General features: G+C 38.1%; 7 protein-coding genes across 9 annotated transcripts; 5 read left to right on the forward strand and 2 right to left on the reverse strand.

The window, feature by feature from the left end:
* Positions 1-1,759: 1,759 nt before the first annotated feature.
* Positions 1,760-15,098, forward strand: thop1 (thimet oligopeptidase 1). Its single transcript, XM_079596801.1, has 13 exons — positions 1,760-1,932; positions 2,693-2,899; positions 5,148-5,296; positions 5,593-5,700; positions 5,796-5,898; positions 6,518-6,678; positions 6,804-6,939; positions 7,846-8,212; positions 10,257-10,458; positions 10,547-10,733; positions 13,897-14,025; positions 14,510-14,646; positions 14,732-15,098. The coding sequence occupies exons 1-13, from the start codon at positions 1,920-1,922 to the stop codon at positions 14,891-14,893; spliced, it is 2,061 nt and encodes a 686-aa protein (XP_079452927.1). The 5' UTR covers positions 1,760-1,919; the 3' UTR covers positions 14,894-15,098.
* A 2,185-nt stretch (positions 15,099-17,283) lies between these two features.
* Positions 17,284-41,013, forward strand: nwd1 (NACHT and WD repeat domain containing 1; the record flags this gene model as incomplete). Its single annotated transcript, XM_079597985.1, is given in 20 exon segments — positions 17,284-17,401; positions 18,282-18,371; positions 18,489-18,601; positions 18,736-19,090; positions 20,769-22,038; positions 26,823-27,026; positions 27,307-27,466; positions 27,579-27,696; positions 29,107-29,271; positions 30,479-30,676; positions 30,796-30,918; positions 32,259-32,461; positions 32,644-32,904; positions 32,982-33,072; positions 33,300-33,448; positions 33,539-33,816; positions 33,818-33,819; positions 35,350-35,903; positions 40,291-40,396; positions 40,518-41,013. Coding segments are annotated over 20 exon segments (4,869 nt in total). The 3' UTR covers positions 40,829-41,013.
* Positions 41,014-41,033: 20 nt separating this feature from the next.
* LOC306990755 (tetraspanin-33) lies at positions 41,034-46,160 on the reverse strand. The gene is made up of 8 exons (XM_079597986.1): positions 45,948-46,160; positions 45,676-45,733; positions 45,091-45,215; positions 44,739-44,813; positions 44,537-44,632; positions 44,152-44,280; positions 43,324-43,485; positions 41,034-41,683 (listed from the first exon to the last, which is right to left on the reverse strand). Exons 1-8 carry the CDS (start codon positions 46,017-46,019, stop codon positions 41,573-41,575), a joined length of 828 nt encoding a protein of 275 aa, XP_079454112.1. The 5' UTR covers positions 46,020-46,160; the 3' UTR covers positions 41,034-41,572.
* A 397-nt stretch (positions 46,161-46,557) lies between these two features.
* reep6 (receptor accessory protein 6) lies at positions 46,558-56,594 on the forward strand. Its single transcript, XM_079597489.1, has 7 exons — positions 46,558-46,787; positions 47,720-47,813; positions 47,989-48,127; positions 50,529-50,697; positions 55,536-55,612; positions 55,731-55,754; positions 55,905-56,594. The coding sequence occupies exons 1-6, from the start codon at positions 46,661-46,663 to the stop codon at positions 55,749-55,751; spliced, it is 627 nt and encodes a 208-aa protein (XP_079453615.1). The 5' UTR covers positions 46,558-46,660; the 3' UTR covers positions 55,752-55,754; positions 55,905-56,594.
* Positions 56,595-58,029: 1,435 nt separating this feature from the next.
* Positions 58,030-64,301, forward strand: cUnh19orf25 (chromosome Un C19orf25 homolog). The gene is made up of 2 exons (XM_079596692.1): positions 58,030-58,364; positions 63,156-64,301. The coding sequence occupies exons 1-2, from the start codon at positions 58,223-58,225 to the stop codon at positions 63,338-63,340; spliced, it is 327 nt and encodes a 108-aa protein (XP_079452818.1). The 5' UTR covers positions 58,030-58,222; the 3' UTR covers positions 63,341-64,301.
* Positions 64,302-65,009: 708 nt separating this feature from the next.
* Positions 65,010-102,477, reverse strand: apc2 (APC regulator of WNT signaling pathway 2). Of its 3 annotated transcripts, none has more exons than XM_079596693.1 (15): positions 102,356-102,477; positions 90,930-91,088; positions 85,921-86,011; positions 82,393-82,657; positions 79,465-79,573; positions 77,801-77,914; positions 77,374-77,466; positions 74,225-74,314; positions 73,047-73,428; positions 72,838-72,936; positions 72,604-72,743; positions 72,172-72,249; positions 71,889-72,005; positions 71,539-71,753; positions 65,010-71,455 (listed from the first exon to the last, which is right to left on the reverse strand). In XM_079596693.1, the coding sequence occupies exons 2-15, from the start codon at positions 91,071-91,073 to the stop codon at positions 65,875-65,877; spliced, it is 7,518 nt and encodes a 2,505-aa protein (XP_079452819.1). In that variant the 5' UTR covers positions 91,074-91,088; positions 102,356-102,477; the 3' UTR covers positions 65,010-65,874. The 3 variants fall into 3 exon arrangements, with proteins under 3 accessions (XP_079452819.1, XP_079452820.1, XP_079452821.1); XM_079596694.1 differs by having other exon boundaries at positions 74,225-74,307; positions 102,356-102,442; XM_079596695.1 differs by lacking the exon at positions 102,356-102,477 and adding an exon at positions 96,557-96,683 and having other exon boundaries at positions 74,225-74,307.
* Positions 102,478-104,726: 2,249 nt separating this feature from the next.
* Positions 104,727-114,887, forward strand: diras1a (DIRAS family, GTP-binding RAS-like 1a). The gene is made up of 2 exons (XM_079596696.1): positions 104,727-104,968; positions 110,497-114,887. The coding sequence occupies exon 2, from the start codon at positions 110,544-110,546 to the stop codon at positions 111,129-111,131; it is 588 nt and encodes a 195-aa protein (XP_079452822.1). The 5' UTR covers positions 104,727-104,968; positions 110,497-110,543; the 3' UTR covers positions 111,132-114,887.
* Positions 114,888-122,233: the final 7,346 nt, after the last annotated feature.

Raw genomic sequence — 122,233 nt, forward strand, 5'->3', positions numbered from 1 at the left:
TCTAAGGTTTATATAGATTTCCAAGTGTGTATAGAAAATCACTGGGGGAAAAAACATGCCTGAAATTATCACTCATTGACTTGATAATCAGATGAATGAATCACATTCACAAATTTGAAGGTGTATGCACCAGCAATAATGACTTTTATTCTCATAGTTCTTATAGGGTTCTTATTTTTTCTAAATAAATAGATGGTATGTCCACTCAAAATCTATATATTTTTTCAATTCAAACAGAAATTAAGTTGACTGAATGTATTTTTTTTATAAAGCCCTCAAATATATAATACATAAAATTAAAAATGTATTGCCATGAGGATTCAAGGCTATTAATCATCAATTAAATGAACACATAAATATTATGTTTTCAAGGACTGCCGAATTGTATAAATCCCCAATTGTGAAAATATTCAGTATGACATTCATGTTGATTCAGGGCATTTGGAAATAATTATTTTCATGAATGTCTTTACTGCACATTAGGTAGATTACAGGTGGAATCATAGCAACAATTGTAAGTTACAATTCTTTCGTGTTATGTAATTAAGAAGAAAAAAAGTCTGTAAACAGAAGGAGGTCTGGCGTTTATCTACAATTGTGTCCTCTTAAAGACTAGCCTACTGCTGTTCAACTCTATGCATCAGTCAAGGTCACATTGACCTTGCTGTTGTTACGTGTTTCACATACATACTCTGTAAAATAATGTGATCCATATATCGCTTTAACAGAGTAGGCCTATTGTCCTGACATCTGATCTGACAGGCTGTTAAATGGTTTACCCAGTAAATTCTCTCCTCGCCAGCAGATGGCACACAGAACCGCAGAGATTAGTCAGTGTCAGGTCAAATCATGTTTATTTATAGAGCTTTTTTCACAATATCATTTAAGCTCTCAGAGATGTTTCAATATGATGCATTGCCTTTAGACCTAGGTATTTAGCTACTCTGTTCCTATCAAGGTTTTTATGGAAGTAGCAACGGTTTCATTAATTTTCTATTTCTAGATTATAGGGTGGCTGTGGATAATGAAGTAGGCTACTTCGATAATCTGTTGAGTAATTCTTTAATTAATTGACTATTTCAAATCTATATAATTCAAATAATGGACAAGTGTATTACACAAACTTTTGCGGAAAAAACTTTGCAGCATAATTGTTTGGGGTGGTGGAAAGGACCATTTAAAATAAAATACAATTATTTTCAACAAAATAATTAAATGGTTTGGTTTTATTCAACGTCGCGTTTAATCAAATGCATTTGAAAAGTAGCAAAAATAAATCATGATGGCATAGTAAAAAGTTTCCTATTCAGTTTTCATTCAGTTTGATCTTCATTTAGCCTATAGCCTACATCAAAATAAAATAAAAAATCTGATAGGCTTAAAAAAATAAAATAACCCCTGGGGTAGGCCTATAAAAGCTGAAGCAACCCATAATATCACTGCCACGGAATTTCCAAAATTTGATGATGAATTAATGTTTAGGGTTTACGTTTAGGGCGTATGCCTAGATAGAACATGGTAAGATATAATTGTTTTTTTTAATAGGCTATTTAATATTTCATATCAGTTGAGCAGGATATTAGTTTTGATTGTAGAATTTTAACCTACATCTATTGTTTTGATAGATAGATAGATAGATAGATAGATAGATAGATAGATAGATAGATAGATAGATAGATAGATAGATAGATAGATAGATAGATAGATAGATAGATAGATAGATAGATAGATAGATAGATAGATAGATAGATAGATAGATAGATAGATAGATAGATCTCCGGTTATTAGAAGGTTGCAGAAGTCTCCGACCAATCGCGAGGTCCACGGAGAGTCATGTGACCGGAGCAGGAAGAGTGACTGAGCGGCTATAGGTTCTTTGAATCGTCGCTGATACACGCGGTGTTCTGACTGAGTGGAAAATGGCACCTACAGGTAAGTTAGCAACGCTAATCTTCTAGAGCACATAATATACAGCTAGAATATAAGAAACTGAACATATCTGTCCGCTGTTTAAATGAAGCTTAAGTAGAACCGACGTGGTGTTTGTAGCTCGTTAGCGCAGTGAGCTAGTACTCGGTGGGTCAGCTGTGAGGTTCGGTCAGCTGGTGCCGCTCACCATCCGGTTCCGACAAGTGAAAACACACGCCATTCGTCCCACAATGACAGGGCCCTAATTTCATATTGCAGGAGAGATTCATTTATGTCCATGATTTCTCCTTTTACAAAAACATATCGTCAATATTTTTCTGACGCTTTTACTCTATTTATTTATAATGCTGGCTCAACTTAATTAGATATAACTTACATGTCATGTTCAAGTAGAGAAAGGTTAGCTGGTTAACCTTTAAGCTCTTAAGTTTTAATAGCAAACTCATAACACACCCTTAACAAAATGATTCACAATAATAAATGTAACGAGCAGATGTTTATTTAGCGCTAAATCGGAACTTATTACTTATACACATATTTTTAAATCACTGTATTATCACCAGGTGATAGAACAATCATAGTCCTAACGTTAACCTTAAAATCATTGACGGTTTTCACGATTTGTTGATGGAGATGTTGTTTCAGGAATAGCCTGCATTGTGCTTTATTAACTGAACACCTTTTTAGATCCACATTTAAGTTAAATGTGATAACTCATACTTTTGTATTATTCAATCTAAGCATTGCCATCTTCATTGTTCAGGTGAAGTTGTGTTTGGCTCTGGGGATCGGGTCTGTGATGACAACCGTTTGCGCTGGGACCTCACTCCTGACCTGATCCACCAGCTTACTGAAGAACTTATTGCCAAAACCAAAAAGGTGTATGACACGGTCGGCGTCCTGGACATGGCCAGTGTCTGCTATGAGAACACCCTGAAGGCCCTCGCTGATGTGGAAGTAGAGTACACAGGTAGAAATCAATTGAAATGTTACTATTATTATAAAATATTATTTTGCCTGAAGAAAATAAAGCCTGGGACCATTAAAATTCTAAGGGTAAGCCAAATGTGTTGTACACATAATGATGTAAATATGATGTAACACTTATTTTACACAACATTTACTGATATTTCACTAATAAATAAAACATTTATTGAGACAACACTTCTGTTATTTGGTTATTCGGTTGTTGTTTGTTTCAGATTAGTTTTGCCCTAATAGTTCAGCCCAGAGGTGACATTTACAGAGTAATATATACCAGGTTTTTCTGTCTATCTACATTTGTAATCTCCATAGAAAAAAAAAGTCTGAGTGTGCAGAAAGCTGTGTTCAGTGGTATACACCATTCAGCACTTTTTGCATAATGACACGCTGACCAGCCTGTGCGCTTCCCGCTGCCGTTCACCATTGTTAAGGTGTTGAATTAGCTGAATTTGAATTCCATTTAAACAAATATTAAATGTCCCCTTTAATTTCTTTTCCTTTTTCTTCACATTGTTTATAGATAGAAATAATGTTGATGTTATGTTGAATTTTGATGACTATGCATATAATCTAAAATAGGTTTGATGAATCGGCCAATAATCGGAATCAGTCGATAAAGGCAATTATTTTCACTATGAATCACCCGTAATTTCAAACTAGGGTTGCCACTTGCCAGGTCCATGTTTTTTATCTACACCAAATTACAACAAACATTTGTAGCACACCTCCCATCCAATAATTTCGTAGAGCTTTGTTACTTCTGATAAGAAACAAAGTCTCCGCTTTGTCATGAAATTCAAACAATAGGCCTAAATGGCTTTCCTTCCACTTTAATTCAAGTTATAACATGAAAAAAATCACTTAACCTTGTATTTACCTCAGGAAAGTTAACCAATGTTTACAGTTTAGTTATAAAAAACATTAGAGAAGAGCTTACTTACTGTTAATTATATATGTATGCTTGAATATATTTGTCGTGAATACACGCGTTCATATAAACTACCTTATGTGCCAACTGAGTTGTATACAAACATTTCATTTTTTTTTTTTTTTTTTTAGAAAATCAACTATCAGTATCGGTGAAGATATGTAATAATAATAATATGTTTAACTTATATAGCGCCTTTCCCAAGCTCAAGGACGCTTCACAATAACAGTAGAGAACAAACAATAATTTCAAACATGAGTGGACAGTAGACATTTGCCCAGTCCAAGCGATCGCAGTTGCATTTCGCAGTGCAAGTGTAGTAAACAGAAACAATAGTAAAAAAAAATGAAATAAAAACAACATTAATCATCACAATGACAGTAAAGAACAAAAAATACGTTTGGACAATAGACATTTGCCCAGTTTAAGAAACGAGCGTTTGCAATTGCATATCGGTTTGCAAGTGCAAGTGTAGTATTTAGCGATATATGACCAAAATTTTATATTACGATAGGAGTAATGTTATTTCACGATAACGATATATATATATAATGATTTAGTTATTTTTGCTTTAAATAGTTTTTATATCCAAATTATTGATACCATTATTACCATTGAATAAATCTGATAAATTTCAATATCACAAAAAAAATGAATACTAGCCTAACTAACATAAGTAAAAACCGTTAAGCTCACTGAAGACAAGTAAACAGTCAGAGATAAATTAGTAAAATATGAACAAAGAAACTAATTATAAGCAATAGGACAAAAAACTACATTGGAACAAAGATACAAATGAAATGGACCTACCTGAAAAACTTCAAGCACAAGACAGGCCTATATAGAAATACTACATAAATTGTATAAAGTAACCAAATGTACAAAAACACTGCATAGTCTTAACTATGTAACTTAAATATAAATTTATACTTATTAAAGTTACAAAAGTGATTCAGTCAAGAGCAATGAGATTGTCCGATTGAAATTAAATGACAGACAGCAGCAGGTTTAGTAGGCCAATAGGACACTCGCAAAGAGTAAAAATGTGTAATTTTGACACATACGAGTGTGTATTTGACTATTCAAGCCCAAAAAGGTGCCAAAAACAAGTCTGTTCAAGAACCATGCGTCCTGTCAGACAGGACACACACCGGAATGAGTCCTCTTTTGATGCTTACTGCGCTTGAACGATTAAAAATCACTTGTTTTTAAACTGCAAGGCTTAACGCATTCAAATAATAAGCTTAGATGGAGACGATAGTCCAACATTATTTAAATAACAGTTTTTTTTTTTTTTTTTTTGCAGTCCAGCGGAACATGCTGGATTTCCCTCAGCATGTGTCCCCCTGTAAGGACGTCCGCACGGCCAGCACCGAAGCTGATAAGAAGCTGTCAGAGTTTGATGTGGAGATGAGTATGAGGGAGGATGTTTATCAGAGAATCGTGGCTCTAGAGGTGAGCAGGGACCGAGCACTAGCACATCTCTCTCAGGAACTAAACGCTCTTAGGGACTGCTCTGAGCTCTGAGAAAGCCAAGAAAACCTGTTAACTGACTTTACCAAATAAGTCACATATTAGTGTGTTGTTCCACCAGCATGTGCATAATTTTATTAGCCATGAATGATATAAAAACAGTTAAAGATGATGTAAGTTTAAAACAACTTCTCTAAACATGTCATCATCCCCTAGATTTTATTTCATTTTTTTATAGTTTTATTTTTGTTATCTTGTCTTTTTGTTTGTTTTATCAGGAGAAACTATCGGATGAGAGTTTGACACCCGAGGCCAAGCGTTACATGGGGAGACTCATAAAGCTTGGGAAGAGAAATGGCCTCCATCTACCCAAAGAGACACAGGAGGTCAGATGCTGAGATCTAACTTTCAGTTTGCTGTGTAACAGTAGCGCAAACACACTCTTCTAGCCTGTAACTGAGTTTTGTCTTCCCTGTAACAGGAGATCAAAAAGATCAAGAAAAAAATGAGCAATCTGTGTATCGATTTCAACAAACACCTGAATGAAGATACGACTTGCCTGTATTACTCTCGAGAGGAGCTTGGTGGGTGGGCAGAGTACTTTCCTTTCAGAGAGACACTGAAGATCAGATTTAGTGCCTCTATAAGGCAGTTATGGTCATTGTAATATTATAATAAAGTGTCATGCAACTGTGGGTGTAAATAGTTGTTTATAACAGTTTACCCTAAATGCAAAACACTGTATTTGCAATGTGCAACTTCAAAGCCAGTCATTTTAATTTAGTTAAAAGTTACTATGCCAACACTTGTGAAATGTATTCAGATAAATGTATGTACTAGAGAAATGTATTCAGTATTTTTTATTGAATTTTAGATAATTGATTTTATATACATTTTCTCATTTGTTTGCTCTGAATCTGAGCATTAGTAAAGGGCATTCAAAGTAATTTTCCATGTCAGAAAAACAATTTTTAGTGACCGGAGTGACCGAGACTTTTGGCGATGTGACAAAATTGAACGGAGCTGAATTTGACATGCCAATTAGGTGACGACTAAAATAACTACATTGAAGGTATTTTAAGGGTGCATTAGGTGCATCATTACTGTTCCTACAAAACAGTAGAAAAAAAGAAAATCAATTATCCACAGGGACTCAAATTAATCTGTGAACCATTTATTTACATATAAAAAAATTTTTTTTAGGTGGGCTCCCTGAGGATTTCCTTAACTCTCTGGAGAAAGATGAGTCTGGAAAACTGAAGCTCACTCTGAAGTATCCTCATTATTTCCCCACCATGAAAAAGTGCTTTGTCCCAGAGACACGGAAGAAGTTAGAGGAGGCGTTCAACTCGCGCTGCAAAGAGGTCAGACATCCCAAAAATCACCTGTAACCATAATTAGAATGCTACCCGAAAACACTGTGGATGATGCTTTGAAATAATGCTAATGTATAATTTTAATAATGTTATTGTAATGATTTCCCTGATAGGAGAACTCTGCTATTCTGAAGGAGCTTGTAGAGTTGCGCTCCAAGAAGAGCAGCCTGCTGGGCTTCAGCACTCATGCTGATTTTGTGCTTGAGATGAACATGGCCAAGGCCTCCAAGAAGGTTGCAACTTTCCTCGGTAATGACAGCTGTCTTTACATAGAAATGTACCAGATGTAAAAAGACGAGAGTCTCATACATATACTGTGTGTGTGTGTGTATGTGTATATATATATATATATATATATATATATATATATATATATATATATATATATATATATATATATATATATATATATATAATTATATATAAATAGTGCTGAAACTCTTTTAAAATGCTGTTATACTGAGTTAAAGCAAACATTTGAGAAAATCTATTTATTTATTTATTGTAGTACTTTTTTGTTTAAATAAATAAATACTTTAATTTAAGTCAAGTATCACGTGATACTTAAAAATGAAACTTTACCATCACAGGAATGCATTTTTTCATTTTCAAATATATTATTAAACAGACAAAAAGTTAAGTTAAATTTATTTAAAAAAAAAAAAAAAAATTTAACAATAGTGTATTTGGTAACACTTTACAATAAGGTTCCATTAATTAACGTTGGTTAATGCACTAACTAACAATGAGCAATTAATGTATAACAGTTCTTATTAACTAAAATGAACATAGATTAATAAATAAACAACGGTTTGTTAGTCTGTTCGCTCAGGTCTATTAAATATTAAAAATATTAAAATCTTCCCGGTCTACTGACATTTGTTATGCCATCTGCTTCAACCATTACAATGGGCATGATAAATTTCGCTAACTCTACAATAAGTAAATCCACTTCGCTAGCTTATTCCTCTTCAACAGCGATGCAATAGAAATATATTTCGACAATATTCGAAAGATGCGTGCTTGTTTCTCTGGTGCATAAGGTCTATAGTTAACTAATGTTAACAAATGGAACCTTATTGCAAAGTGTTAATTTAGTACATTGTTGTGCAATTGTGTTTAACCCTTTGTTCTATTTCCCCCTGCACACTTTAGAGGATCTGGGCCGTAAACTGAAGACCCTGGGGGAGGAAGAGAGGGCTGTTATTGTGAAGCTGAAGGAACAGGAGAGCCAGAAGAGAAATTTGCCCTTCACCGGAGAACTCCATGCCTGGGACACGCGCTACTACATGACCCAGGTGGAGGAGACCCAGTATGCAGTGGATCAGAACCAGCTAAAAGAGTTTTTCCCGATGGAGGTGGTTACCAAGGGCCTTCTGGATATCTATCAGGAGCTGCTTAACCTCACCTTCCAGCAGGTGGAGGGAGCACATGTCTGGCATGATGATGTGACGCTGTACTGCGTTAAAGACCGTTCCTCTGGCCAGGTGGTGGGCCAGTTTTATCTGGATCTTTTCCCCAGGTAAGCACTCATTCCTGGTTTCTACTAGGGCTGGGACGGTTACCGCATTACCGCAATACCGCGGTCACGTGACGCCTACTGCGGGTCTGAGCTCATCACCGCAAAAAATAAAAAAAATAAATAAATAAATTGGCCCGCACGTGTGCACGTTGTGTCTAATGACATGGATTCATTGATTCTAATGACATGGATTATGTCTAATGACATTGTGTCTTACATGGATTCAAGGTTTTCTAAACTAAACTTCAAACGATGGAGAAAATCCGACCTTTCACGAGTTGGGAACGCAATGTTTCATGACGCATAATATAGATTCCATTCTAGAGATGCGCGGATCGGCTATTATTTGATCCGCAACCGCATCACAAAACTCATCATCCGTTCACTATCTATCCGCACCAACGTTTTTTGACCAATTTTCAAAACCGCACCTGCCCGCCATCCGCTGATTGTTTTAAGGTCTATGGTCGATGCAAGGCGCTGCTGCTGCGAGGCTAGAAAGCTCCTGGCTGTTCTAGAAAGGAGACTGATCCAATGCAGCAAAGATATTTAACGGCTAAAGTCCGAAGTATAGCCTATTGGCTCTGTTGTATCACCAGAATTCCGATCGGTGCACAGGGACAAAAATAAATAAATATTTTCACAGAGTAAAGTCTTCTCTACGAAATGCAATGCAAGAGATCGCACGGGCGCCTCCGCGTCCTGATTATATGTCTGCTATATTTGTGTCTTATTTGTTAATTTCAGGATTAATTTATGAATTTAAAGCGGTTTACCGCTATACCGCGGGAATTCTTGCTTTTCAACCGCGGTAAGAAAAAATCCATACAGTGCCAGCCCTAGTTTCTACTGAAATGGTGCTGGTGGGGATCTGAAAATCTTTCATTCTTAAAAATACAATTCTTCTTAACTGCTATCCTATTTAAAAAAATGTACTTCTTAATTAAAATTTTTTTCCCCTTAAGATTGTTTTCATAAGATTTGTAAATAACTTTGCTTAAATCATCGAAGATAAGATATTGGGTTGTCAAATACATAGATATTTGTAGTAATAGGCTATGTATTGCTATAAATAAGGATGTGCTCTAGTCTAGTACTCTGAATTGACACAAATTATCAATAACTTTTTGCAGAATTCAAAATTCAGTAACCACTGTACAAAAAGGAGTCAAATAGGGACCTCGTTTGTAATAGTTTAATTACAACATAATTTTCAGCAGAAGTGAGAGCACCCATACACAGGACGCATGCAGGGTGCATTTACTCTAGAAACAGCGCAAATCAATGCAACAGACCACTTTCTTGAGACAGGCACTTTAAAAAAAAAAAAAATACAGTTCTGAACTCCCGTCGAGCCAGTCGCCATGAGAGAAGTGTGTTATGATTATTATGGTAATCTGCAGACAGAAGAAATATAAACTACATTAGAAGTTAGTACTGCACCAAAATATATATTATTTTTTTTCACCAAAACACACAAGGATGCAGCGAGAGGTGACTTGTGCGAACTTGAGACAGCCAGGTATCTCAGAATACATCTCTCACTAACCAGCAACAGCAGAGGAGAACCCGGGAAATTTAAAAATACTACTGTAATTGTGTCTCAATTTAGTTTAAGGAGCTTTTCAGGCGAGAAAGTAGTTTAAAGCTCAAATCTGTGGTTTATTTTTGGACCCGGGAACAATAAAAGTTGACGATAAAATATATTCGAATACATAGCTTGGTATTTGATATCCGTTCGAATTGGATCTTTCTCAAAAGTGACAGCCCTACTACCTACTAGGGAACATGTTTCCTCTAGTCAGGTAATGGCTTCTACTGCATAGGCTGCCAAGTTTTATTAAAAGCCAATTTTGCTAGCGGTGAAGTGTCCCTTTAAGTTATTTCTGAAGAAGGGTTTGGTGAAACTGGCCCCTGTATCCTGAGGGTGACCAGGCAGCTTCAGTGTAGGATTTCTGAGATCTAGAACCCATTTATATCCTGAGCGCAGAGCTTCAGTGGCAGTTCAGCTAGATTAATCGCTAATTCTCCATTATCTCTTTAGGGAGGGGAAGTACGGCCATGCTGCATGCTTTGGCCTGCAGCCCGGCTGTTTGCTCCCGGATGGGACCAGGCAAATGGCTGTGGCTGCCATGGTGGCTAATTTCAGCAAGCCCACCGCTGACGCTCCATCCCTGCTGCAGCACGACGAAGTGGAAACGTACTTCCATGAGTTTGGACATGTGATGCACCAGCTTTGTGCTCAGGTCTGAATCAAGGCTTTTAGTGTCACTTAGGTTGCAACTAATCTGCAGTGTGTGAAGATTAAATATGGATGTACTTTTGTTTGTTCAGACTGACTTTGCAATGTTCAGCGGGACTCACGTTGAGAGGGATTTCGTGGAAGCTCCGTCTCAGATGTTAGAGAACTGGGTCTGGGAGAAGGAGCCACTGCAGCGCATGTCCAAGCACTACAAAACAGGAAACCCCATTCCAGAGGAGCTTCTGGACAAACTTATCAAGTCCAGACTTGCTAACACAGGTGACCATAGACAAAACAAACCGTGGTGGTCATTTTCACAGACAACAACTGATCACCTGCTAGCTACAAGTCAACATGAAACAAAAGTTTGCACTGTAATTTGTCACACACTTTCCTAGTCTTATTTTGAATATTTCTGTTAAGGTGTTTTCACACTTGGTTCTTTTCAGGAGTCTGAATCCTTAAAAGTGAACCGAACCGAAACCATCTTGGGAGGCGGTCTGACTACGGTTCAGGTTCACTTTCAGTTAGCGGCACGGTTCGCTAAAAATGTCCATTGTGACAAATCAGTCCGGGCTTACTTGATTTCTCCATTCTCGAATTAGATGCCTCCGTACAAATTAGGGGTGTGAATCTTCACTGGTCTCACGATTAAATTTGATTACGATTATCATGTCACTTATTCGATATAATGATGCATTGCATCCTCAATTTTCAGTTTTACTGCACACGTTTACATTTTCGTCAAAGAATACAAGCAGGAGTATTCATATCATGAATCCAGATACATGAACTCCCTTTTTATTTTATCTGCTCCAAGAAAGTACATTGCATGTAGCCAACATCAAACAAAACTTAAGTCTGAACACAGCAGATGACAGGAGCATTAAGAAATTATAAACATTGGTAAATCCTAAAAGCACACAAAACTGTCAAGTAGTGTACTTAAAGGGATAGTTCACCCAAAAATGAAAATTCTGTCATCATATACTCAATTATGAGTTTCTTTCTTCTGTTGAACACAAAAGAAGATATTTTGAAGAATGTTGGTGACCAGACAGTTGATGGACCCCATTGACTTCCATAGTATCTTTTTTCCTACTATCGAAGCCCATCAACTGTCTGGTCACCAACATTCTTCAAAATCTTCTTTTGTGTTCAACAGAAAAAAGAAACTCATACAGGTTTGAAACAACTTGAGGGTGAGTAAATGATGACAGAATTTTCATTTTTGGGTGAACTATCCCTTTAAGTTACAGTAACGCATACACACGCTTGCACACACACTCAGATTCGCACGCACACGCTCGGGCTGTAAATGTTAAAATAGTGGGTGCATTTTTTTACTCGTTTTTGTGTTTTGCATCCCTCTGCCATTTTACACTACCGTCAGAAGTGCATATGTGACGAATGACATCAGAGAAACACCAGTAGGTTATAATCGATTATGGTCTATTACTGCATTGATGCAGAATCCTCCGTGTCTGCATCGTAGAAACTATTAATTTCAACACCTCTAATACAATCAGCTGTTCATCATGGTGGTTGCTTTTGGGACATCTGGTCTCAACAGCATTTTTAGCAATGTCGTTTTACAAAATAATAATAATCTTTACAAATTAGGGCTGGACAATAATTCAATATCAATAAGTATTGCGATATACATTTTTTCAATAACAGTGATATGATTTTTAAACACATTTCGATATACATTACAGGCATGGGCTACGTTTTCCTTTTTTACTGCGTGATAAATATAAGCAGCACGACACAACGGTTCATATTATGTTCATTGTCTCCAAATTGACCGTTCGCAAAGACCCGCCCCCTTTAGTTACTGTCGCTATGTCCAACAAGATACGCCGCTCTCACGCCACACCATGTTCTCACGCAGTGAAAATACATCACGGAGCAGAGAGGACGCGCACCGACAGACAGGACAAACCAGGTTACTATTGATATGAAACTAAGTCTCAACTTTCAAATTTGGCAATTTTGTCTAGAAATTTAAACAATAAATAGCGTTTTGTGGTTCTTTAATGTGTCTGACAGATCGCTGTAGAGCCTCAGTTAAAGCTGCCCGTGAACCGATCATCTCTTCCTTCTAGTTCATTTATAGCATCAAATAAACATGAATGAAGGAATGTTGTTTTAACCGTGGAAAGATGTCAGTACACTCCGTTTTTCAAGTTCAAATCCTCCAACGTTAATCTACTAAGTTAACTCTACTAAGTTAACTGTCAAAGAATCTATTCTGATTTGAAGCTTGTGGCTTAAACGCGCACATCAACCCGATCACGTGTTAAGCGTTCATGAAAACACTACATTCAGATTCATCAATCAAAATTAATTCAGGGTGTCATCAACACACAAAATGTACCTCAGCAACATGTGCTTTTGTTGTTGCTCACTTTTTTTGGTTTGTTTTCTGCAGCAACTCTGAGCACTTTTCATATTCTTTATCCTGGCTGAAGCACTTTTTTCAATTTATAAGAATAATATTATCAACTTATGTTAGCCTATAGCTTAAAGTTAAAGTATATTAATGAGTTATTAACTTTGTTTATTTGACAGGGATTTCACATTTATTGTATGAAGGCTAAATACAAATAAAATATTAACAATCATTTATTTGTACCATTTTTATTTTTAAAATATTATATAGTTTAATAGGAGGAGGTTTCAGAGACTTGGGAAGTTACTTTTTCAGAAGTTTGTAGGTACAGACATTAATTTTGGGGGCGTTCTTGGCAGTTTTTCCTGAGGCTTTTTTATTTTTCATATCGATATCGGAATTATATCGTATCCACTGAAATTAAGAAATATATCTTGATATAAATTGTGGCCATATCGTCCAGCCCTATTACAAATAAATATCTTTGTTAGTGAGGCACATACAATTTAACTGAATGAGATCAAATTTTGAAGGCTATAGGGTCAGCCTTCAAACACTGAACTGGACTAGATCCAAAAAGCAACAGTATGAACACAGGTCTGAGGCCACATTCATACTTAATTGGATCTGAGTCCTCTTTCAGGGACAGGGGCCGTGAACGTAAAGAGAACTTCTTCTTTTTCACTTGGTTCACCTCTTGGTCCACTTAAAGGAGCCTGAGTTCGGTTCTTTTTAAAAAGGACTCAAGTGTGAAAACGCTCTTAATGTAAGTCTTCGTAAGCTGTTTATTTCAACGTAGTAACTGAAACGTCTTTCCTTTTTGTCTGACATCTTTTTATTCAACCCCTCCCTTACAACCACAGACTCTGTTTTGGTTTGTAACACTTTTCACAACTTAAGCAAAGCCTGTCTTGCATTTTTTTTTTGTCTTTCTGGTGAGATTGCTGTGGAAAAATGTCATCCAATATTCACAGATTTCTTGCAATATCTATTAAAAAGTCTGTCTTTTAATAGTGTTCTATTTAAAGTATCCTCCTTGTTTTTCAGGGTTGTTTAACTTGAGGCAGATTGTTCTGGCTAAGGTGGACCAGGCTTTGCACACAAAGAATGGGCTTGACGCGGCTGAGGAGTATGCCAAACTCTGCCTGGACATCCTGGGAATTCCTGCTTCACCAGGTAAAATTAGATTTGGGTCACGGTAATATAATACAAATATTTGCACAAAATGATCACACTGAGAAATTACTAGTCAATTGTACATATTATTACCACCTGGAATGAGGATAAGCACTTTAGTGTCATAACGACACAATTTGAATTTTTATTAATTTTTTTACTTCTGATTGTGACAGGCATATAAAGGAATGATCAACCAGAATGTATTTTTGTTCTTAGTTATACAAAGCAATATTTACTTGTACTGTATATGTATGCCATGCACAGTAATTTATACAATGTAATTTATAAAATTTATACAATGCCTTTCAGACTTTCACAATGTTGTTTAATTTTATTTCACCTGTAGCAAAATAAAATAATATAATTAATATTTGTAAATGTTATCTCTATTAGCAGAATTACATTTCTAAACTAATTTTAAAACTGAATGCAATTATTATTATTACCTCATCACATCTCATTACCCCCCGTGCTCTTACAGGGACAAACATGCCTGCCACCTTCGGTCACCTGGCTGGAGGATATGATGCTCAGTACTACGGTTACCTGTGGAGTGAAGTCTTTTCCATGGACATGTTCTACGCCCGCTTCAAACAAGAAGGCATCATGGACCCTAAGGTTAGCTTAAACCTGCAGTGCTTGTGAGTCCTGTGTATAAATATGCCTTTTGTATGTCTGCTCATGTTTCTGTGTTGTTAAACAGGTGGGTCTGGACTACAGGAAGTGTGTTCTGAAACCTGGAGGCTCTGAGGATGCTGCTGACATGCTGAAGAAGTTCTTGGGAAGAGAACCCAAGCAGGATGCATTCCTCCTGAGCAAAGGACTCACGGCTGATGTGGAGTCCGGGACGCCCTGTGCCTGTTGACTGCCTGAAAGTTAGGCTAAGCCGTTAAAGCCTCAGACTGATACCTCTTAAACAAATCCCAAAAATCTAATTCACTAATCACACTTTCTCCCAACCCTGCACTTGTGCAAAGAGCTTTCACTATGGATGTTTGAAGCATTGTTTTAAAATTGAAAATTGTATTGAAATATGTCAACAACAAAAAAAAAGAAATCTCCAAATGACACTCTTGTTGCGTTTTAACTGTTTTCTACGGAGCTTAATGAATCCCCAATGGAAAATGCCAAGGCACTGCTTCAGTGCACTCATAACACATAATTTGGCTGATGTCACACACGGGATACCAGTTACATAATTCACAACAGATCCCTAGGAACGTATTAACTTAATATTGGATGAATTTCAGCCCAAAATCAAAAAAGAAAAAATAGAAGACCCATTAAGCTCATTTGTCCCCATAAATAAATGAATAAATACATATGTATATATATTCTTACAAACACAGATGAAATAAATAAATACAGTAGTGGCCAAAATTAGTAGAACGGTAAGATTTTTTAAATGTTTTAAAAGACTCTTCTGCTCACCAAGGCTTTATTTATTTAATCTAAAATACAGCAAAAACGGTAATGTGAAATATTTTTACAATTTAAAATAACTGTTTTCTATTTGAATATACTTTAATTCCTGTGATCAAAGCTGAATTTTCAGTATCATTACTCCAGTCTTCAGTGTCACACGATCCTTCAGAAATCATTCTAATATGTAGATTTGCTGCTCAAAAAAAAACACATTATTATTATCAATTTTGAAAGCATTTTTGTACAATTTCTTTTCAGGATTCTTTGATGAATAGAAAGTTGAAAAGAACAGCATTTATCTGAAATAGAAAGCTTTTGCAACATTAAATTTCTATATCAATTTAATGCATTCTTGCTGAATGAAATTGTTAATTTCTTTAAAAAAAAAAAAAAAAAAAAAACTCTTACTGACCCCAAGCATATAAACAGAAGTGATAATGTTACAAAAGCTTTCTATTTCAGATAAATGCTGTTCTTTTTAACATTCTATTCATCAAATGATCCTGGAAAAAATTGTACACAACTGTTTTTAACATTGATAATAATAATTATTTTTTCTTGAGCAGCAAATCAGCATATTATAATGATTTCTGAAGGATCATGTGACACTGAAGACTGGAGTAATAATGTTGAAAATTCAGCTTTGATCACAGAAATAAATTGCATTTTTAAATATATTAAAATAGAAAACAAATATATTAAATTGTAAAAAGATTTCACAATATTACCGTTTTGCTGTATTTTGGATCAAATAAATGAAGCCTTAGTGAGCAGAAGAGACTTTTTTTAAAACATTAAAAAGTCTTACCGTTCTAATCATTTTGACCACCCCTGTATATCACATAATAATTAATTACAATTAAAATGTTATAACAATAAATATAATGGTAGTGTTTTACTTCCTGTGATGTATATTTTAAATAACAAATAATAATTATGGCAAAAAACTGCAGCTTTTTGAAATGTAAAATATAATCCAACTACAATCATAGCAGATCTTTTTCCACATTTAATGTAATATTAAAACCAATAATATTCATGTAAGAAATAAAAAAAGGTATCTGTTTTTCATATTAAAATATTACATAAATTGCACAATTTTTGCCTGGGGCAAAGTAAGTTTTGATCATGATTCAAAGCATCAACCCTGACACCCGATTCCTTGGTGAGCCTAGACTTGGGTTATTCTCTCTCGAGACTGAAGGGTTCTGAGCACATTAGAGAGCTAGAAACAAACAACACGGAGTAACAATTAACAGATGCAGAGGTTTAGTCAGCAGTGCTGTAGCAGTGCTCCTGTGGTAGCATGCTCAGTTCAGCAGCTTCACGTAAATACTTGTCATTTTAAATCATATTATATTTATTTGTAAAAAGGCTAAATGATTCCAGAGATCTTAAACTCATAATCAGAAATGAAAAGCAACAGTAAATGGATTCATACACTAGGTTAATTAAAGGTGTGGCAGCTGCTCGCGGTCTCCAGGGTCCGGGTCGTAAACACCGTGTCTCTCTCGGCCTTCCTGATCTCAGTGGATAAAATGACGGGTGCAGAGGAGAACAAACAAATGTGCTAGAGTGCTTCGCAACAGAGCGCATTGCTTTTCCTTACAGTGGAATACTGTGGAAATATGTTTTTCAACTAGGGGCTCAATTAATATTCAGCTTTTAGATCTACTCTTTCACTTCTCGAACTAAGCAGTGATGCTCAGTAGTCCTGGAACTCATTATTCAATGCTGTATTTTTTGGGGGGGTCACTAATATTTGGGTGGGTTATGAGGGCAGGAGTGCAGGCGATCATATTCTGGATTTATTGAGGTGTGTTGGTCAGGATGGCTGTGGTGGAGATGAGCAAAGCTCTTGGATTGGAGGCTCTACGGGGACAGAGCGCTGATGCTCTACAACCTGTTTCCAGAATGGTGCGGGTGTTCATCAGCTCCACACACTCGGGTAAGGCTATACTGCTTGTTTTAGTCCCCTTAACTCAGATTTACATACGTGTGTGCAAAAACATATGTATATATATATATATATATATATATATATATATATATATATATATATATATATATATTGACACAGTCAAACACATATATATTGTGTGTGTGTTTAGATATATACATGTATACAGTGCTGGTCAGAATTATTTGCCCCCTTGGTAAATATGATCAAAGATGGCTGTAAAAAATAAATCTGCATTGTTAATCCTTTTGAAATTATTTTCAAAAAATTTGCAAAAATCTAACCTTTCATTGAAGTAAAATAATTGAAAGTGGGGGGAAAATCACATTATGAAATAAATGTTTTTCTCCAAAACACGTTGGGAACAATTATTTGCCCCCTTTTATTAAATAAGTTTGCAACCTCCTTTTCCCAAGATAACAGCTCTGAGTTTTCTCCTATAATGCCTGATGAGTTTGGAGAACACCTGACAAGAGATCAGAGACCATTCCTCCATACAGAACCTCTCCAGATCCTTCAGATTCACAGATCCATGTTGGTGCTTCTTCTCTTCAGTTCACCCCACTCATTTTCTATAGGGTTCAGGCCAGGTACTGGGATGGCCATTGCAGATGCTTTGGTTTTGTGCTCAGTGACCCATTTTTGTTTTGATTTTGATATTTGTTTTTGGATCACTGTCCTGTTGGAAGATCCGAACATGGCCCGTTATAAGATTTCTAGCACAGTCTGTTAGGTTTCGATTTTTTATCCGTTGGTATTGGTACACACACACAGTATATATACTATAATTGAGTTAACATACAATATTAAATATCACAAAATAAACTCCTTCAGACCTGCCATTTATAAACTACATTTTATTTGACAGACATGAAAAATGAGCGAAATGCATTCTGGGAGAAGGCCTATTCTGCGTTGCAGGCCCACTGCCAAAGTTTGGGTCTCGTCTTTGAGGTTTGTGTTAATTCTGGTGAAAATGGATTTTTTATATATATATATAAACATATCCACCAAAGAGCATAATATTTCTTTTGGTTTGTTATTGTGAATTTTGTTGGATTTTTCTCGCAGTTAGTGGATCTCAGATGCGGAGTGCGTGACATCATCGCAGATGATCATTTGACAACGGAACTGTCCATTAAAGAAATTGAAACCTGTCGGAGAATTTCAGATGGGCCAACTTTTATTGTAAGTTTCACCAGCAAGATTAATACATTTTATTCAGTATTCGCCATTTAACACCTTTAGGTCATCAGGCTTGTTTTGGTTCTCATTTAAAAGTGTAATGCTGTAGCTCTGCTTTGCTGGTTTGTTTTTGTCAGGCTCTGCTCGGTAATCAGTACGGCCATCGCCCCATCCCGTACCTTATACCAGAAACGGAGTTTGAGTCGCTGGTATCAAAACTCTCCAAAGATTCAGAGAGTTTAATGCTCCTTAACCAATGGTTCTCCAAAGACAGTAACTCAGTCCCACCCACATATATCCTCCAGCCAATCACAGCTCACTATCCTCATTACAATGACAGGGGTTCTGAGAGCGGACAGTTGCGTGATAATGATGTCATATCCTGGAATCTGACAGAGTCACGTCTGCTGCAGGCTCTCCGCACTGCTGCCCAACAGGCCGAGAGAGACGGGGATATCACTGTTGACCACAAGCACAAGTTTTTCAAATCTGGTGAGAGATTATAAACCTTTCCAGGAATATGGTGTAGATTTGGGTCTTTTTTTCTTCTTCATTCCAGACCTGTATGACTGACTTCAGCGGAACACACACACACACTCAAAAATTAAATTTTGAATATTTTTTTATCCATACAGTAAAAGTCACTGGGTTCCAAAACAAAACTGAGTTACCAATACACTGTATAATTGTATAACTTTTATTGTTATATTTTGTGTTCTGCAGAAGAAAGAAATGCATACAGGTTTGGAGTGTCATGAGGGTGAGTTAGTATTCTAGGAGCTTCATTTTACATTTATTTTGTATGTGGATTTGTGATTTTTACCACGTTGTAACCAAACAGCATGTTACTTGGGTGTCAGAGTTTTAGATAATTTTATTGTATTTCGTAAAATCAAATGGTAACAGGTTTGTAAAATGTGGGACATGACTAAACATTATGTTTTGGTAAATAAAGTGAATAGTAAAAGATGTTAGATTATAGTTTATCTAACAATTCTAAAAACAAAAGAAAAAAACATAGTATTTAAACTACTAATTATTGAAAAAATGAGACCCAATACCTTATAAGTAAAAACTGTAAAAAAATTAAACTGATTTTTATGGTAAAAAAAACGGCAGCTGTGGTTGCCAGAACTTTACCATAATATAAAAAATACAGTAGCAACGTTATTGGTTTTACAGCCTTAACTTAAAATTTACAGTAATAAACCGTATTTTATTATCTGATATAATATGAATTTACCATCCTATTGAAGTATTAATATCTGTTTTGTACCTCAGTAAAACACTGATAACCACCAAACACAGCAATGATGAGAGTCACTTGATCAATCAAAGCTCATCACAAGCAGCTCTTCCTCAAGAAAGTTAATACTAATATATAGAAGCTGCACAGTGACACAAACATTAAACACCATCATGGTAACACGTGAAATTTTAAAAATACAATAAACATTAATTTAACAACATTAAATGTAACGTAAAACCCTAATGTACATAACTGATTAGAAGAAAACTATGAAGAAACATTTTGTTATTTCAACAAAAATACATCAAATGTGAAGTGTCACACAGGGAATTGTGGGAATGTCAATTTACGTTTTTTCACCGTAAATTATACAATGAGTTGTTCTTTTTCACTTTCAAAAACTGTAAATTTACAGTAAAATTACATGAAATGTACCATTAGATTTATCACAGTTATTTAAAAACTTGGTAACACTTTACAATAAGGTTCGTTAGTTAACATTAGTTACAGCATTTATTAATCTTTGTTAATGTTGATTTCAACATTTACTAATACTTAATTAAAATCTTGTTAACATTAGTTCATGCACTGTGAACTAACATGAACTAACAATGAACAGCTCTATTTCTATTAACTAATGTTAACAAAGATTAACAAATACAGTAACAAATGTATTGCACATGGTTAGTTCATGTTAGTTAATACATTAACTAATGAACCTTATTGTAAAGTGTTGGTTGGTTAAAGTTAAACCAAAAACTTTAACCAATTAACAGTTTTTCACTGTAGCATTTTTACAGTATTTTACCGTTAAAATCACGATCATTTTTTACAGTGGGAAAGCGTCTTCTAAGTTTAATGAGTCCTGTCCTAGTTTTTCCTTTTATTTGAATGATTATGTTATCTACGTTTGTTTCATAGTCTTAGAGTATGAAATGGAGCACGGCTTTCTCAAGACTCAAGGCGAGGCATCAGCTGTGCTGTTTATCCGTGAACTGCCTCGACTTAGTAAAAGAGACTGCAAGAAAAACTTTGCAAAGTTTCTTCTGGACGTCACTGCTGACGGATTGCTTGACACAGAAGCACGGGAGCTCTTGGCAGACCTGAAGCAACGCATCTGCAACACAGATCGCCTCCCACCTCTCTGCATGGAGCTCAGCAAAGGAGCTATGAACCCGAGCCGCAAAGAACACAAGGAATATCTGGGAAATCTGTGTGAGCAGGTATCATCTCAAATGAAGAAACTAATCGGCAGGAACACTCTGCAAACTTCAGGTTGTAGCACAGTAGATCCAGGGTGGTCCTGGTTGAAACAGGAGCTCTTCCATCACACCATGCTGAGCGAGGAGAAGTGTTCTGAAGTGTTTAAAGGGAGGGACAGCATTCTGGGAAAGATCTGCATCACCATGTGGGAGTCCACTAACGCTTGCCATGAACCTCTTCTGGTTCATGGACCTTCAGGGGTTGGTAAAACAGCTCTGCTTTGCAAACTGGCACAGGAAATGCGAGGTGTCGATCAACGGGGAATTGTGGTGCTGAGGTTGCTGGGAACATCTCCACTCAGCTCAGATGTTGACTCTGTTCTCAGAGGTGTATGTCTTCAAGTGTGTGGAGCTTCAGGGTTGCAGTTCCCCCACCCACATATTGCCAACACGCATGAAGAGCTAGTTCGGTTTTTCCATTCCACGCTGGAAGACGCGTCAAAACAAGGAGACCCGCTTCTACTCATTCTAGACGCAGTGGACCAGCTGTTAGAGGCAAACAAGCCCCATAATCTAGACTGGATACCTAAAGCTATCCCACCTAATGTACACATTGTGCTCTCTACTTCTGATGACTGTGTTGAGAAATGTAAATCTTTGGTTTCAGCAGAGCAAAACATCTTTAGAGTGGAACTTCTCACAGACGTTCAAGGGAAAGACGTCATTGATGCCTACATGAGCGCAGCTGGACGCAAGTTGAACTCAGAACAGTTGGACACCATCTTACACAGCTTCCAGCATAGCGGAAGCCCTTTGCATCTGAAACTCATTCTAGACATTGCTAAACAGTGGTCCTCCTGGACCTCCATGTCTAGTTCTCACCTGGGCATCTCTGCACAGGAGGTGATGACACAGTTTCTGCAATCACTTGAGGAGAAGCATGGGAAGAAGCTAGTTAGTCATGCTTTGAGCTTCATATTGTTATCAAGGTAAGTCATATTTTGTTATGTTGGTGTAGCAAGACCCAATATGTTAACTTTTTAATGATAGATGCTTTGTTAATTGGGTATAATGGCATCTTTACAGTCGCATCAGAACCACCTTAAATTCCACAGTTGTCTTGACTGGCAGTATGCATACATTTGTGTTCCTATGCACGAGAATCAACACTAAGAAGTCATAGGTTGTTTCCTGTAGTTGTGATTCCTGTGTAAATATCAAGGCTGTGCACCATTCAGAATTGAATTGAGAATGTCTTTTATATAAATTTTATTTCAAGTAATGAAAGTTTTTTGTTTTAGTTGATCTATAATAGCCCTGATTTAAAGGGATTTAATTCTATCATTAATTACTCACCCTCGTGTCGTTCCAAACCTGTAAGACTTTTGTTCATCTTCAGAACACAAATTAATATATTTTTGATGAAATCTGAGAGCTTTCTGTCCCTCCATTGACAGCTACACAACTACCACTTTGGTGCTTTAAAAAGTTCACAGTTAGATCGTAAAACTAATCCATATGAAATGAGTGGTTTAGTTCACATTTTCTGAAAAAATACCATCGCTAAAAATGATGCACAGATTGGGTTTAAGCTTTTATTCACATATAAACATTCATCAACTGTTACGGTCACATTATGTACGAAAAATAATCATAACATAAGATATGGGGGAGAAAATGAATAGGGCCGCACAACTAATAGGGCCGCACAAATCCCGCCGCCCAGATGTAGCAACGAGGCTCCTAATATCCATGCTCATCCGGTCCTCAGGGGTAGGGAATCTTCTCATAAGGTAACATTTCCAACCACTAGAGAGCAGACAAACCATTAATCGGATTTACCAATGAGCAAACACGGCGAACTCCAGGGGCTGGAGCTAGGCTCACCGATGTAATTGTCCAGAATACTGCACCTCTTTCTGCAGAGGAGCTCTTTTTACCAGATTGATGCAATATGGATGCTGTTTTATAGGTTGAGTGTTGGAGCCCACATCAATATCGTGCTCATTAACGGACGTCTGGCCGGGGATGTCACTGAACAAAATCAGAAACTGGCTCACTAACTCCAAAACATCATCTTTCTCAGTTGGAGATACATTTGGTAACTGACTAGACAAATTTAAGAGCACCTCTGAATTTTATCTACCTTCAGCTGTGCACCTATAAGGTCCTACCTCTTCCTCTTCATTCACCTGAGTTCTCATGTGGACAATGATCTACAGCAGACACCTCACATGCCTATATAATGGAAGGAGTACAGTTTGCTGAGTTGTAAATGCCTGGATTTCTCTCATGCTAGGCTTTTATCGTATTAATATATCAAACTTAGGAATTTTGAAGGTGATAAGGAATATAGATAACATAGTTGCGATCTGACAGTTTTTTTTAAAACCACGTAAGGATCATTATAATAAGGTTGCAGTCGATCCACCCGACACAGGTAACAACACCAAAAAAGCCAAAAAGCTCTAGCTTTCTTATCAAACCACAGAGCCATTTCACAGAGCCATTTCTCTTTTAATATGGTCAAAGGTCCACGCGGAGTGTGGCCAAAAACCAATTCAGCAGGGATAAACCGGAGTGATTCTTGTACCGCTTCACGTGAGGCAAAAAGTAACCTCAGAATTCCCTCTTCCCAGTCTTGTTCAAGTTCAAAACAATAAGTGCGAAGCATAGACTTTCAGGGTCTGGTAAAACCTCTCCAATGCACCCTACATATTACTTTCAGGGTGATAAACAGTGTCATTATGCTTCATGTGGAGACACTTAAGCACTCTTGAAAACTTACAAAATGTAAAATTCGTCCCCTCGTCACTTTGGATGGATTGTTTTTGGCAAGCAAAAAAGTGTAAAGAACTTAATGAATTTCCTTGGATATCGTTCTCGCAGTAATGGTATGTAAAGGGACCGTCTCAGGAAAATGCATAACCGCGCACATTATCTTCAGCAGATATTTGTAGCCAGACTTTGAAAGGGGAAGAGGTCCAACATAATCAATTATTATGTGTTCAAATGGTTCCGACACATCTGAATTGGATAAAAGGGGGCAGGCGGAATAGTTTGGTTGGGCTTCCCTACCATTTGACCAATGTGACAAGTTTGACAGTAGCGTGAAACATTCTTCTTTAGACCCTGGCAATAAAAACTTGGCAAAATCAAATCATACGTTTTTATAACACCTAAATGACCAGCCAGACCATTATGTGCCACATCCAAAATCATGTCTCAATAGACAATAAACGGTATTCCACTAACGGCGCCTGCTTTCTCATCAATATAGAATATTTGGTGGTGGGTGAGGAGATTCCCCCCCTTCTATATAAAGCGCTTTATAAATGTAACAAATTAATTATTAATCTGTGAGAAAGTATGCCTGGGGCACACTCACACTTTCCTGTTCTGGACCAATTAACTCAATGGAGCAAGAGTACGATTTGACCTTTGAGCAGCAATTAATTTATCAAGAGACCATAGAGAATGTAACCGCACACACAGAGAAACCCTCAGGATACTTCAGAACACTGTCATCAGCAGTAGCAACGAGCGTCACAGATACAACTTCAGGTGGCACATTAGGACAATTCCATACACTACATCCAGCTAAATAATTTTCCAAAACGAAGGTTACATCAGGAATTGGAGGAGATGGATGAACACCCACTACCACATCACGATAGGTTTAATAATTTAATAATTCGTTACATTTATATAGCGCTTTTCTGGGTACTCAAAGCGCTTTACATGGAAGGGGGAATCTCCTCAACCACCACCAATGTGCAGCATCCACCTGGATGATGCGACGGCAGCCATATTGCGCCAGAACGCCCACCACACACCAGCTTACAGGTGGAGAGGACAGTGATGAAGCCAATCAGTATATGGGATGATTAGGAGGCCATGATGGACAGGGGACCAAGGGGCAAATTTGACCAGGATGCCGGGGTTAAACCCCTACTCTTATTCGAAGGACATCCTGTGATTTTTTTTTTTTAATGACCACAGAGTGTCGGGACCACGGTTTAGCGTCTCATCTGAAGGACGGTGCTCTTTGACAGTATGGTGTCTCCGTCACTATACTGGGGCGTTAGGACCCACACAGACCACAGGGTGAGCACCCTGTTTACTACTGAGGGATTTTCTGAGTGTTGAAGTGGAATAGCACATGTTTTATCCCACGATTTCTCTTTATGCATTAAAATAAAGTCATCAGCTAAGGTAGCGGCTTTGTGAAGTTGCCTTCTGGTAATTTATGTAGGTAGAAAGAGCAGCAGATAAGCAATTATTATATTCTTCCACCAAAATGAGTTGTCTTATTTGTTCCTTGCTTTCCACTTTTTGAGACACGCACCAACGATGAAACAATATTTCTTTCTCTTGTGCAAACTCAAAAGTAGGTCTGACTGGGAGGATTCGAACAATGTCTGAAATGCTGTCTATACACCTCTGGAACTAGCTCATAAGCTTTTAATATAGCAGCTTTCATTATCTTATAACCTGAAGATTCCTCTATAGATAACGTCGCGTAGGCTTCTTGCGCCTTACCAGTAATTGCTCATTGCAGTAGCAATGATCAAATGTTTTCGGGCCACTTTAAGAAAACACCAACTCTCGAAATGACAAAAATACGTTTCAACGTCCTTTTCACAGAAGGCAGGAACCATTCTCCGGTTTTGGCCGACATCAAATTCACTAGAGGCAGCGGCAGTAGTTTTAACGCATATTTCTAACACCATCCGCTTTAAAGCAAACTGATGGTCCAATTCATGCTTTCGCAACTAATTTTGCATTTTCTAACTCTATTTGTTTTTCTTTCAGAGCCAATTCTTTAAACCGAATGGCAGCCACCTCTTCTACCACACTAGTTTTTCTGAGGGCATTGCTAATACACCCAACTCAATAAGACTGCCTTTCAGGACGTTACGCAGGTTTTTTTTTTATTCTTATGCCTAGACGATATTTTCAACATTATAAGAATTTGCAATAACTGCTATTTTTTATAGGATAAGAGCAGGTCTTCAGACAGAGACTCCCAAAAAAAAGTCAACTACTGATGCCATTTCGACACTCTTATGATCACACACTTACTCACAATAGTGAAAACACAAACACTAGCATTTACCCCGAAAATTGCACTGATCCAATTTGGCGAACAGCAGCAGGTGAACTAAAGCATACCCCCAGTCCGAATAATGACTACCGGTAATCAGAAAAAAGACAAAATAACAAAGTATTTTAACAAAGTATAAAAAATAACCAAACCTACCTGGTGACTACAAAAACTATACTCGCATGATAAATAAATGATCCGTTTATCACTGTAAAGCCGCTTTGAAACAATCTACATTGTGAATAAAAGACTAAATTCACAACAAAATTTGTGTCTCCAGAAACTTTGGACTAAACCACTCAATTCATATATGGATTAGTTTGATCTATTAACTTTTTGAGGCGTCAAAGTGGTAGTTGCGTAGGTGTTTATGAAGGAATAGAAAGCTCTAAGATTTCATCAAAAAGTTCATTTGTGTTCTGAAGATGAACGAAAGTCTTACGGGTTTGGAACGACATGAGGGTGAATAATTAATGACAGAATTTAAATTTTTGGGTGAACAATCCCTAGTAGTCTCTGGGCCACATTAAGAAATCTGCAAAAATGCACTTGTTGTGGTATATTTGCCGCTTTAGATTAGTCAACTAACTCTTATTTTTGACATTTCACACAGTAACAGAAGTCTAAGTTTTTTAATGGAATTATTTGCCTTTACATATTTAACAGATATGGACTATCAGAGGCAGAGTTACAGGATGTCTTATCGTTAGATAATAATGTTCTGGCCGAGATCTATAAGTACTGGCTTCCTCCAAGCCACACACTCTTGCGATTCCCGCGTCTTCACTGGTCACGTCTCCGACATGACCTGAGATCTCATCTGGCGGAGAGATGGGATGGGGGTGTTATTCTACTGGGTTTCGCTCACAGGTAAAGGTTTGCTTAGACCTTTCTGTTTGCCACCGACATTTGAACATTTTCAATCAGTCCCAGTGAAATGTAATGTTTTCTTTCCTGATTGCATAAATGGAATGGAGAAAAAGCAGACAGGGAACATTTAAGTTTTTAACTTAACTGACCAATGATAACTAGTCAAAACATGACCCGTTGACAATCTCTCGTCTGCAAGTGGACGGCCCTCTAGGAATTATCCTAGCGCTCCCTATGCCCATTTTATCACTGTTCTCATCTTAGCCTTTCCTTTTCTTAGGCAGTTCACAGAGCTGGTAAGAAAGAGATATTTGTCACGCGATGTGAAAGCTGACTTGCACTCCATCCTTGCCGAATACTTCTCTGGACAGTGGAGTAAAGGACAGCTCAGGCCTATTCTTCTGCCCTCGCTAACCACACTGCTAAATGCTGACAGAAAGGTATTGTTCAAGGTCACAAAATCAGCATTGTCAAATTTTTTTGATGTAAGTAACCTACATATTTACCTACATATTTATTTTTTTTGGTGGTAAAACATGCTATATTTTCAAGGTACCACCCCAGCCCTTGTGGTTTACTGAAGAAATTGCCAATTTACGGAAGCTTCATGAACTGCCCTATCACCTCGCTCATGCAGGCAAATGGGAGGAGCTACGCCAATCAGTGCTCGGTGAGGTTTGAGTAGGTTTACTCTATTTCTGTGGTCCACTAGACATTCTACTAACTAAAGGTAACTGCAACTACATGCCAACTAACTCTCATTAGGGTATTAGTAAACTGAAGTAGACTGTTACAAGACTGTTAGATTAATGTTAGGTGTTAGGGTTCAGGTTAGTAGAATAAGTTGAAATGTAGTTGCAAAGTTGCTTATAGAATGTCTGTTGAGGGACCATAAAAAGTGCTAGCAGACATTAAACAGACAGTCTACTAACACTAATGACTGCTAGTTGACATGTAGTTGCTTATTGCTTATATAAGTTACTTATAGATAGTAGAATGTCTAAGTGGACCATCACAATAAAGTGTTTGCTTGTATAGCAATAGAAGGTGGTGGAGGAAAACAAAACCTGGTGACCATGGTGAAATATTCATTCCTGTAGAGTAGATTTGCCAAAAACAAATTATTTAATATTTACTCATGAAGCTCTAGATGGCGCAGGCTGATGGGTTCTTTATATGCAATTTGCTATCAAACACATTAACTACATGTCACAAGCTGATTTGCTTCTGCTGATCCTGCAGCCAATTTGCTTGCTTGCTCAACGTTGAAATAGTCTGGAGTTTGCAATCGGAGTTCCTCTGAAACCCTCCAGCTCCCCCACCTCCACCTGTCTAGATTTGCTACGGGATCTATGCATGCCTGTCAATGCAGCAGCAGCATCATATATTACATGCTCGCAGCAACATATCTGTGTATCCATTGGGTCCGCTGAGACCAAATACATTAACATTGTCATATCCATTCACATGCTAAAACTATTAAGAGAGTTGTCATAATTGAAATAACTTTAAATAAGCAAATTTAAAATAAGATGTGTATACATGAAATTCATTGACGAACATGTAGAATTTACTTTACAAATTTTAAATAAATGAATATGCAATAAATAAGATGAGCCATGAGACAATTACTTTGTTCCACTAAAAGAACACATGCAGCATAAAACCATTTTGAGTTTTGCTAGGTTGTTTATTATCATTTGGTATTATATTATGAACAAAAGTCATCATATGGTTTGTTTGAACAGTTATTTATTTTATTTGTAATAAAGTATGCAATTTACTTGTAATAAGATACAGACATGCACATTATGTGACTTTCTACATGTGTCTCTTTTCATCTGATCACAGTATTGCTTGTACTTCACTTCAAAAGTATATTTTCTCTCAAAATTCCCTACAGAAATGAATGGGTGAATGGTTACCTTATGTGATGTAGTAACCCTATACTGTTATCCCATCCCCACTAAATCTCTATTGTAATCTCTAGCATTTGTAACTCAAATGTTCTTTGTATTGTGTTTTATGTTTTGGTAAACTTTAAATGTATGAAAAGATAATTGTGTATTTATTCTCACAGGCAGTCTGGATTGGTTGTGTTGTAAAACTCTGCAGTGTGGCGTGAGCTGTGTTATTCAGGACCTGTCGCTTTGCACTGATCTCACAGAATGTCTTGAGATACAAATGCTGAAAGAGACATTTCTGCTGATTAAGCCCTCATTAGATTTTAGCGATGGCCATGTGGGTAAGTATGGGGCTTCCGTAGACTGTGTAAGAATCTATTTGTAAGGCAATATTAGGCTTGTTTGTTTTAAACTTCATTAAAATTCACCATGACCAATTCCAATTCCTCACTTTTATTCACCAATTCCAATTTCTGTCTCTAAATTATCCATAGTATTGGGTTTCATGTTCTCGTGAAATTGTAATTGGAGTTTTGTAGCTTTTAGTTTGTCTGAGCTTAAGCCGGGGACACACTTAACGACTAACTGAAACATTCTAAGACTGACTGAACGCACTTACAGACTGTTTCCAACGACTTGAGCAGATTTTAAACACCGACTGAACGCGACTTGGCGCATTTGGTCATGATCAGTAATTGGTATCAAATTACAGTCATAATCGGCCTTACAATCGTTAAGTGTGTGCCCGGCTTTAGAGGTCATCTATTCTGAAAGAATTGCTTGCACTTTTCAAGCAATTTCATGGGGTCTTTAGTGTCATTACATCCTTCATCTTAAAATTAAAGAAGTCAAAAGTTTATTAGTTGCTTCTGCATTATCAAGCCCAGTGTTTTGTTTTGTTTTTTACTTAAAATAAAAATTCTAATTGATATGCTATTTTTTTTGTTAGTTAACTACATTTGAAAATTTAATTAAATACACAAGTTTAAATATGGCTATTCATTTGTCAGTTTTTAGAGCACTCTTAAAGGGATAGTTCACCCAAAAACTTGTCATCAATTACTCACCCTCAAGTTTGAATTTCTTTCTTCTGCTGAGCACAAAATACAATATTTTAACGAATATTGGTAACCAAACAGTTGATGGGACCACATTGACTTTCATAGTATTTTTACCCATCAACTGTTTGGTTTCACCAATATTCTTTAAAATATCTTCTTTTGAGTTCAGCGAAAGAAAGAAATTCATACAGATTTGGAGCAACTTGAACTCACCCTCTAGTTGTTCTAAATCTGTATGAATATATTTAATATATAAAGTGAAATATAAATGATGACAGAATTTAAATTTGTGACTTAATTATCTCTTTAAATCCTCCATAAATTTTTGTGTGAAAATTTACAGATGACATTCAAAGACTTATTTAATTTTAGGCACAGGAAAACCAATCACACCAATTCATCATCTATCATTTAAAAAAAAAAAAGGAACTCGTCTTTCTGTAATGTTTTTAACTTGATCAATTCTTTTATCTTACTCTTTTATAAGATTCCTTACATTTGGTCACAGAGATCTTCGCCAGGCTACAGGGCCTTGCTGATCTCTACCCCTCTATGATTGGTCAGTTGTGCTCTCAGTGCATGGACTGGTTTGGATCCTGTACTGACCCAGTGCTTGTGCCCAAATGCAGCTTCTTTCAGGCCCCTGGGGGCCCACTAAAGAGCACCCTCACAGGGTTCACTAAAGGTGACGCCATATAAAGGAGCTCAATCTTGCTTTTGTTAAAGTAAACTTTCCAGACATGCAATTGCTAATGGGCATAATGGGATTTCATAGCATTGTGTGTGTTTTCTTGACTTTTGAAGGGGTAAAGACTGTCGTGCTGTGCTCAAAGAGGGAGCTGCTGGTAGCGGGTTCAGAGGATGGGCTGATCATAGTCTGGAGTCTAAGCCATCTACAGACTCTTCATACTCTTTCTGGACACACAGGTAGGTTTTTAGCATTGTAAAAAATCGCAAATCAGGGGACGTTGGAGAAATGGCTCACCCACTTTTTCTCTCGTCACCTTCATTCCATGCTAAATCTAAACTGAAGTGAGGAAATCTGGGCTCAACCTGTTTAAACTAACATTTCAATAATTTCATGACACATTCACATATTCAAGATTCTATGATGCCAGTTAGCGATCACATGGCAACCATGCAAGTGATTAGATAAAATATTTAACCTTTTTTAAGTGTTTTATTTGGACTTTGCAGCTGGACTTTAAAGTGAACTCAAACCGGTTTAATTGTGATAGTTCACATCACATCCACACTGGTGTTTTAGGAATAATAATATTTATATTAATAATATAATAATTATTATTATTATTTTAACTCTAAATACAAAAATATATAGAGAATGCAACAAATATGTTACTATTGTAAATTACAATTGTGCTGTAAAAATAAATAAAAAATATGATAATACTTGTATACTGCATTTGACTACAAGTTACACTACTGATATTTATGTAAATTATTTTTTTTCATTTAAAGGGATACTCCACTTTTTTTGAAATAGGCTCATTTTACAACTCCCCCAGAGTTAAACAGTTGGGTCTGACGGTACCACTTTTAGCATAGCTTAGCATAGATCATTGATTCTGATGAGTCCAGTAGCATTTCTTTCAAAATGACCGAGTTTCAATATTTTTCCTATTTAAAACTTGACTCTTCTGTAGTTAAACCGTGTACTAAGCCTATATGGCTAGGAACTACTCTCATTCCGGCGTAAGAATCAAGGAACTGTGCGGCCGTACCATGGGTGCAGCAGCGTAATGATATGACGAAGCACTTGCCGTCAACAAACCAATGTGACAACCTGCTTGCACAGGGAGCGTGCCTTGTAGCATGGAGACATTTGTGAGAGACGATTTAGATGACATTTAATTTGGTGCTGATCCTGAACCGTATTTATTTGGAAACCTAATTTGCCGCCTAAAAACTACACAAACTTAGTCCCGGTCATGTTGGAAGTTACCGAGCTGGGGACTATTTTCAGGTGCTTCGTCATATCATTACGCCTGCTGCACCCATGGTACGGCCACACAGTTCCTTGATTCTTACGCCGGAATGAGAGTAGTTCCTAGCCATATAGAATACAATTCTCAAATAAAGTGAACCTAACATCATGCATTGTGTTCCCAAATGCACATTCAATTTCCAGCACACGCAGAGATGGAGTTCCCTGGTAGAAACATCATTGAAAATGCACTGTTCAAGTATATGAAAATATAAAAACCTTTGGTTTAGACTTGATCTTAAATTTCTCTTTCTCTGTGTAGCGGGGGTGCTGTCCCTGAAGATGATGGATAAAACCAATAACTGTCTGTCTACTGCACTCGATGGCACACTAAGAAAATGGTGTCTGATAAGTGGACAACAGCTTTTCTGCATCGCTGATGCAGTGTCTGTCCAAACACACACCCCTGCACATGTCCATTTGATTGAAGAAAGGAAGATTATAATAACCAACCCAAGCAGCCTAGTATGACAATTTTATATCATTTTTTTTTTTTCTTAAAGGAAAAGTTTAAAATGAAAATTAGGTCAGGGTGCTTTAATTCAATAAATCAATAATGACTGAATTTTGTGTGTTCCTTTAATAATTAATATAACTGCTGAACGTTGTTTGTTTATAGTTTTTTGTTCCCATTCTTCTGTTTGTAGGTTAAAGCTTGGCACTTGGACACTGCCGAGCCCCTGTATGAGGTGGCCGCAGAGGTTTGTTCTGTTCTTGGTGTTGTGGGAGATGCCGTAGCATGCATATGCAGTGAGGGGACACTCTGTTGTTATGACGCATCCACTGGCGTGCAGAATTCCCAGACCCCCCTACCCTGCTCTGTTGGTCACCACAGTATCACCTGCTCTCTGACACTCACCAAATACCCCAAGATACTCATTGCTTTTGGGGAAGGCCGTCTACATTCGGTATGTACCTTGTTTTTGTAAAGACCGAGCAAAATGTAGAATTTCTGATTTATTCGAAGGTGTTTGTGTGTGTGCAGGTATGGAGCCATGGAATTGAGTCTGTGGTTGATCTTCCCAATCCAGCTTTGTTCCTCAGAACATCTGAGGATGAAAAACTGCTTCTTGCAGGTGCCTTTACATGTGTCACTGTCTGGTTATCTTTTATCATTTATTAATTACTCTTGAAGTGTGCCCTACTAATATAAAACAGTATTGTCTATGTGTAATGTAATTGTCTAAAATAGTATTGTCTATGTGTAATGATCTTATGTTAAATAAGATTTTGTCTTTTCAGAGAACATAAATTTGTCCCGATAAACTTCTCGCTGATCTACTACTTTTGTTTCTTGTTGAAGGATGTGACAGAACATTGTGTGTGTTCCTTGTGACACTGACTTCAATGCAGAAGGTTCTGGATCTTCACCATGATGCGTCTGTCCTATGTGCGGTCTCAAGCAGTGAAGGTAGCGAAATCATCACAAGTGCCCAGGATCGGATTATACGGGTCAGTTTAATACCTCTCTTCCCAAACAGGTACAGTTTCATCTCACTGCCATTGTCTTGAATGTAAGTTGATCATCTCGTTCTCTTCAAGGTGTGGAGTGTGACCACAGGAGCCCTGCTGGACTGGATCGGTGTGATGGATTCCGCTGTGTCCATTTTGGCTGTACATCAGCGCACTATCATCTCTGCCTCTGTTATTGCCAACCAGCTCAAAGTATGGCAGCTGGACTACAACACCAAGCACAGGAGCAAGAGTTTCATCCCAGCATACTGCCCCCTAGTGGTCCTGTCGAAAGACGGTGATACTCTATTTTATGTCAAAGAGGGAAATAATGCAGAAGTTTTCACCTGGAGCTGTTCAGAAGGTGAATCGTAATAAGAGGATATTGGTTTTCATTGTTGTAATTATGTGCAAGATCCTAAAGGGTTAGTTCACCCAAAAATGAAAATTCTGTCAATTACTCACCCTCATGTCATTCCAAAGCCGCAAGACATTCTTTCATCTTCGGAACACAAATTAAGATCTTTTTTTATGAAATCTGAGAGCTTTCTGTCCCTCCATAGACAGCTACACAACGACCACTTTGATGCTTCAAAAAGTTCAGAGATCGTAAAACTAATCCATATGAATTAAGCAATTTAGTCCAAATTTTCTGTATAGACACGATCGCTTTATATGATGAACAGATTGAATTTATGCTTTTATTCACATATATAGATTCCTCAACTAACACATCAGATAAATGGAAGCTCTGTTTGCTTGATGTGCGAGAACCAATGAGATTAATTCTAATGTTACGCTTCACGTTTGAGCCTCAGCAAGAACCAATGAGGATCATTCTCGTTACGCATCACGTTTGAGCCTCAGCAAAAACCAATGAGGTTAATTCTCATGTTTAGCAGCACGTTTGAGCTTCTGCAAGAACCAATGAGGTTAATTCTCATGTTACGCTTCACGTTTGAGCCTCAGCAAGAACCAATGAGGATCATTCTCGTTACGCATCACGTTTGAGCCTCAGCAAAAACCAATGAGGTTAATTCTTATGTTAAGCAGCACGTTTGAGCTTCAGCAATAACCAATGAGGTTAATTCTCATGTTTAGCAGCACGTTTGAGCTTCAGCAATAACCAATGAGGTTAATTCTCATGTTTAGCAGCACGTTTGAGCTTCTGCAAGAACCAATGAGGTTAATTCTCATGTTTAGCAGCACGTTTCAGCTTCAGCAAGAACCAATGAGGTTAATTCCCATGTTACGCTTCATGTTTGAGCTTCAGCAAGAACCAATGAGGTTAATTCTCATGTTACGCTTCACGTTTGAGCTTCAGCAAAAACCAATGAGGATCATTCTCATGTTACGCAGCACGTTTGAGCTTCAGCAAAAACCAATGAGGATCATTCTCATGTTACGCTTCATGTTTGAGCTTCTGCAAGAACCAATGAGGATCATGCTCATGTTACTCAGAACATTTGAGCTTCCGCAAGAGGTTTGTTCTCGCACGTCAAGCAGGTTCGGTTGAGTTTTATGTTCGCTGATCAATGTGTATATGTGCCTAAAGATGCCTAAATTCAATCTTTTCATCATATAAATAGATTGTCTTCTCAGAAAAATTGGACTAAACCACTCAATTCATTAGAATTAGTTTTATGATCTCTTTGTGAACTGTTGAAGCATCAGTGGTAGTAGTTGTATAGCTTTCAATTGAGGGACTGAAAGCTCTCAGATTTAATCAAAAAGATCTTCATTTGTGTTCCGAAGATGAACGAAAATCTTACGGCTTTGGAACGACATGAGGGTGAGTAGTTTAGTCATTTTCATTTTTGGGTGAACAATCCCTTTAAAAGTATTACATTCCTAAAAAAAAAGAAAGTTTTAGCCAAAGCCCACATTCACATGTTTCACAGGTCTACAGACAGACAGTATGGACGTGTCCTCAGAAGTGTGCTGTATGGAATTAGCCCAGCAGAAAAACCTACTCTTTTGTGGACTGCGGACTGGTACCATCCTTATTTACCCATTGGAGTTTGCCCAAGAAACCCTGTGCCTGCCACCTCCAGAAAGCCTACCGACAGTACGCAGCATAGCTATCAGCCCGCGGGAGGACAAAATGGCCGTGGCATATGAGGATGCGGTCTGTTTGTTTGAGATTACAGCAAGGGACAGTTTCCCATGTGTGGACGGCCCATTTGAGAGGTACTCCTTGTGCTTACTGCATTCCCCAATCTCCACCATGGCTCTGCTGTCCGACTGCAGGCTGCTCTATGGGACCTTTGGTGGGGAAGTTGTAATCTATGACTTTAAGAGCACCACGGCAGCCGAGCTGGATCACCACGGGTCAGCCATAACCTGCATCACCATGAGCAACTGGGACACGCAAGCGTTGATCGGCTCTCAAGACTGTGTTCAGAAGTTGTGGAATCTGAGTCCCGTCTTGCTGAATCACACCATGGAGTACAAGGTGAGGGTTCACAGGTTTCTATGATTTGAGCTTTTTTAATTGAGCCAAGGGATTTAATTGCCTATGTTTGGGTCTATTTTTATTGTGTTAACAATTCATTTAAATAGAGTTTATTGTTACCATGCTGCTAAGCTAACAATGTGATACTTGATTAAGCATTAGAAAATACGTACTTCTGATGAATACCGGTACAAGGTAAAATAGTCTATTAAACTATAATTTGCCTGTGTTTTTATCTTTTTTGGCTCTGCTCACAATTAGTTTTAACTGAGTTTGTTGTTAACATGGTGCAAGCAAACAGTATGATGCTTGAATAAGCATAAAAATGCAGATTACTCACAAATACTATGTAAAATAGTATATTTAAATATTTTTTACCTATAATTTGCCTGTGGTTGGGCCTATTTTAGCTCTTTTTACAAAATATGTGTATTGGAAGTTATTAGCATGTTGCTACGCTAACAGAGTGATACTCAATAAGCATAAAAATGTACAAACTACTCACAAATAGTTCTTAAATTGTCTATTTAATTATTTGTTTTTAATATTATAATTTTTTCAGTTTTGTTTTTTCCCGCTCAAACCAGTTGAGCGAAAAGCTGCAGCCCACATTCGATTTCAGTGGTAAACTTAAACACAGTGTAAAGGGATCTTTAATAAATTAAAGAAAAATTTTACTGAAGATATTTTGCAGTTTTATCAGCAGAAGTCAGCTTCAAGACTCACAAGGAGTTTCGTAGGCCTTACAAAGATCACATCATTGTACCATACAGCTACGTCCTTGCTTCAGGTTGAATGATTCTGATTGGCTAAGAAATAGATAAACATAGTAATTTTACACAGATATACAGATAGACTTAGGCATAGCTCCATCTTTTAGGAAGCTGACACTCGGACCCTGAAGTTAGGCACGTCGTGATTTGGGTTGCTGGGTGCCAGTCTCGAGCAACAAGGCAGTGAATCTCTCATAATGCCAGAGGTTCCTTTACCTGTAACCAAAAAGTCAAGTCAAGAATATTTGTATAGCGCTTTTCACAATACAGATTGTATCAAAGCAGCTTCACAGTATTAAATTAAAATAATAATAAAACGTCCATGTTTGGTAATGCTAATCAATAGTATTATTCATTGATTAATTAAATAGAATATCTCCAACTGAGCAAGCCATTGGCAACAGTGGCAAGGAAACGAAAAACTCCATCAGGTGACCTAATGGAGAATAAAAAAACCTTGGGAGAACCCAGGCTCAGTCGGGGCCAGTTCTCCTCTGGCGGTTATGAACTAGAGGCCAGATTTAACTATCGGATTAAAAAATGTATATGAATGCCTGGCTGAAGAGATGCGTATTTAGTCTAGTTTTGAACTGGGAGAGCGAGTCTGAGTTTTGGAGCTAAATGTGAAAATGCTCTCCCTCCTTTGGTGGACCTAGATATCCTAGGTATAACCAAAAGCCTCGAATTTAGTGATCTTAAAGAGCTCGATGGATTATAGGGCGATAGAAGATCCGTTAAATAGACTGGAGCTAAGCCGTTTAGGGCTTTATAAGTCAGTAACAATACCTTATAATTAATACGGAACTTTATAGGTAACCAGTGTAGAGATGATAAGATCGGTGTTATATGATCATATTTTCTTGATCTAGTAAGAACTCACTTTGGACTAACTGTAGCTTGTTTATTGAGAATGCAGGACAACCAGCTAATAGAGCATTACAGTAATCTAGTCTCGAGGTCATGAATGCATGAACTAACTTTTCTGCATCAGAAACAGATAGCATGTTACGTAGCTTAGCAATGTTTCTAAGGTGGAAAAAAGGCAGTTTTTGTAACATATGAAATGTGATTTTTAAAAGACAGGTTGCAGTCTAGTATGACACCCAGGTCTTTTACTGTAGAGGATAAAGTAGCAGGACATCCTACTATGTTAAAGTTGTATTGTGAGAGGTTTTGTAAAAAGACTAATAATAAGACTAAAAGACTAATACACACACACACACACACACACACACACACACACACACACACACACACACACACACACACACACACACACACACACACAGCTTTTTCTAAGTTGAACTTGGCCAGGCTCTAACTATAAACAGGAGAGTATTCTCAAAACATCAAGATAATACGTTATTTCTCTCAAGGAGAGGAAACTTTAGTCTAACTGGAACGTAAGGCTTTAAGTACGAAATTGTCACTCAAACTATTGGTTCCAATGACCCTTGTGACCTAGTTGTCAGTACCTTAGAAAAGCAGATGTATAATTCTCAGCTCCATATTGGTGCTTCTTCACTTCACTCCACTCCACTCACCAGGTCAGGGAAGGGACGGTCATGGCAGAAGCTTCATTTTGTGCTCCTTAACACATTTTTGTGTTGATTTTGATCCATGTTATGGATCGTTGTCCTGATGGAAGATCCAACCACGGCCCATTATAAGATTTCTAGCAGAAGGCGTCAGGTTTTGATTTTTTATCTGTTGATATTTGATACAATCCACAATGTATCTGAACAAGATGTCCAGGACCTCCTGCAGAAAAATATGCACACAACATTAAAGATCCAACGGTATATTAAATTGTACACATGGGGTTCCTTATGTGCACCAAACTCATCTACCGTGTTTGCTGCCAAAAAGCTCTTTTTTTTTTTGATCTGACCACAGAACTCTGTGCCGTTTAAAGTTCCAGTCGTGTCTGACAACTGAATTTGCTGGAGTTTGTTTTTTGGAGGAGCGAGGAGGATTTTTCTTAAAACCCTCCCAAACAACATGTGGGGATGTAGGGGTTGTTTGATTTGATTTTTTTTTTGGTAGGATGGGATTCTGACCCTACGACTCAACTAATCTCTGCCATTCTCCATCTGTGATCCTTTGAGAGTCTTTGGCCACTCAAACTCTCCTCCTCACTGTGCATTAAGACAATATAGACACACGTCCTCTTCCTGGCAGATTCGTAACATCTTTCGTTAATTGGAACTTCTAAATTATTGCCATGATGCTCAAAATGGGGATTTTCAATTATTTTCTTACAGCCACTTTCTATTGTGTGATGCTCTGTGTTTTGATGCACATCAGAACTATATTCTTTGGTTTTACTCATTGTGATGGAGGATTAAGGGATTTTGGCCTTTGTGTTTCCTAATTTTTAAACTCATGTGAAACAAGAAGTCATAGCTAATAGTTTGTTTAATAGTCATAGACAATTTTATTTAAAATATTCCAGGGGTGCCAATAATTGTGGCCAACATGTTTTGGAGAAAAACATTTATTTTATAATGTGATTTCCTCCCCACTTTCAATTATGTTACTTCAATGAAAGGTTAGATTGTTGCTATTTTTTTTAATGAAAGATCAAAAGGATAAACAATGCAGATTTATTTTTTATAGCCATTTTTGATCATATTTACCAGGGGTACCATTAGTTCTGACCACAACTGTATATACTGACACATGTTAAAGAAGTCCATAATTCATTTGTGGAAGCCGGGCTAAATGAGCAAACACTGTTAATGTATTCAGATATCACACAGACATTAGAGAATACATGAAAAGGGCATTTCAGTAATCGCACTGATAACTTCTATAACAAAGTAAAATCCCACAAGCCTAGAGAAGTCATTCACCTCATGTGATATTAAGGAGGTAAAATATTAATTAATACCTTTAATCACTCATTACACATTGAAGCAGCTGTGGATTCCAGATCCACCCCCTTCAACAGTCACCTGTCAAGAAAAGTGTAGACTTCATGGATTTAGTCTGGAATTTAGACAAACCATTGACGGATCTGACTGTGACGAACAGTAATGCTCTGTATCAGGATGTGCTACTAACAGCACTGTGATTAACGTGACTGAAATGCATTTTTTTGTTCACCAAACTTGTCAAAGTTCCTTATTCAATTGACTTCTCCGTTAAAAATACTTTAGTGTTACATTACAAAAAATATATTTTAAAATCCAGTTTTTAATATAAATGTGTCCTATTTTCCAGGTAGAATATCTAAAAGTTCTTAAAACAATATACATTTACATGGGAAGCAATATTGAATAAGTTAAGACATGTTTTCAGAGAATGCATATGTCAGGGTTATGTTTAAGTCTGTTTAGTTTTATTATGTTTTGATTTATTTTCCCTGTTCCCGTTTTGCTTGTGTTTAGCACTAAAGTTTAGCACTTTATTTTACAGTATACAGACTAGTAGTTCCTAATTATTACATGGTTATTGTAAAGTGGCGCAAACTATATAGTGTTATTTTTACTAGAAAAAATCAAGTCAACAAGAACTAATAAACTTTTTTTTTTTTCAGTGTGACATATAATGCTGCCAATAAACAACTGCTGTGTAACATTAAAATGTTTCGTTCTTTTTCCATCCTCAAGGGCTTTTATTTTGAAGGTGTCCTTTGTGCTGTCTTCTCAATGAATGATAAATATGTCTTCACTGGATCCTTGGACAAAACCATCAAAGTCTGGGATGTCTCTAGTGGTGAGGACTGTTCAGTGTTGTACATGACATGTTTATGAAATACAAATACAAATAGTAAAACTTGCTAATAATGTCTTTCGTGTCTTGTTTCAGTTGCTTGATTTTGGTCATTTCGTTACAGGTTGTTTGCTATACATCCAGTACGTCTACTCTCCAGTCATAAAGATGATGCCACACAAGGACGGATTTGTAGCCGTGTCCCAGCACGGGTCTTTCATCAAGCAAGGCTTCCGCTGTCCAGACAGCCTCAAACCTGGATACAACCCCCTCCGTAACTTCCGAGCACGTTACCAAGTCACCTCTCGAGAGAAACGCCTGAATGCTCCACACACCGAGATCAACATGCTGCCAGATTATAACCCTGCTCAGTTCAATTTCATCGGCATGGGTTTGATGAAAACGAAATCATCTAACACATGTGTTCTCCTCTAAGTACGTTCTACGTTCTCTTACGATCCAGCACCCCACTAATGTACAGAATTAAGCTTTACACTCTCTGTAATTACAACAATAACTGAGTAATTACATAAGAAATTATTTGAGAATAATAAAATAAATACTATTTAGTCATTTTTATAGTAATGAATCTATTTTACTAGTGTTGTGCAAAAAGTAAAACAGTGTAAAGGTCAGCATGTTGTAAAATATATTTTATTAACATTACATATATAAAGGTTTAATTGTTAACATTAATTAATGCATGTTAACTAACAATGAACAATACATTTGTATACAGTATTTATTAATATTTGTTAAGGTTAGTTAATAAAAAAATAGTCGTTCATTCATTGTTTGTTCATGTTAGTTCACAGTGCATTAATTAATGTTAAGAAATACAACTTTTGATTTTATAAATGTATTAGTAAAGGTTGAAATTAACACGAACTAAGATGAATAAATACTGTAGAAGTATTGTTCATTCTTAGTTTATGTTAACTTAAGTAGTTAAACTAAATCAGAACTAACATAAAACAATTAAACTCATTTTTGTCTGTCTATATTATCAGTAACACTTTACAATACGGTTTCATTCATCACATCTTTTGGCTTAGGAAACTCACAGTATAATAAAGAGAATTATCACAGTCTTTGCATCTAATATGTAACAAGCTATAATATGTTAAATCATTGAATTCCAATGCAAGCACATGGTGAAAAGTGGGCGTATAAAACCAGTCAAGACTTCCTGTTGCAACAGAGGTTTCGGGTCCGGTTGGATGTCCTCCTCGTCTGTAGAACGGCTCTGATTTGACAGAGCTGTACTGAAGCCAGTGACATCATACATATCTGAAGGACAGACAAATCATTTATCATCCTCAATGCAGAGCTTGTTCGTTTTGTCTTTCTGCACATGAATTTAGTGTATCATGGCCACAGGTTATGATAAAGATCAGAGATAATGTTTATATGGTTGTACGGTAGTGGCTCAATGTGGGTTTTAATGTGATGTGGCTGCTCATGTATAATTCTGTCCTGTATGAAGATTGATTGTTGTTATTTATTATTATTTTTTTAAAGAGATTAATTCAAAAGGTAACTCATACATACAGTGGGATTTATGAAAATGTTTCTTTTTTGTTTTTTATTTTATTTAATCAAATTTTTTTCACTACAAAGTAACAAACTGGGTAGAAACGTTTGCATGAATTTTGGCATTTCTTTTGGCATGCCCTCCTTTTGCCGCCAGCAGGCACTCAAGCTGTATGTACTTCACAATCTGGGGCAAAACCTGATGATCCATGCCATCCTGATTTTATGAATGTTCTAAGAAGCATGAGCAAATCAGAAGCAGATCTGACTTTTTGTACCGAGGGAATATATTTTTGGGTCCTAATGTACTCGTTTTAGTTTTTATTCCATAACATCTAGAAGGATTCTATACAATCTATATTTTAAAAATAAGCATTTGTTTGTGTAATTTCTTTGTGTGAGATAATTAAATATAGCAAATGAATGTAGTTATATGTTAGTATTAATAAAAAAATATAGGTAACACTTTACAATAAGGTTCATTTATTAAACATTAGTTAATGTATTAACTAACATGAACTAACAATGAGCAATACACTTGTTACAGTATTTATTAATCTTTGTTAATGTTAGTTAATTGACATAAAGCTGTTCATGTTAGTTCAAAGTGCATTAACTCATGTTAATAAGATTTTAATAAAGTATTAGTACATGTTTAAATTAACAAAGATTAATAAATGCTTTATAAGTGCAGTTCATTATTAGTTAATGTTAACTAATGAACCTTATTGTAAAGTGTTACCCAAATATATTATATACTTGATCAAATTTGCTATTGTTACAGTTTACAAATAAATAACAATAGAAGATTTACCATCTGTGTTTTGCTGAAATGTATTCTCCCACATACACTCCCTAATATATTTAGAAAATTAATGATGTGCTATAACTCAACATAGGGAAAAAAAAGGAACAAATTAAATTACAGTGCCATGTAAAGATTATGAACTATATCTTTATATATAAACTATAAATCAATGGAGAGCCCATCTACTCGCATACATGTGGAAGAACTCCATCCTCCACTCTTTCACTGTGGCACATTTCGATTTATCTATGGCTCTTGTAAGAAATCCTTCAATGATTAACAAATTTATCTTCATTTGAAAGACTCTCTATGTGTACAGTATACATGTCTGTCTTTCTCTACCTTTAACATTGACTATAAGCAAGCATGACATACTAAAGTGATACTGAAAGCTAACTGGATGAAAAAGAACAATAAAGACATTGTTTTTAGACAATAAAGTATATGTTTATGTACAGTACATTTTGGAGGAGGCCCAAATTCCCTTGCCTGTTCTAAACAAGACGCAGCAAGACCTGATTTCACGCATGGAGAAGTTACTAAAAGCATGCATTTCAATAAAGTTGAAAGGACTTTGTGTGCGCCTCACCTCAAGGAACAGTAGGACGAGGGTCATCACTCCGACCAGCAGAAGGTTCTGTTTCCCCCACCAGACGATCTCATCTAGACAACCAGTGGTGTAGATCAGCCGGCTGGCCACACTTTTCTTTATCTTCTGGGTCTCATAGCCACACATAGAGTTGAACACAGTCTACACACAAATGAACAGACACTCTTTATAATGTAGAAAGTGGCCAGCTTTTCATGCTTGTCTAATTTATTACAAATCGTAAATTACATTAAAAATACATTGCCCTGCATGAAATCTCTTTGCTTCTGCTCCACATAACTGTACATAAAATACAAAAGGTTTTTGATTGACTGCTATTAATAATTCGGTAACACTTTAAAATAAGGTTCCATTTGTTATTAACATAGTTAGTTAACATGAACTAACAATGAACAATACCTCTACAGCATTTATTAATAGTTGATGTTAATTTCAATATTTAATGATACATTATTAAAATCAGAAGTGTATCTGTTAATATTATTGAATGTAACTGAGCTGACATGAACTAACAATGAATGAACAGTTGTATTTATATAAACAAAGATGAATACATTCTGTAATAAATGTATAGCTCATTGTTAGGTAATGAGCCTAACATCTGAATCTAAAAATTCAGTTTGCAAATTTTCAATTGACACCACGGCTGTTCATTAAATTTGGAATCCTTAACATTCTAACAGTCGGGTCAAAGAGACATTTTCAAGCAAGTGTTTAAAATTTCATAAGTAAAATATATATATATTTTTTTTTTTTATTGACTAAATACTAAAATGGTTAGTGTTTCAGGATTTGACACAAGCTGACCTCATTCTTTAGCCGTATGCAGCAGGAGAAGGGCACTCCGTAGGCCTCCAGACTGGGATTTTGGTCTGATGAGTTGAAGTACATGTTTTTAGACCAGTCTAAAAATGAATCCACCCCACAGCACTTGAACTACAGGACAAAAAAAGATTAACAGTGTGATCTTTGACATATGCCATTTCATGCACCAGCCTATCATGCCTAACTACTGTTCAAAAGTTTGGTGTCAGTAATTATTATTTATAAAGAAATTAATACTTTTATTCTGTAAGGATGCATGAATTTGATAAAAAAAAAAATTATCATAACTTCCACAAAACTACAAAAACATTTTAAAAATCTTATGGAGCACACATTTTGAACGGCATATGAAATCAATTTTTTTTACCTTTTTCTGTACAAAATCAATAACATTTTCCAAGTCCTGATCATCCCGATAGCGCACAATCGCCTTCATCATCAGCTGCTCTGTCCTCTCTTGAACCTACCAACAAGTTTTGTAAGTAATAATTTTAAAACATCATCTCATTTCTCCAAGATGGGTCTTGGTCCAAATATAAAGTTGTAGCTTGTAACCGTGTAAATGATACCTTTTCAGAGAACAAAAGGCCCATCACAGCGGCTGTTACTTGTAGCAGCAGAATGGCCAGCAAAATTCCTACAAACTGGACAAATATGATCTATTTGTAAAAAATAATAATAATCTAGGTAAAAAAAAAAGGGTAAGTTGTCACAATAGGCACTGAGTCCGACTATTGACTGACATGAGACTAATATTTTATCACTACCATGTAAAATACGGTCTTGAAATTATCATCTGTCTATCCATCCATCCATCTCTTAACACTGTAGATTTAGAAAGTACAAGGTTATCTTTCCATAGCTATTGAGATGTAGCCTTTGTGACAACTTCCTTATGTGAGAACTATATCTGAGTCTGACCATGTTGAGCAGCAAGGAGATGTTGCGCAGAGCTCCGAAGCAGCCAAAGAAAGTGATGGTGAACATGAGAGAACCCACAATGATCAGCAACAGCGCTGGATCTGCAATCAGTGTGTCCACTACATCTGCCAAGCATTAATAAAGAAAATATAATGTATATGTACACAGTAGTTACCATACATCTTTTTCTTTCTTCTTTTTTTTTTCTGTTTAAAATTTACATAGGATCTAACAGGCTACATCTAACTTTTTCAACACTTTAGTCACCCTTTGTTTGCCTTCATTAGATGAGTTAAAAAAAAGATTCACTTTACCTTACATTGCCTTCATTTAAAGTGGTTGTGCGGTACGTTACAAATTACATTTAAAAATATAAATATTTCATTTAGTCTTAATTAATGTGCCACTGTAAACTCTATTTATGCAACAGTTGGAAAATGTGGATCTAAACTTGTTGGAGTAGGCTATTATTTAGACATCTGGCATGCATCATAAGGCAATATTTGTGAAAATTTTGCCATTTATAAATGTTTGCAAGCTTCTTTTATAACTAGATAAATGAATATGCGAATGCTGTTTAAATACCTGACTCTTTGGCAACTTTTGCATAGATTCCAACAGCAATTAGGGCAGCACTGAACACCTTTAACACAACAACACTTAAAATATCTGCGATATAAACACAATTCCAAATGAAACAAAGCCAACCCCAGGATTTGGACAAATACAACATACAGTATATAAGCACACAGTTAGAAATAATATAATATAAATATAATTTAATTGTATTTTTAAATTTGAACATGTTTGCTCTAAAATCAGCAGAAATACATTTAGGCTACAAGTCATGCACTTACCCAAAAGATATAGCAACACACAAATAAAGTGTACTTCACGGCTCTGAACGATTTCTTTCTTTTAGTGTTCATGTTATCTCTGTGTCATTGAAAAGCAAAGGCAGCTTTTATTCTTCCGAGGTAACGTGACATAGTGCTTCGGGTTATATCTCCTCGGTTTCGCCACAACGACGTGTAAGTGCTTGTCTTCAAGTTCTCACATACCTGTCTGTCTATGCTTTTCCAGTATCATATTCCTTTATTGCGGAAATATCCTAACGCCAGGTGAGCAGGGACCCCCAGCGGTGACAACTGCTCAGTACTCAGATCATGTTTCCATATCATTTGTAGCCAAATTAGTTGTAGGCCTAAACACCTTCACCTAACCAAACTAAATTACACATTAGCTTTTGATAGCATATTGATTTTTCTTTCACAAATATAATAGCCTAAATTAATTTCAGTTACATTTTAAAAATAGTATAGCCTAAGTGATATGTTTAACCCACTTTCTCCGCCGTGTAATGATGTAATAGACTATCAAGTAATTGGTCTGCTTGCTGTCAGTCAGGAGTCCTCCTCATCCCCCCACAGACACGTCACTATCCGACAGACTGACAGTAAGCGGATTGAGTCTGTGCAGTCAGCGAAACTGCAGAGAGGACGAAATACCATGTTCTCAATCATACACCTCTATTCAATTGCATAACGCTACGGTTTCTTTTTAAGCCACGATGTTTGCCATATTTACTAAGATAAAAGACCGCATTGAGGCTTTTTTGAACGAGAAGAATTTAGTCACTGACTGTCTCAATAAAATCGAAGAAAAAACAGGCATCAAGAAACGTTACTTAGCTATCGGTAAGTCCTAGTTTTATCTTAAGTCTTTTCACGTTTTATATAAGCCTAAAGTGTTTTCTGCGAATAATAAAGTGTTTTTTGTTATAATGTAACAGGTGGACACACGGGTCAGTCTAAGTGTTACTATTGGGGTGTGAAATGACAAATTTCATTGCTAAAGAGAAATAAAAGGCTAAAACAATTAAGTTCCTAACTTCAACAATAAATAGCATAGGTCTATGAATATTTTATAATAGATCAAATATATTGTCGGATATTGCTCGCCCGTTATATTTTATCACACAATGTGTGCCATAAAATATTAGGGCAATATACGCACTTGATGACATTTGAGTTGTTTCCTTTTGTTTTCATTGAAAGAAAACTTTTTGCAATTTGATAAAAAAAAAAAAAAAACATTATTATAATTATAATAATTTTTTTCTTTCTAAATGGGCAGATTTTCTCTGGCTAACGTCTGTGGACACATTTCGGTGACACTATTTTACAGTGTCCTTCTTACACATGTTACATTTACTATAATTACATGCAACTAACCCTTAAACACACAGTGATCCTAACCCCAACTCTATAGCAAGTAGCCTACATGTAGTTAATTCTTATTACTCCGTACTTAAATAATTACAATGTAACACGGACATCTTTAAATAAAGTGTAACCAAAATTGCTCTTTAAAGTACACCTTCCTAAAACACACTGTAGGCTACTGGTATTTCACCTTCATCCCTCAACATATAAATTGATTATGAAATTGTGATAAATATTTTTTTCGGTTCCAAAAGCTGTCTACATTGAAAATTAGTCTTAAATATTTAATTTTAGGCCTATTCAAAGATAGTCGTCCATGATTAACGTTAGTACTCTAATTTTACTTGTGATTCTCCAGTTTACACATTGAAGACATTGTTCAGTTATGATTTTTCTCCCAACAGGTGCTACAGCTGTGACTGGAGCATATTTATTATTTGGATATGGTGCTTCTCTACTCTGTAATCTGATTGGTTTTGTTTATCCTGCATATTTCTCGTGAGTTATGTTTTAAGATATTTCACAAATCAATACTTTTCTTAAGCTGATAGTTTATTATGTCTTTGAGTTTGGTTGTATTTGAGTTTGGATGCAATAGCTGGAGTTTGGTTGCAGTATACTTGTCTTAACTGGCATATATTTCATATTATTTTCTATGTACATTTTTTTGTAGTATCAAAGCCATAGAAAGTCCTGATAAGGAGGATGACACACAATGGCTGACGTATTGGGTAGTCTATGGCATCTTCAGCGTGGGTGAATTCTTCTCTGACATCTTTCTCTACTGGTTTCCTTTCTACTATGTATGTAAGGTAGGTAGAACAATGCCAGATGCTTTCTCTGACTAATATCCGATTTAAGAGGATCAATTATTACAGGCTTCTTTCTGCTAGTTGGCACAAAGACTTCTGCCTTCCTTTGTCATGTCTCTTCTAAGAGGTTAAATAGTTGTTTGGCAAGCTGTTTCATTTAAAACAGCTCTGTTGTTGGTCTTTAGACATCTGTTTTTCCATAGTGTTCAATGGCATCAGTTTTTTTTAGCAGTTTTAACATGGTTTTTATGATCTATCAAATATAGATGCAGTTTAAATTTTTTTTTTTAAAAATCTTTTTAGTGGAATTATCTGTTAAAGTCAGTGTTTAAGCTAGGAATTTATGTCTTTATACAAACTGTTTTTATACTGGTTGAAACTCTCTTCACATCCTGATAGAAATCAAATATGTAAGGGTTAATGCCCGACGAGGTGTCCATTGTCAGGTTTTAATGGACGACGGCGAGGTGTGAACCGGCCGACGCGCAGCGGAGGACGGTTGCCTCCGCCGAAGTCCATTAAAACCTGACAATGGACACCTCGAAGGGCATTAACCCGCTTATACCATGGTCACTTGCCAAATAACAAATTTTTAAAACATTAGTTTATATTTTAATTAGTTTTACAATCGAAATCTAAAGTTACAAGTTACAAACAATAACTTGGTTTCCTTGGTTACGCCTGACAGTTTATTTAGGTGTCCTCTATCACTTTTTAACGGACACCCTGCAGCCAATCAGAATCGAGTATTCACCCAGACCATGGTATAAAGAATATTAGGTATATGGTTATCCGGACCATACGATGGCCTACCCCTAACCCCGCCCCTAAACTTACCCGTCACTGGGGTTAAGACCAATCATACGATGGCCTACCCCTAACCCCGCCCCTAAACCTACCAGTCACTGGCGTTAAGACCAATCATACGATGGCCTACCCCTAACCCCGCCCCTAAACCTACCCGTCACTGGGGTAAAGACCAATCAAGGATCACTATACGGACTATACGGGACTAAAAGACTCAAGTGTGGTCTGGATAACCGTATAGTTCCGAATATTAATATTAATATTTAAATATTAAAACATGCACATATATCTTCTTTGGAAGTCTCATGACCCAAAAATGTTCGTCCAATCATTGCATTTGGTCCGAATGTCCTGCCTGTCAACATATGTTGCCATTCCTGTACACACCCTGCTCGCGCAGACATCACACATCATCAGCACGTTCTGTAAAGCTATGCAGAATTGTAGACAAACAGTCACCGAACGCTTGAGTTGGACTTTGCATTTAGTTTTGCACTTTTCCCAGTTCAGTTTCCTTTGTCTTTGTTCATCAATTACCATGGTTTTTGATTTGCCCTCATGTGTTACACCGGTGTCATGTCAATCATCTTGTTTAGTCCTCAGTGTCCCCTATGTATATAATGCCGCGTTCCAGGCAACCTGTAACCCGTGTTTTTCCAACCTTATACCCGTGAAAGTGCACTGGAACGGCAGTCAAACCCGTGACTTTCCACCCGTGAACTCGTACTAGATCGATGTACTCCCAGTTACGAGCTCTGACGTCACATAGCCCGCGAAACCATACAAAACAACAATGGCAGCCCCTACGGATGCAGTGTTTCTGCAGGCGGTACACGGTGAGAATACACTTTAGGACAATATAACATTAAAGTCAAATAATAATATAATAATAATGAGAATAATACACACACGATTATGTATTACAATGTTATGTGTCTGAAAAAATAAGTATATCGTGAAAGTGTATTGCCGCATGGAAATGTTAAGGTGACGTAAACCTGAACTTGACAGCATTGATCATGCTTATATCAGGTAGTTTGGCGTGACTGGCCTGGAACGCTACAAAGTCGTGAGTCGTGGTTTGAAGTCGTGATTTACGTTTTTAAAAACCTGCCTGGAACGCAGCATTAGCCCTGTGTTTGTTTCAGTTTTTGTCATCTTGTGATCCTGTCCCATAATAGGTGTTGTTCTGTTTCCTTTTGTTTCCAGATAACTTGATGAAGTGTAATTTGAGTTTATTTTGATTAAAGAAAACTGCTTGCAAATAGATCCAGGTCTTTAGGTTTTTATTCAACCCCTTGTGGACAAGCATTCTGAGACTCTAAAATGTAAACTAAAAAATACATAATTTAAGGGTTTTTTAGATTGATTCTCTGTGGTTTCATGATTTTTTTGTTTTGTCGTCTTCCTCCATATAACTATTATTACTTTTTCTAATTGTAAAGTTCGACAAACTACTATCTTAACTCGTTGCTGCTTTAGTTTCTTAACTTGAATAGGGACAACTCTACAGCCATGATGAGTGATCTTCTCACACTAGATAACCCATTACTTACTCTAACTTGCCCTTTTTTGTGTCTTTGCTGGTATTTAGTGCCTGTTCCTGTTATGGTGTATGGCTCCGGTCTCCTGGAATGGTTCTCAGCTTCTGTACAAGCGTGTGGTGCGGCCATTTTTCCTGAAGCATGAAGCCACAGTAGACGGGATGGTCAACGATATAAGTGGAAAGGCCATGACAGCAGCTGAAAACGTCACAAGAGAGGGTATACAACATAAGACTGTCAGGTTTTTGAAGTGTTTCAAAACACCATTTATTTCCAGAATTAATTTTTATAAAGAGAATAACATCTAGCATTCAGACTTTTTTTATTTTTGCAACAGGACGTTTTCTAAGCTATAATGTATTTCTATAATAAAGACATATGATATATTTTAGCTTTCAAGTAATGTGGAAGCAAAATGACTAAACAAAAAATAAACTTATACAGCCATGTTATCTTTGCAAGCAAAGACTGTATTTAATCAGTCTTTCTTTTTATTATATAATTACTCAACAAACTATATAGTTCTTATTCACAGCGATATGCACTCAGTAAGCAAATCAGTATTTAACAAAAGAAGAAGTAATAATTAATATTCCGCACTTTTTCTTGGCATCCGTCTCCATGGTGACTCGTCGATTCGTCGCTGTGTTGAGAATGTCTTGTGTGTTAACCTGGCTGAACTTACTCCCAGACGCGTTTTTGGAACGAGCATACCTCGAGTAAGCAAGGTTTGGTTTGATTAATCGAGAGTTCAGGGTATGTTTGACCATAAGATAACTTTGCTTTCTGGAATACACCCCAGCTCTTTTGCCTATATGATAATGATATCATATGTTTTATTATGATTTCATGCAATAATTTTGGTGAAATTTAAGTTATTGATTGCATCTGAAACAGGAAGTTTTACATCGAATCACATTAATGATGTTAAAAAAATAAATGAATAATGTTAACAACGCACTGTCAATTTAGGGATATCACCACAGTTATGGTCTTGAGATAAAAATCCAAAGTCTTATAGTATGAGACCAAGACTAAACCGAGTATGTCACAGTTGTTTTGCAGTCGAAAAAGACAGAACAATGACAAACTTGTAACAAATTCACTGGAGGCAAGCTGGCTGAGAACCCAAGTGCAACTTTAATTCCCAAAACAAACAAAAAATAACGTCTGGAAACTCAAACCAAGAACATAAACAAGAAACATTCAATACTAGACAAAGGGCAAACATGAGGGCTTAAATACACAGACTAATTACCAGACAAGGACCACCTGTGAACAATGATCAGATGATTAACCAATGACAAGACACATGGCAGGATCACATGACAAACAGGGAATCACGTGACAAGAGACAAAAGCGTGACAATGACCAGAACAAGAAACAAAACTCCAACATTGACATGCCACCTCAGGCGAATGTTCGCGGGCTGGAGCCGATGTGTGTGCTGCCCCCACACGCACACAAAACAGCCGAGGCCACCATTATAAGAGCTGTATCATCCAGAGCTGACTCAGGCACAGTGGCCATCTTGTCCGAAGACACAGGCACGGCTGACCTGGCGTGAACAGTCTCTGGCTCGGCAAGAATGACGTGAAGAACAGTCTCTGGCTCGGCAGGAATGACGTGAAGAACAGTCTCTGGCTCGGCAGGCATGACGTGAAGAACAGTCTCTGGCTCGGCAGGAATGACGTGAAGAACAGTCTCTGGCTCGGCAGGAATGATGTGAAGAACAGTCTCTGGCTCGGCAGGAATGATGTGAAGAACAGTCTCCGGCTCGGCAGGAATGATGTGAAGAACAGTCTCTGGCTCGGCAGGAATGATGTGAAGAACAGTCTCCGGCTCGGCAGGAATGATGTGAAGAACAGTCTCTGGCTCAGCAGGAATGATGTGAAGAACAGTCTCTGGCTCGGCAGGAATGACGTGAAGAACAGTCTCTGGCTCGGCAGGCATGACGTGAAGAACAGTCTCTGGCTCGGTAGGCATGACTTGAAGAACAGTCTCTGGCTCGGCAGGAATGACGTGAAGAACAGTCTCTGGCTCGGCAGGAATGACGTGAAGAACAGTCTCTGGCTCGGTAGGCATGACTTGAAGAACAGTCTCCGGCTCGGCAGGCATGACGTGAAGAACAGTCTCTGGCTCGGCAGGCATGACTTGAAGAACAGTCTCCGGCTCGGCAGGCATGACTTGAAGAACAGTCTCCGGCTCGGCAGGAATGACGTGAAGAACAGTCTCTGGCTCGGCAGGCATGACGTGAAGAACAGTCTCCGGCTCGGCAGGAATGACGTGAAGAACAGTCTCTGGCTCAGCAGGAATAACGTGAAGAACAGTCTCCGGCTCAGCAGGAATGACGTGAAGAACAGTCTCCGGCTCGGCAGGAATGACGTGAAGAACAGTCTCTGACTCGGCAGGCAAGACATGAACAAGCTTAGGCTCGGCAGGACTGACGTGAAGCTTAGGTTGAGGAGAAACTGTGGGCTTGCGGGGCTCCTCATTCGCAAAGCCCACAGTAAATGACGAGCCGCTCGACAAAAGGGCAAAGTCCATATACGAATTAACTGGGGATTGGCAGGCATGAGTACAGACACTCATCCAGTCCATGGCGAAACATGTCCTTCAAGACACCATCACCAAAATCCACCCCATGGCAAAGCTCACAAAATTCCCTCACGTAATCCTCAATTTAACGGTTATCTTGGCTGAGGCGGAAGAGACGATACTTTGGTCTAGTATTCTGTAACAAATTAACTGGAGGCAAGCTGGTTGAGAACCCAAGTGCAACTTTAATTCCCAAAACAACGGCTGGAAACTCAAACCAAAAACATAGACAAGAAACATTCAATACTAGACAAAGACACAAGCCAAACATGAGGGCTTAAATACACAGAATAATTACAAGACAAGGAACAATGAACAATGATCAGACGATTAACAATAGCCGTGTGTCCACCGCGGGAACTTTCCCCAGGAACTAAGAACTTTGGGGTGGTAATCGGTGTGTTTACACCGCAGGAACCAGGGTCTAAATGAAGTTCCGGGTAAATATTTCCCCTTCCGAAAGTCCCTGCTGGCGAGGTAGTACTTTTTCAAAGTTCAGGAACTTTCGGGGGCGGGACTTGTGCGCTGAACATGCTGATTGGTTGTGTTCACACCGCATTTTGATTGGATGACTCCACGCAGCATTCTATTTTAACCGGCATTTTTAAAAATCTATTGCGGTTCGTGGCTTCATGCAGTAAGAGTTGTCTGTCTGCAAATATGGAGTTTACACACAGCTGGACCGACGACGAGGTTCAGGCTTTATTAAGCGTATTTGTGTAACAGGAAATTTTCTGCGCGTTCGTCCCAGCCATCTCACGGTCAATGTCTGCATCGTCTAATTTTATAGCATTACGAGCTTTCTGAACACGCTTTAGTGTCAGTGCTCGTCTCTTTTTTGCCGTTTTGTTAATTACCTCGTTAGTAAACCAATACATCACAAACAACTGCAGCACAGTTTGAATCTCCTCCATACTTATTATAAATGTGGCGCTCAAAACTGATTACTGTCCGTCGCAGACTGGGAGGAGCAGTTGCGCGCAGTTTATAATCTTCCCGGTACTTTAAACCGCGGTGTAAACGCAGAAAGCAACCGGTCTGGGGCAAAACAAGTTCCTGGTAAAAAAGTTCCTCGGACAAATTGTTCCGGGTAATTTCGGTGGAAACTCGGCCTATGACAAGACACACGGCAGGATCACATGACAAACAGGGAATCACATGACAAGAGACAGAAACGTGACAATGACCAGAACAAGAAACAAAACCCAAATCGTGACAAAACTACTGGAGATGGCAACAACAATAGCCCGTGTTGACGAGCACTTGTGTGAGGGAGGTAAAGACATGAGTAAAGGCATTTTTATCGACCATAACTACTGGAGAGAAATAGCATAGACATGGACAAGGGTGAAACTTTCTAGTGTGCATGTGTTGATCTATGTCCATGCTATCAAATAGAGTATATTTTGAAAGGCTTATGCGTTCAAGTCAAAACGGGCCAACAGTGCAATTTTGTCTGTCCACCTAATATTCAAATTAACTGTAAAAAACTGTAAACAAAAATTAGATGTTAAGATGTAAAATACTACATCCTGGCTGTAAATAGGTAGTCGACCATTATTTTACAAAGACCAATGCTGACGCTGCTCTATAAAATACATAATTCAGTTTAATGACAGAAAATGCTAAATTGCTCAAATAAATATTGCCTACAATAAGAATTTTTTTAATCTAAATTCACACACACACACACACACACACACACACACACACACACACACACACACACACACACACACACACACACACACACACACACACACACACACACACGCACGCACGCACGCACACACACACACTAAAAACAATAAATAGATTTTGGAACTGACCCAAGGTAACGGTGACACTCCTGTTAATCCGCCAAATGGAGTTGGCTATTTTGGTAATTCATTAATCTCAAAAAGCACACATATCAGCCAAGGAATAATTGTGAAACCTCTACATCTTCAGATCACACCTAATGTAAACTTTGAAACAAACAATAATAATAAGTAAAATTACATTTATTGAAACTCAATAAAAATACAACAGCTTTGGCCAGCATTGTAATTCATAAAATAACACACGGATTAATTCTGTTCAGTGATCTACAGATTACAGCAAGGAGACAAATACCAAGCTGCAGGTTACATCCCAAATATAGAGACTGAGAAACAAACCGATTTAGACAGATCAGACCCGTTTAGTACATTATGTAAAATACTATAAACTATTATTGTCGAATATTTTTAACAAGCATTACTTTATTATAAAAAGTTAGAGTAATGGAGCATTATTTATTCACACCGCAAAACCTAGTTTCTGTTCCAAATTAAGTACCGGTAGTTTTAATTACAGCTCTGATTGAACTCAGCTCATTGTTGTTTGCTGAGATTAATGTAAATGTTGTTTTTTTCATCATATTTTTCTCATCTGTTCAAGTTTTCACTTTTTCTATCCATCAATCTTTCTGTTGCAGTCCTTCACACTCTGGCGAGAAACCGGACTATTGGCCCAGCTGAACCTGAAGCCAAAAGACTGTCCAGTTCTGCTCCTGTATGTTATGACATTGCTAATAAACCAACATTTGCCAAGATACACATTTTTCCATTCTTTGTTTTTTTTGCACATTAATCGATCTCTACTGTCTCTCTTTTCATGTCTCTAAATGTAGCTTGAACCCACTGTTGATTAAATGGTAAGTGTGTGTGTATGTGTGTGTGTGTGTGTGTGTGTGTGTGTGTGTGTGTGTGTGTGTGTGTGTGTGTGTGTGTGTGTGTGTGTGTGTGTATGTGTAAGGTGGGATATATATATATATAATTATTTTATATTTTTTTATTACATGCAGAAATACAGGTGGCCAGAGTGGTCTGAGGAGACAAATCGCTTGACACAACATGCAAGAGATGCAGCATCATGTTGAAGACTTGACATGACAGCAGCATCATAGTCTCAATGTAAACGCCTCAATGAGTGAATTGTAATTCGTCTTCATTTGCATGATTTTCAGGCACCCATTGTCAGGAGTGCTTGGACTTTATAGTTTAATAATCTGGTATATTTATTTATATTTCTAAACTGTAAATGTCCTGAACACACTTATTTATGTCAGTTATTTTTTGCTCACTAATATACATTTCGACCGTTTGTTTAAATGTCTTTTGCAAATGTAGCCTATTAGAAATGTAGACAGTTCAACAGAAATTATTGTATTTATTGTTTTCTCTGCAACAATTTATGTTGTATTTATGGCATTTATCAGGGATTTTGTAACCTTGATATTATTATGATGAAAAATTTAAGTCTTCAAACTCAATAAATTTGTTTTGTATTATACATTTGGATTGTTTTCTCATGTACTGTTGACATAATCAACTTAATTCCTTAAACTGAATTAAATGTGTTGAGTTTTGAGATTAGCATGTTAATCTAAAACACTTGTCAAATGTGCAAATAATGAAACAGAAATAATTGTTATTGCCCCCATGTTCATCATCTTTTTTCGGTTAAGAAACATACAAATATCTATTCTACAAATAATTACAAGATATTGTGAAATTTGTATTAATAATAAAAACATTTATATATATATATATATATATATATATATATATATATATATATATATATATATATATATATATATATATATATATTTGCACATTTATAAAATGGATCGGTCCCAGTATGGCGAAAATTATACTGCACATACATTAAAATAATGTCTAAAGACAATCAATTGTCAGTGCTGGGTAGATACTTACAAATTGTAGTCGGTTACTGATTCCAAATTGTACAAAAAAAGATTTTAGCTAGTAACGTAATTCATTACATACTTTTTGACTACTTTTAGATTACTTTTGACAACTCGTTTATCACATTGATTTGAACATCATAATCTTGTACCATATTGATATAAAAATACACAGAGAAAGTAAATATAACAAAAAAAAAAAAAAAATCAAAACATGAAGTACTACATTAAATAGGCTATTACATTACACCAGGGTTAACCAGACTGGGGATCATGATTCCCAGGGATTTTTGTGAGTTTAATGAAAAGCGAATTAAATCATAAAACTATCAAATAAGAATAATTAAAAAATAAACAATCAAAATAAAACACTTACCAAAAAATATGTTTTTTTTTCTTACTTGTATGTCATGTTGGGGAATCCCTGCATTGTATGTAAATATGAAATATGTACATTTTATTTTATAACGCCACGTCTTTGAAAGACAAAAGCCTTCCAAAAACAGTAATAGATGGTTAAATGACTAATTGAGTGATAATTTAAATAATAATTATGTTTGTTTATGCTGATTAGATATGCAATGTTGAAACAACACTTGTTGTTGAAATCATTTATAGAAAATGATTTCTGTATCCAGTGATCAAATGATCTGGGTCTAAGTTTTCAGTGATAGCATATAGTTGTTGGTCTGTGTGTGCAATTCCACAAACCTGGAAAACCTTCTGATTGTATATAAGTATATATATATATATATTTTTTTTAGAAAGGAATATTTAAATAAAAAAGAAAGAAAAAAAGTAGTAAGACTGAGATATTAATAATTTACTGCCATTGTGAGAATAAAATTATATAAAAAAGTAAGAGTCTACGAGAATTTTATGACATATGTAATCTAATTATTTAAATTTTTGAATTTGATTAAGCAATCCAGATTACATGTGTAGTAACCAGCACTTTCTAGGCTATATCTCTGTAAAATCACTATGGCTTTAGTTTAGACCCCTCTCGTTTTATTTATTTCTAGTTGTGTGTGCATTACAGTTTATCTATGTGTTTCTGTAAATTGATCTCAACCTAAAATTACATTTACTACTATGAATATTATTATTATTTTTTTTGCAGTGTTATTTTATTGTTAAAATGCAAATTATTTTCAAATGCGGTTTTACTCCGAGTCAAAAGATGGCGACAATCATCACAAAAAAACCGTCATCCTTTGACTGTTGAAACGTCATCCTCTGACGTGTCAGCACTGGATGCCATGTAAACAGTTAACATGTGAAATATGTGTTTCAGTCATTTACTAGTAGGGGTTGTTTCACAGTGCACAGTTTCCTCATCAACATGAACACTAATACTCTAAAAAACAACATTGGTGTTTAAAACTAGAGCTGGCGTGTTTCCAATCAGGATGAATTTTGGTTCCAAAGGCAAGAAGCGGATGGTTCTGCCGAGCCGACCCGATCCGCCGACAGTGGAGCAGATCACGGAGGATGTAAACCGAGCCTATCTCAATGATCCAGTGTTCACTGTTTTACACAAATCTGATGAAGGTAGGCAATCGGGCAGACGAAAATATAACATATAAAGTATGTATATAAAGTATGAAAATATAAAGATAACATTAGTGTAACGTTTGACATTCGGTTTTATTATACCCATTAAACTTGTTTTCTGCCCAAACCAACTTGCTTAAAGGGATAGTTCACTTTAAAATTAAAATTCTGTCATCATTTACTCACCCTCAAGTTGTTTCAAACATGTATGAATTTCATTCTTCTGCTGAACACAAAGGAAGATATTTTGAAAAAATGTCAGTAACCAAACACTTAACTGGTCCCATTGACTTCCATAGTATTTTTTCCCCTACTTTGGAAGTCAATGGGACCTGGTAACTGTTTGGTTACTGACATTTTTCAAAATATCTTCCTTTGTGTTCAGCAGAAGAAAGAAATTCATACAGGTTTGAAACAATTGAAGGGTGAGTATATGATGACAGAATTTTCATTTTAGTGAACTATCCCTTTAAACAAATGTCCTTTTCATTGCACAAGGCTTAATTTCAACAAATAAAATATTAATTAGCCCTATAAATCAATTAGGCTAAACAGTTTATTATCAAACTAATGGTAAAATGTTCAGAAAAATATAAATTGTATTGCACAAGGCTCTGTTTTTGGAATTAGCTTTATTTATAATTTTTGAAATGTAAAACTATGCAATACTGTAAATCCATTAAACTACAACACTGTTTGGACTAAAGGTATCAAACCACCTGTAAATTACTCAGAATATTATTCTCTGTAATGCACAAGGCATTTATTGATTATTCAACTGATATTTTTTTAAAAGAATGTTTTATAATGCTTATTTTTCAGATAATCAATCTGGTATTTTTTATATACAGTACTACTAACCCTATTCAAATCCATTAAACTACAGCGATTAAATATTATTCCCTTTAAAGGAACATGCTGACTTTTTGGGACTTTAGCTTATTCATCATATCCCAGAGTTAGATTAGTCCATACATAGCCTTCTCATCTCCGTGCGTACCGTAACTCTGTGTGACGCACCCACCGCTAGCCTAGCTTAGCACAAAGACTGGAGGTAAACGGCTCCAGCTAGCATACTGCTCTCAATAAGTGACAAAATAATGCCAACATTTTCCTATTTACATGTTGTGATTTGTATAGTCACAGCGTGTACAAATAACAAGGTCACATGAGACACAGCCATCATCTAATCCTTGGGCAGAGTGATTAGCGCAACACTGAGCGAACTCTCTGCTCCTCACCACGGGGCTTCTCGGGTGCTGCGAGCAAAAAAAAAAAAAAGTGCTGCGAGCAAATCATTCCGCAGAAGTTGCAGCGCTTCGCCTTCTGAGAATATAGTTCCCCGTGTGTACGGTTAGAAGATACTTCTACTTCTGTGGAGTGATTTGCTAGCAGCACCATTTTTTTTGTTGTTGTTGTTGTTGCAGCACCCGAGAGTTTGGAGGACCAAACCTGCAGAAATTAAAAACGAATAAATAAACAAATTTATTTTGTAATAAATGTAAGAAGAAATGTAAAAAAACAAACAAAAATAAATGACTATTTATACTTATTTATGTATTTATCTATTTTTTTCCACATTTATTTATTTCCAGTTTTATTTATTTTCACATTTGTTTATGTATTTATGTCTACATTTAGTTATTTATGCATTTAGGCTATTAATTTATGCATTTATTTATAAAAAGTCAAGATAGGCCAATCCGTAAAAAAAGAAAAGAAAAAAAGAAAAAAAAAGGTTTTGTAATTAAATAAAGAATCATTATGAAATTCCATATAATTATCTAGAGAACTCTTAAAACCATTTGTTCGGATATAGTTTCTGTCAGGACCACTATCGTCAAATATGATAGACAATTAGCATACACTTTGGATTGGCGGTATGGTTCTGTTCTGGGCGAAAACTCCCTGCGCATCCATGCAGCCTATCATGGATAAGAGCAGGGAGAGCAGCGATAACCCCCCTTAGGGTAAACAGAACAGAACCAACATGAATTTATGCAAATATAAAACAACATAATTAGAGAATTTATTCTGAAGGGGAATCAGAATGCCAAATCCTGACTGACGAGAGGAGGAGCTGGGGATGGAGGAGGGTAATTCGCTCCTGAGAAACGTGATAGCTGCTGATAATACTGAAGGAGCTTATAGACGGTGATAGGTGTTGTATTCCTATACTGTAGGTAGATGTGGATCAGCTGAGAGTCAGCTGATGCGAGCTTGACTAGCGTGACCTGTCAGAACTAACTCTACGCTTGATATTTATGACTAGCTGCATATAAAAACATAGAATGTCTGCATTTAGATGCCTAGGTAAAAGTGTGCATGTGTTGTGTTACCTTGTAGTCTGGACTGAATGTGATAAAAAGACTTCCACAAAATAATGGCAGATCCCAATGCAAATTACTCAGCGGCGCATGAAGCACAGCTCACACATGTCACTTTCTATACACCAGCTTTCTGTTGGTCAACACAGTGTGAAAACCCCTTTGCGAAATATCCAATGCATGGAAAAATCTTTAGGCCTCACTTGAAATTATTGATCGCATGGGTTCCTATTGTAATTACGGTTACGGCATATATTGCCATTCCGACAGAGGGCATCATTGACTGACAACCAAAACCTTGACCTAAAAGGACCTGGTTTGCATCGTTCCAGTCGCACTGGATTCGTTTTTAGGATATAGGCTATGTATGTAAATTAATTGTTACTTCAGACATTATCAGTTTTTACACACAGGATAAATGATATAAAGACTCTGTGTGTCTCTGTTGTTTTTAGGTTTGTAACTAATATGCTGTGTAGCCTACATAAGTTATTTGTTTTGAACCTACTGGTATCAAATGTTTTAACAGCCACGATATAGCCTACTTCTTGTGATGCAAGGTTTTTATGTGTGTGTGTTTTTTTTACAATAAATGATCTGTATTTAGATTTCAGAATGAGACTTTCACTACTGTAATGAAGATTAACATAACTTGTATTCACTTCAGCAGGGGTAATGTCCAACTTTAAATAAATAACCATTATACATGTTTTGGACATTTGTGATGTAAGTACAGGGAGACTTCACATACAGTATAAAAACAGACTCGATAGGTAATGTTTTCTCATTAAAATCATATAATTTCCTATTTATTTCATAGAATGTGTGGCGCAGTGGCTTCACTTATTATGACGTCATGAGCATTTAAAGAGATCAGTGGCTGGAATACACACTTAACAACTTTTAAAACACTATGAGACACATGACTATTTAAAAGAATATGGGTGTATGCGCACTACCAGTCAAAAGTTTTGGATCGTTAATATTTTTAATGTTTTTAAATTAAGTCTCTTCTGCTCACCAAGGCTGCATTTATTTGATAAAAAAAACAAAAAAAAACAGTAATATTGTGAAATTTTGTTACAATTTAAAACGGCTGTTTTCTATGTGATTATATTGTAAAGTGTAATTTATTCCTGTGATCAAAGCTGAATTTTCAGCATCATTCCTCCAGTCTTCAGTGTCACATGATCCTTCAGAAATCATTCTAATGATTATTTGATGCCCACGAAACATTTCTCATCAGTGTTGAAAAAAATATTTTTTCAAATATATGCTGTTCTTTTGAACGTTCTATTCATCAAAGAATCCTGAAAAAAATGGTACACAACTGTTTTCATCATTGATAATAATAATGAATCAAATCCGCATATTAGAATGATTTCTGAAGGATCATGTGATGCTGAAAATTCAACTTTGATCACAGGAATAAATTACATTTTAAAATATAATAACATTTTAAATTGTCATTATATTTAACAATATTACTGTTGTTTATATATATATATAATTTTTTGTATATAAAAATAAATGCAGCCTTGGTGAGCGGAAGATAGGCTACTTCTTTTAAAAACATTAAACATCTTCCCGATCCAAAACTTTTGACTGATAGTGTATGATAATGTACATTAAATAACATAAAAAAAACAAATGTCAGAAGAATCAGTTCTGCTTTTGTTCATTAACATGAGTAGCGACTGAATGTAATCATTGTCTGAAGCTAAAAATTGGAGTCTGTGTCCATCATACACTACACAATTTTTTTTCTGTCAAAGCTGTCAACTCAGACTGGCATCTGCAGACTTGCTATGACTTTCAAACACAAACTCACTGCAATTCATATCTATGTTACGTGTTGGCAAATTGGTGGTCAATTAGAACGAATTTGTACAATTTCACTGTTTTTGAACAATCTGCTTTTACCCCACTGATGGTTAGGTGTTGGGGTGGAGCTGCATGCGTACTTTAGCGTATGTTTTCTTACGAAACGCATCATCGAAATTCATAGAAAATCGCCACCGTTTTCTCATGAGATCGGGTTGGACTTTCGGGAATTGCCGTCGTATTGTTTTGTGTTTTGAACTCTACCCTTATTCAAAGAATTGTGCAAGAAAACACTGCACATTAAAATGTACTGGGGAGCGTATAGAGAACCTCTCGATTTCATTGTCCTTTGAAGAGAACCGAAACTAATTTCTTTGTAATAGTTTTGCTTGTTCACCTGGTAAGGTTAATGCCATTCATTTAGAAAGCTTATATGTTCGTTTTTTTAAGTTGCTGTCTTTGTAACTTGTTTCAAACTGCAATTTTTCTAAGAAAATAATAGTTGGGTAATTAAATAATGAATGAGTATTACAGAATTGTGAATTGCTACATGGTATTAGCTATAGTGTGACTGCACCTTTGCATGCATGATGGTAACATTTGGCCTGACCACTGACTTTAGGGTGTCATCTTTCAGATTTGAAGTCCAGTTCCAGCAACAGTGAAGTGGAGGTCAGATACCTGCAGAGCAGACGCTACATAGAGCTGCATGAGCGATTGCAAGAGGAGCATGGCCATCTTGCCCGGCGGAGAAAAGAGCTGCTTGCGGCTGGGGAGGCTCTGGAGCACAGTGTGATGGAGGTGAAGAGGAGTGCACTGTGACAACTCGCCTGCAGAACATTCACGCCTGCATCTTATGAACCTGAGATTTGTTTATTCATTAGTTGATTGCCGGACATCGCAATACAACAAATTAAGATTAAAATCAGTCGGAGAATACAAAGTGTTCTTCCTATTGGAAATTAGGTGCATTTATTTAATGATTTGTTTGAGATATTTTTGGCTGATTTGTTTGTTACAAATCTACTTGGTCAATGTTAATATGTGCTATGTGTGTTTAATATAATTATTCAGTCAATCTAATAAGCTGTGCAGTCTTTATGTATTTTACATTATTTCATGTAATTTGTATCTAAATGTTCACAATACAAGCTTTCTCGAGTTTTTTGATGAATGGAATATTTCAGTTTACAGAGTATTGCATCTCATATCATCTGCATTAAATAGTCTTAAATAGCCTAAGGTTCTTTGTCCATTTAAAATTCTTAATTTTAAAATGTTTGAGGTAAAGATCTCGCCACCCTTAATTGTGTAATTGTTTGGCATTAGCTCATTTGTTCTCAAGCTGAGTTTAATGGTTAAAAATGATTAATTTACTCAAAAGCATTAGCATTACATCTGAATGAATTAACTGATAAATAAATTAATATTCATCAATCAATGAACTGATTGTGTTAATTTGCGGTTGTAACATTTATTGGTCCACTTTTTTTTGTTACTGAACAGAAATTTCATAGGTTTATTAGCAATCTAGTTGATAATGAAAAATGTAAGAACAAAACAGCACATACAAAAGTATGGCTTGGGTAAAAGTTAGGGAATTAAATTATATAGTACTGCATATAAACTGTAATGTTTGAAAACTAATGCGTTTTCAGAATGTTCAAACACAGCAATGTTTGGAAGTCATTGTTCTTAAAAGTAAGGTCAAATTACTTTGATGTCTGTGCATATTTATTTGGTTGCAAGTATTTACCATTGAATAAATCACAGTTCAACTCAGAAAGATAAAATACATACACATTTTTTATGAGAAGGTTTATTTGACGACCCCTGGCCACAACTGTTTAGCTGTTAGTCTACATAATATTCTATGAACATTCTCAACCCAATTCATGCTTATACCTCTCAAATATCCATGAAGCTAACCCTAATTGTCAGTTTGAGTTTAGCATTGCATCATATTGATTACAGGTCAATTTCAATATCTTCAGATATAGTCAGACATTAAGTCTTTAATCTGGAAACACCAGTTTGTATCAGCACTCACAGCACGTCTGATTCTGAAATACAGTTATCTTTATCATTCTCAGAATTTCCAAAGGCTGATGTGTGATCAATGACTTAGCTTTTAAGACAGAATGCATGTTTTCTGACTAAAAGAGACAAATTAAGTGAAGCTGTTATATCACAGTAAAACTAAGTCCATGTAAATACTGCACCTCACCAAATAAGACAAACACTTTTTGTGCTGGCTAACACAATATTTGCTTGTGTATTTGCAGTTTTGGTAATGGGCTTTGGTTGAATGGAAGCCATTTTAAACATTCTACATCAGTCCAACTTACTGTTCAGTCCCACTAACTGTTAATACCAAGTAATTATCTCAAACCACAAAGTTGCTACTCATTAGCTTGCTTTTAAATACTTAAAGCATAACGTGACTGTACACAATATGACATTATGAAAGCATTCAGTGAGCAGGAATATGTACAGCCACTTAATTGTATTACATTTGCTGAACACTCGACAGTTACAACAATCTTATATTCAAAAATGCAAATGTGTGAGTGGATATTCATGGTTGTACTCATATTCTGTCATTTCCATTGAAAAAAGAAACTGCAAAGTCAACATCACGTGTTTACAGTGGACAAGTGAGCATGCTATTTGTAGCAATGGCAGGGTTACAATTTGCCTTCTGGGAAGCATTAGACTACAGTTTTAAGTCAGTATTCACAACAGTATCACTAAATGTCCATGACGATTACATAGACATTTTGTGCAGATTTTACCTATTGTAGCAATATTTACCTGCGTTAATAATAAGTGAAGGCAAAAGGCTGTTTTAACCTGTCAGTGTGGCGTAAAGGCATGTGCATACATGGTTCTCATGTGAGAATACAACAGTCTTTTCCGGTTTGCAGGTGGCACATGGTCTTTTAAAGTTTTTCAGAGAATAGTTTGCATATTGTTCTGAATGTGGGCCATCATTTTTATTAGTGGATAACACTCTCCGAGGCAGTCTTTCTCATATTTGATTAATTATCCAAGTAGCACAAGCAATGATTAATATCACTGTACAAAAATATAAAAAAAGAAGTTATACCCTCAACATTGTGGTGTGGTTAGGTACATGTTGTGAATCCAGTGAGATAGTTTATGGCTAATTGTTCACATCCCATTTTTTTTCTTTCTTTTTTCTTCAAATAAGTAAATCTTCTGATGCATTGGCAAGCACAAGACTCATTAAATATCCGAGGTAAAGAGAACAATATCCATTACCACCTGAGTTTTTACAGCATCAGGAGCAGAGTACTTTGTCAAGGATGGAACAGATGGAAAGATTGCAGGTTTTATGCTTCATGTTTTTCGCCTGTCTTTTCAGGCATTGACGTTGCTTGCCCCTGTGTCTGTGGAGAGCAACAGACCATGGGGCTGGGGATGTAGTTGAAAGGAGTAACTCTGACGGCTTTACTAGGGGAGCTTTGTCGGAAATGGCCAACGCCACCACTGTGGGTACTTTCCACTGACTGAAAGGTGGAGGATGATGCTGTGCTGTAGTTTTTTAGAGATCCATCTGAATCCCCATCTTGAAGGTTATTCCCAAAGGCCATGCTTAATTTTCTGGCAAGGGCCATCTTTGTGGCCTCCTCTGCAATGCTAAGACTTTTTTCAATTGTGGGAGAGGTGCTTGAGTTAATTTTGTTGGCTGAGTAGTCCTCGGTTTGAACAGTTGCGTCACTTGTTTTCCGTGATGCCAGTGTAATAGTAGGCAGTTTTCCTGGTAGTGGTGGTGGCATCTGTTTGGCGCCATCAGGTGAAGGTAACAGAGGCAATGCAGTGGATGGAAGGGTGCTCTTTAATATCTGGGGAACATCCTCATCACGAATCCTTCTCCAGGTCACATTGTCAGCGTTACGTGATCCAACCCTTTGCTGCCTCTGATTTGTGTTCCTTTCACTTTTAGCTCGTCCACTTGAGTCAGAGGATGAAGAGCGAAGAGAGGAGCGGCTGGTGACACGACTCAAGACATTTATGCTTGGTGAGGAAGAATATCTTTTGAAGGTATCATCCCTTTTTTCTCTTGGCTTTGGTCCAGGTCTATTTCTCTGTGAGGCCCTGCAAGGACTTTCTGAGCTTGTTCGTCTAGCTGGACGTTTCACATCGACGTTTCTATCAATGGAGGTGGCTCTTGATAGAGCCATGCCCTGTCTGAGAACCCCCTGTTCCTGAACTTGGCTTTGTCCTTGAGTCAAAGGCATTCTTCTAGGACCTTGAACTGCTTCCTTGAGCTCCTGACAACGAGAAGAACATAAGAAAACTGCTGGGGCCCCTGGACCTGCTCTTCGGGGTGAGACATGCTGCGATGTTGGGACAGAACGTGAAGAAGCATCACGTCTTGAGACTTTTGGCGATTCTTTGATGAATGTCAGTTGTCTGAGAAAGCCATTACGATCTGATTCACCACTACTTGAATGAGTAGATGTCATGCGAACCAAATCTAACCGGTTTGCAGGTAGGATTCTTTTCCCTGACATCTGTGTATTTTGTCTGCTGATGCTACTGGGCTGGCTGGTTACTAAAGGTGAAATGTTTCTTGTTTGCCTTGATGGATTCTGCATAAATGGTATTCTGACAGGGGATTTCTGTGTTTTTCTGTCAATAGGAGATTTAGAATATTGATTAATGTTTGAAGTGCTCTTGTCCGGTGGACTGCATGGTGCTGATGCCACCTTTTTTTGACCTTGTTTAATGGTTTGTGTTGGGGAGGTTACTTTTTTCTGAGGATGCCTGGAAGGTGTTGAACTTTGAGATGACCCTGAAGATGAGCTTTTTGGTATCCTGGCTGGTGGTGTTGAGCTTCTTTTAGGCAATGACAACTGAGTGTCTATGGGGTTGCCCAGTCTGTGAAGGCTTCTTGACCTGTGTTGAGCTAAATTTGGATTTTTAGGGGCATCTGCTTTTGGTATATTTTTTTTAGGAGGTGGTATTTGAGAGAGAGTTGTCTCTTTCTTGGGTGTGTATATCACCGTTCTACCCCTAAAGACCATAGGCATGTTTGGAACAGGTTTACGAGGTGCAAAATCAAGTGGTTTATTAGCCTTTTTGTCATCTTTGTATACCTTCTTTTCTTTAGGAGTAAAGCTTGAATCAGACATAAATGACAGAACGGATTCAGACTCTGATGAGGGTTCTTGGGACTTTGATGCTTGTAACTTGGTAATGATTGTATTTGCTCCTTCTTGTATTGCTCTCCATTCAACACTATTAAGATCAGAGTCTTTGTCGGATGCCATTTCATCACTGTCTAGGTCAATTTCAGGGCTCCAATCCTCTGTTGTTTTCTGAAGTGTAGTTTTCTGTTTGTGCTTTTTCTCAGCTTTCCTTTTTCTGGCAGTCTGCTTTTTCTTGTGTTGAGGCATAGCAGATGTTATGCATTTTATCAAAAGATCATCTTCTGAATCCATGCTGACGGAGCTTGGTGAGCTGTTTTCGTCAAGCTGGTTGAGGTCGTGCTTTGATTTAGGAGGGCACTGAGGGTTGGATGTTTTATTGTGTCTATTCCTTATCCACGTATGCTTAGGTTTTTCATGATGTTCCTCAAATTCTCCATCACTCAAAGAGCTAAGGGAGGAACTCAATGAGTAACATGGAGATGCTTCTTCTAAAATTTGATTTTGCTTGATTCTATGAAAACCCTTTTGGCGGGACTGGTAACTGTTGACTTGATCTTGTATATTAGCATTACGTATAACATTAGTCTTGCTTGATTCATAATGTTGTTTCCGTCCAGTCCTATTCATCAGTCCATCCTGTCTGTCCATTTTATGGCATATGGCCACTTCTGTAGTTGTTGGGTGATGCCTAGACTGAAAGGATAAAGCGTTTTCCTCTGCATGACTCCGAGAGCAGGTTTTCTGATTTTGGTACACCTCTGTGCTTTGTTTTCTTATGGGAATATCTAACTGTGGCATGCTTTTTGACAGATTCTGTCCTTGCTTTTGAATTTGTCTAACTGGAGACTGGCTTTGAATCCTTTGCTGGTTCATTTTTGCTGCCATCTCTTTACTCTGTATAAGTAATCTCTGAGTGGGCACCATATGTCTGATTGTTTTGTTCAGTTGGTTTGCAACTGTGTGTGATTGACATGTTATTTTAGCTGGTTTGTGGAAGCGAGAGAACATGCGTAGGTCTTCAATTCTCTTTGCCTCGATATCAACAAGCTCTTGTGTCTCTTTGTTTCTTCGCCAGTCTTTTATTCCTTTGGTTCTGACTGGATATTGGAGGGTTTCATCGCTCAAGGAAGTGGTGCTTGAGAAATTGATGGGTGTACCTTCAGCCGAGTCAGTATAAGATGAATCATCATGATAGATTTCTTTTGAAGACTTTCCAATCTTTTGTCCAGTAAATATTTGACTGTTTTTATTCTGCAGCACCATATACACTGGTAATTGCACAGATTTTCGAGTCTGCATGTTGAGAACTTGGTTTGAGAGGTTGGGCATCACAGTGGGCCTTACCTTCTTAAACCTGGAAGGCATGGCAGAATTAATGCACTCTTTGAGAATTTCAATGTCATCATCTGAGTTGCCTTCACTGTATTGGTCTTGGTCATCCATATCATCTTCATTTTCAGAATCCTCTGGATCATTGTCTTGTTGGTTTAGCAAAGGAGTAAGTTTGAGCTCCACATCTTTCTGAACATAGTGTTCATGAAGAGGGAGGGCACTCAGACTAGAGGCACATGAGAAATTCTCAATTGGTTTTTCCACAGTGAAATAGATCATTGTGTCCAAATCAGGAGGTAGGTTAAACCTTTCTTTAAAATCTGTGATTTCCATAAATTTGCGCAAACTACTTTCCCACTGGCTTCCTACACCACTAAGCGTCTGTGTCTCTGGTCCACTTGATTCTGCACAGCACGGAGTTTTGCTGCGACTCGGAGGCATTGTTTGTCCTGGGCTGTCTGGTAGGTCACTGGGGCTAACAGTTCCACTTATCATTTCACTACATGGATCACTCTGAATAGAGCTGGCAATTGAAGGAGATTCAAAGCTGCCAAGTGAGCTCACTGAACTACAGCGGCTCATTACAAGAGGTGTTTCGTGAATGTAGTTTTCTGAAGAGCTGGATGGTGTCCTGTCCTCAAGAATTATTGGGGACACTCCTCTAAGGAACCTCTTCTCATTTTTGATTGTACTAGGGATATCAGTTGGATCAGAGCTGCTTATTTTCTGATCAGTTACTAATAACTGACTGTCACTCAAGTCATCAAGTGTCTCATTCTCATCCTCTTCATCTTTTCTCTCAACATTCACATCTTCCACCTCTATGATTTCTAATGAGGAGTCACTCTCTAGCTCATTTTCAGTCTGACTCTGTCCATCAAGTGCTCCATCCCCAGAAGATAAAGAAGACAGAGAACTGCAGCGAGAGAAGCATATTGGAGTGTTCTCTACAGAATACTTCTGAGGGGTCTCCAGCTGTCCTATTGTGGGACTTCTCGCAGAGCAAATTGGGGAAAACTTGCTAATACTTCCACCAGTCATCACTGTTGGAACCCAAGCTTGCCTACGCATTGCTTGAGCTGCCTGAACATTAATTGCAGTCTTTGCAACGCCAAACTTGGCAACACTCTGGATCAGTGGAACATGCTGATAGGAGGGAGACAACTTGACAGTTGGTATACTGGCATCCGAAGACACCTTGGTTGATACAGTTGCAGGTGTTGATATAAAAGGTTCTTGACTCTTCTCTGTATCTGTGGAACCTAAATCAGGCAAAATAGCATCTTTGTTTGTCTCAAAATCTCTTTCAGGGATCTCATTTTGACATATGACTCTTGAAATATGTACACCACTGCTCAATGGTTCCTCATGAGCTACCTTAAGATCAAGTTTATTTGGACGTCGTTGTTCTGTTGGTCTTGCAGAGGTGTGAGTCTGTTCCTGACTGCCACAATATCCATCACTGGTGCTTCCACTGTTAAGGCTGTCATTGGATAAACTTGAGTTGGCTGTTTTAAGACGCAAGAAGGCATGTGCTCTACTGAGACGCTCTTTAGGCGAAAAAGAGCTGGTATCAGAGAGATGACAAGGGGAACATGAAATGGCTCGGGCCTCGTGAAGCTCATCTGGCCCATAATTCCAATCCACAAAATGATCTTCTGAACTGAGGCTGAAGCTGTCCTCTGACGATGTATGCATGGTAATGTCTTCTACCAGTTTGTCAATTTTAGCCACTGTGTTGGTGATCTTCTTGGCTAATTTCTCAGCTGCTACAGTCACTTCATCATCAAGAGGTTGTGACCTTTTATTGTCAGTTTGAAAGGTTTCAATGTCTTGTTCAGGTTCCCCTTCTCGCTTACGTGGCTGAGTATTCAGGAAGTTTGAATTGTTCAAGAACATGGAGAGCATGGAGAAGGTTCCCGTGTCCAAGCTGGCTGATGTATTAGGTGCCTCATCATCATCAAAACAACCAGAATCTGAGGCATAGTCTTTTGCTAGGCTTTCAATGTGCCTCAATGGTTTGTTTATACTTTGATGCTTGAAACTTTGCTTCTCGATTGAATCAAATGTTTCTGCCAGATGCTTCGCATCTAATTCAGCCTCTAATGCCTTCTGTTTCCTCATGTAGAGGGATGGCATGCAGGATCCTGGGGATATAACAGCAGTATCTTTATATTTTAGTGGACGATTTGTGAGGAGGTTTCGCAGAGCTGCAGCACTTCCCATTGCTATCATTTTGTGCTTTGAGTGGATGAGATTGCGCAGCATGCTTACAGCTCCCAGATCCCACAGCAATTCCTGGTCCTTCGGGCTACGTGCAGACAGGTTCCAGAGGGTTCCACATGCATTACTTACAATGGTAAGACTGTGAGATCGCAAGTGCTGCAGCAGAGTCTGAAGGCAGTTATGATCCCTGAGGATTTGCCTGAAATTGAAAAACAGGAAGAACTTAAGCGATGTCATTGATACTTTGACTGCTTTATTTATGAATGTGAATAAACATGATACCTGTAATCATCTCGGGTGGCAATAAGACTGGACACATTACGCAGGATGCCTCCACCACTCTCAATAATGGCCAATGAGTTGGTTTGGCATCGATAAGTCAAAGTGCTAACCAAAAAGCCAAGAGCACCATCGACAGAACAAATTGCCACCTTATTCTCAGTGCTGTGTGCTGACAAATTCCACAGTGCACTTAACACACTCTTTAAGGTGGATTCCTGTGGGGAAGACCATATAAAATCACTTATTACTTACTGAGTGGTATTGGAGCACACATTTCACTAGTTTAATGGGTAAATCAGTTATCTTCACGTTTATGTAATCTTGGTAGTAAATAAGAGATTTGATTGTACCTTTGTAGCCTGCAATGCACATGTCATAAGTGCTGACACACTGCCGACATCTCTCAAAGCCCTTTTACTGTTGATATCAGCGCGCCATGACAAGTTTCTCAGTATACTTGACACTACCTAAAAGTAATGACAGAACACGGAGCTGATGTGGGCGAAATAATTACAATTGAGAGAAGTAAAAATAATAGTAATAGTAAAAATACTCTAAAATGGTCCGTTATTATATTCTTCTGTACTTAAAGTTCATCTAATGGTTTGCTCTTTGGAAAAGTAACTTATGCACCTGCTGTAATTCCTCGTTGTCAGATGCAAGCTGTGCAACAATGGCTTGAAGACAGTTTTTCTTTGAGCAAAGTGTAGCCTGAAAAAGTAAATATAGAGGATTTTGTCAACATCACAAGAAGACCAGCTTAAAAAAAACTGCATGCGTCAGACAGTTATACATTTGCCTGGTACTGAATGTATCCATTATCAGAATTGCAAAATTAACTTACCAATGATCACAATTATATTTAGTTTAATTATTTAACTATATTTAATTTTCTATATATTTCAGTAAAAACATTTATGGCCAATGTAGCAATAACTTAATATTGGGCACTGATTGTATAATTATAGGATTGAAATGACTGCACAAATAAATAAATGTTTATTAACCCCATGTCTTTAAATTATTCATGATTCCACACTTGTATGCAATAATTTGAAAATGTACCTTATTTACAACATCTCCATATGTAAGATTAGTGAGTGCCATTCCTGCGTAACGCCGGAGGGCCATATTGATTGGCTCATTGTGCATGTCATACAGTTCTTGGTCCAGCTGCATTAGCTCTGCAATGGCTTGCAGGCCCCCTAAAAGATACACAAATAAGCTTTTTCAGTGTTTTTAACCACAGAATACACTCTACTGCTCTTTGGTCTATTAAGAGAAACTGCATTCCCGTACCTAGTTCATTCATTGCTCTGCGGTACTCTTCCTCAAAAGATAACTTCATTATTGAGCACAAGGCCTGGCACATCTGGGGATCCACTGGCTCAGGGATTTCTGTGGATATCAAACAAAATGTATATTTATGTTAATCATTTTATATCATTGTAACAATATTTATGACAAGTTATGATAAGTTTTTTTTTTTTTACTTAACCAGGGCTCACCTGTAGTTTTGCCACCACCAGGTGAAGGGGTACTTAGATGATTCTCAATCCAGTCCCAGCCATTCTCGCAGTGTGAGCGGATCTGCTCTAGTACATGAAGAACTCTCATCTCACGTCGCGCTTGGCCCTCATCTGGCTGTGAGTACACAATGTTGTGGAGGGCAGCACTGGCTCTGGAACGGGCTTCTCGACTATAGCCTCCTGCCCCAGCTGTCTCCCCGGTGCCTCCCTCATGTAGTATTTGCACAAGCAGTGGGACGCAGCCAGACTTGCGCATAGCAATGCAGCTTTCCTGTGAGCTTGACATTGCCAAAAGGGTACGGGACATCTCTTCCCGATCTCTAGAGGCCAGCATGGAGAGTAGCCAAAATACCATCTCCACCTGCAATCCAAACAGTATATATGTGATATATATTATCTTACAGTTCATTGTTGCACTATTGTTTTTGACTACTAAAACTTTATGTTTACTGTATATAAGGATCGGAAATAAAATGAATGGCGGGGACGCTGAAAATTATTTTAATATGCAAATCTGTTTCCCAATCATAGCAAAGGGCGTTTACTTTTACGCACATCAAAATGGAGTGCTTCAAAGAGAGGGTCAACAACAGGATAGAAAATAGCCTATTACTTAAAAACTATGATGGTTTTGATGCAAAAATCTTGCTAACATTATAAGTGGACATCCGAGATATTTATAATTTTAAAAAATGCGGTTCAAGACCCCTTTAAAGTCAACCATCCATCCATTCTTCAAACTGCTCGTCCTATTAAGGGTCGCACAGGGTTGCTGGAGGCTTTTTCAGCATCTCGGGCCGAAAACAGGAAACACTTGGATGGATGGCCAGTCCAGCACAAGGCTAACACTCACAGATATTTTCAAACTCACACCTATGATCAATTTAGTGTTCCCAATCTACCTATCCTTTGGTGCTACTGAGCCACTACTGAGCCACCGTGCTGCAACCATTAGTGCTCAAATTTATTTCAATGCATTTATTCAAGTATGAAGTGCAAATGCATTGACCAGTATATTTACGTTTATAGAAAGGCAAATATTGGCCCCTAGTAAAATAAATTCTGAAACACACTGTAAGCTGCTTTATAGTCCCTAATGAATCTTCTGTGATGTTTTTGATTAAAAATAAATAAATAAAACACAACAAGGGTCTTACTTTGCTCCCTGTTTCTCCAGAAGCCTCCAAAGCACCAGCATTTCCAGTATCCATGTCATGGGCAGATGTTTTTGAGAGACACTCTGTGTTCTGTGTACACAGAGAGTATGGTTTATTATTTGTTTAAATTTTGTACATTTGGTTTATATGTCTGACTTTGCTGCTTTAATAAATATGAATGCGGTAAGTAAATATGTGCTATAGTAAGACTGATCTACCCATATTGAGAGGGTGTATATTCTTCAAAATAAAGTACCAAATACCCTTTGAAGCTATAATAATCACATTTTTTTGCCTGTTTAAAATAAGTTTCTGTTTGATGGAGCATTTGCACACCATCTGCATGTGGAGAGTGAATCACCACCAGTGGCAAAGCACTTGATTCATTCTTGCATGCTCAAACCCATCACTATGGCAACGTTTGGCACCAGTGCTACAAATACAATCCCTAGACAACTAGACTACATACAAGGATACAGATATAGCTCAAATCTTCTAGAGTTTTCAGAATACAATTTGTAGATTTTAATGCAAGTAGTATTCAGTTAAACTAGTTTTACCTAAATGCTTAAATACTTAAAATAAGCTTTATTGTGCTTAAATACAATCATTAATTGTGAACATGTGAATTCATTTACAAAATGAACATTTTCATTTATTATTATTATTTTATTTGACAGTAGGCAAAGCGGCTACCATGATTCAAAAATACATGTGAACTCCTTCAATAAAGTTTAAAAACCATCCCAAAGCTGTAATTTAGACAAAAATTTATTTTTATTGTTTAAACAATTCAAATATTGTTGTGTCAAAGAGGGAGCGAGAACGGTGCTAGGCCGTTGGTGTGATTGCTAATGAGCGTCACCTGTACCCGTCTCGCATTTCTCACGGAGGAGCTTCGGAAGCATAAAAGGAGGAGCTACGACAGTGAAGGACGAGAGAGGACCAGGCCTGGACATTATGTTATGTTTTGTTTATGTGTGTGCGGCAGTCGTCCATGAGGGGCTGCCGCTTTTACTTTAGTTTTGTGTTTATTCATAATTAAAGTGTTAAAACGTTCGCCGGTTCCCGCCTCCTTCTTCCCAAATAACCTCATTACAATTGTTTCTTAGCATATAGGTTTGATATGCTGAACCATTTTGGTCACTGCATAATCCACATACTTACACATAAATTCATGGTTTTGATGACTACTATTATTCTAAAATGTGCAAAATAGTAAAACATGTAGAATGAGTTGAAAAGTGTAGTGTAAGTCCCTTAAAAACAGCTTTACTCATTGCACACATGGCAAGATTGGCAACATTGTACAGCAGATTTCATTATATCCTGACTTTATCGTTTTAGATTTCTCAGCATCATTAAAGTACGTAGTTCTCAAGAGCTCATTGTCAGTCTGGTGCAGTATTGAGCAGACATATGACTGTGCTGCGGTGGGAATCCCTTAGTCCCAGAGAGCTATGCTCTATATTACAGCGTCACACTTGCCCAAGCATCCTAGTTACTGAGCAGCCAATAGGAGACAGCTTGCAAAGGGCAAACCCTGTTTTTTTGCATAGCAACAATCAGTGCCAGCCTGTTCTGTGAGACAGGGCCAGGTGAGATTTGGCAGTGCAGCTGTGCAGTAAAAACAGGAAAATCCTAGAAGAATAACACCTTCGTTTTTCATGAGCTGAGTAGCCATTGCAGAATAATATAAAAACGATGTCACATTTCCATCAGTTAAACACTGAATTACAAATTGTATTTAATTGCCATAAATATTAAATAGAATATTTTATGTAGCAGAGCAGTCATGCAGTGGAAACCACATACATTTCTTAATAATTATTTTTAGACAAATGAATGCTAATTGCAATTTATAATTTCTTTATTATAAGCAACTACTGGCAACTTTTACTTTTAGCTCTGTAATATAATATAAGGTGGCATGTCATTTAGTTATTCCTTTTTACAACCTCAATCCATTACCTGTGTGCCCTTATTGTCACATTTTTAATGTGACTTTTCCAGCATGCTGGTTCAGTCAACATTGTTTACTGTGGTTTTGTGTTGCCCCTGGTAATGGCAAACCCTCGGTAGTTTACAGCATCTATAAATTGTTCTGTGAAAATGCCACTATTGAGAGATAAAAAAAACTGGAGAAACGCATTTGTATCATTTTAATTTGACCAAATAATTCACCAGAATTAAACCATCAAAGTGCCATTTCTTTCTATCAATAATGAGTGTGACCCTGACCAGTTCCTGTCTTCACTAAACTATTATAAATTACAAATTATTATTGTTGTTAAAGTTCATAGAAAATGATGAAAAACATTTTTAAGATTTCTAGTGTCAATGTCAGGGGGTGTCACTACTACATATACTGTATTAAATATTTAAAATCAATATCAATATAATTCAAAAAGAAAAAATGTCCAGGGTGCTCAAGGAGTTCAACATAAGGAAATTTTTTGAAGGTGCTCTTTGGGGTTGGGAATTCAACAAAATGTAATAGAAGGAAATCCAAGGCACTCTTCTTTGGAAATATATAAAAAGCCTTTATTAGATTGGCTATTTCATAGTAGAAAATTTAAAAAACATGGGGGAAAAAACAACCCACGCGTAGCGGCACAATCAGCCAATTGTGCCGCTACGTGTGGGTTGTTTTTTCCCCCATGTTTTTTAAATTTTCTACTATGAAATAGCCAATCTAATAAAGGCTTTTTATATATTTCCAAAGAAGAGTGCCTTGGATTTCCTTCTATTACAATATCAATATAACTTTCTCAGAACAATTGCTGTGATATTTAATACCTGGGACACTGTTTTATGCATAAAAAAAACATGGTTGCATGTCAGTTATACCTCCTAAACTTTGATTTGAATTTTTTTTTCTTCAGTAATTTCAGCCTTTAAAATAATACTTTTTATATATTTAAATATCCGGACATATATTTTATTATCTGAATTGTATTAACACTGAAAACATTAATTGTATTTCAGAAAGTAAAAACTTTATCGTAGAAGAGCTCTCTTTATTGTCTGTATCATTTGCTTTTTTAAAGTATTTTTGAACAATTATATATATATGAGTGGCATATCATTAATAATTTAAGGAATTTTGTAATTCAGGCTCAAATGGAGGACAGGTTTGTAAGTGTCACCTGCGTCTCTGGTAGAGCACTCTTCTCTTGACCACGCGAGCTCTGGGCCTCATGAAGCACTTTCTCCAGCTGCTCCAACCGAGCAACACGGATCTGTACGCAGAAACACATGCAGTGATTAATGATACAATTTCTGCAACATTCTAATGCTTAGCAATACTTTGAAGGCTCATTTTCATACACCATGTTATCTCTGCTACAGAGTTTAGACAGTTCATCCAACATGGTTTTCTGATAAAGCTGGTTGATCAAGGGTGTATTGCTGGTTAGGGAGGTTTTAGAAGCCTGGTTGGAGACACCGTGAGTGATAGATTTGCAGTTGATAAAAGCGTAACCCAGTTGTGACTGACACGTGACACTTAAGCTGGATTTACAGCTGGATCTTTGTAGATGAAAATGTGGCATTTAATCTATAATCTGTTCTTACTTGTGTTCTCTGCACCATCTCGTCACTGGTCCCGAAACGCTCCTCCATCACGGAACGCAATTGCTGAGCTTCAAACTCTAGCTGCTGACGGATGAAATCCACCTGCAAGGAGAACTGTGAAGCACAGAAAAGTGCACAGATAATGTACTGCACACATACCATGTTCAGCATTTAAAGAACAAGAACACATTTATAGAGACATGAAAGAATATTACAGGCTGAAACTAATCTATAAATTATATTCTATAAAAAGCTTTTATTTGATAAAAAATAGCTGCATAAACATACTGCTGATGAACTTCCCCTTTTGTATTAAAGGTACAATATGCAAGATTTTCTGCCGCTAGAGGGCGCTACGTTCCAAACAACAACAATAGTGTAGCTTGATGACGATGTGAAGGAGCGTGGAATGATGGGAACTGTCGTTTTTAACTCCACCGTGGATGTAAATCAGTCAGACGGGAATCGAAAAATCATGTTCATGGATTAGGTAAAGTTCTATTTTTATAAATGTTGCGTTTAATGACATGCTTTTATTTTAATCAAATGAATTAACCGCAAGAAAAGTAAGGTTTAATACTAAATTGGTTATCATAGATGTTACTGTATTCGTCGAATTCATTGTTGTGATAACGCTGCGCAGTTTTTTTAAAAGTACATTTGAACATACCCACATCATTTGCCAAAAGACAGATTAATCTTTATGTATAACACATGTTATATTTATTTACATGGCCATAAACACCAGACGTGATAAACAATGTCAACAAACTAAACACAAACCTAAAGCAATAATACTTTCCTTACGTAAACATAACTATTACCGAATGCTACATTTGGAATATATAAAAATGACCCGTACGTTTATGGGACTTGTCTTTGTCGACAGAACCGGCTGCAATCGGTAAAGAATAATTGTGTTCCATAACGACTGCGCGAAACAAGCTAACGTTTGTTGCTTGATAGAAGCTACAGCTACAACTACAACTTCCGCATTTGTCCAGGACTCCACGCAGTACGAGCGGAAACCGAGGGTGACGCGGATATGACGCCATTGACTGGCTACTCCCACCTCACCATTGACCTTTCCTTGGTTAAAATCGCAATTTTCTCACGATTTCAAAATGTTGTAAACATTTGGTATATTGTAAGTAATCAACTTAACAAAATATATAACACTGGCCTTGTGATTTGGGAATATTTTAATGCAAATATTTTACATATTGTACCTTTAAATGGAAAAAAGACTGGTTTGGAAAGTCATGTTAGTGAGCTTTCAGTTATACTTTATTTTGGGGTGTCCTTGTTACAGTGTAACCAAATGTAACTACTGAGTAATGTATTAATTAACAACATGTACTTACTATATAATTAGGGCTAGATTAAGGATTTGGTTTAAGGTTAGTTGCACGTAATTATGCATAATTTACTGTTATTACTACAATATGTACAATCAAAATGTTCATTTTGGGCTGAACTACGTAGCCCTCTAAGAATCATATAATTATTTCAAACTAGACAAGGGCATTACCTGACTCAAAAAAATCTACATTTAGGACAGTCTGTGGTCATTAGCAGCAAAACCAGGTGACCTCATTATTGGCTACAGATGCACACAGTCCTATCAGTGAGCAAACGGGGTGGAAGTTGTTTAGGTTGCTTACCGTATCGAGTCGTGGCAGTTCAGACAGTCTCTGAGACAAACCCTGCAGCTGTGAGTAATACCATCGTCGCTCACTCTCCTCTTTTTCTATTTCACTCAGCAACATAGACCTACAACACACAAAACACTTACTAAAATCTGAAATGACTGTACTCAACCAGGGTTGGGAAGAATTCAGAATTTAAGAACTGAATCACTTTCATGAGTGTGCATTTAAATGGAATAGGCCATAGCTCACAGGATGTTGAATTAGTTGAACTGAAATTCATGTTCTTGCTTTTTTTTTTTAATTTATAAAACATTTGGAAAATACATTGGGCATTTAAACTTTGTTGTTTGCTCCTTCCCCGAGTATTTTAGAAGTTACTCACTTTATTAGGTACACCTGTTCAACTGCTCCTTAATATGCATATCTAATCAGCCAATCACATGACAGCACTCAAAGCATTTAGGCATGTAGACATGTGCCCTAAAAGTATGAACTGTTTTTGTGAAGAAAAAGTACATACCTTTGAGTGTGTATCAGAAGAATAGGCAAGTTTTAGGACAAATTACTTCATCATAATTGCGTCATCGATATCTTGTCACAGTTAAATTTTATTGAATTTTCTACTGTTTTGGAGAGAAATGTAGTAGCACGTTGATCTGCCATCTGCTCTTTTATTTGGAGGACTCTCCTCACGTGTTTGCAATTTGCATAATGATGCATTCAAAACGTATCATTACAAAAGTTCACAATGCTGTTGCAGATTAAATATAATGTGAAAAACATTGAATAAATATATTTTCATCAGGTTAGATACTGATAATTAATCACTCAAACCATCAGACTCGCACGTCCGCCATGTTTGTTGTTTTTAAATACCGTTAATACGAGTTTGTAGTTCTAAATTAATCCTCGTTCAACACGCAAAGGGTTGTAAGCAATATGATCTGCACTTTGGATTCTAACTGGGAAAAGTAGACCATCTGGGTATTTTTGGAATACACATTTCAGCATACTATGATTTGGGACACATTAATTCTAATTTCAAATACTATTTAGGATGGATAGTATCTGAATTGGGATGCAGCAATGGTCAAGATGATCTGCTGAAGTTCAAACTGAGCTTCAGAATGAGGAATAAAGGTGATTTAAGTGACTTTGTTGGTGCCACACGGGCTGGTCTGAGTATTTCAGAACGAGCAGATCTGAAAAACAGAAAATATCCAGTGAGAGCCAGTTATGTGGGTAAAAATGCCTTGTTGATGCCAGAGGTCAGAGGAGAATGACCAGACTGGTTTGAGCAGAATGATGGGCACTGGCTTCCACACTGGCTGCTACTGTCAGCAAAGAGCAGAAAACTATGTCTTACCAAAACTGGACAATAGAAGATTGGATTATGCTATTTCTGCTGTGACATTCAGGTGGAAGGTCCAGAATTTGGCATAAACAACATTAAAGCATTGATCTATCTTGTCTTAAATCAACGGGTCATGCTGCTCCCTTTTTGCAGGATAACGCACCATGTCACAAAGCTCAAATCATCTCAAACTTGTTTCTTGAACATGACAATTAGTTAACTATACCCAGATGGCCTCTACAGTCACCAGATCTCAATCCAATAGAGTACCGTTGGGATGTGATGTGATTTGGTACAGCTGACAAATCTGCAGCAATGGCATATCGACCTAGCCTGGTAATACCAGACTCTGCTACTTCACTTTGCTTCGTAGACAGAGTCTGGAATGGCATAATAGAGAAGTGTTTTCTCTCTCGCTAGGGGGCGCTTGTCTGAAGTTTAAAATCATTGGTTACCCGTAAGCCAATCAGATAAGTTTAGTTAGGACGTATGTTATGCGCCTGTACAGCCGCATCGAACCACAGACATCATGCATCGAACTCAAATCTCGAACTTCCACTGTAAACCTGCTGTAAACACATGATGATGCGAGCGAAATACCGGAGTGAACATGGCTGTAAACGACTTTTGCAGATTATGCGAAGTTAATCTACGCATCCACGGTACAATCACGGCCTCTAAACTTATTTTTGACAGAGTGAAACAAGAAAATATTTGTAGCCAACTCTCAAATTTAGGATTAGATATTTTAAACACAGCCAGTGCCGCTGCTAGCCATTTTGGTGCCCTAAGCATAATTCCTTTATGATGCCCTCTACCCCGAGAAGCTTCATGAGGCACGCGCGCGGTCTCTTGCTCTCTCTGTCGTGCACGCGCTACGCGGTTTGGAGCACAGTCTCTGTCTCGCGGGCGCGATCGCTCTAGATTCAGGAGGTTTTAAGTAACTTAACGTTAATTCGCGGGCGTCAGTGAGCCGCTATCAATATGCGGGAGACTCCCGGAACGCAATTTTTTGGTGCCCCTTCAGCTCTTGGTGCCCTACGCACAGCGCGTGGTGGGAGCGGCGGCACTGGTTCACCATAACAGAGCGAATTGCATCCCGTGTCTCGTTTCGGTTTTCGATTTCTCTAACCTACAATGTAAAACTCTGCGCTTAGCGTCTACGTCACGGCTCTCAGCCCGCCCTCTGTTCGTTGATTGGCCCGGCCGTCCGAAGGCCGGTGGAAAACTGAAAGATAGGCCGCTATCTCAGACTAACTACAGGAGTGAAATGAAATTAGCGGAAGTAGAAAGTCTGACGTAGTCAGGCTAATATTGACCAACATCTCGGAGGAATATTTCAAATAACTTGTTGAATCTATGTCACAAAGAATTCTGAAGGCAAAAGTGGGTCAAAATACCAATGTGTACCTATTAAAGTGGCCAGTGAGTGTATATGCAATTGAAATGTCTTTCTCTTTATTTAACTTATGTTCAAGAATAATCTTGACCTAAACTAAATGCCACTGGCTTTTAAAGCCCTCTAAGGAAAATAACCTTTTGGTTAAACCAGACAGATGATGAATCTTTAGATGTGATGATCTCACCTCTCTTTACAGAGTTCCTCTAAGTGCTGGGCTGTGACACGGCCTTCTCCAATTGCCTGATGAGGGTGTCCGGGGTGCATGGCTGTGCCTTCTCCAGATGCAGATGAAGTCTGGCGGGACGGTGGGCAGACGGGACTCCTGGCTCTGCTGAGGCTCAGTCTCTCCTCGCCCTCCCCTACCTGGCTAGCCATTGTCTCCGGAAACACACGCAGGTTGTGAGGTTGGTACTTGAGCTCATAGTAGTTGGTCAAATCCATATGCAGCTCTGTAAAAAAAAATGGCAAAGTTTTTTTTTTGCTGGTCTTTTTATAGTTTTCGTTTAGTACTTGTGGATTTGTACAAATTAGTAAGCTAAAATAAATGTATTTTGCTTCAGTGCTGTATTCAGTAGTAGCTTACGTTGAAAAGAGTGGTACAGGAAACAATATCTAAATATTTTACTGTCTCTGATAGGGCTGATTTGACAATTTTGTACAACTTCGATATTAATCGATCTTCATCTTCATCTGTTTTCTGGACATGTGTGAACAAAACTTTACAACAAACATTATTTGTAGCATACCTACTATACAATAATAGCAAAATAATTGTTGTTTAAGCGCTCCTTAATGTGGTGTGACATATCGCTGTAGCAGCTCCAGTTTAAACTTCAGTGCAGAGCACATATGAACCAATCATCTCTTCCTCTTTACAATTAGTTACTACTTGTGACAGGCCTCCTCTTCTTCAAGAGTCATCCTGCTGAGGCCTCCATGCAAACAGCTTCATCTTTGCAGGTAGAGCTAGAAAATAGGCCTGTGTTGGGTATGTCTAAGCTTAGCTGTTTTCCACATGGTAAGAAGAAACACTAGAACCTCTCTGGTGTGAGTATGGCAGGCCTCCTCTTCCTTGAGAGTCATCCTGCTGAGGCCTCCATCCCTCAGAGCTCCATGCAAACAGCTTTGCAGGAAGAGTTAAAGAAGAGGCCTCTCTCAATGACAGAGGGTTGTTCTCTAGACCCCTTGCTCCCTGAGCTCTGTGTTGTGCATATCTGAGCTGAGCTGTTTCCCACATTATAAGAGAAAACACTAGAGACCACATAGGTGTGAGTGTGGGCAAGCCTCCTCTTCTTTGAGAGTCATCCTGCAGAGGCCTCCGCTCCCCATAGCTCCTTGGGAAGGAGCTATCTGTCTCTGGTTAGAGACTGTGGTCAGGTTCATTCTTCAAATAAAACAGGTTGTTGGCTTCAGCTGGTAAAGCATGATAGCCCCCCTGGTATGGGGGTTGACGCTGGTCCCCCTGAAAGTAGAAGGCTAGGGCCCGTAGGGTCTGGGCCATACTCCCTTAAAGGAACCCCCCTCTAAGTTGGGTGGTGGTGCCCAGTCCTTTGAGCTGGCTCTAGGTCAAGTCCTCAATGTGAAATCACAGTGGCCGTAGGGGGTAGTGCAACTGACAGCCTGGTGCGTACCCGTAGGGGGATTTAACTCTGAGTTAAATGTGTTTTGTGCTTTTCACAGCCATGATTGGCAAACATCCCCTCAGCATGGCAGCATTGGTAATTCATTCCCCAAAGTGTCTCAGGATGCAGTGCGAGTTCCCTTTCGAAAGGAAACATCTCGGGTTACGACTATCTCGTCGCCATGTCTCCAGGTTGGTCATGGCTGTCGCCGGCCAATACGATTGCTGGTCTTTATTAGAGGTGTGAACCTACACTGGTCTCACGGTTCGGTTCGATTACGATTATCAAGTCATCGATTCAGTTCGATTCGATTATCTCGGTGCATCACGATGCATTGATGATGCACTGCATCCTTATTTTTCAATTTTGCTTCACATGTATACAATTTTGTCAATAAATACAAGCAGTCAGATATATGAACTGAACCTTTAATTTTACCTGAAAACACGCTTCTTGAATGTATCAAACATCAAATAAAACTCGTCGGATTCTGCCCAAAAGCCTGGAGCGCGCGCGCTGGGATGCCAGATTCAGCGTATGTGCGAAGCATTTTACGTGAGGGAATGTTCCGAATTGAGCTGCAGCGATCATGTCCGACGCATTATCTGTTACAAGCACTACATCCTTATGTGATAGCTGCCATTCATCCATGACATGAGACAGTAGCTCTGCCAGATGAGCAGCCGTGTGAGACTCATAAACGGCTCTCGTTTGCAGCACCTGAGACAAAATCTTCCAGTCATCGCTAATGTAATGTGCCGTTATATTCACATACGACTCTGTCGCGACCAAAGTCCAGGAATCACGTTATTGCAACTCGATGAGCTTGGCTCATTGATGCCATTACCTGGGCTTTGGTTTCGAGGTAGAGTTCCGGGATAACTTTTTCTGAAAAGTGGCTGCGAGAGGGAGCTTATATCACGGCTCCAGTGTTGTTAACAGGTGGCGAAACCCGGGGTTTGTCATGTTGGTGGTATTAACGTTACCCCCTGCATATTTTATTTTTGCGTGACATGATTTGCACACAGCGTGTGTCTTGTCAAGGTCGGGCTTACCGTGTTGTTGATAAAAGCCGAAATGTGCCCAAATGTCGGCTTTTAAAGTGATTGGAGCCTTTTTTTATTGCACGCTCTGGCGTTTCACCATTGTATGCCGCGACTAGCACGCGGTGCTGACGTCAGAAATGCGTCAGTCCATTATAACCGGTTATCGGCTATTACTGAACCGAAACCGTATCGTCCTCGTCTGCATCGCGATGCACCGTAGAAACGATTAATTTTGACACCCCTAGGATTATACAGTACTAAGTCGTAACCCGAGACGTTTTCCTTAAGAAAAAAATTACATGGGCTGTACACCTCATATATATCCACAATGTTGGATATAAATATATATATATATATAAACAGATCTGAATCAGAACCAGTTCTCTGTCTGTATGCAGTTGTAGGGAAAAGTACTGTATGTGAACTCTTATAATGTCAATCGATTTCTGCAGAAATGTATAATTTGATCAGTTATTTAACTAAGCTGCAATAACAGACAAATACAGTCTGTTTAAATTAAGAAATAATAATAACATGAACAGTTGTACATTTTCATGTCTTTATTGAATACATCCTCAGTGACCCAAAACAAAATCACTAACATAATGGCTTCAATAGGAGAAAATAAACCTTGACTGAGATTATGTGGCATGACCTCGAGAGATTCACATTAGAAATCCCAAGAACTGTGTACAACTGAAATCGTTTAGAGGAATGTTGCAGAATTCCTCTTGACTGTTGTGAAGTTCTGATCAGCATTTACAGGACATGTTTGGTGGAGGTTTATTGCCACCAAAAAAGCATTAACTAATTATTTAACCCATTTTGTTCAACAAAGACATTTTTATTTTTTAGTATGATTTGTGTAACAGACTAACTTCAAATTAAATTTGACCAACGTCAAAGTAATAATTAGACCAAATCAAATGTAAAAATCAATTCCTGTATAATTCTGTGATATTGTAGGCTGGGAAAACCCTGACAAACTTCCGGCAAATTTGAGATGACAGCAATGAAGAGAAGTGTATAAATGTCCTCCAGTACCTTTGAGCTGGTCCAGTACATCAGTTCTGCCTGAAGAGGCAAGAGTTCCGGCTTCCTGCTCCAGTTTACTTTGCAGCTGCCTCAGAACCTCCTATTATAGCAAAATAAAAAATTAACAAATAAATACATAAATGAGCAGTCATTGTTTGCCTGTGGAGTCCAGTTTGGCGAAAACTAACATCTATATTTTAAAGTAAAAAGAGACTCTTCTCTCATTTTGAGTAACCGGATGGCCTCATCTTTATAATGCATGCATCAGCTCTGTTTGAGTAGAGAACAGACATAGAGATTGAAAATCTTTGGCAAGGATTACGCATGTGGGCCACAGTGAATCATGGGATATTGAATATGTATCACCTATAATCTCATGAAAGCAGTTGTTGAATCCGTTTCAATCAATGAATCAGCTGTATTTTTAAGATGGATAAAGGTTCACCCAAAGATGAAAATTCTGTCATAATTTACTTAATCTCATGACCTTCTTAAAGGGCCCAGATATACTTCTTTTCCGTTACGTCACCAGCGATATACAAACATCTAGATGTTTCTAAAAGCGACTTTTAGATATGTCAATATGTGCTGTGTGCTTTCCTCTCGATAACAAAATAAACCTACATAAAGCAATTTGTGCACAGGAGTTAAGAAAGCAACCGATCATTGCAACGTGGCCATGTTTGTAAGAGCATCGCGTTTATTTATTTATTTATTTGCCAGCAGCCATATCACCCTGTAGCCCAAGACTGAAGCTAAGCAGGGCTAAGCCTGGCTGCCTGGTTAGTATCTGGATGGGAGACCTCATGAGAAAACCAGCTTGCTGCTGGTAGAGGTGTTAGTGAGGCCAGCAGGGGGTGCTCACCCTGTGGTCTGTGTGGGTCCTAACACCCCAGTGTAGTGACGGGGACACTATACTGTCACAGAGCACTGTCCTTCGGATGAAACGTTAAACCGAGGTCTTGACTCTCTGTGGTCATTAAAAATCCCAGGATGTCCTTTGAAAAAGAGTAGGGGTGTAACCCCGACATCCAGGGCAAATTTGCCCCTTGGCCTCTGTTCATCATGGCCTCCTAATCATCTTCATATACTGATTGGCTTAATCACTGTCTCCTCTCCACCAGTAAGCTGGTGTGTGGTGGGCGTTCTGGCGCAATATGGCTGCCGTTGCATCATCCAGGTGGATGCATAGACAGTAAAAGAAATGGACACAGTGACCCCATAGACTACAACGGAGAAAAGTGAAGTCAATTAGAAGCATTCACTTCCTGATGGCTGAGCGTACCACGCAGTCTCAAACTGAGCTTGACGACCTAGATGTGGCGTGAACAACCTGTAAGTCTTCTAGTAGCTGTGCCAAGAGAAATCTGAATCATTCCCTTCCGAATCTTGCAGAGACGGAGAGCGTAAGTAGGAGCTGTCCATGAGCCAGCAGCAGGAGCAACTTTATCACTCTCTATGGGCCTCTACGTCCCCCCGATTGCCTGCGAGCTTCTCCTCCTGTCTATACGGTAATATCTCTACTGTGCGACAGAGAGTCACGTGAGTTATGACGCAATCGTTAGCCTATTTTTACAAAAACGGCTTCTACGGGGCCATAACGTAAGATACAAGGTAATGGAGCCTTTTATACATTGTTGTGTTTCTTTTGAAATAAATAATGGACAAATGAAGTCTTTAAATGCCTCAGATGTAAAGTTATTCGCTGTCAAAGTGACATCAAAATGAATGTTAGTCAATGGAATGCTAACAGCAGGTGATGGCTTGCTAGCCAATGGCTGCCCCCATGGAAGGTACGCTATCTAAGTGCTGGATTACCCCCTTGGGTGGATGCTGCACATTGGTGGTGATTGAGGAGATTCCCCCTCCCATATGTGAAGCGCTATGAGGTCCCAGAAAAAGTGCTATATAAATGTAACAGATTATTATTATTATTTTAGCACGTAATATATAAAAAACTTTATTTATAAAGCAATCAGCTTTACAGTATTTAACATGAAAAACAGTGTCAGTGTCTCATTTCATCAGAAGTACAACTTAATTTCCTACTATAAAGCTGCTCTCCAGTGTGTTCATGTTTTCACTCGTGGACGTCTGAACTCGATGGAATGAACAGAAGAAATCAACCGGAGAAGATTTCCACGTAAAAGAAGGCAGAGCCTTAGCGCACACCAACTGATTACGTTATTGTCATGGACCAATAGTAGTACGAAAGCGTTTATTGTGGAGTTGGGAGTTCCAGAAAAGTTTGCTTTGGCAAGCTGTTTTGAACTCCCAACAAACTTTAAATTAATTTCTTTTTGGCCTGATTTTGTTCGAAATTGCATCACATCAGTTCATTCTTCGATTCTGCTTAAAGTATACCAGGGCCTTTAAGCTCTGTCTTTCTTCTACAGAAAACAAAAGAAGATATTTTGAAAAATGTCAGGGTTCTGTCACTTCGGTCGGTTTATTCTTGATTTGGTGCCAAAGCTCTAACACTCCTGTTGTCACTCTGGCCATATGCTCTTCTGTCATGTGAGTTTTGTGTGCATGGTATTCGGATCCCGGCACTTTGGTCTAGTTTGGTTTTGGTTCTGTGTTGGGATTCAGACATTCATCCTCCATGTGTTTGTCTTAAAGTTGTCAAAAAATACCGACTTCGGTACCAAGTCGGTATTGACATTTTTAAATTGTGAAGCTTTGAGCACTTTTGAGCTGAATTGTAAACACCTCTGATTAGCCATTGTGTTCACGCGCTCATCAGATATGTTTGTGATTAGCTACAATCAAATTACAAAATTACTTCAAAATAGAAATAGATATATGCTATAACTTTTAGTTTCCATGCAATTTTGTTGATACATCGCAGGACAGCGTTAACAATAAGTTCTTAATGATTTTGTGTGCGACTGTTCATGCGATCTGCACGTAATGTGCAAGCTACTTTTTGTACGTGTGTGTTAAAAGCCACAAGGACAGCGTTCTTCTGTTCTGCCGTTAGTTAGAACGGCAAATCACTTGTACAGAAAAACGCATATTCCCCCTATCACGATGCGTTTCCAGATTTAGCGTGATTTAGCGACTGAAGCGATGCCATATTCAACCAGGGACAGAAAACGAGAAGGGTTTGAGCTGTGCTCTCAATGAGTTGAGTGTGTGAGTGGGAAGAGGGCGGCATTGCCCGAGACGCGGGCTTTGTGCTCGACAGGTCTTATTGTCCATTTCTCTATGGCAGGAAATAATGAGTGGGCCGGATTAGAGAAATACACGGAAGGAGATCGCGGATGTTTCTGCCCGCGGTGGCGAGGGTAGGCATTGGCATCTCGGCTTGCTGGGACCCGTTTGCTTGGCCGCGAGATAACACCAGAGGTTTGCAGCAAAGATTCCTCAAGGATGAAAGATTCTTCATCGGACGGGAAGAGCTCAATTCGGACAAGTTAGGAAGGTAGGGCGGGGCAAAATGCTAAAAACTGTTGAGGGACATACTGTAGGTGAGTCGACTGTGTATATATAGGCCTCCACTCATTTTGCTGATTGGGTAGACATGTTGATTACTGATTGTTGACAGCAGGTTGGAATGACGTGATGATTGGATGGATAATTTGAATACGTTCCTCTCGAACTTTGTTAATAAAACATAATTTATTGTCCTTGTGTTTGCAGTCATGTGCCAGTTTGTTGTTGTTATTAACTTTTCGTGTCCTGCCCTGCCTGATGCTGTTTACCTTGTTCAGTCTTGCCTTGTCCAGCTGCCAGTCCTGTTTTCCCCCACGAGGTAGTTTTTGTTTGTTTTGTTTTATTGTCAAATAAAAGCCAATTTTCTCTGCATCTCTGAGTCCTCTCTTCATCCCTTACGTTTCCAAAATTGTATTCTTAAATTCCTCAAGCTATACATCCTATTAATATTTGCTTGGCAAATGTAAATAGTCTAAAGACAAATAGACATGGCAAAATAATTGTATATTCTGATTATTGTTAATAATGAATGTTACTATTTGTTTGACAATTATGTATTTTATCAAATAGCTGTTACTGCCATTTTATAAAAGTCAATGATTTATTATGACTTGATACTTATTCTACTAAATATTACAATATTTAACCTACACACAACCTCTTAAGAGTATTTCTTCATCTGATGAATTCCAATGCTATCTTCAGTGGATTTATGTGGTTTGTTGGTGTGATTTCATGCGCAGAATCGCTTAAAATGAATATGATAGGAGGAAAAAGACACTCCCGTTTTACTGGAACTCGAAAGCTGAACCGACATCACTCTCATGTAATACATCAATCATTCTGCAATTTAAGACTCAGGGTCAATAATAAAATAAGCTCCATGGTCTAATGGTTGCTTTTTTTGCTCAACTGAGAGCTGTAATGGGCAACAGTGATTTAAAATGTTCTCAGACATAATTTAGCTCAGAAATGCTGGACATTCATCATTAGAATCTCCAGATATTTTGTGGAAAGTAGGTCATGAGTGATACAAATGCATGCAATAGAGACTCGCTCTCGCCAAACAGATCTACAACACACTGCTCTACATGACCAACAGTATTATACAACATCTTATATTTCTTATAGAACATATCAATAATCACAAATACTGAACAGACAATATTCCAAATAAATAAACTTGAGTCACAAATATTTTTTGAAGTTTAGACTGTTTTACAATGGGTAAAAAAATAATAATATATATATCCAAAGGAAAAAAAAAAACACTTTCAAAACTTTTGATTTTCCAAACAAAGTTTGGTGCCACTAATGGTCCACACACTCTGTGCCACTAATGGTCCACACACTCTGCACCATTATGTGCATCATTCTCAAACATTACCATGGCGCTGTGTAACAGTTTCAGTTTTATGATATGTTATGTAAAGTCAGAAGCAGATCCAACACATCCAGAATCAAAGCTCTAGTACCTGACTCAAATTTACAGGCCATGTTCATAATTGGTCAGACCAAGCCCCCTTGTGGAGCCAAGGCTGTCAGTTTAATAATTTAGAGATATTCTGAGCTTCACTCACCTTCATGTCAGAGGTTTCATTCTCCAGCTTGGATAGGTGGTGTGAGTTGTCCTGAAGCTCACGGCGCAGGTGAGAGTTCTCCTTACGAAGATCCTCCACCTGCCGCACCAGCTGGTCATAGGAGGCCGTTGGGTATGACATCATCACTCAATTGGATCCCTGAGAAAGTCAGAGGGCAGGGGTCAAAGTTGATGCACTCATAATCATATCTCTAGGTTCATGATGAATTCAGTGCATACAGTTGGTTTACAGTTAACCATACATTGCAGCATCCTTGGAGAACAATGTTGAAAAAGTAAGTCATACCTGCTTAAGGTTGTCAATAGTTTTCGGAACATTTAGTATTAGTGTTGGTTCTACATAGAGTATAGAGGTTCGCTGTTTGTTTAAAACAGCAAAAGTGAAACGTGCTCTGTGGGGGCCCATTGGGCAATACTGGTGTGAGACACCACCCCAGCAGAGGACGTCCCTGGATTGTAGGTCCAGTGGCACCGCAAACCTGCTCAATCACTTCCATCTCAGACACGGTTTTAATTATTCTTATTTCTTTTGATTATTTTAATTTCTTCTATGTAAAGCACTTTGAATTACCACTGTTTAGCTTTGCATTTACTGAATGAGCACTGTGCCACTGTTCGTCCGACTGTTTGCACTGTATTTTATTTTCTAAACTGTGTTTAATTATTCTTATTTATTTTATTATCTATGTAATTATTTTAATTTCTTCTATGTAAAGCACTTTGAATTACCACTGTGTATGAAATGTGCTATATAAATAAACTTGCCTTGCCTTGCCTTGCCTACATTAGCTCTATAGTGGAAATAATTGAAAAAGTCCCACGTGTTGTAATCATTTTAACGTTTGGTCAAATAGCCTACCTTTTATAAAGTGAGTAAAGACCTTTCGTAAAGTTCTTAAAGTGGCAAACTAACCTACCCTAAATCTACCTATTGCCTGATTGGCACGTTTATAATTAAATATACCAGTTGGACATATTCTGTCCTTAAAAAGCCTGACTTTAACTGTTTGAATGGAACATTGCTTTTTAAGAAAGATTTTCAAGCCATGAAAGGGTGGAGGATTTTCATTATATTGCCTGCTGTACAGTACATAAAAAAATGGGAAACAATTGTGTCATTTATTTAAAGGTGATATTTTATATGGGTCTAATCATGTTTTCTGGTTTAACCCTGTTTTGTTCAGTTTGTCTAAAAGCAAATAGCACTTTCCATAAGAAAAAAATAGAAACAATTTTGTTTAAATAATATTTTCACAAGATAGCTTTACTGACTACAGAAATGAATGTGGGTTCCCTTAGGAATGGGAACTCGCACCACCCCTAGAGGACACTTTGGGTAATGGTGTCTGAAGCACATGAGAAAACACAACAATGAACTTGACATTGGCCTGCGGCAGTCAGTGACGTACTACTGGTGCGACCTTGAGTATAAAAGGGGCACCCGTAGAACACGTCATCCCCTTCTTTGTCTTCAGGATAATGAAGAAACACTCTGCCAAGCGTTTCAATATGCGTGTGCCTCCTTGTTAAAAATTCCTGAAATCTGAGGGCACACACGACTGTGAGTTCTTTGGCATGGGTAAGGAGCTTGCGCGTATAGTTCTTGAGAGAGCTGAATGCGTGCATTGTGAGGATTTCTCAATGTAAAGCACCATCCTTATTTTTGAGGGATGTGGGACGTGCATTTGGGTTATATGCCTTGGTGAATGGATGTGCATTCGCGAAACTGGCTACAAGAGACAGGTAAGGAGCTTGCAATCCACAGTTCGGGTCCCGCGGTCACCATTGCGCTAGGCGGGGTTGAGTGCGGGTGTTGCAGGCAGAGCACAAGAGTCGTCGAACAAGAACTTTTCCTTTTTTGGGTTCCTCATGTTGTATCTAATTCTAAAGAAGAGTCAGAAAGAATGTAGTAGTTATTACTATAACAATTTTTATTGAGCCTTTTGTTTCTCCTTTGATCTCCACGCTGAGGCAGAGAGATCATAAGGTCAATTACCTTAAATTTCGGCTCGGTTGTGCTACTGAGCTACAGGCTCTCATTGAGCCTTCTTGGTACTCCTGGGTTGGGAACGTTGTTAGGCCTCCTCTCGCTATAAAGAGTAATTTTGTTTGAGACCTCCACTCCCCTGAGCTCCATCCGATATTGTGTCAAGCTGCTGGTCCTATTTTGTATAGCCTCCTTGACAGGTGTAGGAGGTGCTGAGGCCTCCGTCCCATGAGCTCAGCCAGGGGCTAAGTTGCTAGGCTTTCTGTGAGCCTCCTTGTCTACGGCACTTAAACTGGAACATTGCTAGGCCTACTCTCGCTATAGAGTTATCCTGCTGAGACCTCCGCTCCCCAAGCTCCAACTAGACAACAATTATGTGCTCCATTCAGTGAAGACATTCTCTTAAAGTATTCTCAGGAATACTTGAGCTCTGCCCATGGGTTGAGTATCTTTTTTGACTCAGCCCTGGGCGGGAGGGCTTAAGCCCGGACTTTCTCTGATAGGGTATGCAGCTTGGGCTTTGGCTGTAGTGAATTTGTCATGACAGTTACTGGTGTGTACCTCAGGGATGGGGACTTCTTTGAGTCTTTGACTTTAATGTTAGCCGGTGAGGTTCCCTGAGAAGTGGAACGAGACACTGCATCTCCTTGCCATGCTTCAGGTATTCCTGTACACATCTCCTTCAGACAAAGAAGTTGATGACGTGTTCTACAGTTGCCCCTTTTATAATCATAGTTGCAACAGTAGTATGTTATAGGCTGTCACTGGCAAATGTAAAGTTCATTATCATGTTTTCACACGTGCTTCAGACACTGGTCATGCTAAAGGCATTCCCAAATGTGTCCTCTAGGGTACACAGTGTCTCATTCCCCCTTCTCAGGGAACCATGGTTACATGCGTAATCTGAAACATTTAATTCGGAAAAAGTCTTTTTAGTTACATACCTGAAAATATAGGGCACATTTTAAGACATCGGAATAAACTAACTCTTTAAAGTCTTATTTATAGTAAGTACATTAAATTAAGCGCTGTATATAAAATGTTTTTAGTTTTATTCTGAAAATTCTACTTTCTGCTTTCTCATTTTATCGCTAATTTAGCTTTTGTTTATGATGAAATTAAGTTGTAAAAAAGCAACAACAACAAAAATGTCTAAAGATAGTACATTGATTAAATACCTTACTGACATTTTTATATTACATAATATTTTCATTAAATGTTTTTGTTTTTTTGGGAAATAAAAATTTCAAATAAATTTTAAATCAAGATGTGAGAAAAAAAATTTTATTGGTCAAAGTATTTTTTTTTCAGTGTACACACCTACCCATGACCAGCCTATCAGTTCTAATCACCTTGATCAAGATGGTCTACCAGGTTTAATGTAGGTAAATCATCTGTCACTTCAGCTAATCAACAATGTCAGCCAATTTGGACCAGCTAGGACCAGATAACAATCCAAAAACGGAGCACTTTGAAACAGCTAGAAAATGTTTCTTTCTTTTTTTTCTTTTGCCCCTTATACAAATTAAAATCAGACAGGAAGGACATATGAAGGAAATACAAATGTTTGCCTTCTTCCCCTCCACAGAAGCACTTGCAGGAATGTAAATAAATGACCCACAAGCCAAAAACCCTCTCTGATTGCTGAGGTGTAGTCAGGGGTCATGACCTCTCAGAAACATTTCATACTGCTGGCAGCTAATGCCCCAAAGGTTAAGTAATCATCTGTCAAGTTTACTTTAGACCTATTTCATATTTAATCAGTGATCACTTGAAGGAGGCCTGGCCTGGCCATGCCTGAATGTATTTCATGTGGGGCTTCCAGACAGATTGTCTACTATTAAAGAGAAAACTAAGATAAAGCCTAAAATAACAAATGATATTTATAACATTGGATCTAGAAATACATTATATATATTTTTTTTTTACAAATGGCTATTTTTTAGGAAGCAACACTGTCCAACAGTGATTCAAACAGTGTAAGATAAATGGTGTGCCATGCTTTTAACCAGGAAGCTGTAATGCAACATGAAGATATTGAGATGCTATAAACATTAACATCATGATTTTCTGTAAAGCTGAAACTGTGTATTGTGAAAAGCGCTATTCAGATAAATTTGACTTGACATTAATTTACATTCAACCTCAAAAATCAAATACTGAATTTTGTGTACCATATTATACCAACCCATGTCTGGAATATACAATGAAAGCTAAGTCTGCCTTTAAGCTTGTGGATGACCAAGTTCCAAAAAATCATCACCAAGCCATCTGTCTGTATGAGGAGAGCTTCCTTGCGGTTGATATGACAGGTTTTCATTATTCACGGCTGTGTTAATTCTCTCTGTGACTGGTGCCAGCAGCTCCTCCAACCCTTTTTGACCATCCCCCACTATAGACCAGATCAGGAACACATTAAACATTCTTGTTTCTCCCACTCTCTCTCTCCGTCCCTTGCTTTCGGCCTCTTTTTCTATCCTCCTGTCCCTCCAGTGATAATATACATGCACATACCCTAAGCACTTCCGCATTTTATGTTTTACTTCATGTTTGTAGCTTAGTTCAGATTTACAGTATGGAGGAAGAAAACAAATGCTGGGGGAAGGGGAGACCTCAAACATCTGAATCTATAAACACATAAAGTGGGGTCTACACTAGTGTGATAATATAACCTCAACCGGATACAGATAATACCACTATAAAACGGCCTGACACAGCTTAACAGCCAAACACATCTATTATGCTATTTTAAAGGCTCCTAATTTTGTTTTGGAGGTCTCCTACAACAGGTTTACATGCATAAAAGGTCAAAAAACAGTTTAATTTTCTCATAATATACATTGAAAATCAACAAATTTTTCTATAGCCGCGTTTCCACTGTCGGGCCAAAAACGGGAGTGCCAGTACATGCCAGGGCCAGTCGCGTCTCCACTGTCACATGGGGTTGATCAGGGGTTTTTGTGGCCCACCGAATACCTTGTTCCAAAGCGTGCAAGCTCGGGCTTGAGGAGTGGTTACGAACAAAGGCGGAGTTTATCTGAGTCAAGAGGGCAGCGTGGTTGTATTTTCCGTGGTTGTACATTTACTGTATTTCTTGTTTTCTCCTGTGTGTTCTGTGTTGGATTTTGGATTTCTTAAAGACTTTTTGTTTGATACTCACCTACGTTGTTTAATGTATGCAACCACGACAAACACAACTTAAGATACTTAAACACACCCTATACAGCTTAACACGACTTAATACACAATACAAGTGTAACATTGAAACATCACATAACATATCCACAAACTACTGAATTATTTTTATCTATCTTATTTTTAACATAAGCGGCAGCACAGTCATTTTTAACATGAATGTGCGAGGCTTCTGGAGTCAGCCACCAGAAGTTATTTAAGCTCAGTTTCACTGCTTGAAATTCCAAACTGGTATTTAATAACTTGTTATTTTTATTTATTATCATAATCATAAACATACTGGTTTGTAGCGCAAATAGTTTAGCAGCACGTATATAAAATGCCAAGGCATTCACTTCAATCACGACTATCCTCTAATTGTCTAAATGAAGTCTCTGTAATTCTGCTCTAATAGCCCTCAATTAGACAAATAAAGATTTACTCACAAACAAACTGCTGCGTTCTCCAGACGAACAGATCCCAGTTCCAGCCAGCGTTAAACTACATTAACAGAGCTGGCCAGACCCCAGGACACTCAACCAGACCTCTCTAGAGAACCACATGCCTTTGTATGCTTGGGTGAGGTCCATCTAAGGACAGGTTGGATTATGTAAAGATCATGCACAGCCCCAAAATCAATCAATTCAAATTTAGACTTACAGATCGATGGAGAAAACCAATTTTCTGGGAACACGGTGGCCAGAGCAGTGGTTGAATTCGACACAATTGCTTTTTGATTATGAGGACACAGTGAACTGTATCTGTCTGTAATTTCAGCAGGGTTTGGACAGAATGAATTATTCTGGACAGCACCGGAAACCCTAAATTAAAAGCGTGTGATTGGTAAGATATAAAAAGAGAGGGGGGAGAGAACCGGAGAATGGAGAGATGTTTGATGATGAAGCATGTGTGACCGTCCACAGGGATTTAAGCACAGCTGGTTCATCTTTTTCATTTGGCTAGTCTTGTTCCAGATCAGGCTGAATGCACGACCAATTGGGCACCATGCCGAGACATTAGATGTTTCTGTATTTTAATTGGCTCCTGGAGGTGTTTCAATAACTTTTAAATGAATGATGCCAGGAGAGGAAATGGCGATTCCTTGTTAAAAAAAAAAGAAAAAAAAAAAGCTTTCTGTGCTCTGCTGTATATGCTGCAGTGGATGCTGGGTAATCTGTTCAAAGATCTATCCCTTGAGGAAAATAACTGAAAGAGTGTTAGTGAGCTGCCAATGCGGGGCAGCAGTTCCCGACAGTTGCCATGGTAACACTCTATCCCTGATCTTTTTAGAAGGGAATGCTCTAAAAATCACAGCATCTGATTCTGCATTGTGACTAGACATAAGGTGATACACAAACATACAGTTTGTCTCACTGTGCTGTGATCCTCAGATCTACATCTGTAGAGTACACCTCCCCTGGACTACATGGGAAAGGAATAAAGGACAAACACACAGGCTGTTTTTTATTTTTGTTTTTGAGGGCCTAAAATAGTCTAATGGTGCAGCTTTTGTTTAGAACAACCAGAACAACCAGAAATAAGGAAGCTGTTGTACTTTTTAAACAGTATATATTTAATGACACAAGGCCATAGGAAATTATCTTTTGAATTAGATAATTGCAAAAAAATCTTTTTTTAAATGTGTGAGTGGCTCACACATGCGGCTATGCCTGTGTCCTAAAGTCCTCCCTAACTGTGATATAACAAGAACCTGAGGCTCTTCAGTCATGAACACACAAAAGCAGGCAAACACATTAACAGCACAAATGACGGGAAGGTCAGCAAACAGCCTCACTGAAACAAAGTAATGTAACAATCTACTATACTAATATACTATAATATAATACAAGACTGTTCATTCTTTCAGTATCAAGATGGTGTTAGTCTCTTAGATTCTTTGCATTTGCTAGTCAAGTGATGGATGCACGATGTGTTTTTTTTTGTTCTCACTGAATATGACTACCATATGACCAAAATACATGTTAAATGCATTTATGTGCACCCAACACATGACTAGCAAACTCAAGAAATCTTTATTATATTATATTATATTATATTATATTATATTATATTATATTATATTTACAGACCAGAGATGAGCTAATTAGATAAAGCAATTTAACATGTTATTTATTAAACCCTATTATAATCTAGTGGTCTGATTATTTCTTTCATATAAGAAAGTAAAATATTAGAACCAGACATGCGTTGAGCAGAGGGTTTCTGATACGATGGACAAAACTAGGGCACAAGCAGTGGGAATGAGAACAAAGAAGATGGAGGATGCTTACACTCCTCCTCCCCCCTCCCTGACCACATCTCACAACAACCATTCACTTCTAGACCGTCTGGTTACCAAGGAAACAGCACCTGCAAAGGAAGGCACCATGCCTGAGAATACCATATCTGATCCAGCAGGTCATGTGTTTGTTAAGAGACAACGTTATACCGACTGTAATGCTGTACTGTGGACAGTTTGTATAAAATGGTGGCTGCAAATTTAAGCAATTCACCCATCTTCCTTAAGGGGGATAGTCAGTCATTTAATTGAGTGAGTAGTTTTGGAATATTCCAAAACAAATACCCCTTTTCCAACCAGTAAACTGAATTGTGTGGACTGCTTTAAAATTTGAATGAAGGCATTTATTTTAAAGCTGATCCTATGATAGCGTCCTCTGCATGAGCGCTGAAGTCTCCATGCCAAAGATCCCTCAATCAACAGTGTGTTTATAAAATAAGGTAATTTAATTATTCAGATGACCAATGGTCTAGTAATATTAATGACTCATCACAATTTCATTTAATGGTAAGCAATTTTTTGCAGGACAGGAGAGGTGCCAAAAGAAATATGCAACCATACTTTTTTTTTTTTTTTTTTTTACAAAAAACCAACAAAACACTGCTGCAACCTTCATCATATGCTCCATATATTTAATTACAAACATCCCCAAAGACTAGAAAATTGCATTGAATCTCTGAAAATGTGCAAGTACGGATGAATATTATATTATGATCAGGGTTGAGTGAAACTAAAAAAAGCACAGACAAGTTTCTCTTGATATTCTAAGCGGAAGTTATCACACGTCTTTCAACAGAAATGTATTATATCTCATGGGACATATCAATCTATGGTGACCACAACATGACTAAACTTTTCTTGAAATCAGCTTCAACATTATACTTAACATATATGAGGAAGAACAAATATTACACATCAGACCTTCTATTTGTAAACAACAGGAATGAAATAAGATTTCCAGCTGTTGGCCCACACCATTAAAAAACAACAAGAAAAGGTCTCAGATTACGACTGTAACCATGTTTTCCCGGAGTAGGGGAACGAAACATTGCATCTTGGATTGACGCTATGGGGAACATCATCGGCGTGATGGTATCTGAAGCACATGATTGAAGCGACAATTTTATTGGCCAACGACAGTCCATGGCATCATTACCGGAGTGCCCATGAGTAAAAGAGTAATGTACGTCATCAACTTCTTTGTCTGAAGATGACGTGCAGGCAGGCACGAGGCATTCAACAAGATGCAGTGTTTCGTTCCCTTTCGCAGAGAACCATAGTCATAACCTGAGATGTTCTCTTTTGAAGTGAAACCCTACACTGTATCGTGAATTTACGCTATGGGGAACAAAAACCCACTCCACCATGCTGAGGGACTGCTTGCTTCATTAGCTGTGCCTATGCAAACACATAATGGGCATGGCATAAACTAGCTCTACAGACTTACTTAGCCGGAGTCAGATGTGTCAATCATTCGGGGTGCATCCTTCCCTCAGGTCTTGTTATTCCAGCGTCTCGCCTCCTTTGTGATCCACTTCTCAGAGGAGGTGCACAAGCGGCCACGATCTCCCTCGGCCCTGCTTCCAGTCAATATACTGTGACGGACCCGAACTCCCAGAGATTTTGGGCGCAAATTTGGATCTGCGCGGGATGTACTTCCAAAATGCCGCGGGCTGTGCCCTCAACATCTCTTTCCTACCACTGTCTAAAAAGAGGATGATTCACTCTGTGAAAGATAGCCCACAAGCGTATCTTCAATCTTCAAAAGGAAGCATCCACAAATATCCTCCCTCGTGCAATCGCCCCGCATTCAAATAATTTAGAATATTGGAAAGTAGATGTGAGCTGAATATAGTTTCCTCCACGACTTCTCCACCTCTATGTGGAGGTCAGGAAGAAACTGAAGGCTCATAGGAGAAGTATGATTATGGCCTGCCAGGAATCGCTCGTCTAAATTGCCATGAGCTACCTTCTTTCTATCACGCCTATATCAGATCCAATCTAGTAGTGTTGCGGGCCATAAATTCCAACACAGAATATGCGGGGCTGGCAGGCTGAGAGGGCTCAATACAAGCGATATACTTCCCCTCTTCAACCGCATTTGCCTCTTTTTTTCTGGATGGTGCCAACAGCATGCTATCTGCTGTAGAGACAGGACATTCTGATCCAACAGTTTGCTTGAACGTTTGCTAAAGAACATTAAAGAGCCATTTCTTTTTCAAATTCCTCAGTTAGCTCCACACGTCGTGTAGACTCCAACCTCCATTTTGCCTTAGCTACATCAGGGCCCAAGCCATGTTGTGCAGACGCTTGTCCCTCATCTCTCGAGAATGAAGTCAAGTGTGAATAGAGCCTCATCACAAATTACTCACAATGGTCAGATTCAGAACTCTTGAGAACTTGAACGCGCATACTCCTCACCCAAAAACCAAATGCACAAATCATGTGTCCTCAAGTGTCCAAAACTGTGACACACAGAGGCACACACTTCCTGAAACTCTTGTCTGAGTTTTCCATACTAAATCATCTTCACAAACGCTACTACAAACAAATTGCTCCAGAAGACAAAAAAAAGCTGATGACGTACATTATACAGTACTCACGGGTGTTCTGGTAATTACGTCATGGACTGTCAACGGTTGATGTAAACATGATTCAGACACCTTCGATCCAAGATGCAGTGTTGAGTATGTATATATACAGTACAGTATATATATATATATATATATATATATATATATATATATATATAAACTGAACTGGCCAATATTTTGTTTTAAATATTTGAATATTTTCAAGGCGCCCTGAGCAAACAACCTCTATAGTTAGTTTGTGAAGCACCATCTTGTGTCTGAATAGCCAGCAAGGTTTTACTACTCAGGAATAACATCTCATCATGGGTGCCAGTTTCGATTATTCTCACATAACATTACATAACAAGTCCATAGACAAGATAGTCTGTCTTGCAATGTCACATATTATTACAGGTCAACCTGGAAATCTTGGTCAGCGGCAGCATTCAGCTAATATACTATTTTAGAATATTGTGTCCATATATATTCATGCTAAATAGCTATACTCATTTTCTATCTCATAGTGGTCTCTATAAAACCGTCTTAAATCAATATTTCATATCCATGTGTTTATTACAGGGCAATGTACAGTCAGTCGGTCATTATAAAAATAAACTAATTTAGGGTGATGCGATTCCTGATCACCCTATCTGTACTATACTTATTCATTTTTACACGGCCACTTGTCAATCTAATAAAACAACGATTCTATTATAAATAGTTTTCCTTAGCCCTGATGTTCATTGAATCCAGAGCATGGTTTAGGATGAAAACCAGTTTACGAAAAAGACTATTCACAATAATACAAATCTAATAAAATAAATCGTCACATTTTCTTTGTGCTCATGCAAAATTCAAGGTGATGGAGGCTGAAACACATTTACACAAGATCCTTTCCTCACTTCTATGGACATTGAATGGCTTCAAATGACTGATGATAAGCTTATATCACAACTTGAACAAGAAAATGACCCTCGGATTTGTGAATTTTAAAACACATGACTCGGGTAGAGCAGATACGTTTGATTTTTATTGTTGACCTTGGTCGTGATTTTATAGCTACGATAGCCTACCAGACAGAGAAAATCTTTGCTAGTTTATAGATCCCCTACTTACGTATATTTTATCAGGCAGTCCAATTTAATCACATTTAGGCATTAAATCGTAAGATTCGTGGGAAAACGCTTCTGGTGAGCAGTCCTCTCTAGCGCCCTCATAAATATTCTCATCAGGACCTCACCACACGTCTCACGGACACACAATTCATCGTTGGATTTAACGCACAAATACCCGCAAACATGCATGTGATATGATCCATCTGTCATCCATGATTTAACATATACGCTAATAGATTTAATTTGTTTAAATCTTACCTCATGTTCAGCAGCGTTGGTGGTGTTTATTGGGCGTGGAGGCGCTGCTGTCTTTCTCTGTGGGGATGATGATGCCCTGCATTCAGTGATGCTGCTGCGCGCTCTGATGTCACGCCTCTCTCTCCCTCTCCCTCTCACACACACATACGCTTTTCTGATTTTTTTTAAATTTATTATCTCGAACGTAAATAATGGCAGGAAAATATGTCAGGAAAATATGCCAAAATCTATATTTGTCAATATTTTATGTGTGTGTGTGTGTGTGTGTGTGTGTGTGTGTGTGTGTGTGTGTGTGTGTGTGTGTGTGTGTGTGTAAACAAGTGAATACAATAAAACCACACAAGGATACATAAAGGCAAGTGTCATCTGTATAATGAAGGTACATTTTTTAATGAAAGGTTAGATTTTTTTTCTTCATTTTTTAAAATATTATAAAATATTTTTTTCATTAATGCCAGATGGAGGAAAATTGTCACATGTGACATATATACAGCACTGGTCAAAAGTTTGGAATCATTAATTGTTTTTATGTTTTTGAAAGAAGTCTCTAATGCTCATCAAGCCTGCATTTATTTGATGAAAAATACAGAAAAAAAGTAATATTGTAAAATATTATTACAATTTAAAATAATGTTTTTCTATTTTAATATACTTTTAAACACAATTTATTTATGTGATGCAAATTTTTTTATGTTTATGTCACCTGATCCTTCAGAAATCATTATATATATATATATATATATATATATATATATATATATATATATATATATAGTTTAAAAGAACAGCATTAATTCAAAATATAACTCTTTTCTAACAATATAAATCGTTACTATCCTTTTTTATCAATTTAACACATTATTTCTGAATAAAAGTATTAATTTCTTTCAAAACTTCCAAACTTTAAAAAAAAAAAAAAAACTTTATTCATCAAAGAATCCTGAAGAAAGTATCACAGGTTATAAAAAAATATTAAGCAGCACAACTGTTTCCAACATTGATAATAAATCAGCATATTATAATATGAACCAATAACGGCAATCCTATTGATTCTATAGAATGATTCAGCTTTGAATCCCATAAATAAATAATATTTTAAAGTATATTAAAATAGAAAACCGGTCATATATGTATAAATGTAACTACACAACTAAGGTTTTGTAGGATGGCATGTACTTTTTCTATTCTCTTGGACTATGGCGAGCCTTGGAATAAAAAAAGTTGTAGGCCTACATCAATAGTTTGGAAGACGATATGGGAAAATCATCAACGGTTGTTCAAAACAACAAAACAACAACACATTTATAGTGGTTAATGTGAAACGTCTCTAATATGTCTAAGTGCAACACTCTCTTTAAAAAAATGCTGTCACTATCTCACAGGTATATGGCTATATTAAAATTTATTTCATTTTTGGTAAGCATTTTACATTCAAACATCTTGGTCATCATGGAATACGCTATTGATTCCTGTTTTGTGAGGAATAAGATACAATAATTTTTTTAATTAGTCAGTAGTTTTATACAAAGTCAGTAGTCTTTTTGCAAAAGAGTATTGTGTAGGCTAATTTAAACGGCATGCCATAAAATAATTATATTTCAGTGTTGGATTGAAAACAATGATTTCGAAGTAAGCGTTAAGGGGCAGTAACATTGTGTGATGATGACAATGAGTAACATCAAATAGGGACAACTTCATGTACTTGAGGTATATGTTGCATGCTTGTTCATTATGTACACATTATCAAATCTATCCAACGCAGCTGTGAATTTATTGCTTTGTCAATTCATCAGAAAACCATTGGAGGGAGACAAATACTAGTACACCACTGAACAAAAGTGATCATCCTGACGACAAGATGAGCACACCTTATATGTGTGGGAGTCTGTTGTTCTTGTTTACATATCGCAAGTTAAATGCGTCAATGCGTAATTCATACAACCTGATTACATCCGCAGGTGTAGGCTACGCATGGCATCTCATCGAATCTCAAAATAATGTGTTGTACAGTGGTGATTTAACCATGTCATAACCATATAACAACATATAGTGGCGTTTATAGACTAATATCAGAATTTTATTCTGTTTATTTCTTATAGGCTAAAACACTATTTTCTTATAGATATTACCTTTTTATTCTGTTTTCTTTTTTATTTAATTTTTTTAATCATTCCAGCGCCTCCATTCATGCCCAGTGTGCCAAAAAGGACAAAATGGTGTTTTATTAATAACATCCCCCTGTAGTGACGGAACAATGTTGTATGATCAACATGGCGTAGATGGAGAACAGTTTAACGGTATAGAGCAGGTGGGGTTTTTGTTCTCTTCGTGTAACGGGACACAGGACGCGGGGGTGAGCCGCATATCGCGTGCTTGCGTGCGTCAGAGAGGACGTGGTAGGACAGCTGGAGCGCGCGCAACCGCCCGCCCGCCCGAAGAGCAATAACAGCATTTTCAGCGACATCACTCGATTTTCGCCATGCAAATAACACGAGAAAATGAAACGGGACTGGTACGACAGAGAATGTAAGACATTTGTCGTGTATCTGATCTTCTAATGCTTCCTTTAATTTATGACTAACAAGATTTGGGACGTTGCAACACAGTCGCCAGGTAAGAATACATCACTTTCACTAGCTATATACATACTAGTTTTAATATGTAAAGCGTTTAGACAAATGCGGTTTTCGTGTATCGATACGCTCATGTCTTTGACGCGCGTCCTTGTAGAATTTCGTGTGACGGACCGCAATAGCATCTTTAGGCGCACAGCAACGTAATGACTCCGAGGAGCCTTTGCATTGTATGATTCGTTGCCTGTGTGCGCGAACGATACTCTTTTGACGACAAAGCGATTATCGACTTCACGCATACTCTTCCTTTTTCTAAATGACGTTTCGTTCGGTGCGAATGTGTGAAATAAGCTCGGATGATCTATTTGTTTCCATATGAATGTGAACGCGACATGTGATTAAGTTAAACCAAATTCTAAATAGCGTGTGGCGTTATCCACGGCCTCTCATTGCTTCAAAATGCTTGTATATTCATGTTGCATGGCCTATATGTGCTTTATTACCCAACTGGCCGAGATAAAATAACAGGATGCCTGTTTTGAATGTTGCCTAATTACAGCTTTACGCGCAATATTTACGCCAGTTGTAACAGCAAACCCCGTTGATTAAGAGATGCGGAGCATCTCAGTTCTGCATTCCATCAGAGATTTAAAGGACTCGGGATCGAGCTTGAGTAAGAATTGAGTTGGTGGGCTGTGGTATTTTTAGACATCACATGCGATAGACGTTTGTATGTCTTGTAGCCTTTCATACAACATCAGTTAAACATTTCCTCACCTCAGGGGAAATCTATTTTTTTATTTTTTTATTTTTTGCGCAAAATTCACATCAGTGTCGACCAGTACATTATGTTGTGTAGCTATACATATTAAAGGAAATCTGAACTTTTCTTAGATTACATATTTTCCTTTCACTATAAATAGTTTCAACTCAGTGTATGAAGTGGCTGCAGTGACGTAAATTAAACCCACTGTTTGCCAGTTGGTTACTAGGGTAACTGACAGAAAGATGACATGCAACATTATAATTATTTATTTTTTTGGGGGCCCAATCTGTCTTCTTCTCATTCTTGATTTTGCTCATTCTCTCAATCACCCTATGCCCCTAGAGGTCTGTTTCCACAGTAACCGGATTCCCAGAGTCCCCAAAACATGCACAACTGAGACGTCCCTAAGTGGCTCAAGGAGAATCTCTAATACAGCTTAGGTGTTCAAAGGCCTGATGTACACTGGCATCATGCAAATTGGTTCAAACCAGCAAAAAACAAAACAAATACAATATGCGGTGCCTCAGTGGGTACCGCCATGCACCCATAGCCAACCAAGCAGACACAGGCATTGGAATATTAACCATGGTAAAATCACTGTAATCCATAGTTTCGAATAGCTTAATGCTTTATAAAATGGAAACACCAATATTCAATATATTTATTGACATAAATAAGAGTAAAGGCCCATTCACACCAAGGATGATAACTATAACAATAACAACAAATAATTCTAAGAGAATGTGAAATCCACAGCACAGCTATAACAACAACACAGTGGACTGATATCGGTTGAATCAATTTCAGAACAATCTTGAAGAACTATAATAACATTTATGGTAAATGGTAAATGGACTGCATTTATATATAGCTATTATTTATTTACAGCCAATCAGAATCCATCCTGCTTTAATCAGAGCTCGAGCACTGACATTAAAATGGCGGATTGCATAACTGCTTAATAATACACAGAATATTATTGTGCATTGGTGTGGATGTTAATGTAGTTATCGTTATAGTTATCTTTATAGTTAACGTTGTTGTGTGAATGGGCTTTACGGAAGCCTTAAGGCACTTGTACGGATTTCCGCCACATACGGAAAAAAAGACGCTTTAGTAAATCATAATTATGACATAAAAAGATTAAATTATGACATACTAAATCAAAAATGTTAACACACTTGGTCATATTTATGAGAGGAAAAGTAAAAAAAAAAAATACATTAAAAGTCATAATAATAATAAGATATGAATACATTTAAACTTAAAATGTGTTTTATTACTTTTTATGTCATGACATTATAAGTATTAATTTTGACTTATTGTCGTTTAGACTTTTTATCTCATAATTATGACTTAGTATATAATACGTTTGACTTTTTATCTCATAAGTATGACTTTCATGATTATTAATTTTTATGTGCTAATATTTACCAAAACTATTTTTTTGGGCAGAAATTGGCTTCCATACACTTCAGCCATAAATGTTAAAAAAATATATGTCATGACAATGCTGATGGCACCACAATAACGTGAACTATCCTGCTTCACTAGTAGGGTACAACAGGACTAAGGCACACCTTAAGATAAAACTTGCTTTTCACTACTCCCATAGTGTATGATTGCAGTAAAACAAAACAAAATGTTTGTATTTAACATTTATGGAGCAACAGATTTTGTGTAAAATAAATATATAAATAATCACACATGGGTTAAAAGGCTCACCATCATGGGGCAAAAGGCACACAGTATTGATACAAATACTTTAGCTAAAATAATGTGTTTTTAATAATGTCTAAGTTAATACTTGTTCGAAACAATCACAATAATTAATTTTTGTTAAATATACTATCATTAAAATATGTTAATATAAAAATATATTTTAAAAATACAGAAACAAAATTATTTTAAAAAGTAAATATTCTGAAAGCATTGAAGGAGATCCCATAATAATTTAATATAGATTTACAAAATTAACAATAAATTATATATGATGGTTATATTCTAAATATGGTAATTATCTCTAAGGGAGACACCCAACTTGATATATGATATTTACCATCTAACCATGTGATGTCAACAAATGGAAAAAAGTATTGATTATTGTGCCTTTCGCACCAACAGCAGGGGCATCCCAAATACTATACTTTTACAAATTCGTCCGTTATTTTAAAAAAAAACTGTTGTTTTTAATTACCTTGAACAAAACTGAAAATCATTTAGAAGACCTTTGTCTTAAATCTAAAACATTTTTAAAAATATCAAATATTAGATCAAATTATCACAGAATCAACTTGCAGCCCGCGATTTCATCAAGGATATATATGCTGCATGAGTGAATGCTACTGCTGAAACATGCACATAAATATACCAATAGAGTATAAGCTGCTGCGAGGAAACTAGGCAGAACCCCCTAACAGATCTAGGCAGGTGGTGCTGTGGAAGGTGGAGGGCTTGGGAAGGCCCTGTGGTGTGTTGTAGTTGTACTTGTTCGGGACGGAAATAAATAGGTTACGTAGATAGAACAAAAAGATCGATTGATCAAAGTGGCCAGCTTTAAGAGAACCAATCAGCTGCTCAGAAGAGTTTTATGACTGAACTACAGCTGGCCCACACGAAACAATCAAACTCAATCAAACTCTGATACTTTGGCTTTGTTCTCAAACAGCACACCACACCTCACATAGTTCTGTGCATTAGCTCCATTGGACAAAATTTACTAACTCTATATAAATTGTCAGTTTTACTAGGAGGGAAAAATGATGGAAAATGAGATGTACGAGTCAGTTTATGAAAGCTTATCTTTGGTTCCATGCACAGAAAAACAAAATGTCTTAAATATTCCAAACTTGCTTTCCACTCATTTTATGCTGCTAGCAAACCACAGAGGACGTCTTTAGTAAGAGTTATCTTAGGAAATCTGGTCTCTGTTCATCTGAGTGATAGTAATCATTACTGCTAATTCAGAAGAACTGCTGAATTTTACTCTGGGTCTGAAGTACAGTAGATGTATGACCTACAGAGTATTTTCAAGCTCTTAAAAAGACAGGTTCTCTGTTAATCAGACCGCATTGGTCTGGTTTGTGTATACAAATCTATCTTGTTAAAATTAGGCATTTAGTTAAATCTCTATTGAGACTGTCAGGAAGTGTCTCTAAATACTGCAGGAATCCAGTAAGATGCCAGAAATATCTGGTGTGAACTTGCTTTCCACAGGAGACTGAGTCCAACGGCTGCTTCACAGCAAGATAAATGAGTCATTAATAGATGACCTTGATGCTGATGGCAGCAGAGACCATCCTACTCAATTCACAAAGGCACAAAGACATACAGTGGCATACACTAATGTATACACACACACACACGCACCTTTTTTTTTTTGTCAGGCAACCCTGTTACCAGTGATGTCATGTGTAGATCTCATGAACAATATGAAGCACATCTTATTACAGCCCTAAATGAAAATAAAGAAATAAGAAATTATATTGTGCTTTAAGATAATTAAGCCAATTTTTAAGAATTTGTTTTCATGTCCTTAAAAATTATATGTCAAATGTGTCATTCCTGTAGCCTGGCTCCACCCTCCTATGTACTTTCCCCTCAATTTAAATTTTCCTTCAGTACGTCGTCTGGGTTTGCGGTATATTCGCGTGTTTTCTCCAGCCAATTTTTACCGGTCCAATCAGCGAACAGACGGAGTGGCTGAGAACGATGACATTGAGGTTGTGCGCTAGTTTGAGTTGTAGTTTCGTCACGACCAAATGTTAGCGATTGGTTATGGCAGATCCAGAGTGGCTCTGGGCAGATCCAATAGTTTTAAACTTCAACAGAGTACCCGCCTTCGAGGAAGTTAACGCTTGTCAATGGGGAGTGGCCAGACTCTCTGTACAAATGAAATGTACGAGAGTCTGGTAGGCCTCTAGCATCAAAGTATCATTACTAACACCTCCCCAGAGAGTCCCACCATACATGCACTATTGATTATGTCGATGTTGCTATATTGTGCTAGTCTGTGTGCTCAAACAAACAGATCCATGTTTTTGATAGTGCCACAGATCCACGATGTTTACACATTTGGTGGAATCAGCCTACAAAAGGTTTACTTTAAACCGTCTCTGCATGCTAAGCTGGGATAGGGAAAAAAACCAAATTACTTTGAAGAACATTTCCCCTCAAAACTCTCATTGCCCTAATGTAAAATTACATTGTGGTAGTACCTCTTGTGCTGGCTTTAATGTATGCAGATTTCCTTTAATTGAAGGGTAAAATGTGACAAAAAAATTAATAAAATAATGAATAAAATGTAACAGTTATTAAGTGTGCAAGTAGTGGTGAAGCATAGCAATTTATTTTTTATTTAATCATTATAAAACATTTCAATGGATAAATAATTAGCGAATAAAACAAAATAAATTACATTGAGTGGCTTTCCATTTCCATGTATTCACTATCACAAATTTCATATATATTATTGATTTTAAACCTATCACTGATTTATTGGTTATCTACCCATTTTCCTACCTCATTTGTCTGTATGGACAAACTCCAATATAGGATGATATTCAAACAGACGGTGTAGTAATCTAGTAGGTCAGTTGAAGATGTACCAGTACTGGTCTTCCTTTCCTTGCTAATAGATTGATTGGCATAGACTGAAAGTATTTAATTTCTGGTTTTGATGTTTGGAAATGAGAATGTTTGCAGAATCTCTATTCATTTGTGTTTGAATGTTCACCTCACATTTATATTGGATACACTTCTTATGTGGATGTGTAGCAAATGAATCATTTTTCCTTTTTCAGATCTCAGGGAATAATTGAGTCTTAACCGCCACATTCTCCGATAAACCATGCCAGAGCAGAGTAATGATTACCGGGTGGTGGTCTTTGGAGCGGGGGGAGTGGGGAAGAGCTCCCTGGTTCTGCGCTTCGTTAAGGGCACCTTCAGGGACACCTACATCCCGACAGTGGAGGACACATACCGCCAGGTCATCAGCTGTGACAAGAGCGTATGCACTCTGGAGATCACCGACACCACTGGCAGCCACCAGTTCCCTGCTATGCAGCGTTTGTCCATCTCCAAGGGTCATGCCTTCATCTTGGTCTACTCCATCACCAGCAGGCAGTCGCTGGAGGAGCTGAAGCCCATCTACCAGCAAGTGCTGGCCATCAAAGGTAACGTGGAGAACATCCCCATCATGCTTGTGGGTAACAAGAGCGATGAGACCCAGCGTGAGGTGGAGACCAAGGAGGGCGAAGCTCAGGCGAACATCTGGAAATGTGCGTTCATGGAAACATCAGCCAAGACCAACTCCAACGTGAAGGAGCTTTTTCAGGAGCTCCTGAATCTGGATAAGAAGCGGGATATGAGTCTGAACATGCGCTCCAGCAAGCAAAGACGTGCTGACAAGCTGAAGGCGAAGTGCAGTGTGATGTAGGAAGCTGGGTCCATGGTTGCATCACTCAACGCGTAACTGACTCCTTGATAATGTACATAAGTCCCTCACCTTAAAGGAAAAGTGTGCCCAAAAAATGAAACTTCTGTCATGATTTACTCTTCTTCCTGCCATTTTAAACCCATATGACCTATTTCTCCCAGAGAACACAAAAGGATACCTTCTTTAAAGAGTTGTACTGATCAAACTTGTCCAGGCAAACAAAAATCTCACTGAAATGGTCAATTTGACTTGTGAGGTGTATTCGAAGTCTTTCAAGGGAAATCTAATTATATCATACAGTATATTAACTGTCATAAGTTGAACACATGAATGAAACAGACTGATTTTGCGAACTGGATCAACTGATTCTTCGAAAAAGATTCAAGCAAACAATTTGTTCACGGATTAGATACCATTACATATTGCATTAACATGCCAAATAGACCTAGGGTGGATGGAAAACATTTTAGTAAATAACAATGTAAATTAAGCCATTTTTCCACACAAATCAATTGAATGGCTTTATAAGACTTGGAATTCAGCGAACTAGTCATATTTTGAAACTTTCATGGTTCTTTTGCACCTTTATGATTCTTATATTTCCTTTTTTTGTATGTGTTCAATGGAAGAAAGCCATGCATGTTTGGAATGACACAAGGGTGAGTAAAAGATGACAGAACTTTCATTTTTGGGTGAACTCTCCCTTTAACTTTAGATTCCTCTCAGTCTTAATCAGGTAATCTTTAGTGTGCATCCAAACCTTCAATCGTCTCCCTTCCCCTGTATGTTCTGACTCCTGTAGTGACTCTGTGCACAAGACTTTAAGAGCTGACACATGAAGCAGGGAGGACGTCCCACTATTCTCACACTGGCTCTCTCTACTGCTTTCTGTGGACTTTTTATTGAATTCAAGACAGACCAAATTATCGATGTGACCATTTTTATGTCTGGCTGTGGCTTAAATGGTACGGTGTCGAAATGCAGACATAAATGTCTTGAACTGGTTATGCATTGTACGGGATTCTCGTCCAAAGAATGAAAAGGCATGGACACAGCTAAAGAGACGACACTATCTGCTCTTCCAAATTACATAGCAGCACAAAAGCCTTTTACGAATCGGAAAACAATTTGGGACGAAGGACATTCTTAGTTAACCGGCTTGCCAGTGATGTAACCTGGTATAACAGAGTTAAGTGCATAATGCATGTTTGATGATATAAACTACCTTCATATTAAATGTGACTGAGATATTTTCATCGAGAACAGAGCTATACCTTATTGAAGCACAGTGAATAAGTCCTAAATGTGATCATTTCTAAAAGCTTTTTTTTTTCTTTTTTTCGTGAGGGGGGTGGGGGTTTGGGGGTGTCGATTGGTGCTTTGTTTTACTCTGTTATGTTTTTCAAGTGTTGATGGCACTCGAAAACCTTAATATATGCATTTCATCATCTAACTGAAAACATATATCCTGTATGTGAAATCTATGTGTATTATCAGCACTAATGAAAGCCCCTGTACAGCCCCTGTTTTTCTGTCGGTGTCTATATTTCCTCTGATAATTTAATGCCATTTGCTTTAGCAATACATAATATAAAAGCACTTTTAGAATCTTGAGCACATTCAAAACACAGAGCATTAACCTTTACAAAAATGTTCTTGTCAAACACTCTGCGTTTACAACTTTACTGCAGAAACAGTGTTTATTCAATAAATATTATGTGAGGGACCAGAAAAATAAAGAAGCACAAACAAAAGGGAAATAATTACTGCTTGTTTTCTTTTGTGGCTTTGGACATCTATGTACAGTATCCAGTGGCCCCAAAAGTATTTAGATACTTACTTACCAATGCAAATGCACTGAATTAATATGCAAAATATTAAACCAAGTGACATCCATAAGCACGTGATGCTAGAGCTTTTCTTAGAACTATTAGCACTTTTCTGAACAATCTCAAAGTGATTTTTACAGGATGTATGAACTCAGTTCATTGTATAGAACAGTATTACCTGATTTATCATTCATTTGCAAACTCTTATGACATGTTTTGCTTGAAAAAACATGTTTGTCCTATACTCTAGCAAATGCTTTGATATTTATTTACTTTAAAACAAAAGACATTCCTACATTTTCAACTGTGACTTAAATGTCAAAATACTTTCTGGGGCCACTGTAGATGAGATTGCAGGTACCCACTATACTTATTTAAGGTGAAAAGTCTTTTTTTAACAGTGATGTGAACTCTGGGCACTTGCTATATTACTGCAGTTCATGATGGATAATATGCAAAAAGAGCATCTGGTGGAACAGCTGCTCAGTCAGTCACGGTGTATCTCTGAAGATGCAACAGAAATAGCATAATTAATTAGCAGATGAAATAAAAGCATATATGTTTGAGGATGTTACTGGGTTGGATCTGTGTCAGAACGTCATTGGATGTAAGACTTTTAACTTCCACAAATAAGGCTATAGATGCGGGCCTGTCATTTCACCACAAATGGCTGCAAAAGCACCACAAACGCATCATGAAAGTGGCCCATATTACTATTGGCTATTTTCCAAAGTTCTTTCGAAAGTTGCGTAAAAACAAGGATAGAAAAGCAGAGCATGCTTAAAGATTAGTTAAATGTAAAGCCCAACATTTCATTTAAATGTACAGTTATTCACATCTAAACATGTTTGTGAAATACTCCTTACATTGAAGCAATAATTTAAAATTAAATTACAATTTTCACCCCAAAATGAAAACTCTGTTATCATTTATTCACCGTTATGTTGTTCCAAACCTGTGTGACTTACTTCCTTCTTTGGAACACAAAAGAAGATTTTGAAGAATGTTGGTTAACAACTTTTTTTTAGTGACCATTAGCCCGTGTTTCCACTGTCGAGCCAAAATTGAGCGTGCCAGTGCATGCCAGGGTCAGTTGTGTTTCCACTGTCACTTCCGGGGCTTGATCGGGCCTCATCAGGGCTTTCTCGGGGCCAAGGGTTTTTGGCCCGTCGAGAACCTTGGTCCTAAGCGAGCCAACAGGGGCTTGAAGAGTGGTCATGAACAAAGGCGTGGTTTACCTGAGTCAGGAGATGGTCAACTCCGCAGCTCATTTCCCATGATATTATATTTCAGGCTATTAGCTAACTTCGACATTTAAGACATTATAAACACTTTTCAACTCTAAACTCACTTTCAGACACCAGTGAGTTATTGAAATAACTTCCTTGCGATCCGATGGGGATTCTGATCACCCTATGAGGCAGAAATATATTTATATGCGATAAGGCTACTTGTGCTGACCATTGCGATAATAAATACACGCATGTTTATGGAAAATACCAGAGACTGCTTGAAGAACGTAGAAAAATCATATATGATATTAATTGTGTATTTATTTGTTTCATGTTTTATATGTCTCTTGCCTGTGCATTTGTTGATACCGGATTAATGCATCCGCATGTCATAATCAAGGACTCCGGTTAACTCTTATAACTCAAAACTCCTGTTTGCTTCTCATGAGCTACCTCTGTTGCTCTGGCTGAAATAATAACAGTATAGTGAGATGGTAGAGAGATCTCAAACCTCCTCAGATCGCATAATTTTGTGGAAAATTAAAAGACATGCTCACTCTTTCTAAAGAAATGCGATGTAAACATGATATTTTATCAATATTTATCTAACTGCATAAGACTTTGGACTTAAAAGCCTTCATGGAGTTGTTTTGTACATTCTTGTGATCACAAATAAATGTAAGCAGGTGCAACTGAATAGGTATGTGGTCTCTTTTTATGAGAAATGGTAAATACCAGTTTGATTCCGCATGATTGGTGTGAACTCCTGACACAAATGAATAAATTACTGCCACTGACATTTTTTTATTGTAAAACATTGGTCAAATATTAATGCTGGAATTTTAAGTCTTAAAGGGATACTCCACTTTTTTGGGAAATAGGCTCATTCCCCCAGAGTTAAACAGTTGAGTTTTACCATTTTCGAATCCATTCAGCCGAACTCCGGTTCTGACGGTACCAGTTTTAGCATAGCTTAGCATAGATCATTGATTCTGATGGGTCCAGTAGCATTTCTTTCAAAATGACCAACAAGTTTCAATATTTTCAATATTTAAAACTTGACTCTTCTGTAGTTAAACTGTGTACTAAGATCGACAGAAAATGAAAAGTTGCGATTTTCCATGCCCATATGGCTAGGAACTACTCTCATTCCGGCGTAAGAATCAAGGAACTGTGCGGCCGTACCATGGGTGCAGCAGACGTAATGATATGACGAAGCACTTGCCGTCAACAAACCAACGTGACAACCTGCTTGCACAGGGAGCGTGCCTTGTAGCATGGAGACATTTGTGAGAGACGATTTAGATGACATTTACTTTGGTGCTGATCCCGAACCGTATTTATTTGGAAACCTAATTTGCTGCCTAAAAACTACACAAACTTAGTCCCGGTCATGTTGGAAGTTACCGAGCTGGGGACTATTTTCAGGTGCTTCGTCATATCATTACGCCTGCTGCACCCATGGTACGGCCGCACAGTTCCTTGATTCTTACGCCGGAAGGAGAGTAGTTCCTAGCCATATAGGCTTGGAAAATCTCAACTTTTCAATTTCCGTCGATCTTAGTACACGGTTTAACTACAGAAGAGTCAAGATTTAAATGGGAAAAATATTGAAACTCGTTGTTTATTTTGAAAGAAATGCTACTGGACCCATCAGAATCAATGATCTATGCTAAGCTATGCTAAAACTGGTACCGTCAGAACCGGAGTTCGGCTGAATGGATTCGAAAACGGTAAAACTCAACTGTTTAACTCTGGGGAGTTGTAAAATGAGCCTATTTCCAAAAAAAGTGGAGTATCCCTTTTAGTAAAGACCAAGCGTCTCAGGTTACGACTGTAACCTATGTTCCCTAAGAACAGGGAACGAGACACTGCGTCAAAGCGCTAGGAGAACGACTTCACGTGAACCGGTGTCTGAAACGCTTATCTAATCACGGCAATCCTATTGGCCGGCGACAGCCTATGACATCATCACTAGTGCGACCCGGAAGTATGTAAGGGGAGCCTGGAGAACATGTCAACAACTTATCGTATGAGGGGACTGTTCAGCAGGCATCCCCAAGGCATGGTGGGAAGACACACTGGGCCCTATTTTAACGATCTGAAACGCAAGTGTCAAAGCGCAAAGCGCAAGTAACTTTGTGGGCGGGTCTTGGACGCTGTTGCTATTTTCCTAGCGGGATAAATGACTCTTGCGCCAGGCGCAAATCTAAAAGAGGTTGGTCTGAAGTAGCTTCATTATTCATAGGTGTGGTTTGGGCGTAGCGTGAAATAAACCAATCAGAGTGCCATCTCACATTCCCTTTAAGAGCAGACACGCTGTTCCATGGCGGATTGCTATTGTAACGGCGGATTTGCCAGCGCTCGCCAGGAGCGGTTTACAGCCGAGGAGCTTCCGCTGTGCGCGGGTGCAAAATAGGAATGATACATGCGTCGGTGTACAAAGTCAATTGCGCTGGGTGCAAGATAGGGCCCATTGTCTCGTTCCCTGTTCTCAGGCAACATAGGTTACAGTCGTAACCTGAGACGTTCCCTTTTGAAAGGGAACTCGCACTGCGTGAAAGCACTAGGGGAACGATCTACCCACACTGCCATGCTGACGGGAGTGCATGCCAATGTATGGCTGTGACAAAAAACGTCAAAAAACGGCAGTTACACTGAAATGCCAAAAACACTCCCTCTTCGGGTCACATACAGGCTGTCATTGACAGTATTGCCTATGGCCACTACCCGAGCGTCATGGTAGGCGAGGAAGTAACTTTGTGCTTTCACATGAAGGACTTGACACAGAGCCAGCTCAAGGGCATGGATACCACAACCCGAATTTAGAGGGGGGTTGCAGTAAGGGAATATGACCAGGGGGTCTAAAGGAGTCCCGTCCAGTCACTTTCTGAGGGGGACATTAAGTCAACCCCACATATCACCAGGGAGGCTGACCTGGTCTAATTTAATGACCTAGTCTTGCCAACAACCTCTCTGTTTCCTAAACAGAGTCTCTGACATATTTTGCCTCACTTGTGGAGGCATCCGACACGGAAGACTGCAGATAGTGGCAGTGATCGCTCACAGACCGGATCATAGAGACTCTGAAGAGAGTGCTTCAGAGCCCTGTGGAGGCTGGGCACTCTTAAAGGGACCCTAATCAGGGGAGTGCCTCCAGCTCTAGGGCTGATCTAACAAGGAGGCCTTGTGAGAGTCCTTCGACCTTCCGACTAGACTTACTGTAGGGAGCCAAGTATTCATACAGAACAATCCTCAGATAGATTCTGGAACACTATACTCAAAACCTGATAAGTATTGACCAGGCTCTGGGCCAGGTTTTGCCTTTGCAATGCTAAGAATCCAACTAGTTGGGGATCCGCCTTCAAGGACTACTTGATAGCGGGACTGTTAGCAGAGCTAGTCACAGAAGTCAGGTGCTCTCACAGGCATTTCTGTGGGCCTGGTTATACTTATTTCACATTGCCAACAGGCAGTGTACTCAGCAAAAGTGCTATTGACCCTTTACAGCAAGGGGAGTACAATCTTACGCTACCGGATTATCGAGGAAGCCTACTATAAGGCCTACAGATTCGACTTTAACGGACGTCAGCCCGGGCATTGCTTTGTTCCCTAAACAGAGTCTCTAACACTATATGCCTCACTAGTGGAGGCATCCGATAGGGAGGACTGCAGATACTGGCAGTAAGCACTCACAGACCACTCGCCTCGGCTCGCGTCGACTCGACTCGCCTTTGTTTGGTTTTCCACTGTGTAAAAGTTGTACCGGTACCTGCTTCCAGGTACTTTTTTTCGTATCACCTTCAGCGAGGTACTGAGCGAGCTGAGGTGATACTAATGTGACGTGAAACACAGACTGCTGATTGGTCAGAGAGAATCGTCACTATTCACTCATCATTGCACGCGCCAGACGGAGTATCCTGAATAACCCCGACATTTTTAAATAGTCTGGCCAGAGATTGCGTGATATACCCATTACTAATATTATGTAAAACAGCATACACTCGATTTCCTCCATTGTCCTGTGTGTGTGGGTAGCGGGTTTGTGTTGTGTCGCTATGACGACCAGGTACTATTGTGGAGGTACTGTCTGCAATGGAAAATGGAGCGAATAGCAAGCCGAGCCGAGACGAGGCGAGTAGAGTCAAGTTGAGCTGGTACTGGTAATGGAAAAGCGCCATTAGAGTTGGGCATCCTGGAGAGTAGAACTCAGCATAACGCTTACTAACAGGATTTACAGGAATAAATTATCCTGATGGGCTCTAGCTCTTAGGAGCCTACACTCAGATACTGAGAGGCTCGAGGCGATAATGCTTAGCAAACCGCCACCAATTTCCTAGTTACTAAGCCAGAAATTGAGGAGTACACACAAATATAAGTGACTGAAGACTCTCTAAAGTGAGAGGAGAACTGCTGCTCTAGTATAAGGTGGCTATCAAGGTGGCCCGAAGAGGGCCAAGGCTTGACTCTGTAGTTCTATCTGGAGCTTGACAGAGCGGTGGCCTCAGTAGAATAACTCCCGATAAGGAGGAAGCCATCTCACACAAAAAATGTTTATTAGGTGCTCGGATGAATGGTGGGCTCACTAGAGAATTTTCTATACAGCCGACCTGTTCACTCAGTGGCGGTTCTACATTGATTTACACCCTGGGTGAGGCCCCCTTTGCACCTTTGATTGCTAACTGCGCCGGAGCACAGAACATCTACTACTTTGTGTGTGCTACTGTCATATACGATAACAAACATCATCTATTACTACTTGAATAGTACACTTTCAATTAATCAAATTAATTTGAGTATATTTAGGTTTATAACAGGTCTGGATCTCACCTTATTGATGAACAGGAATTGTAGTTTGTGAGTAAATATGATACATTTTCTGATACGGGCAGTACAATCAAGTGAAAATCTTTCTATGACATAAATGATATATTCCATTAGGTAGTCTACTAGCGAAACACTTTTCTTCCTGTTTTCTTCAAAACAAAAGTTGCATCGTAAATGACATACAGTAAGCGTACTCAGGCCCTAAACGTTAACAAGAAAAGTGCTTTCGCTAATAGACTGCCTTATAGATTTATCATTATGCCATGCAGCGATTTTCACTTGATTGTGTTGCACATATTAGAAGATTAATACAGAGGCATCTGATTTTGACGGAGGAATTTGCTGCTTTACTCACAAACTAAAAATTCCTGTTCATTAATAAGGTGAGAACCAGACCTGTTATAAAGCGAAATATACATTGATATACATAAATAGTATCCAAGTAGTAAAATAAGATGTTTGCTGTTGTAATGATGACAGTAGCACACACAAAAGCTGTTCTGTGCTCCAGCGGGGTTAACGATCACAATACATGCTTACCACACCGAGCCAAACTGAATCATGCTCTGACCCACCTCTTCCAAGTGGCCCAGGGACAGTTAATCGAACCGCGCACGGGCACGGTACGGAGTGATTACACTAGTCAAACGAACCAGACTTTGGGGGTCAAAAGTGCCGGTATACAACAAGATGTCGGAGTGTGCCAATAGTCAGCAGTATACAATGAAAATAGAAAGGGTGAAACTGTGCCTCAGCAATCCACCCAAAGTGGACCCACACACTGTACACCATTTGGGCAATAGAGCCTTGGGTGCTGAGCCTTTTGTTCATAAATGGAATAAATATTTTGATTTATAGATTTTAATCTGTGAATTCATAAAACATTTTTTAATTTATGTACAGACAATATGCATTAAATGATGAAGAATAAAACATTGCGGTCAAGTTGGAAATAACGTCCTATCGTCAGCGCCGATAGCCTCATGGACATTTCGGGTGACCTGAGTTCAAGTTCCGGCTCGTGGACCTTTCCCAATCCCGTCCCCCCTTTCTCTCTCCCACTTCACTTCCTGTCTACTCACTGTCCCATCATAATAAAAAGGCAAAAACAAACAAAAAAAAATTTTAAATGGAAAAAAAGTGAATAATGTCCGATTACCTGTGGCAATTGTTTTCACAAGTTCACTTCCATCAAGTCCATCAAAGTGGATCCATCCATGATAAAAGCGCTTCACACGGCTTTGGGGGTTAATAAAGCCCTTTTGAAATGAAGCGGTGCGTTCGTGTAAGAAAAATATCCATATTTAAAACGTTATCGACTAAAATAACTTGCTTCCGGCAGACGGCCTAAGCAAGTCAACTTATGCCAAAAGAGTAACACTTGACGATGTATGACGTAGGAGTAGCGTAAGCTTTGACACCTCTCGTGGTTCAAACAAACAGGGCTGGGCAATACACTCCTCCAACATCTTTAAAAATTTGCGTTTTAGACTTCTAATTTTTCTTACACGAACGCATCGCTTCACTTCAGAATGCCTTTATTAACCCCCCGGAGCCGTGTGTAGCACTTTTATCATGGATGGATGCACTTTGATGGACTTATATATGGAAAATATATACAGCCATTCACCTGCCATTATAAAGCTTGGAAGAGCCAGGACATTTTTTTATATAATACTATCTGTACCTATTAGACCGTTACCATTTTGTCTATTTGCCGATGATACTCAGTTATACATTTCATCAACACCAGATTAAATCTCTAAATTATCTAAGTTGACAGTGTTAACGATAGCAAATATTGGATGACCTGTAATTTCCTTCTATGTAATTCAGCTAAGACTGAGATATTAATTATTGGACCAAAAACCTGTTCACAGAATCTCTCAGAATATATTTGGATGTAATATATGGGAGAATATATAAGGATGTAACTTCATCCTCTGCAGCTAAAGACCTGGGCGTTATATTAGACAGCAACTTGTCTTTCGAAAATCATATTTCATATGTGTAAGGGTGGTTCCCTTTCGAAAGGGAACTCGCACTGAGTCAAGCGCTAGGGGAATGCCTCCGCGTGACTGATGACTGAAACACTGTATAAACATGACAATCGTATTGGCCGGCGTCAGCCATGACATCATGCTCTAGCGCGACCAGGAAGTATAAAAGGGCGCCTAGAGAACATATCCTCTTTTCGTCTTCAGGGTCTGTTTCACTGACACTGTGAATAAGAAAACGAATACTATGGCTAACAGGCACTTTAGGAAGTGTGCCAACCTGTGTGAGAGGTTTCTCACACCTGGTGACACTTACGACCTCTGCGTCCTCTGTCTGGGTGAAGAGCACGCACGCTCTCCTCTCGAGGGAACAGAGTGCGTGCACTGTGAGCGTCTCTCATTGAGAACGCTCTGTTTTCATCTTTGCCCCGCGGTTCGGGTCCCGCTCGTGCCGAGGCCGAGAGGAGGCTCAGATCATGGGGATCTCAGAGGGAGCTCGCCGATGAGTTTGAGAGAGGAGTGAGTCTCTCAAACTTGTTGGCGGGTGACGAGAACGAACTGGTGGACGGGGATGCGCACTCTGAAAGAGAAGACTTTTCTCCTCGATGCCCCAGTTTCGCCCTCTGAGCTTTTCGGGACCTCCGTCGAGGCGGTGGTTGGAAAGTTCAGGGAGGCGATGGCGCGCTCAGCGGCATACAGATCCTGCATACCGCGCCGGTCCAGGCCCACACCCAGACAGCATGGGGGATTTGGCCCGTCTCGTTCCGAGGATTGCAGACAGGGATAGCGGGACTCAGTCGCCGCTCATGCCCCTCCTCCTGACAGGAGTAGGTCATTGAGACGGCGCGAGTCCAGGAGGAAGAGGCAAGGTGTCAGAGAAGTAGCGCAGGCCAGACGCGGATGTCCTGGCGCAAGTAGAGGCAGATTACCGTCTCCTTCCCAGTGCACACCCTCCTTTTCCTCTTTCCCCCATCGCCCAAAACATCAGGCCTAACGAGCCGGACCGATGATGATCAATTCTGACGGTCTGCCTCAGGCCTTTAGTTGTGTGACCAACTAAAGACCAAACGATCATACTGAGAACATACCCTGTAGCTCCACAGTGCCGTTAGCAGAGTAGTTGGCACTAGGTGCCTCCTTCAGTTAAAATGAAGATAGACAGACTGTTCCCAAAAATAAAAAGGTAAACTAATATATGTTCTATATGTTTATACATT

Source organism: Phoxinus phoxinus, assembly GCF_949152265.1.
Source record: "Phoxinus phoxinus genome assembly, chromosome: 22".
Taxonomy (NCBI): domain Eukaryota; kingdom Metazoa; phylum Chordata; class Actinopteri; order Cypriniformes; family Leuciscidae; genus Phoxinus; species Phoxinus phoxinus.

Excerpts from the sequence above, each read along its gene's own strand:
- thop1 (XM_079596801.1), top strand. Across the intron at positions 5,899-6,517 it reads TTACTCTCGAGAGGAGCTTG|GTGGGCTCCCTGAGGATTTC; the intron begins GTGGGTGGGCAG and ends AATTTTTTTTAG. Across the intron at positions 8,213-10,256 it reads TATCTGGATCTTTTCCCCAG|GGAGGGGAAGTACGGCCATG; the intron begins GTAAGCACTCAT and ends TTATCTCTTTAG.
- LOC306990755 (XM_079597986.1), bottom strand. The coding sequence starts at position 46,019 with ATGAACACTAAAAGAAAGAAATCGTTCAGAGCCGTGAAGTACACTTTA. Across the intron at positions 45,734-45,947 it reads TGTGTTGCTATATCTTTTGG|GTGTTCAGTGCTGCCCTAAT; the intron begins GTAAGTGCATGA and ends GTTGTGTTAAAG. Across the intron at positions 45,216-45,675 it reads AAAAGTTGCCAAAGAGTCAG|ATGTAGTGGACACACTGATT; the intron begins GTATTTAAACAG and ends AATGCTTGGCAG.
- reep6 (XM_079597489.1), top strand. The coding sequence starts at position 46,661 with ATGTTTGCCATATTTACTAAGATAAAAGACCGCATTGAGGCTTTTTTG. Across the intron at positions 46,788-47,719 it reads GAAACGTTACTTAGCTATCG|GTGCTACAGCTGTGACTGGA; the intron begins GTAAGTCCTAGT and ends TTCTCCCAACAG. Across the intron at positions 50,698-55,535 it reads TGAAAACGTCACAAGAGAGG|TCCTTCACACTCTGGCGAGA; the intron begins GTATACAACATA and ends TTTCTGTTGCAG.
- cUnh19orf25 (XM_079596692.1), top strand. The coding sequence starts at position 58,223 with ATGAATTTTGGTTCCAAAGGCAAGAAGCGGATGGTTCTGCCGAGCCGA. Across the intron at positions 58,365-63,155 it reads TTTACACAAATCTGATGAAG|ATTTGAAGTCCAGTTCCAGC; the intron begins GTAGGCAATCGG and ends GTCATCTTTCAG.
- apc2 (XM_079596693.1), bottom strand. The coding sequence starts at position 91,073 with ATGATGTCATACCCAACGGCCTCCTATGACCAGCTGGTGCGGCAGGTG. Across the intron at positions 74,315-77,373 it reads GTGCTCTACCAGAGACGCAG|AACACAGAGTGTCTCTCAAA; the intron begins GTGACACTTACA and ends CTGTGTACACAG. Across the intron at positions 71,456-71,538 it reads GCCACCCGAGATGATTACAG|GCAAATCCTCAGGGATCATA; the intron begins GTATCATGTTTA and ends TTTCAATTTCAG.
- diras1a (XM_079596696.1), top strand. The coding sequence starts at position 110,544 with ATGCCAGAGCAGAGTAATGATTACCGGGTGGTGGTCTTTGGAGCGGGG.